At 40.5% G+C, this 144,179-nt stretch overlaps 1 protein-coding gene and 1 pseudogene across 1 annotated transcript; one reads left to right on the top strand and one right to left on the bottom strand.

The window, feature by feature from the left end:
• Nucleotides 1-39,451: 39,451 nt before the first annotated feature.
• On the bottom strand, nt 39,452-41,269 carry LOC121521758 (annotated as a pseudogene).
• A 2,504-nt stretch (nt 41,270-43,773) lies between these two features.
• lrfn2b (leucine rich repeat and fibronectin type III domain containing 2b) lies at nt 43,774-121,660 on the top strand. The gene is made up of 3 exons (XM_041805951.1): nt 43,774-43,853; nt 107,954-109,353; nt 120,685-121,660. The coding sequence occupies exons 2-3, from the start codon at nt 107,978-107,980 to the stop codon at nt 121,658-121,660; spliced, it is 2,352 nt and encodes a 783-aa protein (XP_041661885.1). The 5' UTR covers nt 43,774-43,853; nt 107,954-107,977.
• Nucleotides 121,661-144,179: the final 22,519 nt, after the last annotated feature.

Below are 144,179 nucleotides of genomic sequence, written 5' to 3'. Positions count from 1 at the left end.
TTTTTCGCTATATTTAGCGAGTTTTCAGACCCCTCTGGCAACTCTTTTTCAAAAAAGCGACTAGCAACAAATCTAGAGACTTTTTCTGGTGTTACTGGAGAGTTTTGGAGACTTTGACGTAAAAGCATGCATCGTTGTTGCTTTTCTCACTGAGCAGCACTGCTGCCGTGGGCCCCTCTCCGTCCCTAAGCACTCACAGGCAGCCTCATCCTTGCCCTCGACTGCAGCAGAGTAGAGGACTAACACCTGTTTCAGACTGGGATCCTGTTTTGCTGCCTGTGTGTGCTGCGCGTGTCAGCTCCGGTTCCTGCCGGTGCGGCTTTCACACAGGGCACGAGTTTTCTGCCTGTCAGCTACATCTCCCTGCTCTCAAAGCCCTGTCCTCAAAGCGAGAAGTGTGTCGGGAACTATTCAAAATAAAAGCATTCTGTACAAGTGAACAGAGTTTCTCTGTAGAAATGCTAAACCTGGCTTTTACTTTGAAAAGCACAAACCAGAAAAGCATTCCTACGGTGTTTATCTTTCCTGTGACATATTCTACCAGTGTGGAGACAGAAAGTTTCACTTATAGTAGATCTTTAGAGAACAACTTTATAAAACAGGTGCATTTAAGCTTGTGGCCTTCCTCAGGGTTATCAAGAAACACATTGTAAACATATTCTATGTGCATATTTGCCACAACGATGTAAATATAGCTCTCCATTTATCATTTATCATTTTCCTGTCTAATATGGCCCACAGCCACAGTATAAGACTATTATACAGTGTTTTAATGTTATCTAAGTTGCTTCTTTGTGAAATAAACAAAGATAAATGCAACTGGTTATTCACATGTCCACATTTGTGTTCATGTACAGTATATATCCTTTGTATATCAACGTTCTTATTTCATATATCGGCCAAAATATCGGTTATTGGCCAGTATATCGGATCTCAGCCAATATATCGGATGTCAGCTTTTTCAGCCCCCAATATCGGCATCGGCCCCAAAAATCCCGTATCGGACTCTAGAAGAAAGTTCCGCCCTCGTCTGATGATCTTCCTCTCAGTCCCAGTCCCAATCATGTCCTTATCGTTGGATCAAAGCGTCTGTAACATCAGGAGTGCCGCATCCATTTCTGGAGAGGGGTGTGGTCAGGGGTGGAGTCACACAGACACAGAAACGGCTCGTTCTGAGAAGGGTTTTGGGGACCTATGAGAGCAAAATAAATTGTCTTTAAAGGGTTATATATGTCCCCTTTAAGGCCTACAGAGTGAATGTAGCCAAAGAGAGCAGGGGGAATGCATTCAACACCGGGACGAGGCTCTGTCCATGGTGCTGACATAGTCTGGATTTAGACTTTAGCTGGCAGTGCTAAACCTTATTCCCATAATTTTCTTCACTAAGTCTGCCGCCTCTGTTCTTCCTCTCCGTTCATAATCTTCTAGTTTTGGAACAGCCTGTTCATCATGCTAGTTCTAAGTCGCTTTGGTGATCACATTTTTATTCTTTTTTGTTGTTTTTTTTCTGTTTTGTCCTTAAAAACAACAAAAATCTAATGAATATTACCTTGCTTCATTAAGGCACTTGCTGATGTCAGTGTCATGTGGATATCATGATACCAGACATGTAGATGCCTTACTGTCATCTGATTGGTTTGACACCAAAGGGCAACAAGCTTCAGCCACTGTGCTGACATCACCTAATTTAGCCACAAATTTTTGATGTGTGGAAGGGCTACAATCACCCACCACCCAACTACGGCCCCATAGGTAGACGGATGGATTTCTGGCATGTTTTATATTTTTGGTCGCCCCCGCAGTGAGAGCAGAACCATGAGCAGAACGTCAATGTTGGAGTATTTCCTTTCTTAACAGTCAGACAGCATCTTTAATCATCAAGACAGCAGCAGGAATGACTTTTCATACATTATGAATAAAGGACATAAGAGAGCAGGATGTGAATGGTGATGTTGTGTGTGTATTTGTGTGTGTGCATGCGTGTGTGGGTGTGTGTGTTTGTGAGATAGAGAGAGAGAGGATATGACAGGAGACTACTTCAACTCCACGATGTGCTTGACCATCAGACTGTAGAGTGTGAGCCCATAAATCATGTGGAGCTGAGACTCCACCATGACTGACACAGAGTCGGTCTGAAATCTCATACTGGATACCAGCTTTACTTTGGCAGAGTCCTGACTAATCACAGTTTTGCAGTGTCATGACCATAGCCTTTTCTGATTGGTTAATTCTCATTCTTTTCAGCAGTGGGTGCCCATTCAGCTGGCTCTCTCAGATACACGAGAAGCACATCAGTTTACACCACTGCTGTTTCACATGTAGGCCGTGACTGAGTGACTGAACATCAACAGAAATAGATGAGTTGTCCTGATGTCCTCATGAAGCTGGCATGTTTCGACAGAGTCTAAGGCCTGTGGAATAAAAGTATGCAGAGGAGATACTGCTGGGATATGTTAGCAGGTTGGTAAGGCTGAATGGAAACCCTGCATGGTGAGCAGTCTGTCAGATTATTTTGACAGTCCCCTTTCCATTCATCAGACTTTACTGATGTTTACTCCATGTGCTGCCTTGGATGTCCATTCCTCTTTCATAGCCCACAGTTTTGTCTATTTCAACCTCTCTTTTATTTCCCCTGCTCTTATGGTCTCCTCCTTCTTCTCTGGACTTGTCCCTGCAGAGTGGTATGCCACAGGTCGTCATCCACATCAGCACTTTTATTCAGAGAAGCAGCAGAACTTCAAATGTTGCAACTGACCCATAAGAACTGAGAAATTAGTACAAATGAGAGTCTGGGCAAAGCAAACATCTCTACAAAGTGTATTTTTGTGCACCATGCATCTGAGTACAGTTTCCTAGAGCTGATCTGGCAGCTGAACAGTATATTAGTGTTTTGGCCAGCAGGATGAAGCCGGTGCTGCAGGAGCGTATGCTGAGGGACCGTCTGTGGACAGCAGCAGGCAGAGCAGTTTTTGGCATACATGGTCAGGGTCTGCGTTGACTGCTTCACTGAGCTCAGGGCTGTTTACCTCCTTCTCCCAAGCCTTACAGTGCCTACAAAAACGATTCATCCCCCTGGATGTTTTACTCATTTCATGATTTTTTAAATCAGCCACGGTCAATATAATTTGGCTTTTTTGACAAAAGAAATACAAAAACACTTTTTTAGTGTCAAAGTGAAAACAGATTTCTACAAAGAAATATCAATTAAATGAAGATATTTAATGAAAAATAAGTTACTACATAAATATTCACCCCGTTATAAATAATCAGAGCTCTGAGTCTGTGTGTATAGGTCTCAGTTAGGCTCATCCAGACTCTGAAATCTACTCCATTCTTCTTTGCAAAACTGCTTAAGCTCTGTCAGGTTGCTCTGGGGTCAGGCGTGAACAGCCCTTTTTTCCTCTATTTTGCTGCATTCATTTTACTCTCTACCTTTACCAGACTTCCAGAGCCGGCTGTGAGAAGCACGCCCACAGCATGATGCTGCCACCACCGTGCTCCACAATGGGGATGGTGAGGAAAAACGGTGGGAAAGGTGGTGAAATTCTATTTTAGAAGTAGCATAAATGGGTTAGAAATGCCAAAAAAATGGCATAGTAAGTGGTAAGAGGCATAGTAAGTGGCTAAGATGGTGTTCAAGTGGCAAAAATAGGTGGAAATTTGATGAAATGGGATGAATATTGATATAAGCTGGCAAAAAAAGGGTTAGCTGAGGCAGACTGGCAAAATGGGTATAACAAAGTGTTAAATTTGGCTTAAAAAGTGGTAAAAGGGGTTAATAGCTGCAATAATGTGTCAACAAAGCCAAGAAGTGGCAAAAACAGGCAGAAAAAAGTGGCAACAGGGTTTAAATTTGACCAAAAAATGGGTTTTAAGTTGCAAAAATGTGTTAAATTTAGCAAAATTGGTGGAAAAGTGGTTAAAAATGAGTTTGAATTAGGCAAAATTGGTGTGCAGTGGCAATAGTGTTATTTAAAAATGTTCTTAGTTTTTTTTTTTAAGGCATCTGAAGACCCCCTTTCAGTGTCTCGCCACCCCCAATGGGGTCCTGACCCCAACTTTTAGAACCCCTGATTTAGCTGAGCGGCTGAAGACAAAAGCTGAAGACGAAAACTGTCCTGAAGCAGCTGAAGAGAGTGGTAGGAGTGGATGGTGTGTTTGGTGTGTCTGATGTCAGTGTTTGGCGTTTTATCTGATGGTCAAAAACCTCCATTTTGGTCTCACCAGACTAAGGAACTTTCTTCCTCTTGACCATGGAGTCTCCCACATGCCTTTTGGTGAACTCTAGTCCAGATTGAATCTGAAATTTCTCCTACAGTGTCTTTCTCTTTGCCACTCTCCCATAAAGCTCTGACTGGTGAAGAACCAACAGTTGTTGTCTGCAGAGTCTCTCCCATCTCAGCTGCTGATTCTGGAACTCCTTCAGAGTAGTCTTAGGCGTCTTGGTGGCCTCTCTCACTAGTCTCCTTCTTGCACGCTCGCTCAGTTTGTGAGGATGGCCTGATCTAGGCATGTGACATATTCCTTAAAGGAATAATTTACCAACTTTCAAACAGTGGGGCATGGATAGTAAATGTATATGACATGCACAATGACCAGTGTGTCACTGCCTTTACTTTAAACAGCAAGAAGAAATCCCCTCTCATGTTCCCTCCAAAACTCAGCCGGGCAGAGTGGCTCAGACGTCTAGCCGACCTGCTGCCAGCCCACAGACTGCCCAAGGAGGGTTGAGTCTAGGGTGGTGCTTCATCAGTCCATGTTGAGATCCCCTGCTGTGACCACCAGGAAACAAACATGGAAGAAAGCAACATGGATATGGATCAAAAAGAATTTAATAGCGACAGTAACGTTTGACACAGACACAGAGCTGCTGATAAGTTCCCTGATAACGAGTGACAGACAACAGCGTTGGAACGAAGAGTGCAGTGTGTCTGTACGCCCTGAACCACTGTGGTAAAGTGTACAGTGGAAGTTGAACTGTTACACTGTAGTCAATATCATCGTTTAATATTTACATGGAGACCACCAGCATAACGATGCATCCGACCACTGCAGCAGTCTGTCTGTCCGTCATGTTTCATGTAATTATTTTAGGGCCACTCAGAAGCCCAATAATGCACCTCTGATAAAGTTCACATGAAATAATGATGATAATTCACTGTCTAATGTTTATGTCAGCTTTTTTGTCATAGCACACATCGTCTTTTTATCGCTGTTTCACCCCTCCTGTTTAAATGGACAATGAGCTAAAATCCACTTTAGCAGAAAAAATAATGTTTAACCTTCCAGGATGTTATATTTGTGTCTATATTATTGACCTATTTAAAAACAGTGTCTGAAAGAGATGAAACGTTTTTATTCATGCTCCTCTTCTCCCTCTGTCTTTTTAGACATCAGGAATTAGTCTGAACTTTACACTTATGTTTATAGTCTGGTGTTTGTATGAGACATAACAGAAATGATCAGAAACTAGTATTAAATTTTTGTGGACCTCAATGATCTGCATCCACGTGAGTCTGCACTGTTCCTGACAACAGCTGATAGAGTAAATCACGTCTCACCGTGGACAGGTTTAATATGTCTACATTATAGTTTAAAATTGGTGAGGACTTTTCTACATTTGTATGTTGACCACTGGTTATAGCCTTTAGTTTGTATGGCTAATCTGGTCTACATTAGTCCCAGGTCTCTGGTTACAACAAACAGACTGTATAGGCACCTTTCCCCTCTTTGACAGGTCTGCACATGGACACCTGTTTATGTTTACATTCAACCAACTATCTGCAGCGCTGGCCACACCTATCCAATCGGAAACTGCCTGGGTGCGGCCTTGGAAGGCAATGAGCCCAGTGCATTCTGGGTGTTAGAGTATATGAATCCTTTGGCTAAATTTTCCTTTGTCATGGAATATCTCAGGCTATGAAGCATCGATTTCAGAAATTTCTTCATCTTTACACTTTGTTGACATGGTAGAATTATCACAAGCCAATATCTCTACCGGTAAATTATTCCTTTAATTTCTTCATGATGGATTTAACTGAACTCTGGGGGATGTTCAGAGACCTGGAAATGTTTTTGTCTCCATCCCCTGACTTAGACTTTTCAAGAACCTTTTCTCTGAGTGTTCTTTTGTCTTCATGGTGTAATGGTAGCCAGGAATACTGATGAACTAGTGGCTACATGTTCCAGAGACAGGTCTTTATATTACAATCACTGACATATATTCCATAACTGTGGGACTACTAGCACCTGTTGGATTAGGTCAGTCACTTTAAATGGGAACATTTTTATTCAGTCACTTATTTTACTTTACATATTTTTTGGTTTAATTGATATTTCTTTTTATAAATCTGTTTTCACTTTGATATTAAAGTGAGTTTTTCGTCAGATTTAGTCAAAAACAAAGCCAAATTACATCAGCAATGATTGGTTTATAAAATCAGTAAAAAGGAGAAATCATCTGAGGGGTGAATACTTTTTTTATTGACACTAGGCATGTTTACACGGACCACTTGTAATCGGAATAAATGCCTGATCGGAATGAAAATGCTTCATATACACACTCCATTCGGAATGAAATTTCCGATCCAGCGCTTTCGGAATGGAATTTCATTCCGAACGAGAGGGGTGGTTTATGTCGATCCTCATTCGGATCAGCGTCCATGAAAACACTTGATCTGATCACCTCTCCCTGTTTGGGGTGTTTTTGTCTTACTGCGCATGTCTGCCCCACGTGACATGCTTTGTTATTCTCCTCCTTTGAATGGACTACAGCAGAAGCCTATGTACCACTGAGCTGCTTTAACAGGGGAAGCACCAGAAACATCAGAACTGTCTGCATCACACGTAAAAGGTCTATTTCTAAGTACAATAAAGTACAAATAAAGATAATATAAAGTACGAACACGAGTGAGTATACAAACCAATATTTTCACGCAGGGGTGAGTTGAAAAACACGAGCGAGCGGCCTGATGGTGTAAAGCAAGGTTTCTAACTTTTATCCCAAAATATTTCAAGATCAGAAAGCCAAGGACCAGACATTGGAATTTTTCCACCCATTACACCATTTAAATTTCTTGGATATTCGAAGATATAATCTAAACAGGACAGGCATAAATGTGATATGTATCAAATAGCATTTTTTTTTTTTTTTTTTACATTTTTAAACACTTTTAGACTCTCAGAGCTAAAAACCCTCACCTACTGAGTGAAACTTTAGGGCACGTATGAGCCCTACAGTCGTTCTACTGCATATCCGTTCTATCAGAATCCCACTCACACCCCTGCATGTGTCATGAACTGACCCATTTGCATAATTTTGGATGCCTTTTAGCGCTGCACCAACTCATAGGACAGCCTGTGTGCAGATTAGGATTACATTTTTAGTTATAAAGAATTTGTTTTTACAGTTATCTGAGGATTTTTACTATTTAATGAGACCTGGAGTTAAAAACACCACGGGATGTCCCGTTTAACGTAAGTAATCAAGACCATAATTGCACTTCTTGATGACATAAAATTATATCGTATGTAAATAAATTTAGTTGATATTAGTTTGGCATTAAAGATTTTTATAATAAGGGGTTAAATCAGGCTGACACTGAACTGAAACACTCACCAAAGTGAGATACGATGTCTGCATTTGTGGCTGATGGGCTATTACGCAGGGAAAGTATTTGCTATACTGAGAGCAGCTGTTTTAATCCCCCACAGGGATAGAAGTTTGGTTTTAAAAGGAAAAAAAAACCTTTGGCTCTGATATTTATTAAGGCCTAGAGATGCAGAAAACTAGTCAGAGGTGCAGACAGGACTGGACTCTAATGAGAGAGCGAATTGCAGCTGTGCATGGTGGTTAAATTCTTCATCTTAAAAAAAAATAAAAAAAAAATTAAAAAAAACATAAAAAGTAGACAAAATAAATTAATCTCCTTCAGTCTTAAAAATCATGCAGTCTGTATCAGCCTATTTTTGGACAGCATGTTTGCAGAGCTGAGAGGATGCGCTGGTGTGCGCTCTGCTGTGCGTCTTTTTATGATGTTCCTCCCTGCTCTAGAGAGTTCAATGTACCATAGGCTATTTAAATCATTTATTGCATCATATTATGACCTTTCCTTACTATAATTATAGATAGATCATGATAAGTGAGTAGAAATTTGTATTTGAAATAGGTAAATATTGAAAATTGATATTAAAAAATATCAATATTTTTCCCCAAATGTCTCGCGGGCCTGTCTACTGGCACCGGACCTGGCCCGCTGGCCGTCATTTGTGGATGGCTAGTGTATGTAAGTCAGGTGGTTTGTTTACAGGTGCCAGAAGAAGAATTTCTTCTTCTATGGCAAACTGTCGGTAGATTTAACCGGTGTGACGATATGGCGCATGTCAGAACATTTGTATTCAGATCAGAGTAAGATGTCTGAGCACACGTATCTCAATTGGATTGTATCTTCCGGCATCCATGTGTACAGAGACATTTTCATCTCTGATCCGAATGAATTTAATCGGATCGTGAAAAAAAGGCTCATGTAACTGCAGCTACTGTCTTAAGGCCTTTGCACAATGAATTAGTATTTTTAGGTCTGAATCTTTTGAACGTTAACAAGGGAATCGTTCTCATGTTGTTCTAACCATATTTGCACACTGACGCAGACATTTTCGTCCTTCATTGTATTTTTTTGGAACATGTCTAATGTGAAATTTCTCATCAGTCCAGGTCACTTCTGTGGTGATTGATGATTCAGATCAGCGCCTGCTTCATTCTGTCTTTCTCACTCACCCCTGCCCAACCAATCCCCCCTATCTCCCTCCCTCCCTCTGTAACCTCCCTTTTAACACTGTAGTTTGCCCGTGTGTTATCTGGAGATCAAACATGAAAACATTACAGATAAAGGCCTACTCACAGGCTAGAACAGAGACTGAATTTCAAAGTTGCTCTCCATCTCCAGCTTGGCTCAGTGCTGTGACCCATGAGTGTGTGTGAAGCTCTCTGTCAGGATGGATCCAGAGGGCTCTCAGTACCAAACAGCCTGCCACATTCTACAAATTTTCCCAGTGAAGGCAAATAAAAACGCATCGGACTCACTGTGCAAGGTTTGAATGTGTGACGTTTGTTCGGATTATGGATCCGAGAAAACAGACCTGAAAATAACGTACCCAGTGTGCAAAGACCTTTCCTATTAGAAGGACTTAATGGATGTTTCTGATTGTTTGAAGTTGGGTTCTATGAGGTCCTTGGTAATATTAATGAGAGAGTTTTCAGTTTTCTCTGCCTAATTTAGAGAGTGTAAGGTAAAAATGGACAAAAAAACACACATAAAAGTCAGAATGAAATATGCAGCAATGATGAGCTGTTGCTAGTGTTTTTGTGGCATGCCTAAGTCAAAATCGTTGAACTCCTTCGTCACGCATTGAGTGAGGTTCACCAACAGGTGAATGTCCTCAGCTAGCCCCAGATAAATGCTAGTTAGCTGGCGAGGATTTGTATGCTCATAAACCCAGCTTTAGTGTTTGCTTCATGAAGGATGTCTACAATAACATTAACATGTCACATGTGAATGGACTGTACTATTCTGCCCTGGGACTGACGGACTGAGGTGAGGGACATCTGTTGTGTTCTTGCTTTTAAAGTAAACAACTTTTACAAACTCTTAATATGTGTTTTATTTATAGAGAGAGATATATAGAGGATTGTTATTTTGCTTGAGCAGCTGTTTAAATCTTAATATTTAATATGAGAGAATATTATACTTGTCATGCATGCATGCATCATTAGCGTGTTTGTGGATTATCTACTGGATTAGGAATCTCTCCATCATAGTTTGGCCCTTGCAAAGCTAGAAACGGCCCTGACGCTGGCTCAACTGGCATATCTGGCATTTTTGTAACGTTTCATTTTTCACCCAGGACACGGCTGTATTTGGAACTATTTAATGCGTGCTTCAGCTATGTGTTCTTCCTCCTCAGCCTAAGTGGTCAGCTGTTTGGGTCTGCAGGCTTCAGCAGAAAAAAACACCTCCAAACCAGCTCCTCACAGAAATTTCTTATTAAGAGGGAAACACACTAAAATCTCTGGAGGCTAATGGCACTGCTATCACCTAGTACCTCATACAACCCAACTCCAAAAAAACCCCTGAAATATCCCTGTAAGCTTGTTTAGTGCTTTCTGATTTTTCTGCTTTATGTTTTGGTTTTTGCTTTTATTTTGTGGATATTAAAGTAATGACTTGCAGTAAAGGAGCCACACGCCAAACTTATGGGGAGTTACTAAACCACGAGGCCTTCTGCACCCCTGTAGTCCTTTAATAGTCATGTGACTGCTCAGAGGGCCTTCACCACCACAGGATATTCACCCATTCACAGCATATTCACGCTGATGGCTGCTTTTTAAGTAGTGTGGCACAGTTTGTGAATGATTAGTGATTCTTTTTGTATTACAATATAAACCATAAATGATTGCTTGCTTGGTTAAAATGTTAAAATGACAGTGTAACAGTATGAATACGTCCGCACTGTAACACAGGTTAGTGTATATAGGAGCTGTGGAGATGGGATGTCAGGATGGGCCACCTGTCATGGATACCCATGAGGTGGGATCGGACTGATACTTAGTGCCAGGATCAGGTGAGTGTCAGGTTTATCCCTAACAACAAACTACTATGTAGTTCAAAGGTATGCACTAAAATCAGCTGTGGAGAGTGTGAAAAACATTCACTGACAATACAAGTGTCTTAGAGGTTTCATTAAGCTGAGTAGTTCTGTGGTGCTCTGAGAGAAAAGTGTGGAAAGCTCTGAAATGCCATGGCGGCTCCAGTGTGGTCCTCTTGACAAGTGTGCCGACAGTGATTGATTGCTCTGGTCTGTGTTCCGCAGGAGGCGGTGAGGCCAAGGATGTGTTCAGAGCCCCGGACTCTGCAGAGGTGTGACAATGGAGCCGTGACCTCAGGTGGCGACTCCACCTCATGATCCTCAGCTCATAGTGAGTATTTCATCATCCTCACCACAAAGACACCTTAGTAGATATAAACCACATCAAGTCATGAAGGAATTCATTACATGTCAGCGCTGAAGATGAAGAAAGGGCAGGCCCACATTATTTTACAACAAGGAGAGGCAGACATGGACTCAGTCTGTGGAAGTAAAAGCTTATTTTACTAAAAGTCTGACTGGAAGAAATGTCTTTGAACAACTCTCAGGTATTCATGTAAAATAAGATATTCCTTTATTAGTCCCACACGGGGACATTCCAAAACAAAATGTGTCCAAACAGGGATGTAGAAATACAGACTGTATCTTTAATCACCATTGGAGCCGATGGCTGTTCATTCCCCCTGTGAGAACCAGGAATGTCCTCAAGTGAGTCGCTGTAGCTAGCTGGCTGAGACCACTCCTGTTGGTTTCTACAGTAATTAAGTTTCTAAATAACACAGTAAACATAAGTCTAGACTAATGACCTGATGTAATCATAAAGATGGCGTTCAAACAGTTCAGTCTTATTCCACGGTCGACCAACTAGCCGAGACCGCATACTAACTCGGTCAGACCTTGAAAAAGTCATCCATGCCTTCATCGTCTCCAGACTTGATTACTGTAACTCTCTTATCTGGTGTATCACTCAAAAATCCCTCTCTCGCCTACAGTTAGTCCAGAACGCAGCAGCTAGACTTCCTACTGGTTTTAGTAGACAACATCACATCACCCCCATTTTAGCCTCCTTGCACTGGCTCCCTGTAAGTTTTAGAATTGATTTTAAAATTTTACTCATTACTTTTAAAGCACTAAAGAGCCTGGCTCCAAGTTATCTAACAGAACTTTTAACCCCCGACGAGCCAGGCCGTAGCCTTAGATCCTTCTCTGTCAGGGCGCCTTGACTTTGGAACGACCTGCCCGAGGAGATAAGGCATGCAGAATCAGTGACATCTTTTAAATCTCTTCTTAAAACTTTTTTTATAGACTTGCTTTCATGTGATGTTGTCTTCTATCTTTTACTGTCTCCCTTCTTTTAATCATTTTTCTCTCTTAGATCTACTTCTCTGTCAAATTTGACCTTAAAAGGAACCCTGCATGATCAACCAAGTTCATCTTGTTGGATTGATATTTGTATGTATTATATACTTATTGAACTAAAAAACTCACTAGGTATCTGCATTTTGAGTCATTTGAGTTTATAAATTAACCAGGAGACCATGATCCATGCTGGCGCCATGACGTCACAGTTCCGTGGTGTGATCCTCACTGCTCCTATGCAGTAACCTGTCTCAGACTGGTAGCCAGTGTTAGGGCTGATCTCAGAAACGCAGCGTGTCTCACACATGGAGGATTCTAAAATTTGAGGTCTCCTCTATTTTATATTTGCACCACGAGTGGTTATCTGTCCATCTAGACAGGAAATGATAAATACAGAGAGATATTTACCTGGTTGTAGCAAATATTTAGGTCCACATGGGTAGAAAATGTTTGAAATCTGTTTCTTGATGAACCAGATGAAGGCTCGAGCTAAAATGCGTCTGTTTAATAAAGTTGTTCCCTGAGCTTCTCTTCTTGATGAGGCTTTCTGTTTCCACATGGTTCAGGTAAAGATAAACACAGAATGAAGGGACCTCCGGATTCCTCCTTTCAAAGTAAAAGTCTACTTTAGCATTTCTTTAGAGAAACCCCATTGATATGTACATGATACTTTTATTTTGAAAAGCTCGCGGCACGCTTCCACTATATACTGAAATCAGTCACTTGTAGTGAGCTTTACTGATGTGAAACTTAGAAGAATGACAGAGCTTTGACAGAAGGGAGACAAAACCAACACGCAGCAAACTCATGGCAGCAACAGCTGCAAGCAACAAAACCGTCTGAAAAACGGTTACTGCTTAGCAACGGAGAGGAGCACTGTGGAACCGTGACATCACACTAACGTGACGCGGATCAAAACAGGGTGGTCTCCTGGTGAGTTCATGAGCTGAAATGATATGCAGATATATGGGATATTTAGTGAGTTTGTTAGTTTAATATATATTTGAGACATACAAATATCTATCCAACAAGATAAACTTGTCTGATCATGCAGGGTTCCTTTTAAAACCTCTTTGTCTGCGCTTCTCGGCTTTGTATTTTATGCTTATTTATGCCCCCCCCCCCCCCCTTTTATTGTGTCCTTTTCTTTTTGCTGTTATATTGGTTTTACCTGACTATTATAATTATTTTAACTATGATTATCATTATAATTAATATCCTTCACTGTCTAGAATTTTATTTTTTGTATTTTGATTTAATAATCTACAAATATTAATTTTTTTTATTCTCTGTCTTACCGTTTTTATTCATATTCCTTTCTGTCTCTTCCTAATGTTTTAGCTGCTCCTACATTTCTGGTCCTTAGGTCTGTTTTTTGTAGTTGGTTCCGGTGTTGCCTTGATTGGTCTAGGTTATTCTGGGATTTCAGTCTTGGTTTTCACTTTTATTCTGGAATGTTACAGTTATGACGTCTTTCTAACTTGACACAGTTTTGTGTTTTTGATGTTGGACTTACAGCGCTGGCTGAGTTTTCATGGGTTCTTCTTTTGTTGGGGATTTGTCTTTCTCTTTGTGTTCTGCTGTCTGTGTTTGACGTCATAATTGTGATTCTGCTTATTGTCAAAGTACACCTGTTTTTAAAGTTTAGTATTATTATTTATTATAGGAGCTCTGAGGTTTTTAGGGATTTTATTTTGACTGTCTATGACTCTTAATCCCTGACATGTCTGTGTGTGGATCTGGCCACTGTGAGTTCAGTGAATTCAAAGCTGTAAATCTCAGACTGCGATGTGAATACGTTTTAAAGAGTTGAATCCACCCTGTTATGTCCTAAAGACCACCTCATACAAAACAACATCACTGCTTCATGTCTTCCAATAAAAGCAAAGAAATCAAAGCAGAAGAAAGAAAACTCCCCTTCTGAGGTTTCAGTACAATCCTGGACATTTTCAGCAGCGATTTCTCCACTGGTGGCTTTTCTTTGCAGACTGGGCCTTTGTGAGAGGACGTTAGTGTTGGGTTTTATTCTGCCTGTCCCACCCTGTCAACCTAAGCACACAATGTAGAGCTGACATTTTGGGGTCACTGTGCAAATTTCCAGAGAAAAGAGACTCAAAAGTCAATTTCCACAGAACACATGCTAGCTCCGGTCTGCCTGCTGCTAAAATATTAATGTGACATAAGGGCAGATCCCCTGATGAAGCCACGTTACAAACACTGGAAGAAGGAGGCGCTCTATTCAAACCAGTTTTAGGTTTGAGTCCCTGATCTGAGGTTAAGATGCTATTTATAACAACCCTCAGCTCTGTCCTGTCCAAGTTCTCCGTGGATGAGCTTCATTAAAACAGCACTGCCAGCTATTCTCACACTTCAGCCCAGTATCCAGACTTTAGACCACGGAACACCAATGAGCCATTTTCATTTAAAAGAGCAGAATTTTGCTTATTTCCCCATCTGCAATTGTGCAGATTCATAAAATTAATTAGGCTCCGCCACGAGCCACTATTGTTCTTCCGTTCGTTTCTTCTTTTTAGGGGCTCGGAGCAACGACACGAGCCACTCTCCTCCTCATAGCAAAGCTATGGGAGGCTCGTTGTTCTTCTGTGCATTTCTTTTTCTTCTTTATTCATCTTCCGGACAAAATTTCGCTGCGCTACTCCTCCTAGGGCTTTGAGAAAACCCCTGCAAATTATACATCAAAACATGTGCTATGACTTTTCTAAGAGATTTGCCAATTTTTGCTGTGAATGCTGAAGGCATTCACAGGTATTGTTATTCTGCGCGAAAATTCTTTATATTTATTGCTGTGAATGCTGAAGGCATTCAGCGATCCTTCAAATTCACTTCACCAATTTTCTCCTCTCACTTCTCACCCCATTCATTTCAATGGGAAGGACCTTCTGGAAGTTAATTAAGCTAGAGTGGCACACTCTAACTTTCTAAAGAATTTTCAGTCCCGAACAAATTCTCACTGACGCCACAAATCTAACACCACACACATAAAAAATATATCAAAACAGAGGAAATTTTGTCCTGCTACTGGCAACCCAAGAACCAAAACCATATCATGCACACTTTTGGCGTGAGAGGACCAACTGTCCCAAGAAAACGGACATCTGCTCCATCTGCTGCAATGTTACAGAAATGGGCGGTTTTGCCAAAGATGCCAAAAGGATGCCCGTTTTTAGATCGCCCCCCTGGCCTCATTTCTCGCACAATCAACACCAAAATAACATCACTTCTAGTTCCAAGCCTGCAGATGCTTATGCCAAAATCTGTTTGATGATAGCATATACGGTTTTCGCACACAGAGAGGAGAAAGAGACTGTGTTTACAAGCAAAATCACCCAAAAAAGCTCTGTTCTAACAGGTCTAACTGATATTAGTGCGCATGTGTGCTTCATGTGACCAGTGAGGCGTGACCATGCAGGCATTAATTACCATGGCAACCAGACAGACACAGAGGGCTGGGTGGAGCCTAGTCACTAAAAGTGAGGAGGATGGACCTGTCATACTGTTTCCACTGTAGATCCAATTCTAACTCCTCATTTCTCACAGATGGAACTGCTCTCTGTGATCACTGATGATGATGTCATCGCTGATTAACACACATAAAGCCCTCAATGAGTTCTGATCACACACACACATGGAGCTGTTCCAATCAAGCAGCCCATTTAAACAATGCTTTAACAGGATGGTGGGTGGCTTCTCATCCACATACAGTCCCCCAAAAAGGATTTGGTGATGTCAGTCGCCAAAGACAGCCACACATATATCCCATATGAAGTGAATGGGAGAGATGGTGCATTTGTGTGTGTGTTAGCGTGCGAAGCGCGCATTGGTGTGTGTTTCTGTGTTCTCTTGACTTTAGTGACGTCAATCAAAATAACAATACTCAATCCTTTCTCAATAAAAGTTTTTAATGTGTTCAAATGGAGCTGGAAATAGTAAAATTCATCTCTTCTGCACCTGCTCTCATCAAGACCTTGACAGGAATTGCATGTCTGTATAAAATTCAAATAAAGGACTCTATTTCATAGGGAGGGTCAACACCACCAGGTATGTCAAGAAAACAGCTGAGGCTCAGTTGCCAGGTGATCAGCATCAGCTACTCAGGCCACATGACTAAAACACATGAATAAAGTCTCCTGTCATGTACAGTGTTTCTCAACCATTTCATTGTGTCATTGTCCAGCTACATGCTGCTTCAGCTTGGACTTGGACATGACCTTGTAATGACAAGTCGGGCTACTGTCATAGTTTGCTAATTGATTTTCCACTTTTAAATCTATATGTAAAGATTTTTTAATTGCACCAATTAATCAAGAAAAACAATGAAATTTTCTGGTTATCATTTACTGAATATGAATAGAGCCTAAATTGTTATTATGACAGATGCTTCCTGGAGGTCAATGACTTTGAGTTGCAGCAGCATGAAAGACTTCAAACAGTGATAGGAACTTGGCGCCCTCCAAAGATGTGGGATGTCCCATGTCCTGTTCCCTCAGCCCACATCTGTTGACAAACATGGCAGCGATGCTGTAAGAAGTCAGAGAACCATGTCCATGGACAAAGTACTGCAATATTACAAATATGACTGCTGGCATCTCTCTCCCTATTATTTGAACATCAAGCAGCCTCATAGCCAGCCTGACCTTTGACTTACAGCCCACTGCTCCATGAAGCTCTCACCAACATGTCAAAGCCTGTCCAGTATTTTTGTAGTCCAACTTTTAGCTTGATCGCTGTCTTTTTCTCTTCTTAGCTTCATCCATCAGCGTTCTCTTCTGTCTCTCAGCTCCACTATACCAAACAGTTCTGAGACGGGCTAGCTGGCTTCTTTTAGCTGTAAACTGCTATCATAAAGCCATTCGCCCTCCAGACAGCTGCAGCCCATGGCCCATCTGTGGAACTGTTGGGGCTTTTCCATCACACTGAGCGGCCTGGCTGGTTCGACTCCGCTTTGTAGCCCTGTGCTGCGTGGGCTTTTTGCTTTTTCACTTCACCCAAGCTACCCTTGTGAGGCCATGTCCAGGGCAGGTGATGTGCCGCTTTGAGCCCTCCTTGATCTCATCCACAGTCACTAATACTCCAAGCATGGAGAAGAGAATTAGGGGCCAAGAACTGTGTGAGGACTTGAGAAGCAAAATTGTGGAAAATCATGAACAATCTCAAGGTTACAAGACCATCTCCAGAGATCTAGAAATTCCTTTGTCCATTGTGTGTAATATAATCAAGAAGTTTATAACCCATGGAACTGTGGGTAATCTCCCTGGACGTGGACGAAAGAGAAAAATTGACAAAAGAATGCAACGCAGGATAGATGGAATGGTGGATAAACATCCTCAGTCAACTTCCACACAAATTCAGGCTGTCCTGCAGATTCAGGGTGCAAAAGTGTCAGCTGGGACCATACGTCGTAATCTGAATGAGATGAGGCACTATGGCAGGAGAACGAGGAGAACCCCACTGCTGACAAAGGGACATAAAAAAGCCAGACTGGAGTTTGAGTAAGCCTCATTCCTTCTGGGAGAACATTTTGAGGACAGATAAGACTAAGGTACAAAGAAAAGAACACAGTACCTACAGTCAAACATGGTGGAGGTTCAAGGATGTTTTGGGGTTGTTTTGCTGCCTCTGGCACTGGGTGCCTTGACAGTCTGCAAGGAATCATGAAATCTGGAGACTATCAAAAGATTTTGGGCCGCAATGTAGGGCCTAGTGTCAGAAAGTTGGGTCTGCGTCAGAGGTCATGGGTGTTCCAGCAGGACAATGACCCCAAATATACCTCAAAAAGCACCAAGAAATGGTTGGAGACAAAGCACTGGAGAGTTCTGAAGTGGCTAGCAATGAGTCCAGATCTAAATCCCATTGAAAGCCTATGGAGAAAACTGTTGTTGCAAGAAGGAACCCTTCAAATCTGAGACACCTGGAGCAGTTTGCAAAAGAGTGGTCCAAAATTCCAGTTGAGAGGTGTAAGAAGCTTGTTGATGGTTATAGGAAACGATTGGTTTCAGTTATTATTTCCCAAGGGTGTGCAACCAAATATTAAGTTGAGGGTGCCAACAATTTTGTCCTGCCCATTTTTTGAGTTTTGTGTAAAATTATGTCAATGTTGTCTTTTTCCTTCGGATTTTTTGTGTTTTTCCAATACACATAAAGGCAATAAACACATGTATACCAAAACATTTGTTGATTGCAACGATTTCTGGGAGAAATGATGTATTTTCTGGAAAAATTCCAGGGGTGCCAACATTTTCGTCCATGACTGTATATTTCAGGCTGAAGTAGTTTTACAAGACTGACTTGTTTGAAGTGGAAAAAAATATATTGATTTATCATATTTTTACAGCAGTTTTGGGGAGGTGGCTGATTTCTGCCCGAAGGAACAACTTAAGTTTGATTTTAAAGGATCTCTTTAAAATATGACTCATTAGTTCAGAAAGACTGTCCCTATCATAGGCTAGCAAAACATCTAACATCAAACATCACCAGCATTTTATTTATAAAAAAGGTCCAGAATTTATTTGTCTGTAAGAAAGGGAAAGGGCTAAACTTCTGATTTTCTTAGGCTGCAGACAAAGTTGGAGTCCTGGCAGTGGGCATGGTCCACCCTGATTTCACTCAGGTCATGGGCATCTGTCAGACCGCAGTATGAGCTCATAGATGTGGTGTTTTAGTTGTGTGCCATAAGCCATTCAGCCGTTCAGTGAATGCTGACATTAGACCTTAGGTAGTGATCATAGCATATTCCCCCTGGAATGAAAATTCATCATCAGAGGGGGGTATCAGAAGCCAAAGGGGGGTAAACCATACCCTGCAAACCACTTTGACCTCAGCACGGCATGCATGGTCCCTGCTCCAGAGTAGGACCATCCTGGGCGTGGCTTCTGTCGCAGACAAACATTTTATGTGATATCAACCTCATCTTTAGATTAACACATTATATTTGCAAATTAGAATAAGAGAATGTCAGAACCCATAATCCTAGAGTGTCTCATTGGCATGAGCACACTGTAGCACACTACAAACACTGTAAAAAACACAGCATGATTACACAAGCCACAATATTTGACAACATAACTATCAATACAAAGACTGTGATGAAAATGCATTGAGAAAGAGGTTTTTTACAGTTTGAAACCATGCTGGGATGCTTCACCTCCTGGCGTTGCTACTTTATGTCTCCTCACCGGGGGTGCTCAACACTTGGGTTAAGCACAGAAATAAATCAGCTGAAGAAGAAGGATGTTTACAGAGAGGCAATGGCAGACATCAAGAAAAGTTCACTGAGATTTCCCCAGCTGTGTCTAAATAGTACAAATAGTAACAAGACTCTGTAATTTATAAGAACTGTCTGACAAAAGTGAATTATACAGGAAATACCCCGAACATGCTTAGCCACTTGCAGCGCCACCGCCGATCTCTTTGCTGAGAGAGCGGCTGATGTTAATAAACATGAAGCCTTAAATGCACCGTTCATACCTCCAGCGTGGTCAGAAATAAACGTTACAAATGCTTGAGCCAAAGTATGAAATACTGAGCTAAAAATATCTCATTGACTGAGCTGTACCAGCATTTGACAGTGAGATGAGAGGAACAGTGGAGGATGCACCCCAGTCTGCAGGGAGAACTGCACTCACAAACGGTAATTGGACTTTAGAAGCCACAGGGCCAACAGGGTTTACAGAAACACAGAAAAGTTCATGGTGCTTCAGAAGTTTAGGCACTAAAATGTGTCAGTGTGAGACTACAGTCCTCATTAAAATGTCTCTGAGTGTTGATAAGATAGCAATAGCTCAGAGTCGCAGTCGGGATGATATCGCTATCATGGGCCGTGAATCGTACTGTGAGGTAACCCCTCATTTGAAAAGCTATCAGCAGTGAGTTAATGGAATCCCAGTGGATTGTGGGATGTGTAGTTCTGTACACTGTCTTGTATCGTCTTATTTTTGTTTGTTTTGTTTTTTGCTAAATCAGAAGTATTCAAGTAGCTGGTTGGTTTGGTTCCAGAAGCACACAAAGATTTTCTGAATGTCTTTGGAGGATCTGTGAAGTTGACTTCTAGAACCAAAGCTGGTGGAAAGTAGTGGGCCATCGTTGAGCTCTATGACAGAGCAGACATCATCATTAGCACAGCTTGAGCTTGTTTCTGGAAGGATCTCAAACAAAAGAAACTCAACTTCTGGGCTTTTGTGGACATAATCGTCCTTAATAAAGTCACTGGTGCTTTTGCTGGCCTCTGCAGACAGACAGAGACGCAGCGCTCAATAGTGACCGCTCAGCATTTAACAGGAAGCACATCTCCCTTTAAGAAGGATGCTTCCATTAGTTTCCCCATTAGTTGAAATATTATGCAAAGGAAACGAGTGCATATATCCAGACAGAGGATAAATGTGTATTAGATAATTCAAGTGCAGAGAAAAACAAGAGGCTCTTTGCTACAGCTGAATTTTTCATTGTTATGTGGTGCATTCAAGGACCAAATGTGGGGAGAGAGAATGAGAGAACGGATGCTTCATCATCCCCCTTAGAGAGGATAAGGGAAGACATGAGGAGGTGTTATTTATGTTGGAGCTGATAAAAGAAACCAGAGGATAAACAAGCTCTTCATTCTTAATATGAAAGAGAAATAAAGATGGATATTTAACTTTGTGTTTCCATTAATAAATGTCGCTGTCATAAAAGGGATATTGGGGTAAAATCCTTGAGTTAAGGTCTTTACACACTGGGTCCGTTATTTTCAGATGCATTTTCTTCAGATCCGTAATCCATAAAAAAGTCACGCACTCAGCACTCGTGCACACATTGCACACTGTGTCCGATGCGTTTTTATTTGCCTTCACTGTGAAAATGTGTAGAATGTGCCAAATAGTTTCGTACTGCGAGCCTGTGGCTCTGTCACTCCTTTAAAATCCTGCTGGATCCATCCTGACAGAGAGCTTCATACAGCACCCATTCCTAGTGCTGAGACAAGTTGGAGAGATGGAGAGGAACTTTTTAATTCTGTCTCTGTTATGACCTGTGAGTAGGCTACAAAAGTATGCCTTTATCTGTCATATTTCCATGGCTGATATCCACATTACACACCTGCAAACGACGGTGTTTGAAGTGAGGTTTTGGTCAGGCAAGCGAGGAAGAAGCAGTGGGCACCTGTTTTGAATCATCAGTCACCCATTTAAATGACTTGGACTGATGCAAAATTTCACATAAAATTGAGCCTGTTCCCAAAAAAAATGATGGACAAAAATTTCTGCGTCAGTGTGCAAACATGATTATAACAACATGAGCTCGATTTTATTTTTTTAACATGTGAAAAATTCATATGAAAGAAATGGACTCAGTGTGCAAAGGCCTTAAATGTCTAACTTCAGTGTCCCATCATGACACCTGGTGGACAGAAAGAACCATTAGAACCATTAGTTCAAATGTTGGGGAGATCTGGGATCTGGATTTATCTCTGATGCTGACATGAGCCTGGATGCCTGATGATGAGTGATAAACCCTCAGCTGCTCTCTAAAATCTTCCTGCTGCAAGCTGAAGTCCAGATTTTTATAAAAATAACTGACAGGATTCTCTCCAAACAAAGTGTTTACAGTTGATTTCTACATCTTAGCACAGCACCACCAATGAGACATGGCCCGATCTCACATCCAGGGCAAAGTACAGTGGAGTAATATGTTGGATTTTAATCGTGATCACAATTTTGATCAACCATGATCAGAAAAACACACATAAATAGCTCTAAAACCTCTGCAAGGTCATTTATTTCAAATTCAAATACATTATCCTGCTGAAATCTGGTCTGGTTATAGAGCAGTTTTCATGTCGATTCTCTTATTTTAACATTTGTTTGCATACAACTTTAATCTGCTGACTCTGCTCAGCTCTTCTTATCTCTTCTCTGTGAGCACACACAAACACACACACATAAACACACACACAGCCCTACCTCAGTGGCTAGAGTGTATTCCAGCTGTGCCAACCTGTCCTGCCCTCATTCAAAGTCCGTCAGTGAAGGAAGAAGCTAGCTAGCAACAACTCCAGTCTGGTTGTTGGCAGAGTTAAAAAAGCACAAAGGAACGAAGAATGAATCAGGGCTATGAGTTAGAAAGCTTTGAGTTAAAACCATGGATTAATGTATATGAAGTAAATTCAAATAAAAAAGATTTAAAAGGACTCAGGAACAGGTTAGATGGGCATAAGTCATTCATACTGTACATTCACTGGTTAAGATATTTAAAGGATCACTGTCGGTAAACATGGGATCTTGACTTCAAATCTTTGAAATTGAAACATGACAGCAATGACAGCAACACTGCTGCAACCTGTTACACCAGACGGACAGTTTGGATATTGGATATGGATATTTTTCACATTCATCTGGGAAACCTCCCATCAGAGCATTTGAGAAGGGCAGGACAGTGCTCTTTGTTCCATAAAGAAATGTGGTCTGTATAATATACTGTATAATAGTTTAGAATTAGATTGTAATGAGAGCTGACACTTATGTCCCATGCATGCCTGTGTATGAGGGATGTAATACAAACTGTAATACAAACAAGTTAAAGTGGAAAAAACACAAAAAAACAGAGCCTTTTAAAAGTGTGAGAGTGTGTTCCTCTATTCACCAAGACGTTGAAGAGAAAACCTATTAAAGGCTTCCATCAGACTCATTATCTTTCATCCCTTTTAATTGACTTATAAAAAGCCAGAGGATCTTTCATGGCGATAACCTGGAGCTAATGAGCTGCGCAGGTGCAGCGCTGTAATCACGCAGAAGTAGGTTATTAAATATTTTGGTGCTGCACTGATTTTCTGTCAGCACAAATTAGCTTCATTCCTCTGAGAAGCTCCCTCACACAACGGCCTCCCACCGCGCACAGTGCATCCACGCTCACACACACATTTTAACACAGACTGCTGCTTCCTCAAAGTTCCTGCACCATGTGAAACTCCATCCTTGTGCTGTGAGGTTTCAGCTGAATTTGTGGGATTACACTGTGAAATGGACTCTGTGAACTTTTGATGGAAAAGGAGACGGTATGTGGCAGCGTGCTGACAGTTTCACTGTGCATCTGTCTAAAAAAACTTTAAAAGAGAATCCTGTGGAGCAATAGGCCATACATCACAAGGATAATCCCCTATAATGACAAGCGTCTCTAACTCAAATTAACAATGTCATTATAATAACTTCATCCCAGCAAACATGTACTGAGAAATCTAAATTATGATTCATTGATTGATTTACATACCCTACCAGTATAACAACTATGGATATAAAAGCATGTGTGAATAATGTATATATGCAGAACGTGCTTAATAAAAATAATCCTAAAGAAAAGTGTGAAAGGCACTGTTTTAATCTCAAACCAGGAACATCATTTTTTACATTTTGTTTATTTCCATACCCTGTTTCACTATAAGATCATTTGAGATCTATCAGCAACACCCTGAACAAATGTCCTCAGTCATCATTTGAATTATTTCTCCAGGTGGCTGAACCAGTATCAGAAGATAATGTCCAAGCAGAAATGAGCACCAGTCATTGGATTTGAGTCCTCTACAAGTCCAAAGTCTTTAAATGTCCAAGTCAAGTCTCTCTTGGTTCAAATAGATGTCAACAAAAATGACTAATAAATACCTGTTAAATAGTATTTCCTCTTGAATGTTTTACCATTTTATCTGTTTTATAAATCAGTCATAGTGAATGCAGCTGGTCTTTAAAAAAACTCTTTGAAGTGAAAAGAGATTTCTAAATAATAATGTCAATCCAGTAAAATCAGAAATGTAAAATAAGTGACGGCATAAATATTCACACCCTCAAAGTCAGTATTCCGTAGAGTCTCCTTTGTCTGCAGTCACAGCTCTGAGTCTGTGTGGATAGGTCTCCGTCAGGCTCAAACATCTGGACTCTGGAATTTTACTCCATTCTTCTTTGATAAGCTGCTCAAGCTCTGTCAGGTTGATCAGGGGTCTGTACCCGGCTGGACTGGTACTCTGGCAGACAGGCTGGTTCCTTGGTACAGTTGTATGTGGCCCGCAAGATCATACAATCTTTCTATTATAACTGGCCCACCAGTATGAGGTCTGCAGGTTTCCGTGTTAACGTGTTAACTTTACCTTGATGATTTGAAATATCCTTGTTAAATTATGAAAATCTGAAAAAGTAAAGAGTTAAAGACGTTAGATAAAAAGTCAGGAAGGTGGGAAAAGAAACTGATGTTGTGATTTAATATTTTCAATTTGCATCTCACAATTATGACTTACACTTACTATTGGAGAGGACCAGGTAAGGACTGTAGTGCTGATTTTAAGGTGATGGGTGTTGATAAGGGTGTGTCAGTAAGAACACTCTTGAGCAGCTTCCTTCTTGAGTTCACTCCTTTTATTCCACTTCACAGTTGAGGATGAACGTTACATTTGAGGCTTGATTCATAACTGAGTGCTAGAGTGAGTATCTGGGGTTGTGTGTGTGTGGTCTGTAAAACAATAAACAATAACATAAATCAGACACTGTCTGTTTCCATAGCTGTCTCTTACAACACTCTATATGCTAACATAATAGCAAGGAGAACCTAAAATAACACTCCTAATAGCAAAACATACACTGGAAATGTAAACATTACTACAACAAATAAGGGTGTGCATGTTAGCAAAGTAAAGGAAACGTATGAGTGCTATAAACACATTCATCTGCTCTTTGTCTAGCTAGAATGCTAATCGCTAACGCTAAACGCGGATGCTAACCCATAGCACGCTAATTGCGGATGCTAACTGCTAGTTGTTTACTTCTTAACATGAAGCATAATCAACACAGGAACTACTTAAAGCACTTAGTACTCACATATTCTCAGGGACGCACACTTTGACACTCTGCACATTAACAAGGAAACAACATCTAACTCTGCTCCTCTCACCGTTGCCTCTGCTCTGAGTATAGCAGGGATGAACAAAGGAAGGGAGGGGCTGTGACATCACACACACAGGGAGCCTTTCGTACACTTACGATTTAGACTTTTTCATGTTTTGACGTTCAAGATTTACAATTCAAAACTCTAAGTCATATTTTTACCTTTTTCTCATTTATTTGCCTTTTAAAACATTATTTTGCCTTTAAATGTCATGTTTTGAGCTTTTGAACTAATAAGTTTGACTTTATCTCAGACTTTGAGCCTTAAAACTTATCTTTTTTTTTACTTTGTTTAATCTCAGAATGATTTATTATCAGTGTTATTTACATTTTTTTCATATTTTACTAATGGTGGAAATGTGGTTGACAGTTTAAGTTTAAATGTTGACCTTGTTAGACTCTTAGGTAAGACCTAAATTCAAAGTCCACGATTGACTTTCACAATCGTGACCTAAATAGTCTGGCTCTCAGGACTTCTCATCAGAGCAAATCTGGCCCCAGACTTAATATGAGTTTGACACCCCTGCCAAAAATCCTGAATTAAAGACTCAGAGTCCGTTTGCAGCCATTCACATTATTGGAGGAATAGATAGAGCTCTAAATAAAACATGAAACATTCACACCATGTTTTCAACAATATAAGCATCCAAATTAAGATAGATGTGGAATGAAAGTCCACATACTGTCAACCTGTTAAAAAAATACAATGTAAAATGAAGTAAAGGAATTGCAATGGATTGTGGGATGTGTAGTTCCTTCTCTTCTGGAAACATTCTGTACAGTCTCACCCCGAATATCCATATACAGCGTGCGCCACGCACCGAAGCGCCGCAGGTTTTCTCCGACCGAAAGGCCAGCGACCTTGCCCACTGGAAGCGAGTCTAGAGCGCAGCGCCCCGGCGCACAAGCCCTGATCAACAGGAAGAGATCACGGGAGAACTGCAAGTTCACGCAGGAATAGTATGTCAACAGTGGACTACTCTACCTTTTGGGGTTGATTTATCATCCTTTCCAGTTTAAGTCCGTGATATTATTGCTTCTGCCATTGAGTGAGTACATTAGGAAGTTAAAAGGTTAATGTTTGCTTAAAGGATCTTTGGTTTTATGCAAAATTCTTTGGCTTCTTTGGCTAAATATCCCCAAAAATTGACTTTTCCTCGTCAATGGCGCCACTGTAGCTCTGTAACCCACTGACCTCTCGGTGACCCTTTGCTCTCGCTGCAGGATGAGACGTAATGTTGATAAAGTGATGATTGGGAGTCTGTTCATTGTGTTTTATTTTGAAAGATGTTCTATGCTTGTGACTTCCATGGTTGGTGCTTTCTAAATGACAGTGAATTTACGAGGTTTGGCAGCGGCTGGCGCTGAAATAGACCTGCAGCGTATCTGAAACGAAGCAGAGCGAAGTCTACTGAGGAAAAACGTGAAACATGGCGACTATGGACATGTAAGTACTTGACTTTTGTCGTTTTTGAAAAGAAAACAACTCACTGCTGTTCTTTGTCCTTCTTTTAACGAAGAAATGTCGTCAAGTTGAGTCAATGTTGGCGGAGGATTCGATGGGGGATTCTGGAACCAGAGCTGCCAAAAATGTGGGCTTTTTTTTTTTTTTTTTTACTTAAAGTCTTTTCAAAGTGAAATCTTATATGTGTGTCTTACACACTAGATCTGTTGGAATACTGTAGCTGAAAACACTGGGACCTATGTGGGACTGAGGTTTAGATTTAGGCTAAATCCCAGTTCTCCCCTTATCCCTAAATCTTAACCCTCAGTCTCAAAATGCGCTCCCATGGACTGTCCCAATTCTCCCGAGAGTTGAGTTGAGGTGCAAGTTTGAGGGCTTTATCTCCTTCAACTTTGAGATGTTCCTGGAGCTCCCTTGGTAGAAAAGTAAATTTCTTTGTCAGCAGAGATCTAAAAATTATGAAAACCACTCCAATATCTTAGTTTAATGCTATTTTATGGATTATTTGCCTTTTTGTAGCGTAATATTTACTTTTATTTCTACAATCATAAGCCGGTAACCGTGCCGTTGCGGACAAGCCTACAAGTTACAACTGGTGTTTGGCGTTAGCTAATGGCTGAGTTATACGTTGACTTTCAGCTGAATATTTCCGTGGTTGTGGTGTTTATACATGTTATTTGGTTGAATATTAACACGTTCTCATTCTTCTTCTTCTTCTTCCTCTGAATTGACAGACTACGCAGTTTTGCCCTCTACAGTCTGAAATCATAACTGCTACTAAGGGGTGTCCCATTTCTAAGTCACAGGATGGTCCTCCCACTCAGTTTTGAGTGGCAAGTTTAGACTGAGGGTTGAGCTCGAGGAAAAGACTGAGGGTTAAGGCGAGAATTAGGATTCAGCCTCAGACTGTTACAGTGTTACTCTGGCAGATGATTTTAGATTTAGTCAATAGTTTTAGTCACATGTTGGTCCTGTTCACCCATCATAGTTTAAGTCCAGTTTTAGTTGCTAAACGTCCATATATTTTAGTCTTTACTTTTAGTCACATCATACTTTCTCTCCTAAAAAAAATAACCAAATTGTAAAAAAAAAAAAAAAAAAAAAAAAAACTTAAACGCTCATTTTATAAAGTCAATAGACTCCATGTAATAATCTACACTGGGTAACAGATATCTATTTTATATTACTAATAAAATTAAAATTTCTTCTTTAAAGGACCATATTTATTCAGAATTATGCTAATAATTAAAATTCCAATTTTTCCATGTGACTTTGAACATGTCATAATAAGTTAACTTAACCGTCTTTAAAAAACAAATCATAATGTAAAGGCAGGTCGCCGCCTTTGACTTGCTAATTAGCATTTGTCTCACAGATATCAATGTGGATTTCAACTTTGGATTAATATTTTTTAACAAATGGGGCCTAGAGCAATGCTTTGGACCTTTTTTTATCATTGCTACTCTGACCAAGACTGAGGAGGGTAACTGTACAGTTTAGCAAAATTTTCTAACACCCCTAGCAGTCCATCTCAGTACAGTCTGTTAGCCGATGTTACTGTCTTCAATGAAGGTTAACAGCAGCTACATGCTGTTTTTGTTCATTGGGAGGAAAAGATGAATCTGGCCTTCAATCAGGATTCAAGTTCTCCCTTAGACCACATCCAATCCAGTCCAAATATATTCATAAAGCACATTTAAAAACAACAGAATGCTGACCAAAGTGCTGTACAGTAAAAATTAAAGACAATAAAGCAAACAATAAAACACAAACACAGGACTGAAGTAAAGCCTGGCGGACATAAATGGATCAATAAAATCAGAAAGGATAAAGAAGCCAAATTCTCTTCCTTGTTTGTGTTTTACCGGGGATTCAAGGTACTGCTAACCTTGCAAAGCAGATGGATATGCCCATTTCCTTGTTTTTCCACTGAGGAGTCCATCTTGCAAAGCTCCCACGTGAACCATTTGGGCCCAGTTAGAAAGTGAAAGGACCAATCAGCGACAAGGGGCAGTAATTTCGGGTGCGGCGGAGTCGTGACATAAGCAAGCAGCAACTAGAGGCCGGTGCAATTATGGTGGACGAGCTTAGCGTGGATGCTGCTAAAGGGTCAGTTTTATCGGAACTTGACAACATTTCTTCATGAATAGAAGAACAAAGAACAGCAGTGAGTTGTTTTCTTTTCAAAAACAACAAAAAACGTGTACTGACATGTCTACAGTCACCATGGTTCATGCTATGCAGTTCTATATAGAGTTTATTCCTCGGTAGCTGCACACGTGCACCTCAATAGCAGCCGTGATGTCATGTGTTTTGTTGCTCTGATTGGCCCGTAAAGATGTGACATCTAATCAGCCTCAGAGTTTTTTTTTCCACAAAGGCTCTGCCCTTACCCAAAGGTTGAAGGTTGGCATGTCAGGTTAGCTGCATATCGTCGGCGTAGAAATGAAATGTCTTATTTTGTAAAATGGATCCCAGAGGGAGCAAATACAATGAAAAAGAACTGGGCCAAGTATGGTGCCTTGGGGAACTCTACATGGAAGAGGAGCTGAGGAGGAAGTGAAATCACCAAGGCTGTCAGCCCGGTGGGAGCTAAACCAATCTAGAGCATTACCTTTGACCTCCACCCACGGCTCAAGATGAGAAATCAAAATCTTGTCATGTCACAGGAGGGGGAAGAGGCATCAAGATGAAGGGGTTGTCCATCCATCCATTTTCTATACTGCTTGTCCTGTTGGGGGTCACAGGGGGCTGGAGTCTATCCCAGCTGTCACTGGGCGAGAGTCGAGGTACACCCTGGACTGGTCGCCAGTCAATCTGACATATAGAGACAGACAACAGGGCATGCTCACACTCACACCTACAGGCAATTTAGAGTCACCAACGAGCATGTTTTTGGTGGTGGGAGGAAGCCGGAGAACCCAGAGAGAACCCACATGCAAACTACGCACTGAAAGGCCCTGACTGGGAAGCAAACCAGGAACCTTTTTGTTGTGAGGCAACAGCCCTAACCCCTTTGCCGCCGTGCAGCCCAGAACTGTTGCAACTATTTGAAATGACACCAGAGACGCTCTGTGTTTGCTGTTGTCTAACAATTCAAAAGATACTTGGAGTTTGCCTTTTTTCCACTTTGTCTCAGCTTTCCTGCACTCTAGTCTGGCAGCACAAGTCCTGTCATTAACCCTGGGTTCACTTTTAGGTTTACACCTCCTCATTCTAATCGGCAGAGGGGTCAAAAGTATTCACTTTCATTACTTAAGAAGAAGTATAGTTACTAGGGTTTAAAAAGACTTCTGTAGAAGTTGAAGTATCAACTCAATCTGCGAGGAGGGTAGGGGCTGTGTGATGATGAACATGGATACAGGAACGCTGCAGTGTACTACTGAGCATTAACATGTGTTTCATGGAGCGGAAGATATGATGACTAGTTGCCATAAGTATTGTGAACTGGAATGAAAACAAGCTGAAATGAAATAGGAGTAACAAGGCTGTTTTAAAAATGTAAGGAGTAGAAAGTATAGATAATTGCGTGAAAATGTAAGGAGTAGAAGTAAAAAGTAGGCTGAAAAATAATTACTCCAGTAAAGTATAGATACCCAAAATTTCTACTTAAGTAAGGTAATGAAGTATTTGTACTTAGTTACTTGACACCTCTGCTAATTGGACCAACAGAATTTAAAATGCACAGCTACCTTCAGGCCTTGTGCTAACATTCAGATGTGTAGAGCTGTGTTTTTGCAGAACTTTCCATTCATAAACCATCCTGACATATTTATAGTCGAAAAGACGGAGAGTCTTCATGTTCTATGCAATACACAAAGAAAACCTTCATTTCAGCAGTGACGTTGGTTCAATGCAGCTCTAAGTGTTTGGTTATGAAGCTTGCATGTATTCAGTGTCTGACCATGAGGAGCTGCTCTCATTTAGCCCTAGCTTTGCCTCATGCATGTTTAACACTGGCGTGGTTGGATAAGAGCAGGCTGTACACAGTGGAGACAGGTTCTTCTGCTTACACTGAGTTAAAGATTTATCATATTTCACCTGCAGGCTGTTTTCTACACTACCTGTGGGCTGGCCTGGCAAATTCCGATCGTTGTGGTTTAACTCTGACATAACCTCATCGTGCACAGAATGAGGAATAAGGTTGGCGTGATCAGTCAGCCGTTACAGGTCCAATGAATATGTAGTTGCAGTTTTTGTGGGGCTGCATCTTATTTACATTCTGTGAATGATCGTGGGATCAGGGGGCCGTGTCAGAGCATCTCATTGGCTTATATTCCCAGACAGGATTTGCAGGTATTGTCTGTTCTGCTCTGTGTGACTCCAGAGACACAAAGTTTAAAAGAAAAACAAAGGAAAAGCTAAATAAAATCCAGCCCATGCCAGCTCTTTTCTGTCTCCCAGGCTGGAGTGCTGCCAGAGGAAAAAGGATGAGAGGCCCATCCTTTCCCAGGGCATTCACCGGTCAGACTCTCATGACATGAAGTCAGTCTGTACATGAAAACAGATCAGAGAGAATCCTCTCTGATACAAGTGGAGTTAAATTTCACTGTGAGTGTTAAATAGCTGTGGTCTAAAAGGTGTAAATTAGCTGTAAATGTCAGCAGAGAAAGATGCAGAGGTCATTAACATCCGTCTCTGTCCCATCAGAGCATCCGCAGAGGCCAGTTAGTGTGACGCTGCTGATCTCAGGAGGCTTTCTGCTCTGAGCAGAGCCTTGCTCCATTAATCATTATCAGACAGAGGCTATTCCAGCTCTGTTCAATTCCACACATGCCCCACAGTAAAGCAGTACCATAACCTGGCATGCCAGGTGGATGTGTTTCGCACATCCATCTGGGAAAGCTTCAATAGGAAACCTTTGAGAAAAGGCAGAGGCTTTGAAAAAAAAACTCAGAGTATGATTGGGTGAACGTTCTGTCTGTCACATCTCTACGGGCCAATCAGAGCAACAAAACACGTGATGTAACCGCTATCAAGCTGTGCATGCACAGCTACTGAGGAAAAACGTGAAACATGGCGACTATGGACATGTAAGTACTCGTCTTTTGTCGTTTTTGAAAAGAAAACAACTCACGGCTGTTCTTTGTTCTTCTTTTAACGAAGAAATGTCATCAAGTTCTGATAAAACTGGCACTTTAGCAGCATCTACGCTAATCTCTTCCTCCATAACTGCACCAGTTCTTGCTGCTGCTTGTTTACGTCTCGACTCTGCTGCACCTGAAAGTACTGCCCTTCATCACTGATTGGTCCTGTTGCTTTCTAACCAGGCCCAAACGGTTCAGATGGGAGCTTTGCAAGATGGATTCCTTAGTAAAAAACAAGGACACGGGCGTATCCATCTGCTTTGCAAGGTTAGCAGTACCTTGAATCCACGGTAAAACACAAATCAACAAGGAAGAACAGACAGATCTCTGTCTGTCTGTTCTTCCTGTGTGTGTGTGTGTGTGTGTGGGTGTGTGTGTGTGTGTGTGTGTGTTTTACCATGTGTTTATTGGAATTCTTGATTTCTTGATTCTTGTGGGTTTATGGGAATTCTTGACCATTCTTCCAGAAGCACATTTGTGAGGTCACACTCTGATGTTGGACAAGAAGGCCTGGCTCTCAGTTTCAGCTCTAATTCATTCAAAGGTGTTCTATCGGGTTGAGGTCAGGACTCTGTGCAGGCCAGTCAAGTTCATCCACACCAAACTCTCTCATCCATGTCTTTATGGAGCTTGCTTTGTGCACTGGTGCACAGTCATGTTAGAAACAGGACGGGGCCAGCCCCAAACTGTTCCCAAGTCCAGCTCCTGAAAAACAGCCTCACATCCTAATCCCCCCTCCACCAAACTTTACACTTGGCACAATGCAGTCAGACAAGTACCGTTCTCCTGGCAACCACCAAACCCAGACTCGTCCATCAGATTGCCAGATGGAGAAGTGTGATAGGTCACTCCAGAGAACATGTCTCCACTGCTCTAGAGTCCAGTGGTGGCGTGCTTTACACCACTACATCCCACGCTTTGCATTGCACTTGGTGATGTATGGCTTGGATGCAGCTGCTTGGCCATGGAAACCCATTCCATGAAGCTCTCTACGCACTGTTCTTGAGCTAATCTGAATGCCACATGAAGTTGGCAGCATCCGCTGACCCCACTCCGTCATTTTACGTGGCCTACCACTTGGTGGCTGAGTTGCTGTCATACCACTTTGTTTTAATACCACTGACAGTTGACTGTGGAATATTTAGGAGCCAGGAAACTTCCCCGCTGGACTTGTTGCACAGGTAGCATCCTATCACAGTACCACGCTGGAATTCACTGAGCTCCTGAGAGCGAGCCATTCTTTCACAAATGTTTGTAGAAACAGTCTGCATGCCTAGGTGCTTGATTTTATACACCTGATTTCAATGATTTGGATGGGTGTGTGAATACTTTTGGCAATATAGTGTAATTATCACCAAAGTGCTTTTTCATGATTTTATCCTTGTATTATACCTTATCAGCTTATCTTGTGCCCTGTCCTGTCATATTCATCATCTGGTCTTGTCTCAGGTCTGTTTCATCTCTTCTTGTCATGTCTTGTATGAACTTGGGGTGTTAATTAATCACAAATTAGAATATCTCGCAATATAGCCTGCTGCAGTTTACAGATCGCAGAAATTGCAATATTTCTTTACCTTGAAATGTGTCAAGTACCAGTTTAATAAATCATTTTTGGCAGAGATTTTATGCACATTATGCAAACTCTTAAGTGATATTTTGTTAATGGTTTACAAAAATCCTCCTTTTTGTGTTTTATGTGTTTTTCTGAATCAAAATAAGTGATATAAAAATGATAATGCCCTTTTAAAAAGAAAATGACATGGCATCTGCAATACGAGCAAAAACAGTTAGCTCATTCTATCTAAAGCTAATGAAGCCTATCTTTAATTCACTAAAGTCATACCCCAGCTGCGATCAGCTGGTAGCCAGCCTCACCAGCCCCACCCCAGCCGCGTCTATTATAGCTTAAATAATGTTGCAACGACAGATTCAAATTCCTGCTACAATTATTTGCTTCTGAAATAATTTCATTGTTTTCAAAGCACATGGTCTTATTGATGGAATTATTTATGTTGTTGTTTATGTATTTATTTATGCTGACCTGTTGGCCAGGTCACCCTTGTGAGAGAGATCTTGATCTCAATGGGTTTTAATCTGGTTAAATGAAGGTTAAATACATTTATTGAATTTCTTGAGATATACAAAAGATTGACCAACAATAATCACATATTAAATCACAGTCACAACACTGGGGAAAAAAAATGCAATTAGATTATTTTTAAACCACAGTAAACCACAGGAAGCCACAGAAAAACACAGAAAAACACAGTGAACCACAGTTAACAACAGTAAGCCAGAAGAAAACCACAGAAAAACACAGTAAACCACAGTGAACCATAGTTAACCACGGCAACCCACAGTTAACCACAGTGAAACGCAGTAAACCAAAGTAAACAACAGTAAACTACAGTAAACTACATTTATCCCCAGTTAACCGCAGTGAACCGCATTAAACCACAGTGTACCACATTAAACCACATTAAACCACATTTAACCACAATAAACCACAGTGAAACGCATTAAACCACAGTTAACCGCAGTGAACCACATTTATCCACAGTTAACAACAGTGAACCGCAGTAAACCAGAGTGAACAACAGTTAACCTTAGTAAACCGCATTAAACCACAGTGAACCACATTTAACTAAAGTTAACCCCGGTAAACCCCAGTGGACTGCAGTAAACCGCATTAAACAACATTTAACGACAGTAAACCACATTAAACCACAGTGACCACAGTAAACCACAGGGAACCACAGGGAACCGCAGTGACAGTGACCACAGTGACCACACATTTAACCACACTAAACCACAGTGAACCACATTTAACCACATTAAACCACAGTTAACCCCTGTAAACCACAGTGAACTGCAGTAAACCGCATTAAACAACATTAAACCACAGTAATCGACATTAAACCACAGTTGACCACAGTAAACCACAGTGAACCGCAATGAACCTCAGTGAACCCCAGTGAACTGCTTTAAACCACATTAATCCACAGTGAACCACAGTGAACCACAGTGAACACCAGTAAAACCACAGTAAACTGCAGTGAACCAAAGTAAACCACAGTGAACTGCATTAAACCACATTAAACCACAGTTGACCACACAAATCAACAGTAAACCACAGTGAACCACAGTAAACCACATTAAACAAGTGTTAACCCTAGTAAACCACAGTGAACCGCAGTAAAGCACATTTAACAACATTAAACCACATAAAACCACATTAAACCACAGTTAACCATAGTGAACTACAGTGAACCGCAGTAAACTGCATTAAACCACATTAATCCACATTAAACCACGGTTAACCATATTTAACCGCAGTTAACCACAGTAAACCGCATTAAACCACAGTAAACCACAGTGAACCGCATTAAACCGCATTAAACCACAGTGAACCACAGTAAACCACATTAAACAAATGTTAACCCTAGTAAACCACAGTGAACCGCAGTAAAGCACATTAAACAACATTAAACCACATAAAACCACATTAAACCACAGTTAACCATAGTGAACTACAGTGAACCGGATTAAACCACAGTAAACCACAGTAAACCACATTTAACCACAGTAAACCACAGTAAAACACAGTGAACCGCAGTAAACCACAGTAAACTGCAGTGACCTGCAGTGACCCGTAGTGTACCACAGTAAACTGCAATTAACCACATTAAACCATAGTTAACCACAGTAAACCACATTAAACTACAGTTTACCACAGGAAACCACAGTAAACCACAATAAACCACAGTGAACCGCAGTGGTCCACAGTAAACCGCAGTAAACCACATTAAACTGTAGTGAACCACAGTAAACCACAGAAAACCTCAGTGAACCGCAGTGAACCACAGTGTACCGCATTAAACCACAGTTATCCACGTTAACCACAGTGAACTGCATTAAACCACATTAAACCACAGTTGACCACACAAATCAACAGTAAACCACAGTGAACCACAGTAAACCACATTAAACAAGTGTTAACCCTAGTAAACCACAGTGAACCGCAGTAAAGCACATTTAACAACATTAAACCACATAAAACCACATTAAACCACAGTTAACCATAGTGAACTACAGTGAACCGCAGTAAACTGCATTAAACCACATTAATCCACATTAAACCACGGTTAACCATATTTAACCGCAGTTAACCACAGTAAACCGCATTAAACCACAGTAAACCACAGTGAACCGCATTAAACCGCATTAAACCACAGTGAACCACAGTAAACCACATTAAACAAATGTTAACCCTAGTAAACCACAGTGAACCGCAGTAAAGCACATTAAACAACATTAAACCACATAAAACCACATTAAACCACAGTTAACCATAGTGAACTACAGTGAACCGGATTAAACCACAGTAAACCACAGTAAACCACATTTAACCACAGTAAACCACAGTAAAACACAGTGAACCGCAGTAAACCACAGTAAACTGCAGTGACCTGCAGTGACCCGTAGTGTACCACAGTAAACTGCAATTAACCACATTAAACCATAGTTAACCACAGTAAACCACATTAAACTACAGTTTACCACAGGAAACCACAGTAAACCACAATAAACCACAGTGAACCGCAGTGGTCCACAGTAAACCGCAGTAAACCACATTAAACTGTAGTGAACCACAGTAAACCACAGAAAACCTCAGTGAACCGCAGTGAACCACAGTGTACCGCATTAAACCACAGTTATCCACGTTAACCACAGTGAACTGCAGTAAACCAAATTAAACCACAGGAAACCACAGTAAACCGCAGTTAACCACTCTTAACCACAGTGAACTGCAGTAAACCACAGTAAACCGCTGTAAACCACAGTGACCCACAGTGAACCACAGTGAACTGCATTTAAGCACAGTAAACAGCAATGCACCACATTGAACCACATTAAACCGCAGTGAACCACATTAAACCACAGTGACCCACAGTGAACCACAGTTTAGCACAGTAAACTGCAGTGAAACACATTAAACCACAGTGACCCACAGTAAACCACAGTAAACTGCAGTGAACCACATTAAACCACAATGAACCACATTAAACCACAGTGAACCACAGTAAACCGCAGTGTACCGCATTAACCACAGTTAACCGTATTAAACCACAGTATACCGCAGTACACCACAGTCAACCACAGTAAACCACAGTAAATCGCAGTAAACCACAGTGAATTGCAGTTAACTGCAGAAAACCACAGTGAACCACATTAAACCACAGTTCACCACAGTTAACTACGGTAAACCACAGTAAACCTCATTAAAACACAGTGAACCGCATTAAACCACAGTGAACCGCATTAAACCACATTAAACCACAGTTAACCACAGTAAACCGCAGTTAACCACAGGAACCACATTAAACCACATTAAACCTTAGTTAACAGCAATTTACTGCAGAAAACCTCATTAAACAACAGTAAACCACAGTCAACCAAAGTAAACCACATTTACCCACATTTCACCACAGTGAACCGCATTAAACCACAGTTAACCACAGTAAACCGCAGTTAACCACAGGAACCGCATTAAACCACATTAAACCTTAGTTAACAGCAGTTAACTGCAGAAAACCTCATTAAACCACAGTGAACCACAGTCAACCAAAGTAAACCACATTTACCCACATTTCACCACAGTGAACTGCATTAAACCACATTAAACCATAGTTAACCACAGTAAACAACAGTCAACCACAGTAAACCACATTTGCCCACAGTTCACCACAGTAAACAGCAGAAAACCACAGTAAACATCAGTAAACCACTGTTAACCACAGTGAACCGCATTAAACCACATTAAACCACAGTTAACCACAGTAAACCGCAGTTAACCACAGGAACCGCATTAAACCACATTAAACCTTAGTTAACAGCAGTTAACTGCAGAAAACCTCATTAAACCACAGTGAACCACAGTCAACCAAAGTAAACCACATTTACCCACATTTCACCACAGTGAACTGCATTAAACCACATTAAACCATAGTTAACCACAGTAAACAACAGTCAACCACAGTAAACCACATTTGCCCACAGTTCACCACAGTAAACAGCAGAAAACCACAGTAAACAACAGTAAACCACTGTTAAACACAGTGAACTGCAGTGAACCGCATTCAACCGCATTAAACCACATTCAACCACAGTAAACCACAGTTAACCACATTAAACCACATTAAACCACAGTTAACCACAGTGAACCACATTAAACCACAGCTAACCACAGTAAACCACAGTGAACAGCAGTGAACCACAGCTAACCACAGTAAACCACACTAAACCACAGTGAACCGCAGTAATACACAGTGAACTGCATTAAACCACATTAAACCACAGTAAACCAAAGTAAACCACAGTTTGCCACAGTAAACTGCACTAAACCACATTAAACCACATTTAACCACAGTTAACGGATGGTTACATTGTAACCTAGGTTCTCTGAGTGGAGAGACTATCTCTCCACCCTACATATTCCATATGTACGGGGACTGACCCCACGTGGGTAGTTGACGTTTATGCTCTTTACGACACACCACCTGTGGTGGCCATGCACTGATTACCTAACCATGGCTATATAAGCTGCACGCATGCGTGGCCTCTTTGATTAACTTTGAATGGAACACGTTTCTGAGCGGCCTCTTAGCTGGAGAGATAGTCTGTCCACTCAGAGAACCTAGGTTACAATGTAACCATCCGTTCTCTTTCGTGTCAAGACTATTTCTCCACCCTACATATTCCATATGTACGGGGACTCTGTAAGACACACCGCAAGGAAACCCAGCAGACGCAGCTGCTCCTGTGGTAGTGTGAAAAGGCAGTTGAATTCGAATGAGACGTCACCGCGACCGAAATAATCACCCATGTGATCAGATAACGTAACTATATACAAATATACACTATTTACACACCCATTGCCTAGGTGCAAGATGCCACCAAGGCTCATCTGGCCCCGCCAGACGCTAAGGCCAGCCATAAATGGGTGGACGGCCACCTAGCCTGACCATTACAAGGCTAGCTCTTAAAAAGGGACGTCACTCCAAACCACTGACGCTCCTGCGAGACCTGTGATGAGGCTTGGTAATTTCATGTCCTGTCCTGCTGCACTGAGCCAAGCACCCTCTCAATGAATTGTGTGCCGGCTGCAGTAGAACCTGATAAAAGTGGACGGGGTCGACCAAGAGGCTGCCATACAAATCTCTGATAGAGAGGCACCTCGCCATAGGGCCCATGAGGTAGCCATGCCTCGCATAGAGTGGGCATGCACCCCTTCTGGGGTCGACCTGCCTGCCTTCTCATATGCTTGTTGGATTGTGTCCACCACCCAGTGGGAGAGCCTCGTCTTGGAGACTGGTTGCCCACGACAGTCTGGTCTGTAGCAGACAAAGAGCTGGTCTGTCTTCCTATAGACACCTGTCCGCTGTAAATACACCGTTAGTGCCCTGACAGGGCACAACAGTGACCCTGCCTCACCGTCCTGAGCGGGGCGGAAAGCGTGCAGTTCAGGTGACTGACTGTCTTAGGTTTTTGACCACACCTCAGGGAAAGCCATTTAAGCCCAACTGTCTCTAGTGGCTCAAATGGATCATTCTGTAAGGCCATTAACACCACCCCCAAATCTCATGGGGGGACAGCTGGCCCTCTGCAATGTGGTGTAACCCTACGAGCCCCCTTAAGAAACTGAGCAATGAGGTCACAGCAACCTTCTGCCAGTTTCCGAGAGTCCACTCGAGCTGCCTTTATGGCTGCCACCATTCCCTTCAAAGTTGATAAGGACTTGCCCGCCTCCAGCATGTCCTGAAGGAATTGTAGGATTATAGGGGCCATGCAGGAGAGAGGGTCCACCTGCCTTGACCTGCACCATGACCGGAACACACCCCAGGGATAGGAGTACAGAGCTCTAGTTGATGGGGCCCGAGCTCCTTGCAAGGTGCTAACCACAGACTGTGGCAACCCCATAGCTAAAAACTCGGCCCTTTCAGGGGCCAGGCCCAAAGCTTGAGCCCCTGGGGAAAAGGATGAAGCAGGGTCCCGCGTGCCTGGGACAGGAGGTCCCGCCGGTTAGGGAGCTCCCATGGATGCCCCTGAAGCAGGGGAGCAATTGCGGAAAACCAAATCATCTGGGGCCAGTTGGGGGCCACCAGGATGAGCTCTACCTCTTCCACTTGTACTCTCTGTAGTAGAGGGTGCAGGAGGCTGAATGGAGGGAAGGCATATAGTAATCCCTCTGGCCACTAGTGCGCCATTGCATCCGTGCCCAGGGGAGGATCGTCTCTCCCCATGGAAAAGAAGAGGGGGCAATGAGTCGTCTCCCTGGAGGCGAAGAGATCGGCTACAGCTAAACCGAAGCGGTTCCAGATCTCTCCCACCACTTCTGGATTCAGCCTCCATTCCCCGGGGAGAGGTCCCCCCCGGGAGAGCTGATCTGCAGCAAGGTTCACCTGACCCGGGACGTGCATCGCTCTGAGGGATTTTAATCTCGGATATGCCCATTCCAATATTACCTGAGCCAGCCTGCAAAGGCACGGGGAGCCCAGGCCCCCCTGCCTGTTGATATAGGCTGCCGCTACTGTGCTGTCTGTTCGGACGAGTGTGTGGCGACCTTCCAGCTCTGGTAGGAAATATAGAAGGGCCAGCTGAATGGCATGTAGTTCCAAAAGGTTGATGTGTTGAGTGAACCAGGGTCCCTGCCAGTGGCCTCCGATGCCTTGCCCCTCGTGCACGGCTCCCCAGCCTATGAGGGAAGCGTCAGATGACACCGTCTGGCGACGCAATACTGGCCCCAGCGGGCTGCCCTCTGCTAAGTTGGCTGGCTTCTCCCACCAGCGGAGAGCCAAGTGCAACTGGCGTGTCACCAACACCCTGACATGCAGGTCTCTATGGGGACAAAGTCCCAGGCTCAGAAGGCACCGCTGCACTGGACGCATATTCAGAAGGGCCAGGGGCACAATGTGCACTGTGGCTGCCATCAACCCCCCCATGAGTCGGAGGCACAACCTCCAGGTCACCCTTGCCCTTAGGCAAAACTGGGAGAGGCATTCCCCGAGGGCGGTCTGTCTTTTCAGTGTCAAGAAAAGAGTGCCCGCCCTGGCATCCAGGCACATGCCCAGGAACTCTATTGACTGTGAGGGCTGCAGCCTGCTTTTCTTCCTGTTGAGGCGCAGGCCCAGGTGCTCCAAGTGTCACAGGGTCCGTGCCACATAGTTGTGGCACTTCTCCTCCGAGCGAGCACATATCAGCCAGTCGTCTAGGTAATTGAGGATGCAAAGACCTTCCTGCCTCAAGGGGCTCAGGACTGCATCCATGCACCTTGTAAATGTCCAAGGGGCCAGCGATATTCCAAATGGAAGGACACAGAACTCGAAGGTTTTCCCGCCGAAAGAAAACCTGAGGAAACGCCAGTGTCCTTCCCAAATTGGGATCTGGAAATATGCATCCTCTAGGTCAATTGTTGCAAACCAATCACCACAGAGGATGGCCTGCCTGACCCTCAGCACAGTTAGCATCTTGCATGGTAGGAGCCTCAAAAACTTGTTGAGTCCCCTTAAATCCAGAATTGGTCTGAGTTTTCCATCCTTTTTTGGAATAAGGAAGTAGCATGAGTAGAACCCAGCCTGCTGATCGCCCTGTTTCACCTCCCTGAAGGCTTTCTTTGCAAGGAGAGTCTGAATCTCCCCTGCCAGAATCTGCCTGCGTTGTGGGTCTGCTACCAATGAAAATGTGGCATACCTCATCAGAGGGGGTGTTTGCAGAAATTGCAGACGATAACCCTGAGTCATGGTGGAAATCACCCAGGGACCCCCCCCCCCCACAGTAAACCACAGTAAACCGCAGTGAACCACAGTTCACCACAGTAAACAACAGTAAACAGCAGTGAACCGCAGTGACCCGCAGTGAAACACAGTGAACCGCAGTGAACCACATTTAACCACATTAAATCAAATTTAACCACAGTTAACCACAGTGAACCACAGTAAACCGCAGTTAACCACAGTGAACCGCATTAAACCACATTAAACCACAGTAAACCGCAGTGAACCACATTTAAGCACTGTAAACTGCACTGAACCACAGTGAACCACATTAAACAACAGTGAACTGCAGTGACCTGCAGTGAACCACAGTGAAAAGCATTAAACCACATTAAACCACAGTTAAACACATTAAACCACATTACACCTTAGTTAATCGCATTTAACCACAGTAAACCGCAGTGAACAGCAGTTAACCATAGTGAACTGCAGTGGACCGCAGTAAAAAGCATTTAACCGCAGTTAACCACAGTAAACTGCAGTGGACCGCAGTAAACCTCAGTTAACTACAATGAACCGCCGTGAACCACAATAAACTGCAGTAAACTTTTAATTGAATATCAAAATTAATTATTATGAATCAATCTCATGTCTCAAGTAATGAGTCCTCGTGACAGTGACCCCACTTCCCAACGTAATTATGATTTCTGGACAACAACTGACGTTCTGAAGATTTTTTATTCATTCACAGAAGCACAAGCATAAGCCACGTGGCTAATATGAATATAATGTGAGTAAATAAACAGGAAATGACTTAGTGTGATAATAAAGAAATGATGCTAACCTAGTTTGATGGAGAGTGGATAATTTGAGAATAAAGAAAAGACAACAGCATAGAATTTGGGATGTAAATAGATCTGAATTAATCACTTGTTTTAATGGAATTGTTGGAGACACCGCCACCCTGAAGGGTTGAATCAAGATCCTACTTGTTTGCAGGAGAGGAAGGACAAGGAGATGAGCTGTCTGTGGAGGTTTTGGAGTCCTGGGCTACTGTTAGTGTCAGCTCAGTCAGATTTTTGATTGTTGAGCTGGTTTGTTCAGCACGGCGCCGAGGTGGATCCCTCAGAACACAGTCTGATGAACATAGCAAGATGGGTTCTTTCCACGGATTCTTGTGGACTTGTCTCGTTCCAAAAAAACAGTTCTCAATTTGTCCAAATAATATCAAATTAATGTCTTAGGACGATCGACATCACTTTGATTATGGGATCACAGTGAAGTCTGGACATGCGAGGAAAAGAAAAGCTCTGTCTGCTACAAAAACTACCGCAAAGGCTAAAAAAAATTAAAGATTTTGTGCTGGATCAAAATAAAGTTTGAGGTTCAATTGAATTATTGAACCTGGCTCAGACTTGTAAGAAACCAAGAAGGAAACGTGTTTCACGAAGAAGAAGTCTTAAAGAAAAGTTACTTAGATAACTTTAAAAGACAGACGAACAACAGACTTGGAGAAAAAGACAAACTCTATTCTACAAGAAAACTAGAAAGAACTCCAGGGAAGGCTGGAAAAGACTCAAGACTGAAGACCAATGTTTAGTTAAAGAGGAAGAAGGGAGGGGTTTCCATATGAGCTTCCCTCCCCTAAGGAGATTGAATCTTGCTACATGAACCACTCTTCATCAAATTAGTAATTCAATAAGAGCATGTAGGAATGACATAAACTGTTATAAAACTTCAGAATAATATAACATCACTAAAACTGCCACACAGCGAACATGAAACAACATAACTAGTTGGTTATAAACACCTCAGTATAAAACAATGGAAATTTTTCTGTGTAAGCATGTGTGTGACCGATACTGGACAGCAGATGGCACTTAATGTCTGGGAAACTTTTTAGGCAGGAAAGGTTCATAAACAAGGATAAATGGCTGATAGGCATGGGGGAAAAGTCCTCCCCCCTTCTAGAATTTCTGCAGCGATTCTCCCAGCTGCAGGCTTTAAGATAGTTTTGTAGGGCAGCTGCAGATTCAGGCCTGGATTCCGCTGCACTAAGAGTGACCTGCAGTAAACTGTAGTAAACCACAGTGAACTGCAGTAAACCGCAGTAAAATACAGTCTGAATCACCTACAATGAGTTATAATATTAATCATAATAAAGGAATAAAAGTTTTGCAGGAGTTTTTAAAATAAAGAAAAAGATTTCAGTGGAAGGCCTTAAGGAGCAGAGAAACTTCTCCCTCTCTGTCTTTTAATCTTTGTTTTATGAAGACATCACAGCTGCACTGATAATGTTAGCTGTTTCTATGACAACCAAGGTTACTTGCTTGGCCGATGAAGAGTCTGCAGCCTCCATAATCATAATGTTAATGCACAAATTTCTAACTTTAAGTTAACCTGTCTGGCTCTGAAAGGCTGCCATAGACGGTGAGGTGATATAGCCTTCTCCTGTCCCTGAGCTCAGGGGCGCTCTGTTATCCCACTGACCGCTTCTCCTTACATCCAACTCTGTGTGTCCTTCAGGTGCTCTGGGTGTGGCGGTGAGGGACGCTGGGATTAGCAGGGCCAAGCCTGACTAAACCTATGGCAAAGAGACAGAGCAGCACAAGTAAGAGCTAACACACACACACACACACCCACACACACACACACACACACACAGTTGTACAGAGCCAAGTAAAGCTGGCTATGCACTGGATGGATTTTAAATTTTAACCAGATTTCTAAATGTGGGAGACCATGGATATAAGGACGGTTTCACCTGATTTGAACATCAGAATCCTCCAAACTTAGAACACAGACCTGCTGTTTGTCATAACCTTTTCACAGGTGAGATTCCACTGACACAAGATCTCACAGAAACACGTGATCAAACGTGACTTCAGAAGAAAAACAAACATGAAGGATGGTTGTCTCTTTAGCTGGCTGAACAGTCGTACTGTTGTCATAATTCTCTTATTTTCAAAAAGCTGATTGGATCGAGGCATGATTGTGTTTACTTGTAAAAGTACACAACATCCAGTTAGCACCACCTCCTGGTTAGCTAGCCCTCATCGCAGATACTGTGTTGGGAGCAGCCCAGCTTGGAGCGATAGATGTCAAACGTTTGATACTGACAGCTCAAAAATGACTGAATCATCACAACCCTTGAACTTTTAAAAATGAAAGAGAAACAACAAACACAACACAAGCTTGGAGTCATGCAGGGCTGCTTTTTACATCGGTCATAAATCACCAGTGACTTCTTATTTAAACTTCATATAAAAACGTAACATGGATTTTTATTTTTTTTTTTGTTTATTTACAGAATGACATTAAATGCTGAGGTGATAAGTAGGGCTGGAGATCATAACCTGGCTCTGAAAATCAATAACTAATCGATCCTGCTATCAAGTCTCCCTAACATAATGCTAATGATAATCTTGAGTACAAGCATCCCTCTGTTTCTAAAGTAAATGTAGTCATCATTTTGTCTTTCTGCCAACAATGGAAAAGTAGCGATAGAGGTATTGATTAGGGCTGTGATCAATAAGTGTCAATAAGGGTATCAGTGTAACTTTGAGGCAGATGGCTTTACAATGCCATATTTACAGCGATGTGCTCCTACTATTACGTAGATCATTGGTTCTCAACCTTGGGGTCGGGACCCCCATGGGGGTTGCAAGACACTGAGAGGGGGTCTCCAGATGCCCTAAAAAAACAAAGAATATTTTGAAAATCAAACTTTTGCCACTTCACACCAATTTTTCCATTTGTTACCCCTTTTCATCATTTTTTTCCCACCAGTTTTTACACATTTTTACCATTTAACACCTATTTTTGTCCGTTTTAAACTCTTTCTACCACTTTTCTCTGCCTGTTTTTGCCACTTCTAAACCAATTTTTGCCACTTAAGCTTAATGTTGCTTCTGTTGACCTATTATTGCAACTATTAACCCCTTTTTACCACTTTTTACACCCAATTTTTCCCATTTTAACCACATTTCACCATTTGATATGCCTATTGTTACTAGTTTAACCAATTTCTGCCAATATCTGCCTATGTTTCCCTCTCAGTTAACCCTTTTTTTCCAGTTTATATCAATTTTTAATCCCATTTCACTAAATTTCCACCCATTTTTGCCAATTTAAAGCCATCACAGCCACATTTGAACAACCTTTAACCACTATAAAGGCCAGTTTTGCCACTTTCACCCATTTTAGCCCTTATTCTTGCCATTTTTATCTAATATTTTCCACTTCTAACCCATTTCAGCTACTTTTAAAATTCAACCTCACCCCCTTTTCCACCATTTTTTGCCATTATTAACCCATTTTAGCAATTTTTAAAGCATTTTAATTATTTTTTTGTATATCAGAATCAGAATAAGAATCATTTTATTCTCATTGTAGAACTTACAACGAAATTGTTTGCAGTTTCATTCAGTGCTCGAGCAGTTTCTCATTTAATATTGAAACTGCTCCGGATAAGTGCTGTTTTTCAGTCTGTTAGTTTTGGTTCTTATTGTCCTGATTCGTCTTCCTGAGGGTAGCAGTTGGAACAGGTGATGTGCTGGGTGGGGTGAGTCCTTCAGGATGCCCAGGGCCTTCCTGTGACAGTGGTACCTGAACAGATCCTCTAAGGAGAGGAAAGCACAGCCTGTGATTTTCTGTGTTGTGTTGATGACCTTCTGGAGAGCTGTCTTCTCCTGAGCAGTGGGACCACACTGGGATGCAGTATGCCAGTACACTTTCAATGGAGCATCTGTAAAGGACACCAGCAGCTCCTTGGCCAGGGCGTTGCTCTTCAGGACCTTCAGGAAGTGGAGTCGCTGCTGTGCCTTTTTGATCAGAGCTGTGGTGTTGGTTTTCAAGGTCAGGTCATCATTCAGGTCCAGGCCCAGGAACTTGAAGTCCTAGACCACACAGTCCCCACAGTCCCTGTTAATGTGTATGGGCTGAGGGTCAGATCTGTTTCTCCTGAAGTCCACTAATATTTATTTAGTCTTAGTTGTGTTGAGGATCAGGTTGTTGATGCTGCACTATGATGACAGTTTTTTGGCCTCATCCCTGTACGCAGATTCATCTCCCCCCGAGATGAGCCCAACCACTGTCATGTCGTCTGCGTACTTCACGATGGAGTTGCCGGGGTGGGTGGGTGTACAGTCATGTGTTTAGAGAGTGTAAAGCAGGGGGCTCAGTACACATCCTTGTGGGGAGCCGGTGTTGAGGCTGAGTGCTGTGAAGAGGTGGGGCCCTACTCTGACTCTCTGTGGTCAGTCGCAGAGGAAGTCCAGAGAATCCAGAATCCAGAGGCAGGTGGAATGTGGGAGGCCGAGGTCATTTAGTTTCGATATCAGTCTGCTAGGGATGATTGTGTTAAATGCACAGCTAAAGTCAATGAAAAGAAGCCTGGCATAACTGTTTTTTTTTTTCTCTGTGGGTCAGGGTGGTGTGGAGGGCTATGGCGTCCTCTGTTGATCTGTTTTCCCTATATGCAAACTGGTGAGGGTCAAATGTGAGTGGAAGTCCTTGGATGATGTGGCTTCTGGTCAGTTTCTCAAAGCACTTCATTATGACTGGAGCGAGAGCAATTGGACGGAAGTCGTTTAGGCTGTTGATGGGGCTCTTTTTGGGACAGGGATGATAGTTGAGGACTTAAAGCAGGGTGGGACGGTAGCCTGAGCTAAGGACAGGTTGAATGTCTTTGTAAAGACCCCACTGAGCTGGTCTGTGCAGTCCTTTAGTACCCTGCCAGGGATGCTGTCAGGTCCTGCTGCTTTCCTGGGATTTACTTTCTTTAGTACACGCCTCACATTATGTTCTTCCACCCTGAAGGAGTGGCTGGTGTTGGCTGTTGGATGAGATGGAGCTGCTTCTGATGTTGACTGTTCAAAGTGGGCGAAGAAAAAGTTCAGCTCCTCTGCCAGTGCAGCATCGCCATCCACAACATTGGGTCTGGGTTTGTAGTTGGTGATATTCTGGACCCCCTGCCACACCTGCCTCGAGTTGTTGCTCTGGAGGCAGTTCTCAAATTGGAATAAATGGTCCTTTACATTTTTAAGAAGACTTTTACGACACAAATGATTAAAAAAAGATATTGGTTTCTTTGATAAAAGGGGTTATTTTACAGGTAAAATATGAAATATCGATATCACAGCTTAACTTTCCAATGGACCATGGTTTTGCCGACCTTCATGTGCCCCCACTTTGGCTGGGGCACCAGAAAGCTCCCCCTTCATCCCCCCTTATGGACGGCTTTGTCTCCACGTGACTGTTCTTGAATGTGCATGGCTGTGGTCAACCACCTTCGGGTACAGTGGGGGTCCCCGGTCTCTGGCACCTTTATTTTGGGGGTCACAGGCTGAAAATGTTGAGAACCACTGATGTAGATGACAGGACAGTGTTAACTGTGTTAGCATGTATGCTAATGCAGCTACATTACTGAGAAGCTGCTGATGACCAGCACACTGTAGATGTTAACTCTACTGAATGCTGAAAGTTAGATCACAGGATAAATGTCTGAAACAAACACCCTTACAGTTTGTCTAGCTTCTCTTCTGGATGCATTTTTTAAGTTTTCATCGGTCTAAGGGCCTGATTTTGGTGAAAAGAATGGCCGGATGGTTGTTTTTGTGTGTGACTGGAGCATCAGCTCTCATGCCTACTAAGATCTGAGCATGCAGACCTGTTGGCTTGTTGATGTTTACTTATTTCATGTTGACAATGGCAGATTCAGAATTTAAAAGCATGAGATGAAGGTCCAAAAGCGTTCGTATCTATTGGCTGTATTGTTGGTGGCACTCATACATGAGAGGCATTTATGTGAACAGATTTATTATTAAGGCACAGAGAGTGAATTTGAGAGATTCAACTCAGAAAATGTGTTTATTCAACCTGCTTTATCATAAATATATCTATGTGGGGTTTTTAATGATGCACTCTTTGGAAAGTCAGAGGGAGCCTTCACTGCAAAATTAAACTGCACATCTTTGTAGTAATAACGGTAAAATGTATGACGAGTGTGTGTCTGACTGACAGCTGCAGATCTCTGATGATAGCTTTAAAAAAAAAAGTCTACATACCTGCATGGAGGCCAGAAGACCATGAAGACCATTCATCTTCTCTGTCCCTGAGAACAGTAGGACATTTTAAAGGTGAAAAAAAATGCTTTCATTGTGCTGGAACATCCGTTCCATATCAAGTACATATTTGACATTGTAGAGCAAAAGCTCCGAGGATCAGTTTAAACCAATGAGACTGCTGAGATCTTCTCCTGAACGTTCCCTGATTTAACTCCTCCAGGTTTCTGATCTCTGTGGTTCTCTAAAGGATCACTTCATTTCTCTGTGACAGGCCAATCCTGATTAACTGTGTGTTCTCTGGATTAATGGAGCTGATTGGCAGAAGGATGTCAAAACTTTTCATCATTTCCCTTGCTCTTTTAAAAGAGATAAAATTATTAGCAACACTGGTTTCAAAATAAAAACATCTAACTGACACCTGATAAAAGCTTTCACACTTTTAAAATAACAATGAGTGTGAGGAAAGAGGGAGAATACACAGTGCTTAACAAATGTATTAGACAACCCTAACCCTAACCAAAGTAAGGTTTATGCCACAGCTGCCCTAAATTAACAGCATTGGTAATTACCAAAATCATTTTTTATATTTCTGCAATGGTTAATACACCAATATGTAGAAGCTCTTTAACCCAAATGATATTTTTTATGCTTAAATATAATATTATTGTTATCCATGAATTTTCAAATTTACTGATTTACAAAAAAAACCTGAAAAAATAGTAAAGCACATTATTATTTCTTGATTAATATGTCAAATTATAGTTATTTTTTTTAAGGTTTATTTTGGGCATTTTTGTGCCTTTATTTGACAGAGGAGGATAGAGGATAAAGTTGGAAACAGGGATGAGAGCGAGGGAGAGACATGCGGTGAAGGGCCCCGGGCCGGATTCGAGCCTGGGCCGTCCGCGTACATGGGGCGTGCGCCTTAACCACTTAGCCACCTGCGCCCCAAATTATAGTTATTTACTTTCATTCCTGAACAGAGAAATTAGTTTTAGTGGTTGAATGTTATGCTTGATTCATTTCTGACTTCTCAGAGAAACCCAGTGAGCCGGCTCAAATTTGGTTGAATTCAGTTTGAAATCCTGCATTCCTGTTCAAAATGGTGAAATGTGGGGAGCTCACTGAAAATGAAAGAGTCCGCATCAAAGCACTTCATGATGCTCGATGGTCTCTGAGACAAATATGACAGGTGGTCTAATACATTTGTTAAGCACTGTATGTTTCAGTAATGTTGAACAGCAGCAAGAAAACTGTAGCTTTGGCAGAAGACGAGTAAGAAAGTAGAGTGAAGGAAGAGAGTAAAAGGAGAGCGAGCGAAAGTGGTGTTTTGTTTTCAAAAAATAGCGTGAGATAGTGGCATTTGTGCATGTCTGTCATGTGCAATAACAATGTGTTACTTGAGAATGTTGAGAATGCATTTTTCCACCTTTATTTGCTCTAACTGTCACCTATGGATATAGTTATCTTTTGCACTGTGTTTTGCTCACCCAGAGTCCTAAACTCAGAAAATGACTGGTGATTGTTCTAAATATGTATAGGTTCACATTTCAAATGTCAAATCAAAACTTCATGAGCAATAAAAACATTTCTTCTCATAAAAGCCATCGAAAACAAATTTGTTTTTGTGTTTTTCTTTTTTAAACTGCTGACAATTCCATATAATGTGCAATAATCCTTAACCAGATGTTGAAAAGTCAAGTTCAAGTACTCCTGGGAAAAGGGACCAAAGCTCTCAGAGTTAAGGCATTTCCTGACTATTTTACAGCCATAATAACAAAATATGTCCAAATCGCCATTTTTAGACTCAGTAGGTAAAGGGTTAAGAACATTTAGGGTTGAACAGTCAAATACTGGTGTATGAAGACACTGCTGAGATTCTTCATTATGAGTGCAGATGAAAATGTGTCTGTGCTGGAGAGCTTTTGGACCTGTTTTGTTGTGTCTGAGTATGCATGTGTGATGCGTTCGTCATCCTCCGAGCTGATCCACAGATGTCCTTAGTGGTGACAGATGTGTTACTTTAGAGGCTGTGACAGCAGACGCCACTTTCATCCACAGAGAGCAGCCATGCATCACCTGCAGCCTCCAACAGCATTTCAATCTGCAGAGAGGGGGGAGAGCAGACTGAGGAAAATGGGCAGAAAACAGAGAAAATCAGTCAGAAAACCAGGCAGTATACAGAGAGGGGTAAGAGTTGTTTAGTTAAGAGTAGGCATGACTATTGAAATCTGGTGGTACAGAGCCAAACACACTCCAATTCCTACCAAATCCAATCAAAACGAAGAAATCAGTGCCACATTTTGTTAACTCGACCCACATTCAGTCTGAATGACAGACATGAAATTCCTAGGAATTAAGAAAACACGTCCTACACTCCTTTTATTTTAGGAGAGCCCTGAATGTCGAGCGAAGATTTGCTTGCATGTCTCTTTTTCTTTAGTTTATCAGTGTGTGGGTGTTTTACACAAATGTTGGGTCTTTTATGCCTTAATTGATAGAGGAAGACAGTGGAGAGAATCAGATACAGGGCCAGAGTGTGGGACAGAGAAGGTGTCACCACAGACTTGAACCCGGGTGGTCTGTATACGTAGGGTGCAACTTAAGGCCTTCTGCGCCCCAGTGTGCAGGTTTTGGTCCAAACTATGTCTCTGATCTCATGCCCCGCTGACATCTTCTTAAAATGGTTCTCTGAGATTTTTTAGCGTACTTAGACAGTTTTCCATCTTTGTTTTAATAGACTAACTGGAGTGTGCTACAGCGTACCGCTATCGTAGTGCAGAAATAGTGTTGGCGATGCCGATTGATCCGATTCTGTTTCAGAGGAGTCCCTCTCTTGGATGATAATGAGGGAGGGTGAAATTTTCAATTAGTGATGGCCTTTGATGAGGGAGAACATCTTAGCAGAATAGATACACTATATTACCAAAAGTATTCACTCACCCATCCAAATAATGTAAATCAGGTGTTCCAATCAATTATGGCCACAGGTGTATAAAATCAAACACCTAGGCATGCAGACTGTTTCTATAAACATTTGTGAAAGAATGGCTCACTCTTAGGAGCTCAGTGAATTCCAGCGTAGTACTGAGATAGGATGCCATTTGTGCATGAAGTCCAGTGGTGAAATTTCCTGGCTCCTAAATGTTCCACAGTCAACTGTCAGTGGTAGCATAACAAAGTTGAAGTGACTGGGAACGACAGCAACTCAGCCACCAAGTGGTAGACCACGTAAAATGACAGAGCGGGGTCAGCAGATGCTGAGGCGCATAGTGTGCAGAGGTGGCCAACTTTCTGCAGATTCAATCGCTGCTGTGGATGAAAGTTTTTCTCTGTTGCTGCTGGTGAACAAAAGAATTATTAGACAGTCTGCCGGGCAACAAAAAAGATTTATTATTATAAGGTAAATAACATGTACGGTGGTCATTAAGCATTAAGAAGACAGACAGACAGACAGAGAGAGAGAGAGAGAGAGAGAGAGAGAGAGAGAGAGAAGAAGAGAGAGAAAGAAAGAGAGAGTACAGGAAAGGGGGAGAGAGAAGGGGGGGGGGGGGTCCAAACAGTAGACTGTCCAAGAGAGAATGAGCCCAGAGCACTGGGAGATGAGCATCTTTATCCAAGAGCAATGTCCCTCCCCAAGATGTTTGACACCCCTAAAACATTCTTCCTGCTCCCTCTGTCTGCTGAGACCCCCACCAGGACTGGGCCTCATCTGGACCTTTTGGTTCACACCTGGAAGAGGGTTTCACACCTACACAGGAAACCTGGCCCCACCAGCCTTTGTTAAGAGGATATGTGTCAGAGAAAGAGAACGCTTGGGGTGTTTAGACAAAGGAGGCTAAACTGCCACTACACTCTTGCTACTACACTACAGACATCCAAACTACATGTGGCCTTCAGATTAGCTCAAGAACATTGCATAGAGACCTTCATTGAATGGGTTTCCATGGCCGACAAGGTGCATCCAAGCCGTACATCACCAAGTGCAATGCAAAGTGTGGGATGCAGTTGTGTAAAGCACACCGCCACTGGACTCTAGAGCAGTGGAGACGCGTTCTCTGGAGTGACCAATCGCGCTTCTCCATCCAGCAATCTGATGGACGAGTCTGGGTTTGGTGGTTGCCAGGAGAATGGTACTTGTCTGACTTCATTGTGCCAAGTGTAAAGTTTGGTGGAGGGGGGATTATGGTGTGGGCTTGTTTTTCAGGAGCTGAGCTTGGCCCCTTACTTCCAGTGAAAGGAACTCTGAATGCTTCAGCATACCAAAACGTTTGTGGGAACAGTTTGGGGATGGCTGCTTCCTGTTTCAACATGACTGTGCACCAGTGCACAAAGCAGGGTCCATAAAGACATGGATGAGAGAGTTTGGTGTGGATGAACTTGACTGGCCTGCACAGAGTCCTGACCTCAACCCCATAGAACACCTTTGGGATGAATTAGAGTGGAGACTGAGAGCCAGGCCTTCTTGTCCAACATCAGTGTGTGACCTCACAAATGTGCTTCTGGAAGAACGGTCAAAAATTCCCATAAACACACTCCTGAACCTTGCGGAAAGCCTTCCCAGAAGAGTTGAAGCTCTTATAGCTGCAGAGGGTGGACCGCCATCATATAAACCCTATAGATTAAGAATGGGATGTCACTTAAGTTTATATGCCTGTCAAGGCAGGTGAGCAAATACTTTTGGCAATATAATGTTTTTCTTTTACTGGTATCAGAATCAGAACAACTCTGCTGTCAGAGTTTCGTTGTTATCTTTATGAGTCGATGATGTGAAGCTGTTGCAGTTTGGTTTTGAGAAAACATGAACACATGATTTTTGTGGAGAGAATCAGTGTTTAGAGCACCCACTAAATGTGTCTTTCACACCTTTAGTGGGTGCTCTGTACGCTCTATGTGACCTCAGTGTCATGTTAAAGCAGGATGGGATCTTTATGTTTACGTTTAAACTCTGGGGCTGAGGCCCAGTTTGACTTTATGGACATTAGATGTACATTTAAATGCATTTGTTGTTTTTGCAATAATTGCTTTCCATATCTACTTTGACAGAACTGGATTGTTGGAAAATGGATCAGTCCAGGGAACCATGTTTGGACCAGGGAACGCGTGCTGTCAGCAGAGTTTGAAGGTCTCAGTTCTATGAATCTGACGGCAGTTTCACAGCTCTTCAGTCTTTCCGCTAAAATCTCCTGCACACATTTGTTCATTTATTTTCTCTCCATCTTTCCTCTCATCCCTAAAGAGTGTGAGAAGCATTTGAGCGGATCAATCTGGGAATTGTCTGTGAAATTCAGTGCATCCTGAGGCTGAAATCCCTCTGATTATGTTTCATGGATAACATGAAGACTGAAACGCAGCGTGCAGAGTGTACACAGTCCCTAACACCTTCAAGTATTAGCTAAGTCCCTGAGGAAGGACTCCAGCGCCTCCGGGGTTTTACAGTCTTTACGAAACAAACCTCAGCTTATCTGAGACTCCCACTCAGGTCTGATGCAAACAAGAAGCTCAAACCATTAATGCATGAGAGTTTCCTCAAACCAACATCTCTGCAGAATTACACCAAATCAGTCTGCGGGTTAGTCAGGCCAGTCAAACACATTATAATCCTTCATGTCCACTAATAGTTATTTACAATCTATGTTTTAATCTGACAGAGATGAAGTTAAAAAAATCTTCTTTTTCATATTAAATCTAGCATAGCCTCGCACAAACTGCAGACAGAAACGGTTCATATGTGGGATGTTATTATGCCATTTTTTTGGTTAAATTAATTTTTTAATGGAAAGGTAGAAAAATATCCATGCAGCAAATCATGGGTATACACACTTTAGAAGCGATGATTTCACAGCAGGGCTGCACAACATTGGCAAGAATGATAATCAATTATTTTGATTAATATTGAGATCAAGGTGATTAATCATGATCAATTTCTGATTTAAAGGACATTTTTCAGGTCATATTTTTGTTTTGAAAATGCTCCAGCTACAAGTCTCTTTCTAGGCCAAGACTGAGACAAAAATTCTGCTCTGGCATTTTGGCCCCAACATGTGGTCAGATATGGCACAGCAGTATCCCTAAAGAAGCGGCTGCTCACAGCATTTACATGTCAAAGAATAAGACCCGGTGTTTTGTTTTACAGTTGTATCGGTATCTGGAATTCCGCCGTATCACGATGGCAGAAATGTCGCATTGTCCTTGTGGACATGTGGCAGTTTCAGACAGTAGGTCACTTCATAAAGTGTACATAGTTTTAGAGCAAAGGGAAGTGGGAACTACAGTTACAATCATCCCATGTGTACCCATCATCCTTTATGCTCCGCTCGCTGGCTTAATGTAACAGCCCCAAAATGGTTGATGCTACAAGTGGTGAGGTAGAAATGATTGACTTTTAAATCCGACGTGTGAAAGCATTTTGGTTTCCAGGTGTCAAGAAATGAGAAAGGAGAAAAGGCGATGGACAAACAAAAACAACAAACTTGTCAGACTGTGAATACCAGGAACATGAGATAGTCATCCAAGACATCCCTCTCCCCACTTTCCAACTCCTCCTGGGAGATCTGGAGGCATTCCCATATCAGGCAGCGTATCCTTGGTTTTCCCTGAGGTTTCCTCAGCCAAACGTGGCCAAAATACCTCCACAGGACAGCGCCAAGAAGGCATCCTGATCAGATGCCCAAACCACCTCAACTGGCTCCTTTTGACGCGAAGGAGCAGTGGCCCTACTCCTGATTCCCTCCGTATGTCCGAGCTCCTCACCCTGTCTCCAACACTGAGCCTGGCTACTCATTTCAGCCGCTTGTATCAGCAACCTCATTCTTTCAGTGTTCCCGACCATAGGGAGGGTTTGGAGGTAGATCGACTGATAAATCGAGAGCTTTCCCTTTTGGCTCAGGGCCCTCTTCATCACAACGGTCTGGCATAACGCCTGCAGTACAGCTGAGCATCGTTCTGCCTGTAAATCTTGCGCTCCCTTTATACCCTCACTCGTAAACTAGACCCCAAGTTACTTAAACTCCTTCACCTGAGATAGAAACTCACTCACCACCCACCTGAGCAATCCACCATTACCCAGCAGAGAAGCATGGCCTTGGACTTGGAGGAGCTGACTCTCATCTGGACTGCTTCGCACTCAGCCGCTAACCGTACCAGTGCCTGCAGCTGAAAGAGTCAGCAGAACCACCCTCCTCCCCCCAGCTGCACCTTCAGATCCTGTCCATGAAATTCACAAACAGAACCGGGGACGGGGGCCAGCACGCACCGTGAACATGTCCAGCTTTGTGCTGAGAATGAGGACACAACTCCCACTCTGGTTATACAGTGTCCTAATGGCTCGTCGCAGCAGTCCTGGGGCCCCAATTTCCTGCAGTACCCCCCACATGACCCCCTGAGGGCCATGATCGTTAGTCTTCTCCAAGTCCACAGAGCACAGATAGACTGGATGAGCAAACTCCTATGCTCCCTCCAGAAGTCCTGCCGGGGTAAAGAGCTGGTCCACTGTCCTACGGCATCAAACTAAGTATGCAACATCCAGATGGTGTCGCTTTGTGGGCTGTTCACTCTCATTGGCAGAGCAACCACCCACCTACCCCCCCCCCGATCTTGAATCATAAATGCCAAAAGTTGAATATTTACCCTTCAAAATCAGGAAGTCTCGAGTTCAGTATGAGCGATAAAATGATGGCATTAACCACTTACTTGAGGATTATTTGGACAAAAACGGTTGTGAGGAAAGCTTGCATGGGCCGTGCCATCAGCCTTCAGGCCCTAAATGGGCCCTGAAGACATTGGTAGTATGACTTCAAGTATTGAAATAATAAGAAATTATTTCAATTATCCAAGTCATAGCCAATGTCTTAATGGTTCCTTGTCCCACTGATCATTCCTGATTTTATTCACATCACCTTGGCAGGATCAAGAGAAGCCTCTCTGAGACTTTGGGGTTTTAATTTACCGTCTTTGGTACAAGTTTTCATTTCCTCAGACCTGAGTCTGTCATTTCATAAAGATTGAATCTCTACAGCTGTCCCAGCTTGCTGGATTGGAAGGCCACTGCTTTTTATGTCAGACAATAATCAGAAAATATCTTTAAATGCTGCTGTAGTGGATTTTCTCTTGTCCTTATGTGAACTCAGGAGGTCGTGTTAAACTGCGTCAGCTTTAGAAGACTTCTATTGACTTTTCTATGAGAGCTGAAAGCCTGTGTGCTGTTCTTGATGTCTGGGTGTTATTAAACTGTCTCGTCACCCTTCACACTGACTAAAGAGGCCGAGGAATGACAGGTTAAATCTCAGCATCATGGGCTCTGATTGGCTCTGCAGCGTCTGATAATCTGGTACAGTTTGTCAGCTGGGATCACAGCTGTCGGCCTTAATGCTGCCCACATCATCCTGACAGTTTCAGCGGTCTCTCCATCAGAGTTGACCTCTGCTCACCTTACACAGCCCATTTAGCCCAAACGTCAGGATAAAAAGTCTGATCTATGACGTCATTTTCACCCTCATCCCACTCTGGGTTGTTAACACAATATGGAGCTGCAGGTTTTCGCTGGTATAATCAGTGCACACAGTCAAAAAGTTTTAATTTTTCATACAAAAACACAAACAGCTTCTCCCAATTGAGACACTTTTTTGTGATTTTTTTTACTGTTTTTAATTTATTTTCAGTTCAGAAAGAAGCTGAAGGATGGAAACCCGAGTAAATAGATAGAACATCATTAGACTACAGCAATTTCAGGCCTTAAACACTGCAGCGAATGAACCAGTTTCTTTCATTTTTGTACTTAACTGTTAGAAGTTTGTAAAGGGAATCTGTCCCAGCAGCAGAAGGCACTAGAAGGAATAAGGCACCTCTCACAGTGCAGACGGCTCAGTGAAAATGTCAGCTGTGTAGGTCTCCTCCTGTGCTGCACTAACTGGATTAAAACTCATCTGTGTTGCTTTCTCCTTTGATGTCTGACGTTCTGCAGCATTATCCCTAATGTCTATAGATGAATAAAACCAAGAACAGTCAGCCAGGAGGTTCTCACCTCAGCCTTCCTCTTTTCAGCTTCACAAATTCATTATGATGGGATCTCACAGCAGTAATTCTACAGTCAGTTCTCATCCCTCTGCTGAGTAAACATCACCCCCCCCCCCTCCGAAAGTATGAATTTATTATAACTTTAGTCAGTGTTGTGTCTGAACGAGTTCAATGAATAATCGTTCATGAACTAGTCCATATTTTGGGCGAATGTGAACTGAAGGTACTGTATTTCTGCCTGATGGACGTTATCATGAGCACGCTCATTCTGGCATTTGTGAACGGCCCTCTCCCACAGTTTAACTTTGTTCAAGAGAGTGCCAGATGCCATAGAGCCTTTCAGGCGAAAATCCGGCTAAAACACACAGTAAATGTAGGGGGAAAACACCCAACCTGGCAACATCAGCCACCACAGAGTCGCACCGCCGCTTGTGTCATCTTCTTTCTCTCTCTGCATGTCAGTCCGGTGTTTGTGTGATAAATATGATCTAGGTCGTGTATATACAATGTTGACCAAACAGAAACTTTACCTGCTTGTTACATTAGTAAATCAACCCTCACAATATCTATTTTTGGAGATCAGTGCCATCCGTGATCAATGAGATGCGTGCCGTGTGCGCTCGCTCTCCTGACGTGTGCAGCACAGAAACTCTAATCATGTCTGTCCTGTATATATCCACCTGTTATTCTGCAACCTCTCTTATCAAAAGTCAGCTCCTACTATCCTTTAGTTTGTGAATTTATGGTAAAACTCCGTAATGCTAGTTCTAATTGACGTCGTGGAACTTCCTCTCACTGATCAGCTGTTTTAAAATCAGATCGAGGGTGAAAACAAATAAAGAAAACGTATATTTTAAGGTGATACAATAAAATAAAGCCTACTGATAATGACACAGAAACAGAAACAATAGTGAGGGAAATACAGAAGCAAAACAGTGGGCTACTGTGTGAGGGAAGGGGAGGGGAGGGGTGTATTTGAGGGGGGTGATGGGGGCAAGATCACTGGTTTATGCTAGTTTAATTCTGAGGGAAAAACCCCAATAAAACAGAGCTAAAAAATGTGGGATTAATGTTATGATGAAAATAACTCTAAGAAAAGTCAGATAAATTAAAAATATTATCTTTATTATTGCAACAAGGAATATGATCATTGAAAGCAATGATCATAGCAATGATCTTTTTCTCAGATAAAAGTTAGTTTTGCTTAAAGACACAGGCCTGTGGTAGTTCTTGGTATGTTATCCTTGGTGATGACTCAATTACAACTAAGAATGGCCTCTTTTATATTCAACTAACTCAGGCTAAATTGAAATTTGCACAAACTCTGTATGTGTTATTGTAATACTGAGATGGTGGGGTGTGTGTGTGTGTGTGTGGGTGTGTGGGGGTGTGTGTGTGTGGGTGTGGTGGTGGGGGGGGGGGGGTGCTGCTGCTTTGGCCAGGGGCGGCAAGTGACTGAATGGGTGCAAGTGTGGACTGATTGGGTGGCTACAATGGGGAAATGCCAGTATTCTAATGGTAATAGCTCACAGCAACATATTGAAAAAAAAAAAAAGAACTATGAACTAGTTCCTTTTTGGAACTGTGAACTTAGTTCAAAATTTTGAAAATTGAACTAGGAACTGAACTACTTCATTTTAAAATCTGTGAAGTGAACTTTGAACTAGTTCATGTAGAAAATGAACTTTCCCAACACTGACTTTAGTTTCCTTATACAAACACCACCAACGTTCAGGAATCAGCTGATGAGTTGTTCTGAAAGACTTGTGTTGTTAGAGCTGTGAGGGCTGGCAGATCGCTCAATCATTTTTGTTGACAGCTAAATTAGTGATAAAGTTCCAAAGATGTGGGCCACTGGAAGTCTGGAGGTTACATCTGTGCACCCTGGAGGCTGTTGTCCTTCAACTGGATGCCCCAGTCTCAAATGGACCTGTGGTTCATTTCCAGCATTCCATTCCCCTGTCCCTTTACCACCGTTTATTAACTCTATCCCAGTACAAAGGACAGAATTACCAAAGATGTTTGGTACTAAAACCGTTAAGAAGATCATGAACAGGGGACATTAATGCCCCCAAAACACACTATATTTCCAAAAGTATTTGCTCACCTGCCTTGACTGGCATGTAAACTTAAGTGACATCCCATTCTTAATCCATAGGGTTTAATATGATGGCGGTCCACCCTCTGCAGCTATAACAGCTTCAACTCTTCTGGGAAGGCTTTCCGCAAGGTTCAGGAGTGTGTTTATGGGAATTTTTGACCGTTCTTCCAGAAGCACATTTGTGAGGTCACACAATGATGTTGGACAAGAAGGCCTGGCTCTCAGTCTCCACTCTAATTCATCCCAAAGGTGTTCTATGGGGTTGAGGTCAGGACTCTGTGCAGGCCAGTCAAGTTCATCCACACCACACGTCATGTTGGAACAGGAAGGGGCCGTCCCCAAACTGTTCCCACAAACGTTTTGGTATGCTGAAGCATTCAGAGTTCCTTTCACTGGAAGTAAGGGGCCAAGCCCAGCTCCTGAAAAAGAAGCCCCCACCATAATCCCCCCTCCACCAAACTTTACACTTGGCACAATGCAGTCAGACAAGTACCATTCTCCTGGCAACCACCAAACCCAGACTCGTCCATCGGTTTGCCAGATGGAGAAGCACAATTGGCCACTCCAGAGTAAGTATCTCCACTGCTCTAGAGTCCAGTGGCGGTGTGCTTTACACAACTGCATCCCACACTTTGCATTGCACTTGGTGATGTATGGCTTGGATGCACCTTGTCAGCCATGGAAACCCATTCAATGAAGGTCTCTACGCACTGTTCTTGAGCTAATCTGAAGGCCACATGAAGTTTGGCCGCGACTGAATCTGCAGAAAGTTGGCCACCTCTGCGCACTATGCGCCGCAGCATCCGCTGACCCCGCTCCGTCATTTTACGTGGCCTACCACTTGGTGGCTGAGTTGCTGTCATTCCCAATCACCTCATCTTTGTTATGATACCACTGACAGTTGACTGTGGAATATTTAGGAGCCAGGAAATTTCACCACTTGACTTCATGCACAGGTGGCATCCTATCTCAGTACTACCCTGGAATTCACTGAGCTCCTGAGAGCAACCCATTCTTTCACAAATGTTTGTAGAAACAGTCTGCATGCCTAGGTGCTTGATTTTATACACCTGTGGACATGGAAGTGACTGGAACACCTGATTTACATTATTTGGATGGGTGAGTGAATACTCTTGGCAATATAGTGTATCAGACTTATTCTCACAAGCACTTGCTCAGTCAGACTGTCACAGACATTTTTGCTTGGTGGTTGCTGTTAATTCTGTTTAATGATTTGATAAGTTTGATATTTGCTTTTAGTCAGAGGAGAACGAGGAAAACATGAGCTCCTAATCTGGAACATGTCTTGAAGACAATAATGATGGTGGATTACAGGATTGTGTGTGTGTCCCCTGCTCCTCTACCACCACTGTGAACAACAGATGGTCAACAGAAAGGCAGCCAGGGGGGAGTTTTGGGTGCGACAAAGATTTTGGTCCATTTCTTGATCCAGGGTTATAGTGCCACCCATTTGCCTGGCATATGTACTACGACGTTTTCAGTCATTTCATGCTTACATTTCTTTGTCATTGCAATTTTTACAGAAAACATTTTCAAACCAAACAGAAATATAGTTCCTGTCTCCATGGACAAGGCTTAAATGGCCATGTTGTAGTTTTTATTGGAGAGCTCTGTGAGTGCTCAGACTAAAGAGGAGTCAAAATGCAGTCAAAGGACCCAACCACTGTAGATCTGAGCTGCATGCTGTCAGTGTGGATGTGTGTATGTGTGTGTGTGACTGTGTAACACCAGCCTGAGCACACACACACTGCTCCCTTTTAGCTTTGAAAAGTTAATAAGTCTGATCATTTTACAATGCTGCATTTAGACGCACTCACATGTAAAATTCATCACACTTAGCAACTACACTCAGAGTGGTGTCACACACCAGCATGGACTTTACTTCATGTGTCAGCTGACCCAGAGTTCACCTTCGATCCAACTGTCTCCCCCCTCTGCAGACAGACGGAGAGGCTTCTGTCTAAGCACTCTGCTATAAAGCCCACATCAATGGAGGGCTGCAGTCATGGCTGTCCTTCTGGAACTTTGTCCTATCTCCACCAGGATCTCTGGACATCAGGTTCTTGGTCTCCTCTCTCACTAAGGCCATCTGGGTGACCAGCTCTAGAAGAGTCCTGTTTGCCCAAACTTCTTCCTTAGAGAATTCTGGAGGCCAATGAGCTGTAGCCTTTCCCAGATCTGTGCCTGTCAACAATCCTGTCTCTGCAGCTCCTTTGACCCTTGGTTTCTGCTCTGATATTGTCAGCTGTGAGGCCTTCTATAGAGATGTGAGCCTTTGGAATCATGTCCTATCAGTTTACCTTAGCACAGGGGTAGAAAAATCTCAGCAAAGATCAGAGACATGGAGGAACCTCAGCTTAATGTTCAGAATTTTTTTCTTTGCAGAGGGTCTGAATACTTTTGTCCAGTTTTTATTATTTAGATTTGCAAATGTTTCCAGAAGTGTTTTCTTTGTCGTGATGGAGTACTGAGTGTAGAGTAATGAGAACAATAAAGAATTTAAAGAGTAGCATCCTGCTGCAACATAACATGACTGAAAAATAGTGAATAGTTTGTGAGTGAGCTGTAAAGTTGTGTTTGAAGATGTTCTTGTAAATGATCATAGGACGAGGCTCTTTGCTTGGCTAGGAGCTTTGTTTTTATTGAACATACACACTCAGTGACTCCAGCCTAACGTGTACACTTCTCTGTGTTGCAGTGCCCTCTACGGGTCTCTGAGTCACACACAGTGTTACCGTAATACCTGTTGTAATTGCACATGCACATTACACTGCTTACATGACATCTCCCCCTTTTTTGTATGTTATTGTAAATATAACATCAGCAAACAGCTGTAACTGAAAACTAGCGTTCTTGTAAGCACTTCTCATAAAAAGTAAACTTAAAGCGATACTTTAAACAACATGCTGGCTTTTGTTATCTCAGTAAAGACGTCTATTTCAGATTATGAAAGTCAGAACTGGTTATTGTGAACAATCAACATTATCAATAACATTGCATTTTCTCTTCACAACTTTCCTCCCCCTCTTTTTCTTATACCCCCCCCAAAAGGCTATGAGTCCAGCTACAGGTCAAGCCTATTTACTGGTTTGCAGACACGTCCAGATCTAGGAGTGCAGTACCACACTGACTGACTGGATCAGTCTCTGATGAGGCAGCTTTTTCTGGACAAACATCTGTCTCTAAAGTCTCACATGGTGCTGCTGAAATGACCTTGGGATCTGGTCCTGGCTCAAGGTGACAGCGGTTCAGCCGCAGTTCCACACCTTGTGATGAAGGATCTTGGAGTGGTGCTCTCACTTGATATCACTGCCAGCGAAGACCACGACTTCTCGTTGTCCAGCTTGGAGAGTACGATGTCTCCTGGTTGTAGGGCAGGCAAGGGTCTGGCTCCATGGCGACGGTTGAAATAATAGGCCTGTTTAGCCTTCTCTCTCCTATCCCTCTCTTTCACAGCTGCTGCTCTGGGCCACTTTGGGGTGAGGTTTCTCTCCAGAGTAGGGAGTGTGGTCTGGATTTTTCTCCCCAACAACAACTCGGCTGGGCTGTGGCCAGTGGTGGAACATGGGGTGGATCTGTAGCTCATTAGCGCCATCATGGGATCATCCTGTTTGAGGATTTTCTTTGCTACTTGAACAGCCCTCTCAGCATGTCCATTTCCCTGAGGGTGGTGAGGGCTTGATGTGCAGTGCTTAAAGTTGAGCTGCTTTGGTGAACTCCTTGAATAAGCGCTGGAAAACTGGGGACCATTATCACTCACCACTTTATCTGGAATGCTGAATCTTGCAAAGACTGCTTTTAGCCGTTGGATGACTGTTCCTGTTGTTGTTGTTGGCAGATGCAATATATCTATGAATCTGGAGTAGTAATCTGAGATTACCGGGTAATTTTGATGATTGAGCTCACGTAGATCCATGGCAACTCTCTTCCAAGGTCGCTCCGGGAGTTGTATGGACACCAGAGGTTCTTTTTGTTGTGTTCTTTTAAGTTCACAGCAAACTCTGCATGATGTCACTAGCTTGCTTAGCTCAACACAGAGTCCTGGCCACCAAACTGATGAGCTTGCTCTCTCTTGACATTTAGTCAAGCTCTGATGTCCTTCATGGATCTTGAGAAAGATCTCGCCTCCCAGTGACCTTGGCACTACAATCCTGCTCCCTCTTAGGACAAGACCATTACATTCAGACAGCTCAGCTTTTGCTTGGACATATGCTCTAGCATCTGTACGCACATTACTCACGTGTTCAGGCCATCTTCTCTTTTTGAGTTTCATGACAGACTGCAACGCTGAGTCAGTTGATGTTGCTATCTTTATCTCCTCCATCTTGCTCAGGGAAGCAGGAATCCCTTCCATCACGCTAGCCACGTAGCACACCACGTCACTGTAAGTGTCAGTCTCTGTACAGGTGCTGGCTAGTGGGCTGCGTGACAAGGTGTCTGCTACAATGAGAGTCTTGCCAGGAGCGTACTCTGCCACTGGGTTAAATCTCATGAGCCTCATGAGAAGACGCTGGCATCACAGAGGTACCTTATCCAGGCTGCGGTTGTTGATGAGGGGTACAAGTGGCTTGTGGTCAGTCACCAGTTTAAACCACTCCAGACCATTAAGATACTGGTCAAACCCCTCGCATGCCCATACACCTGCCAGAGCTTCTTTTTCAATCTGGGCGTAGCGAGTTTCTGCTTCAGTAAGATGCCTTGAGCAGTATGCTACAGGTTTCCACTGCTCCCCATGGAGCTGCAGTAGCATGCCTCCCAGTCCATAACTGCTTGCGTCTGCTGACACAGCTGTGGGCTTGCTAGATCATAATAGGCCAGTGCTGGTGCAGTTGTTAGCAGGTCTTTAATGTGTTTAAAGGCTGACTCCTGTGCATGGCTCCAGGTCATTTTTTGTTTTTCAGGAGCTCATACAGTGGTTGTCCCACAGTTGAGAGGTTAGGGATATATCTTCCCAGGTATTCACCATGCCCAGTATCTTCTTCAGCTCCTGCACATCTGCTGGTGGTGACAGCTGCTGAATAGCCTCCACTTTATCTAGGTCAGGTCTGATTAGGTCGATGAGGTGTCCCAGAAACCGGAGCTGTCTCTGCTTAATAGAGCATTTTTGTCTGTTGAGCCTTAGACCTGCAGACTCGATGCGCTGCATTACCTTCTCTAGGCGGCTGTCGTGCTCTACCTCAGTTGCCCCATACGCCAGGATATTGTCCATGAAGACTGCTACACCGTCCAGCCCCTGGAGTGTCTCCATCATCTTCCTCTGAAAAATTTCTGGTGCGCTTGTTATACCAAATGGCAGTCGCTTGAAGTGGAAACGGCCAAAAGGTGTGATGAATGTAGTAAGAGCACAACTGTCAGGGTGGAGTGGTATTTGGAAGAAACCGTTTGCAGCATCGAGTGAAGAAAACACAGTTGCTCCACTCAGCTTCACTGTGATCTCCTCAGTAGTCGGCAGGATTTACTGTTCTCTTTTAACTGCTTCATTTAGTCTTTTTAGATCAACACAGATGCGAGCTTTACCTGTGTTCCTCTTAAGGACTGGCACCATGGATGCACACCAGTCAGTTGGTCGAGTCACTCTCTCTATGATGCCATTTCTCTCCATCCTCTGTAGCTCCTCCTTTACCTTTTGTAGCATGGGGATGGGTACACGACGTGCTGTGTGTACAGCGTGAGGCTGAGCATTTTCTTTAAGCTGTATTTTTACTGGTTCAGTCTTTAGTGTCCCGTGCTCACCATATGCTTGAATGTGTCCTCTACTGCTTACAGTTTCATCCACTCTCCTAACAAGTTTCATCTCTACAGAGAGCGGCCTGCTGAGAAGGTTGTTGACTGAGTGTCCACAGATAACATAAGCTTGAAATGGGTAAGTCTTTCCCTTGAAAGTCACAGTGCTCTGGATCTGTCCTATGCACCTCAGCTGTCCACCTGGACCGTCTAGTAGCATATCTGCTGGCTCCAGTGGGTAGGTAGGGGTTAGTGAGTTGTAGGTCTGCTCACATATGACGCTAACATCAGCCCCTGTTTCAATCTTGAATTTGACTGGTGTTGAGCCCACTATTAACTCTACTGTCCACTGTTTAGCAGAGCCATCTGATTTCCTCACTGATCCCAGGAAATATGACTGAAGGTTATCTGCATGCTCAGTTACCTTACTTTTACAGCTTTCTTATTTCTGCACACTCTGCTCCAGTGTCCAGTTTTGTTACATGAATTACATGTGGTCTTTCTGGCTGGGCAGCTTTCATTTTTATTGTGCTTTATTTTTCCACATTTTCCACACTGTCCCTTGTTTTCCCCTTTAGGCTTACTGTGGCATTTGGTGTGTTTCTTGTGCTTATCAGTGACTTCATTTATCACTCTGGATGCCTCTCCTTGCATGCTGACTTGTGAAGCCACCTCCTCAGACTACCTGACTGTCTCTATGGTCACTGCCAGCGTCAGGTCCTTCATCAGCTGCAGCTTACATGAGAGATCTTTATCCTGTATTTGACAATCCGGTCGTGGATGTTCTCATCCCGGCTCATGCCGAAGTCACAATGTTCTGATAGCTCGTACAGAGCCCTTATAAAAGTCTCTGCTTTCTCCCCGCTGGTGAAAACATGCTCGTTCATTTATCACATTTCTTCGTGGCATGAAATACTCATCAAACTTTCCTACCACTCGGTTAAAGTCATTTCTGTGGCCTTCTTCAGCAAAAGCAAACAATCTGTAGATATTTTCCACCTTGTTTCCCATGGCGTATATCAGGCTGCTCAGCTGAACGGTGCCATCTTCCTTATCGAGTTTAGTGGCGGTTGTAAATCTCACAAAGCGCTGCTTCTAGTCCAGCCACTCAACTGGTTTGTCAAAAGAAAAGTTTGTCTGGGGATTAAACTTTGCCATAGCTCCTCCAATCCCGCTTCTGTCACCATGTAAATGATCGTAGGACGAGGCTTTTTGCTTGGCTAGGAGCTATGTTTTTATTGAACATACACACTCAGTGAATCCAGCCTAACATGTACACTTCTCTGTGTTGCAGTGCCCTCTACAGGTCTCTGAGTCACACACACAGTGTTACTGTAATACCTGTTGTAATTGCACATGCACATTACACTGCTTACATGACAGTTCTAACTGTAGTTTGATGATTTGCCTTTTCGTTTATTTCATGAATAACTCTGTTGTAAAATGAAAATGAGCATCTAAATTCAAGGCCCTCACACTTCTGGGTTTATCTCCGTTTTATAGAGATACACCTCCTCTTATCATCACAGTGACTCAGCGACCGTCATGGCTCCAGCTGTTTTCTTCACTGGTGATCCTCTCATATCAGCTATCCATAAATCACTGTGTTACCAGTTACAGCATTACTGCAGGTACCCTTCAGATATTCTCATCTTTTACCAACAACAACACAGATGATTATCAGGATTAACTTTCCCCACCGTCTCCAGGCTCATGCAGAAATCTTTGTGATGTTTGTTTGGGCGGCTGGGATTTCAATTTTCAAGGCGTTGCTTTCAGCGCTGCGTTCAGGAATAAAATCTCATTAATTTCACAAATTACAAATGTACTTGTTTGGGTTTGTGAAATAGTGAAGGGCTCTGTATGCTGAATTAACAGGATGAACAGAATATTCAGTTTATCTAAGCTGACCCTTTTAATTTTCAAACACACACTGAGTGAGGGGCACAGGTGTACCAAGGTTCATGTCCACAAGTAAAAGAAAACACAGGTCAGTCTTTCAATTACATGCTTCATCTAGAATTAGGTGGTAATTATTTTTAATTCACAGATTTGACTGGGGTGTACAGTATTACTGTCAGGTGTTTAAAAACCACATTATACAAGCATCTCATCCTTTATTCTTCAGATCTAAAAACATTCATGGGGCGACATTTACCGGACTACTGGAAGTGGCATGTTTTTTACACTTGATTAAACTGAGTTACATCAGGACAGAGGAGCTCCTTTCCTCTCTTCCCTCCCTTTCTCTCATAAATAATATGAGAAATAATAGTCATCTCTTTAATTTATGCTTTTAATCAGGCAAGGATTGCCTTCAAAAAGCATTTATTTCCAGCCGTGAGTTCACGTAGCACAGAGGTGTCAGACTCAATCACAGAATTAAGGTCTAACCTGAGGGCCTAACAGGGTCCACATTTAACCAAACTGTTAACCTTATTTTCACCAGTAATAAAATTATGGGGAAAAAATTAGCACTGATGATAAATGATTTTGAGACTTAAAAAGTAAAAATGATAAGTTAAAAAGCTCAAAATCTGAGATAGAAAGCCAAACTTATTAGTTCAAAAGGTCAAAACACAAAATTAGATGCTTTTAAAAGGGAAATATATAAAAAAGAAAGTCAAAATCATGTTTTTAAGGGAAAAAGATGACTTCAAATTTAAAATAGTGTACCTAAAAGGTCAAACTATGAGAAAAGTTATAATTCGAAATATTAAATTGAAAAGGTCAAACGATTAGATAAAACATCAAAATTTTAAATTGAAAAGGTCAAAATATGAGATAAAAAGTCAAAATAATAAATTGATGAGATGAAAAGTTAATATAATAAATGTATAAGGTTAATATTTGCCACACTGTGCCGGTGCTGTGCCAGGCCATGGTGTGCTGGTATCGACTGTTTACTGGTATGTATGTGCAGGTTTGTCATTTGCCAAAGTAGTCTGGCATCATTAACAGTTCTGTCTTTACTTTAGAGCATCTTCACACACAGGCAGTGGTGCTGCTGCTGAAAATGGACACACACTCTCGATGCATTTATTATAGATGTTTGCTCATTACACAGCTCCGTGTTCATACTGTGGCTGTTGTTTGATATCTGGGATACAGAATGGTTGTATTACTGCCTATTCCTAGCCGGAACCTCAGGACCTGGGGGGACTGGTTATCAGTCTCCTCAAGGTTGTGATCTGCAGTGTGCCCGCGTGTCTTTGGGCAATACATTTAAGCCTGGCTTATGCTTTGTTGGTGGTATGTAAATGGGTATGGATGTGTTTGAATCGGATTAGCTAATACTGATGGCCTGGGGTGTGAATGGGCGTGGTCTGGGGCGTAAATGGGTGTGGCCTGGGTGTGAATGGGTGGGACCTGGGTTGTGAATGGGTGTGGTCTGGATGTATATGGGTGTGGCCTGGGGTGTAAATGGGTGTAGCATAGATTGTGAATTGGTGTGGTCTTAATGTGAATGGGTGTGGTATTGATGTGAATGGTGTGGCCTGGGGTGTGAATGGGTGTGGTCTGGATATGAATGGGTGCGGCCTGGGGTTGTGAGTGGGCGTGGCCTGGAGTGTGAATGGGTGTTGTCTGAGTGTGGATGGGTGCGGCCTGGTGTGTAAATGGGTGTGGTGGGGTGTGAAAGGCTGTGAATAGGTGTTGACTGGGGTTTAAATGGGTGTGGTCTATGGTATGCTTTGAGCACTCAGAAGGAGTCGACTGACTTGAGCTTGTATTTTTGTTTAAATACATAAATTGTTTAATATTTTCTACAGTCCACAGATGAAATAAGTGAAATGATGTGAAGTGTGTTCTCGGTGGGGTTTTATGCTGACTCTGCAGTTCTTCATCACATTTGACCGGCCTCATTACATCTGTGAGGTCGGGGACTGTGTGTCATGTAGCAGTGTCCTTATCAGTCTGGGCTTTGTCACCATGTTCTAACATGATGACAGCACCAATTAGCCAGGATGCTCCGTCACACACGCCCGAGTTTCATCTGCGAGAGACCTGACAGGTTCCAGTGGCAGCTTTTCACACCAGAATGTGCACCAGCTCAACATGTTTATAACTGCACAAGGACATGGTATTTTTCAGCATCATACCTTTTAACAGAATACACAATAATAATAATATTAATAATAATAATAATAATAGTAATTATAATGATAATGATAATATTTATATCCTCCTGAGACCTGAGCTTTTATTTGGAATGCATTTTTAGTTTCACCCATTTGTGATTTATCACTTGGATGGTCTGACTAGTATTAAGTCTTGTCTTTGAATAGGAAGGTTTTTACCAAAACATTATGTCTGCAAATGAGGGCAACAGGCTTACCTTACAGTGTAACACTCAAAGAAAATAGATTTTTAAAATTGTGTGTACATAATGACTGTGTTTTGGCCAGTTGGTAGGAGATTGTTCAGTCAGTAAGAAATGGTATCAGTCATTCAGCGACATACAGTAAAGTCCTTATTCTGATAATGGACCTGATACCTGGCTATAACTAAATTTTGACTTTAAGTTCTGGAAATCCCAGAAAAAAATCCCTTTAAAATAATGAGAGATTCCCCCAAAAATTAAAAATTATCCCCTAAATTACCACAAATTTCTGTAAAATTTAAAAATTGTTTCAAAATTCCCCAAATCTCCTCCAATATTCCCCAAATGTTTCAGTTAACTTTTCTGAAAAGGCCTAAAGATTTAAATAAAGTTACGTAAAGAAAATTCCTGAAAAAAAAACGAGAAAATCGCCCAGAAATTTCTAATCAAATTAACAGAAATTCACAAATAAATTCCACCCACTTTTCCAAGAAAAAAATCCAAACATGTTCCCTCCATAATCCAAGCAAATTACCTAAAAGTTCAATAAAAATTCAGGAAAATTTCAAAGAATATCCCCTCCAAACATTTCCAATCAAATCCTCCAAATTTTACAAATAAATTCCTTAAATTCCTATAAAAGTATCCAAAATTAATTCTCCAGATATTCCAAGTAAACAACTTTAAACTTTTATGAAAATTCTTGACAAAAATCTCTAAAGTTGGAATAGCAGAAATTGTTACCATAATGTAGGAAAGTCAAAATGCAATGATGTCTTCTATTGTGCACGCAGGGTCTCAGGAGGATATAATAGTAATTACTACTACAATTATAAGAATTATTATTATTGTTGTTGTTCCTACTATTATTATTATTATTATTATTATTATTATTATTATTATTATTATCATTTTTGTCCGTAGTAAGGCTGGTAGTTTTCAATCACAAGGTTGTGGGTTCGATTCCTGGCTCTTGCTGTCACGTATCGATGTCTCCTTGGGTGAGACTCTTCACCCAGATTCTCTCCCACTGCTGTGTCGGTGTGTAAATGTGAATGGATGCATTGAATGGGATTAGCTAATGCTGATGGCCAATTCTCCATAGCAGCATAAAATGTAGTCAAATCAGAGCCGACATTAGTCCAGAAAGGTTTATGGAGAAGCTACACAGTTCTGAGAACTTTACCCACAATGATTTTGAATTCCATGTTTTTCTTTCTTCACTTAGACTTAATAAAACAAACTAAAAAAGGATCCGGTGTCCTGCGTGTCATACGAGTATCACCTCACAGGAACATCTGAAGGCTTTAGGGCTTGTAGAATGTAAACTCGCATTCATCACAAAATGATTCACACGCTGTATTGTAAAAGGCCGCCATGACTCTTTGCATTGGCTCGAATAATTTTAGAAAAATAGGATGAATTTTTAAAGCCTTTTGATATGTGAGCTTTACAATGCTAGACACATGATTAGACACCACTCACTGAGGCCACCATGATGTCTGCTGTGTTCTACCCTGGTTCTTCCTAAGAGTGTGGCTACATTTCTTCCCTCAGGTCAATATCATCTTCATCCTGACCTATTCGTGGTGTCTTTGACCCCTCATAGGCTTATAATTAAAACCTTTGGACCGTCATATACATCTGAATAAATGCATTCTTCAAATGGCAGACAGCGTGAGACCATGGAACAGTGCCTGTGTTTATACATTTGTTACTGTGAGTCATTTTCCAGCTCTTTATCTGAAATAAGCTATGCATTGTCAATAATTATTTTTAAATGTATTGTCTCTGAAATGTATTATTTATGTAATATTTATGTAATCAACAACAGTAAACACAGACAGAGTGTGTTTCCCTGCTCCACAGACCTAAACACATCATCATCGTTAAGAGCCAAACTTTGAAATGAAGAATATAAGTGTATTTTATCTGATGCTTCCATGGCAAACCTCCCCGCTGGTCACACACGCAGCTTTCATTACCCCAATGACTTCTCTGACAGAGGAGAGCAGCTCAGAAATCATGTGTGTATTTATGGACAGAGTTTGCTGCCTGTTTGAATCTCCCTCTCTCAGCTCTAGAGCGTCTAGAGCGGCTGCGTTAGCACTGAGAGGAGAGAGAGAGCACATTATCAAAGAAAAATCCCCCCTCATTAATGATTCATCACACTTTAATTGCTCTCTTTACATCAACATTAGCCCATGTTCTAACAGTACATTTTAATGAGGGAATTAACCCTTTATTCCTACAGTAGGCAGTGAACTCCAGAGCGTGAAAACTCCCCATGAAAGAAGCATCTTTACAAAGCAAACAGAGTAAATGGGTGAGCTGTGCACGGAAACAGGATGTCTACAGAGGATGCATTCAGCTCTGAATTATCTAGAGAATTCTCCCTGTAGGTTCGGTGACAGCGCAGCAGGACAGCCAAAGAACATCGCTTTGTGTTGTGTGTCATTGTGGGGTAGTGCCCACAAATGTTTCTGAAGCTCCGGCTCAAATGTGATGCTGAAAAGCATCTCAAAAAAGGGAAGTTTTCCTTGTCCTGTTAGTTCTAGCACAAACAGAGAAGACGCTGAACTTGAAGAGCTTAATGACTGCATCATCTCACGTCACTGTGGTGAAAATAAATCTCATGAGAGTTTGAAAGCCACACATCAACACGTCCATGTTTACTCTCCTCTGTCGGGGTGAGTCAATAATCCAGCCTAGCTTGAGCCGCCCTCTCATGTCTGTTTTCACTTCTGAGTCTGTTTTTCTGATGGTGTAAGGAGGGTAATGATTCAAAAGTGTATGTTTCTTTAGAAACAAGCACATCCTGTCCAGCAGAATAGTTTGAGACCTTTTTCTTTGAGCAGCATAAGGCTGAGAAGGACCTCCTTTGCATGATTTTGCTGCACATTCACGTATAGATAGATAGATAGATAGATAGATAGATAGATAGATAGATAGATAGATAGATGGGCGGACGGACAGACAGACAGACAGACAGACAGGTAGATGGATGGATGGATGGATGGATGGATGGATGGATGGATGGACGGACAGACGGACGGACAGACAGACAGACAGATAGATAGATGGATTGATTGTCATTTATTGTCATTGCATTGTAAAAACACAATGAAATTACATTTGGCAGTCTCCTCTGTAGCAGCAAACACAGTCATCCAAGCAGTGGTTAGAAATTGGCAGCCTCATGTCATCCATCCTGCTGGTGAAGGAACGGGCACCCTGGAGAAAGAAGCTTGGTAGGGCAGGTTTGTGTGGGGCCGCTCTTAGCCTAGCCTGCAGCCTGGCTTGTTTGCCCCACTTCCACCTTCTCGCACAATGCCGTCTCTGCCTCCTCCCCACTGGCTGTAGGTGCTGGCTCCGCATCCTCCTTCTGTCAGTCTCCGAGCGCCCCGTCCTCTGGACTGTTGGCAGTTGTTGTTAGCTTGTGAGCTAGCCAGGAGTTGAAGTTGAGACTGAGGTCTTCTTTTTCAACGTTTTTGGGTTTTTCTTGATGGAATTTTCCCATTCTTTCTGTCAGAGGTGTCCTGGACCATCCATCTTCTTTGTTTTCATAGGTTTCAACATATGTTGTCATCCTAATTTTGAAAAAACTCTACATTTCCAAGCTATAACTCAAGAGTGCATCTTTCTTGCTGCCAGCTGCTCTGGTTGCCTGGCAACAAATCCATGATGCAGCATTGCAGCTGACTGCGTGGGGTTTAAAATAAGGTAACCACAATTTCACTGAAAGACAGCAGTGTTGCATAATCCTGCTTAAACTAATTTAAGATTTAAATATCATAGCTGGCAGCCATTCAATGATCATGAAAACAACATGCCAAAATTCTGTATTCCTGATGCAGATGAACCTGAACACCACTGTGCTTCTACAATAGAGATTTTCTTTCAAAGTTGAATAACAGAAACTTTAAGGGATGCAATGATTGCCCTCTTCCACAGTCCTCTGAGGTTTCAATGAAATGTCTGCCATACTTTGGTTAAACATGATGTGGATCAAGAACCAGTGCAGGTTTTTGATATTGCAGGGCCAGGGGTTGGGCCTCCCAAACTTAGTTTGACATCTCCCTTCACTGTTGATAATCTGAGTTCAGAGTCAAGAGAATCTGGGAACAAATATGGCAACCCATACACACTATACCAAAATAATTTCAGAGGAAAACAGTAATGTTTGTGATCGTTTCTGATCAGAATGCAGAGGGAAATATCCTCATCTGAATGAAAAAAGGCTCAAAGCTCCAGCTGTGGTGGACGAGGATGTCTGAGGTGCTTGTTGGTGAAATAGCCATGACAAGTCATCTTCATTCAAATAAGGTTTTAGTGGCTTAAGAAGCTTTAATAATAGGAACAATGTTGTATTAACACAGCGTTAAAAAGGAACAGCTCTACATTCAAAACTGTATTGATATTATAAAGTCAAAGTTATATCGGTCTCAGAGGTCCCCAAAACATGCCTGTGAAGGTTGTTGGTGAAAAAACATTCCAGTATTGGATTTTGCATGTCTGAAAACCCCTCTGTTTCGGCCTTGCTCAGAACGAGCTGTTTCTGTGCCTGTAAATGGTAATTAGCTGTCTGACTCCGCCCCTAAAGGATTTTTCTGGTACTTGAGGGGATTGTGGACAGGCCAGGGGCACATATTTTTGTTAGAAAAGCCTGAAAAGGTGATTTTTGCATAAGTCCCCTTAAAAACGTGCCTCTAAATAAGCCTTTTCTCAATGATCACACAGGAGAGCTCCATGAACCAGGTCTCTGATGTCAGTGGCCCCGTGGTCCTGAACACAGACTAATGTAATCATGGCGGTCAGTCTGAATGGGTGGACAAGACTCAAGTGTTTTCTTATGATTGTTGAGTTTTTGTGTAGGTTAGCTTCATTTTATGATTACCAATAGTAAACATTTCATAACGTTCCATAACAGACTGTGAGAGTGTTTCATGATGTTTTAGCTTGAAGGCCCATCATGACATTTCTCTTATTTGTAAAAGTTTACTAGGGAAGTCTTTCAAAATAAAAGTGTGCCAAATTTAAAATCCAAACTTGAAACTGTCTTGGTACAGATAAGAGGAAGTCTGACTTCCTCTTATCTGTACCAGAACCCCCTCCATAGAAACTGAAAATCCCTTTATTTTGTTTCACTTATGTTTTAAAGCAAATAATAAGCAGTTTGTTTACTCTGGTTTATGTGTCCTCATGCTGCATCTCCCCTGAAGTCCTCTGGTGCCCCCCCCCCCCGGGGCGGCCCGCCTCACACTTGCTGCTCTTAGGTTCCAACTAGGAATACAACAGTGGGCCTTTTAAGTCTAACCTGTTAGTGGAGACATCAGCTGAGCAGTGGCATTGCTATAATGATGTATATTAGGATGTCTGAAGGAGAGCAGAGCATCAGATGTTTTTGTTTCCAGACATCAGTGGTGTATGAATGTGTGAAATACTAAAAAAGCGGGTTTTCTTTTTATGTCCTCCTGGTTATCTGTTTAATTTCTCTAAATCTAGCATTCATTTGGTGTTTGTGTTAATGCTTACATGGCTACATGCAGCCCTATGAATATCTTTATATTGCTGTCTTTAGAGTCATTTTCTCTTTTCTTTTGATTGTTGTGAACTATATTTTCTATGGATAGTTTGATATGAGAAGATAGATGGGACTGAAGTCTGTCTGGCAACACTCAGTGCTCCAGCCTCAGACAGGGCTAAGAATGCTCTCAGTGAGGTTGGCAATTAGCTATGAAGAACCTATTTTTGAACAATGCTCCTTATCTGTACATGAAACCCTATTATAAACTTGTCTCTGCTAAAAACGGTAACATCAAGAGGTTCTGTCTTTCGCAACAAGTGTTACCCTACCCTTCTTTGCATCATCGTGCTGCATTTTTACCCATGCAGCATTGCCATTTATTACATGCAGTGCTTCAGAAGGTTGTTACGTGTAGGCGGCATAGTTGAAACCACAATTTGGCGGCCAGAAAAATGTTGCATAATCCTGTACAATTAATTCTAAATTTAAAATCACATAGTAGCTAGCAGGCTTTCAACGGTGATGCAAGAAATTCCTCGTCAAGCCAAATAACCTCTCCATTTCAATTACAAATTACATGATCAAAACACCTTTGCACTCAGCTCGTCATAACAAGATTACTCTTGTAAATGTATGTGAACATTTGAAGTTATATTGTCTTTATGTTTCTTTATTCTAAGGATGTGGAAAATGGCAAACAGATGTAGCATTGCATTTCAGCAATTTAAATTGTAGAAACGGGCCATTCTCTTGATAAAACTAGTGAAACAGATTACTGTGAAATTAACTGAAGGTCATCATCACTGTCGTTGTCATCAGCATCATCATCACTGTCGTTTTCGTGATTATCCCCATCACCATCGTTGTCGTAATCATCATCCTCACTGTTGCCATCTTCAACCTATGTCGTTGTTGTCATCATCATGGTCATCCAAAGTGTTGTTGTCGTCATCCTCACTGTCGTTGTCATCATTATCATCCTCACTGTCATTGTCATCATTGTTATCATTGTTATCATCCTCGCTGTCGTCATCATCATTATCCTCACTGTCTTTGTCATCATCATCATCCTCTTTGTCAATGTCGTCATTGTCATCCTCTTTGTCAATGTCGTCATTGTCATCCTCTTTGTCAATGTCGTCATTGTCATCCTCTTTGTCAATGTCGTCATTGTCATCCTCTTTGTCAATGTCGTCATTGTCATCCTCTTTGTCAATGTCGTCATTGTCATCCTCTCCGTCGCTGTGGTCAACATCATTCTCACTGTCGTTGTCGTCACTGTCATCCTCACTGCCTGCCAACAAAATCTGTGATTTTGCTCCATCTGCAGCTCAGTCGGAGTGAATCAGGGAGGTTACATTTGCAGCCTGTTAAAACCTGAGAGGGTCCTTGAGTATAGGGTGAGAGGATCTGTGCTGGCAGGGCGTGTGTGTGAGAGGGTGTGAGTGTGTGTAGGAGGATGTAGGCCGCAGCTGGAACCCACTGATAAGAGTGACGTCTAAAAACTCTGAGATTTAGAAACAAGCGGGCAGAGAGCAGTGAGAACAATGACCTGGCCCTGTGTAGGGTGAAGGTGGTTGTAGTTTGACATGAGCTGTGTCTGTTTGCAGACAGGAAGTGTAGTAGTGCAGGCATTAAACATCCTCTTCTGATTCCTTCCCTAGCTTACAGGTAAAAGATGAGGAGTGGTTCATCCACCAACTCTCAGCCGGTTGTAGAAAATTACAGCGCTAGTTTTAAAGTAAGGATGGACATTTTCAGCAGTTCCAAAGTTTCCTTATAGCTCAATGATAGTATAAGCACATCAGTACTGCTGATGGGCACAGGGGTTGGTGTGGAGTATTGTTGAGTGTTTCCATATTAATCCAAATTAACAATCCTTATCCTCAGCTTTATGTAACAATCCTTGTGTGCACTAGTTAATATACATATACATATACAGTCGCTAGAAAGAGTATGTGAACCCTTTGAGATTTCTTAGATTTCTGCATAAATTGGTCATCAAATGTGTTCTGATCTTTATCACAACAATAGACAAACACAGTCTGCTTAAACGAATACCATGCAAAAAAATGATATGTTTTCATGTTTTTATTGATCAAACCATTTAAACATTCACAGTGCAGAGTGGAAAAAGTATGTGAACCCCTAGGCTAATGACTTCTCTAAGAGCCAATTGGAGCCAGGAGTCAGCCAACCTGGAGTCCAATCAATGTGATGAGATTGGATGTGTTGGTTAAAGCTGCCCTGCCCTATAAAAAACACACACCAGTGTTGAATTTGCTGATCTCAAGAAGCATTGTCTGATGTGAACCATGCCTGGCACAAAAGAGCTCTCAGAAGACCTACGATCAAGAATTGTTGACTTGCATGAAGTTGGAAAGGGTTACAAAAGTATCTCTAAAAGTCTTGATGTCCATGCATCCACGGTAAGACAGACTGTCTACAAATAGAGAAGGTTCAGCACTGTTGCTACTCTCCCTAGGCGTGGTCATCCTGTAAAGAGGACTTCAAGAACACAGCGCAGAATGCTCAATGAGGAGAAGAAGAATCCTAGAGTGTCAGCTAAAGACTTACAGAAATCTCTGGCACATGCTAACATTTGTGTTGACAAATCTACAATAAGTAAAACATTAAACAAGAATGGAGTTCATGGGAGGACACCATGGAGGAAGCCACTGCTGTCCCAAATACACATTGCTGCACGTTTGAAGTTTACAAAAGAGCACCTGGATGTTCCACAGCACTACTGGCAAAATATTCTGTCCATAGATGAAACCAAAATTGAGTTGTTTGGAAGGAACACACAACGCTATGTGTGGAGAAAAAAAGGCACAGCACACCAACATCAAAACCTCATCCCAACTGTGAAATATGGTGGAGGGGCCATCATGGTTTGGGGCTGCTTTGCTGCCTCAGGGCCTGGACAGATTGCTGTCATTGACGGAAAAATGAATTCCCAATTTATCAAGACATTTTGCAGGAAAACTTAAGACCATCTGTCCACCAACTGAAGCTCAACAGAGGATGGGTGATGCAACAGGACAACGACCCAAAGCATAGAAATAAATCAACAACAGAATGGCTTCAACAGAAGAAAATACGCCTTCTGGAGTGGCCCAGTCAGAGTCCTGACCTCAACTCGATTGAGATGCTGTGGCATGACCTCAAGAGAGCAATGCACACCAGACATCTGAGTAATATTGCTGAACTGAAACAGTTTTGTAAAGAGGAATGGTCCAAAATTCCTCCTGACCATTGTGCAGGTCTGATCTGCAACTACAGGAAACGTTTGGTTGAGGTTATTGCTGCCAAAGGAGGGTCAACCAGTCATTAGCCTAGGGGTTCACATACTTTTTCCACTCTGCACTGTGAATGTTTACATGTTTTGTTCAATAAAAACATGAAAACATGTCATTTTTTGTGCAGTATTAGTTTAAGCAGACTATGTTTGTCTATTGTTGTGAATTAGATGAAGATCGGAACACATTTGGGTTCACATACTTTTTCTAGCGACTGTACATATATAATGTAGAGGTGGTTATGAGTCAGGGTGCCATGGTTTGACATATGTATGTCCTAATTACACTTTTTCTATTTCCAGTGATTGGTTGATTTCATTGTGTGAATACACTAGTGTCTGGTGTGTTGTTGGGTATAATTTCTCACTAATGGATTGGGTTTTGGGTCTGTTTAACAGTACAAAGCTGAGGGCTTGTGTGTAAACCGGTGCAGTAGAGCCAAAGCTGGGGCGCTCTGTGGACTTCAAGCTTCTCTTTCAACATGAATAAGTAACAGATGGTTGCTTTAATGTTAAAAACTTTACTAAGCATCCTGTGCTCCTTCATTTCAGGAAGTGCTTATGTATGTGTGTGCTTGAAGGCTGCTGTCCTGTTGTTTGTTCTTTACCGTCAGGTTTTTTTACTCCATCATTTCTTCTTTAATGCTGCCGTCACACTGAAGACGACTCTGAGAGACCATTCAAAGCTCAGGGCGCTGAGGTTAATTATTCAAACTATAAAAAGCAATTTCATAATGTCACTTCTGATTCCAACTGAAGTTATTAATCTCCTGAGCAGAGCCTACAGGCAGAGAGCAGAGACGCTGAGGCAGCTGACTGTGATTTTGGGGGGGTCCTGTTTGCTAGCTGAATAAGCTGATCTTCAACAAGTGGTCCTCATGATCCCCTCGCTGTCAACTGTGATAAATGAGGTGACTGTAACAGGAGAAACACAGCTATAGCAGCATATTTTTCAAGTGTTTACAGGTTCATCAACGTCAGCATTTAGAAAACAGAAGCTGTTAAAAACAAACCTGTAAATAGAGTCAAATCTGTCATTTAAAAGCATCGTCTTTGGTGAAAAGCTCTTTCAGTCTGAAAACATTCCCTGACATCCTTCCACCTGTGCAGCAGAAGAACTAATTCCAGAGAAACACTGCTATGCATGCAATGTCAAAATCCCCACTTCATTTGACTCCTGATCCATTCACAACCATTCTTCCATGATTACAAATGTCAAAGCAACCAATCATGAGTCTGCTTCCAAAGAACTGCCAGTTAGAGTCTGTCTGAGCTGGAATGTAAATAAATGTAATGAGAAGCATTCCAGCAGCAAATAACCAGCCTTCGGCCTCTTCACAGACAATCAGACAAGTCTGTGACTCTGTGTTGCTCAGTTTAGATGTTTTGTTGTTTTTTTGTTTGTTTGTTTTGTTTTGTTTTGTTTTGTTTTTTGTTTTGTTTTGTTTTTCAAAACTGTTTTTATTCTCTTTCAAACATAGAAAACAATACACAATTATACAAATGCGACCTATGGTACAGTTATACCCGGCCCACCACATCATATCATAGTTTTATTATAACGTGCCCACTGGTTTGAGGTCTGCAGGTTTCCTCTTGTTTAAAAATGTAAACGTAACCATGATCATTTAAAATATCCGTGTTAGGTTACAAAAATGAGAAAAAGTAAAATGTTAATATACTTAGAAAAAGTCAGAAATGTGGGAAAATATATTTCTGTTTTCATTTCATATTCTTAATTTTGCATCTCACAGTTATAACTCAAAGTTATGAATTTCTATCCTATATGTTGTCATTTTTGATTCACAGTTTTGACTTTTATGTTTTTTTTAACCTTCTAGGTCCTCAATTTTAAATTCGGAAGTAATATATTGACCTTCTGAACTTATGATTTTTAATTTTTTCTCACGTTTTGACCATTTAAGCTCCCTACTTTGACTTTTATCTTGTAATTTGACCTTTTAGATTCTCAGTTTTAAATTTGAAGAAATACTGTGACCTTTAAAACTCAAAATATATTTATTTTCACTCATGCTTTGAGAGTTTAAAACCAAAGATTTTGAATCTAGTCTCATAATTTGACCTTTAAAACTCGTGATTTCAAATATTATCTCATATATTTTCCTTTTAAAAACATTTTTTGGATTTAAATGTCATGTTTTGAGCTAATAGTTTGATTTTTTTTTTTTTTTATTTATTTATTTTTTTTTAGATTTTGAGCCTTTAAACTTATCATTTTGACTTTTTTTCAGTCTCAAAATCATTTATCATCAGTGCTTAGGTGTTTTCCCCCCATAATTCATTGCTGGTGGAAATGAGGTTAACAGGTTATGGTTAAATCCAGAATGTGGCTCCTGACGTGATTTCTTTTGACATTTCTGATATACAGCAGTGGTTGAATAAACTTGGCCAAACACTTAAACACACAGTCTCCTGATTTTACAAAAAAATAAAAAGTAAATAGATAGCACATCTTTAATAAAAGAAACCTGAGGATGAAAAATGTAAACATATACAATTTACAAAATATTTACATCAAAAAATAAATAAATAAATAAATAAATAATAATAATAATAATAATAATAATAATAATAATAATTAGGGGTGTGACAAGATCAAAATGCCACGAGATTTCTTGTCGCGGAAAAAAAATCTCACGAGATCAGTATTGCGCAGACACTTGGAGCAGCAGCTCTCCTTACAGAAAACAATACCAAACTGGAAGTTATATAAGATCACAAACATGCCCTGGACACCATAAAACTGTTGGTGAGAGAGCAAATGAGGAAATGGAGCTGATCCGGTATCTATTAAGATGACCACTCCAACCACCCCCTCGCGTACGCTACTTAGGCCGTGCATGATCCGCCTATGCAATTCCTAAGACTGCTGTTAAAGGATCTGAGTCAATAGGTCTATTTTATTATTTTGGATAGCGTCCACAAAATGTTGTTCCAAAATGTATTATCCTTGACCAATTGAAGCCCCCCCCAGTGATCACATGATAGATCTATTTTTATGAAGCTTTTCTTTAGACCAGTGAAACTGGTGTATAATAATAATAAATTTAATAATAAATTTATTTATAAAGTGTTTTCAAAGTGCTGTACATGGAGATAAAATCAACTTGACAATAAAAACATCAGAGAATCCACATATACAAACATACTGAAACAATAAAAACGGACATCAGTAAAACAAACCATTTAAGACTCATATGTTACAGTAAACAAGTGGGTCTTCAGCTTTGCTTTAAATACATCGATGGAAGATGCCCGCCTGATTTCAACAGGTAGTCTGTTCCATAATGTCGGTGCATGGAAAGAAAAAGCCCGTTCCCCATCGTCTTTTTACAGACCTTTGGGACGCTAAGAAGCCCAGTACCCTGAGAACGCAAGGCACGAGCAGGGACATATGGGTTTACCAAATTTGATAGGTACGAAGGGGCAATGCCATTTACAATTTTATACATTAGCAGCAGCACCTTAAAGTCTGCTCTAACATGAACAGGTAGCCAGTGAAGAGAGGCCAGCACTGGAGTGATATGCTCATATCTACTCGCTCTGGTCAGAACACGAGCTGCTGCATTCTGTACCGTCTGCAGACCATGAAGGCTCTTCTTTGGCAAACCTGACAAAAGGACATTACAATAATCTAAATGTGACGAAACAAAAGCATGAATAAGGACCTCAGCATCCTGGATCGATAAAACCGATCTAATCTTGGCAATATTTCTTAGGTGGAAAAAGGCCACTCTGGTCACCTCTTTAACATGGAACTCGAACGAAAGAGTTTGATCAAAGAGCACACCTAGATTTTTAACTCTGTCTTTACAATGAATAACAAAGTCACCCAAAGACAAAGCGAAATTATCAAACAGAGGATTAAGTTTTGCTGGCCCAATAACTATCATTTCTGTCTTTGCAGAGTTCAGAAGCAGGAAATTTGTCGATAGCCAGCTCCTAACAGCTGAAAGACAGGCCTGAAGTTTATTAGTGTCAGATCCAATATGAAGGACCAGTGGCATGTATAACTGTAAATCATCTGCATAACAATGAAAAGAGATCCCAAAAGAATGCAAAATTTGACCCAAGGGTGTCAGATAAAGAGAAAACAACTGTGGACCCAGTACAGACCCCTGTGGTACTCCATGCCTAACAGCACAGGACTCAGAGAACACGTTGTTAAAGAAAACACTTCGAGATCTCTCTTACAGGTAAGACCTTAGCCACTGGAGCACCTGACCTGAGATGCCAAAATAATTTTCAAGTATTATTTTAAATTGCCAGAGACCCAGTCTTGCACACACTGAAACACTATCGGTATGTTCTAAGGCTGTCAACCAGTGCTCCTTGGTGAGCTCTCTGTCTGGATGTTTGCTTTACTCATGAGCCCTACATCGGTGTGATAACCAAACACTGATACAGAGTCAGAGACAGCTAGTTTCACTTTTGGGTGTAGTGTGGACTTTGCACCAGAACTGAGGTCAGAACTCAAGTGTAGTCAACCAGCAGGCCATGGTACTATTTTGTCTTTTTTGTTGTTTTTGCATCTTTCTTTGTAGAAAGCAGAAAAAAAGCACAAACCAAGCAGAGCTGTCTGTGTTTCTCATCTTAAATGCCGACCTATAGCCGTCTGAAGCCCCGCCCCTCTCTGCAGCTCCTACCTTCACACTTCAACACTTTAACTGTCTATTAAACTCTGCATTCATCAGCTAAAGTGCGAACTCCGTGTAACATCCTGCACACTTTGCAGCCCTCTGAAGTCGATAGGCAGATTTCAGCCCCAAAGCCCCTTAGAGCCGCTCACCAAAAGACCTGGCAGCGGCAGAATGCTAATAGGAACTAGTCCGCCACGTCTCGGAGATTAGATGAAATATCAGAGGCCTGATCCCGCTTCTGGAGCTTCTCTCCTGCAGACAAACGCTTCAACACACAGACTTACACCCAAATCTCATGTCTGTTCATAAGATAAGTCTGATCGTCACAAATCCTCCACAGCATAAATCCTCCAAGCAGCAGAATTTGCAGAAAATACACACGAGTGTATAACCTCCTCAAACAGTTCTTTAACTGCTGAGTATGAGCAGATAGCCAGCGTTTAGTGCTACATTTAAGAATCCAAGACTGCAATAATGCCATAAAGGTGCAGCCTTTTAATCTTCATTAGTGGGAAAAGCTCCTGAAACAGAATTAAGCATGTGGCAGAGCGCCTGTCCCGCTCAGACAGGGGGATTCATATGATTAGAGTGAGCTCGAACATTAACTAATAAATGACACACAGCATGACAACCCCGAGGGACTCTGAAAGTCCAAGTCCAAGTCCAAGGTATAGTCTGTAAAAATGAGTGGTATTAAGCAGAACAAACTGTGAAAATAAAACCAGTCTAAATGTTGTTTTAGAATAGGCCTTTCATCCAGACATTAGGAGGGTCACGCAGGCTCCACAGATGGGCCAAATATAAATATATGGATATTTGTTTGATTCCACTGGTTGCCATGGTTACCCCCAGAACAGATCAATCTAGAATCTAGAGTTCATTAATGCCCTCACCTCTACACACTGTTCCTTTGACTAGAGAAGGGGTGTCAAACTCAAGGCCCGTGGAACAATCTAATCCAGCCCACCAGATCATATGATATTTCTGTTCTAACTGTCCCATCAGTCTGAGGTCTGCAGATTTCCTCAAGGATAAATATGTGAACTTATCCCGATGATTTAAGATATCCTTGTTAAGTCATCAAATCTGAAAAAGTAAGGAGTAAAAATATTTAGACAAGAAGTCAGGAATGTGGGAAAGAAATTAATTTGTGTTTTGATTTCACATTTTCAATTTTGCATCTCACAATTAGGACTCAAACTTAGGATTTTGACGTCTCATTTCATACTTTGAGCATTTCAACTCATAATTTTGACTCCTAATGTAATATTTTCAAAAATTGCTTTAAAATTACATTTCCACACAGTGATCAACAAGGCCATAAGCTCTTAAGAAAACATTTGGGGCTGAAGCCCCATGAGCCACCCCCTGACTCTGCCCATGCGTGTCTCTCTAACTGCTCCGGCTGTTTTTAGTGTCTCTGTCCAGTGCTTTGACCATACCAAGAATCAGCAACCTGCAGCTCCAGAGACGTGTGCGGCTCTTTGCCCCTCCCAAGTGTCTCTCTGAAACATGCATTAGCCCCTACAGCTGTTATGCATGTCCATATCCCAGCATGCACCAGGCAGACACATCACATCATAGGACAACCTGTGTCACGATTGGGACTACAGACAAAATGATCAGCTCCCTATGAAAATAGAGTTTCTTAAAGAATTTTGCAAGTACTGTTAAACAGAGTGAGGAATTTCTAACACAGCTTTCCAAACACCCTAGCTTTATTTTAGATGCTAACATTATTTTACTTTGCACACAGAACAAAATCAGTTCATAAAAAACTAAATTTGCCAGGGTCAAAAAAATGATGATCCCCTTCAGAGCTGACGTTTTTGTAGAGCCATAGAACAAACTGCTGTTGTTCAGTGATGCTCAAAGCTAAAGCTGAGGCTCATCTTCACATTTGCCTGCACTGCTTGTTGGTTGTAGATGAAACTTAAGTTGATAAAGTTGGTATTCCATGATTTAATCTTCACTTTGAATAGTTAGTGGCCTCAGTAGAGCTGAAACAGCTTTTATGAATTTTCTTTGTGGTATTATCTTTCTGTTTGTCAACCAAGGTCAAACAGCGAGCTACATACCAAGAGACTAAAAAAGTGAATTTGTATTCTGAATAATTGTGTTTACACCTTTGAGAGTGCCCATCAAAATGCACTGCAGCTTCGCTGCAAACACCGAAATGTCTGATCATGATGATGTCTCCTCTACAGTCTGCAGGTCGACGCAGAGTGCGGCCTGCCTTCGGGGTTTAATCACTTCTCTGAGTTTTAGAGTTAATTTAGAGGGTTTTTTTAATAAGCACAGGGAGCTGAGTCACAGAGTCTGGGAGAACTCCCACCATCATGTGAGGAGGACAGAGAGGCACATTACTCACCAAAGTCTGATTCATCATTTCTCATAAGCTTATGGCGCTCACTGTGGAGCAGGTAGAAGCTCTACCTGAGCACATGATAGCTCCGTCACATGGATGAAGAGGAGGGGTGATGTGGCGGAGCCTGGAGGCCTGCAGTGGTTTAAACTTTATATAATACTAGTAAGCACAAAACACAAGGATTGCAGTGGTGTCACTGAATTTACAGGTGTATCTCAATGAATTAGAATATGTTGGAAATTTATTTCAGTAATTCAGTCCAAAGAGGGAAACTCATAAAGAATCATTGCACAGAGGGAAATATTTAAAGTCTTTTAATTGTTATAATTTTGGCTTACTGCTAATAAAAAGCCAAATTCAGGATCTCAGAAAATTATATATATGTATATTGTTGTTCAATATTGGAGACTCATGGAGTTTCTCACTCTAGTCAGCTGATTACCTCCAAACACCCAAAGGTTTCCTGGTCTCTCAGTCTGGATCAGGAGCTACACAATCATGGGGAAGACTGCAGATTTGACAGATGTCCAGAAGGCGATCACTGACACCCTAAAGAAGGAGGGTAAGACACAGAAGGTCATCGCTGAAGAAGCTGGTTGTTCATGGAGGGCTGCATCCAAGCACATTCATGGAAATTTAGGCTTGAGGCTGGAGTCCGTTCATCAAGATCCACAGTACACAGATGTGTCCAGGAATTAAGATACAAATGTGGCGTTCCTCGGCTCAGGCCAGAAGCATCTCACTTGGGTAAAGGAGAAGAAGAACTGGACTGTTCTTCTGTTTTCAGATGAAATTACAGTCCACATTTCATTTGGAAATCCAGGTTCCAGAGTCTGGGGGAGGATCTGAGAGGAACAGAATCCAAGATGCTTAAAATCTAGTGTCAGTTATCAGGTCAAAGATCATCACAGCCATCTACCAGGAAGTTCTAGAGTACTTCATGCTTCCGTCTGCTGACCAGCTGTATGGAGATGCTGGTTTCATTTTCCAGCAGGACTTGGCACCTGCCAACACTGCCAAAAGAACCAGAAACTAGTTTGACCTAAATCCCATAGAGCAGGGGTCACTAACTGGCGGACCACGGTCCAGGCCTGGACCCAGGCACAATCCAAGACAGACCTGGACTTGGACCTACAATCATTAGATTAAAAGGGAACTAAATTTTACAGGGAGCTTCTTTTTAACCAGCGCAGCTTTTCTAGGATTTACAGTACTGGTTTTTCAGATCAGGATATGCAGAGACCAATCGCATGCGAGTTAAGCCATCTCACATGACGCTACTCGGCCAGTGAACTGTCTGCATTCCAGGAGGTAAACATTGAATAAGAGGGACAGACGAGAGGAAGACAGGAAGGGAAAAGAAAGAAAGAAAGAAAGAAAGAAAGAAAGAAAGAAAGAAAGACAAAGAGAGTAGACGAAAAGACAAGTGGGCTGAGACAAAGAGAGATTCACAGACAGAGAAATGGGTGAGCTGTAGACAGAGAAAATGGTGAAGATTTGTTGAATTTAACATGTTCTTAAGTTTTTTATTTTATATATTTTTTTAAGAATTTATGGAGTAATATATTTTGTAAATCAGCTTTAAAATGACAATGAAACTTTCCACTTTTACTTCTGTCATGTGTTGCTTTAATTAAGTAAAAACTGGTGTTTCAAATAAAATTTACAGCATTAAAAGAAAACTAATTTTCATATATTGTCAGCACAACAAGTCTCTAAATTCGCACCCAGATCCACATATCACACTAACTCAAGTTAGACATTATGACGTTCCGGACCTTTGGTTTCATAAATTTTCTCTGACTGGACCTCTCTGAGTTTTAGTTGATTACCCCTGCCATAGAGGATCTCTGGGTTACTGTGAAGAGGAAGATGAGAGACACCAGACCCAACAACAGAGGAGTTGAAGGCCGCTATCAGAGCACCCTGGGCTTCATAACACCCAGCAGTGTCACAGATTGATCGCCTCCATGTCACACTACATTGATGTAGTAATTCCTGCAGAAGGAGCCCCGACCAAGTACTGGAGCTGTTCATACTTATGAGAACTCTGTGTGAAAACCCTTTTTTATTGGTTAGGTAGTATGCTAATTTTCTGAGGTACTCCAACAGTGACAGGTTGAGTTAACCTGGATTCGTGTACAGATAAAAATGTCACGGTACACAGCGAGAAGAGTGCTGTGCCACAGAATGCATATATTTAGATGCTGTCATGAATCCTCCATTAAAGCTGCCAGCTGTGGACAGGACAGTAGAGCGGACCGGCAAACTGATGAGAAATGTTGGTACTGCAAACCACTGCATACCGGCCCACTTAAAGCACTGATTTAGTCTAATCAGTTGGTTGTTATCAACGTTTGTCTCACTGAAGTCTGCTGACAGCTTCCTCCATCCTGTACCCCCCATTCATGGCTTTAGGAGTCCACATTTCCATCAAAGCTGTACCTCTCTCTCCAACTTCCTCTTCATTATGACAGTTAGCCTAGCTGATGTTAGACAGCAGGACTTGTCAGAATGATCAGCTAGGCTAGCTGAGCAACTGCCACATGGCGAGACTGACTGACACATGTCCAGACGAATTAGTACTGACCTTCAACTCATGGTGCATCAGTGATATTTCTATTGGCTGAACCAGTAACAGACACACACACACAGACACACACATCAGTGTCATGTTGTTTTGGTATTTAAGCTGCAGTTAGGTTAGTGTTTTATATTTGTCTTGACTCAGGACAACAAGCATGAAAATGGAACAGCCCTGGTCAAAGAAGGATGTAGGTCACTGGTATGATCCACAAATCTCTTCAGACTCAATTTTAATTTTGGCATCAGGTGGGAAAACCTGTGCTATCAACTGAGCCCCGGTCAGACTCCATGCATGGTCAGCATGGAGTGTGACAGGCGGATCTTCCTACAGCAGTAGGGCAATGGGATATAACTTTTACAGATATTTTTCTTTGTTTTTCACCCATTTGACTTTTTCTTTTTTTTAATCTGACTGCAGCAGCGAGCCGTCTGGAGACACACTGCTGTTCTGCCTCTTTACTATTCACAGCTGGCTGCTGCATGTCCAGACTCTGCAGCCCCTGGAGCTCACGCTGAAATGAATTTTCAGCTGCACAACACTCTGGAGAAAGCTGTGAATGTTAAGGAAATTCAATATTAACTTCAATCTTTCACAATGTTGTGGAAGAAGCAGGGAGTCTGTGGTTTATCATGGGGCTCTGAGACTGCAGCAGCAGTGTGGGTCTGTGTGTGGAGAGAACTGTGGGGCCAGTCAGGGCATGAAGGCTGGAGCCTGTCGGGCCCTGGGGCCAGCGGAGCCCAGTCTGTCAGGAGCTGTGATGAGTGTTCATATCAAGGTCCTTGCTGATTACTGCTGTTCCCACAGATGACGGAGCCACCTGCACTCCGCTGCGCTCCGCCTGTCAGCTCACATCTCGTTTATAGCCAATCCCTGACCTCCACAGCATCCATCCTGTGCACCCTCTGTGCTCTTGACTCTGACCAGATGATTTACTAAATGCTCCTCCTCAGCGTGATGAAACACTTCAGTGTGTGTCCCTTGGCCCTGTGAGCGTGATGTTATGCCCCGTCTAGGGGTGGCCAGGACACAACATGAGGATGACCCAATCACTCATCTCTCAAATTGCCACAACAACTAAAGTTCAAGGTTTTAAACAAAATTATAATTTATTTTCAAAAATTTAAAAAGGTTCACAATAACAAAGGACTCTGAACCTCAGGTTGAAATTAAGAGAACTAAGGAAGGGAGGGACGTTTAAATTAAACCACCAACATAAATCAATCTCCCTGGTTAACTACTACACAAAGATAAACTGATACATTTCACCCCTACCTTACTATATTACTTAAAGACTATTTAAGTTAACAATTTATGGAGCTTGGCTACAATGATGCTGTGGCATGGCTGGTTGAAAGATGAATGAGATAGGGGTTCCCCCTGCGCCACGGTGACGTCATTTCTCCTCCTTAAATCGAAGACGAGCTCCTCAGCGGCCTACCAGCTGTCCACACAGGACCTAGATCAGCCAATCATCTAATTGACTAATTGACCAGATAGTTGTCTCACACACTCAGCATACACGCTCCAGGCACAACCACATTAAAGAAAATAGATGCAATATACAAAAACAAAACAGATTACGACCGCGGTCATAACACCCCCTTTCCCAAGAATTAAACATCCCCCTATGATGTTTAATTCAAGACAAAGACCTGGACAAGCTGTCTGCAATGACATTTTCTGATCCCTTCTTGTGAAGGATCTCAAGGTTGAAATCCTGCAGGAGAAGGGACCAGCGCATGAGGCGCTGATTCGAGTTGCGCATCTGTTGCAAGAAAATCAGCAGGTTGTGGTCAGTAAGTACTTTTATTGGTTGAGGGGTGGACCCAAGGTAAACCTCAAAAGTTTGCAAGGAGAGCAACAGGGATAATGCTTCTTTCTCAATAGTGCTATAATATAGCACTATGCTTGTTAAATTTTTGGGAAAAATAGCAGAAAGGATGATCAATGCCCTGTGCATCTTCCTGTAAAAGAACGCCACCCGCACCAAGTACGCTCACGTCGACCTCTAATTTAAAAGGACAGGAGAAATTTGGCACAGCAAGGACGGGCATACTACACAACAGTGCTTTAGCTGCCTCAAAAGCAGCTTGGCATGCAGAGGACCACACAAAACTTTTACTCGGACTAACGAGACTCGAGCCACTATCTCAGAGAAATTGCGGAAAAATCCTCGGTAATAGCCACACATACCAAGAAAACAACGCAAACCTTTTTTTGACACAGGGAAATCTATAATCGCCTGTACTTTTGCTGCCACAGGACGCACCTGCCCCCACCCTACCTGTTTACCCAAATAGGTCACAGTGCCTTTACCAAACTCACATTTAGCGAGGTTAACAGTAAGAGAGGCTTTATTTAGACAGTTGAAAATTTGTGTCAGCGTGTCGAGATGGTCAGACCAGCTGGAGGAATAGGCCACAATGTCGTCGAGATATGCTTCACAGTTTGAAACTCCAGCCAGCACGCCCTGCATAAGGCACTGGAATGTAGCGGGAGCATTGCGCAAGCCAAAAGGCATTACGGTGTACTGGAGGAAGGTGTCAGGTGTAACAAACATGGATATCTCCGAAGCACATGGAGTCAAAGGGACTTGCCAGTAACCTTTTAAAAGCTCCAGCTTGGTCAAAAATTCAGTGGAGCCTACTTCATCAATACAATCCTCCATCCAAGGAAGAGGGAATGAATCGGGTTTTGTGACCGCGTTAACTTTTCTGTAGTCATTACAGAAACAAGAAGTGATGTCAGGCTTTGGGACGAGGACGCACGGGGAGCTCCACGTACTCATACTGGGGACAGCTAACCTGTGCTCCACCAAATAACTTACCTCTTGCTGCATCTCAAGGCTCTTTTTGTTGGGTTAACACGATAAGCGTGCTGCTTGATAGGCTTATGGCCCTCTATGTCAATGTCATGAAATAGCACAGAGGTTTGACGCGGATGGTCAGAGAACAACAACAGATTATTTTCAATCAGTACAATCAATTCAGCACGCGCAGAATCGGAAAGATGAGCCAAGAAAGACTCCAAGTCATTTAGAATTTCTGAGTTTTTTAAATGAGTGGGTGGAACCAAACCACTTTTTTCAGTTAGCCCGTCTTCAGAGAGACACGGAAGACACAGAGACTACCGGTGCAGCAAGAGAGAGCTGAGGAACACTGTCACACGAAAAACAACACTTCAGCATGTTAATGTGACACACACGAGACTTTTTCCTATGATCAGGAGTCAGAATTACATAATCAGTGTCTCTGATTTTTCTCTCCACAACATAAGGTCCGGAGAATCGGGACTGGAGACTGGATCCAGGTAGCGGAAGCAATACAAGGACCTTGTCTCCAGGCTGAAAATATCGAGATTTTGCCTTTTTATCAAATCAGCGCTTCATTTTGTTTTGGGCCTGAGCCAGATTTTCATGCGCAAGCCCGATAGAGACGCTCACGGAATGAAGAGACATAATCAAGCACATTGTGTTCAGGCTTTGGTGACTCGGACAGCCACTTTTCTTTGAGGAACCGCAGGGGACCACGAATTGACTAAAACCTAGGGACTCCTGCGGGGTTTTTCTCATAGCGAAGAGGAGAAGGGGAAGACCTTCATCCCACGCAACATGGATTTGAGTGTCTGGTGAAAGCCTTCCGAGGTACCCTGTGATTCAGGGTGGAAAGAGCTGGACTTTTTATGTTTAATGTTTAGTTCTGACATGACCTGTGCAAATATTTTGGATGTAAAATTACTGCCTTGGTCAGTTTGCACTGTTTTAGGTAGCCCAAAGGTGGAAAAGAATTTGTTCAAAGCTTTAACCACAGGTTTTACCTTTGTGGTGCGCAACGGCACTGCCTCAAGGTAACAAGTTGCAGTACACATGATTGTTAGGACATACTGGTGACCTGATTTAGATTTTGACAGCGGACCTACACAATCCAAAATTACATTTTCAAAGGGCTATCCGAGCACAGGAATTGGATGCAGCGGCACTGGTGGAATGGGTTGGTTTGGTTTACCCACCAGCTGACAGGTATGGCAGGAGCTGCAACAGTTAGAGACATCTGATTTTAAACCAGGCCAAAAGAAGTTACGCAGTACACGCTGATAGGTTTTCTTAATGCCCAAATGACTGGCAAAAGCCGAGTCATGTGCAAGACCAAGAATCTGAGGCCGGTATACTTTAGGGACCACAACCTGACTTACAGAATGCAGCTCACTCGAATCAGGATTCCATCTCCTCATGAGCACACCATCTTCTACAAAAAACAGAACAAAAGACTGGTTATCATTTGTAGTTACAACCGAGGAGAGACACAGAGCAAGACTCGGATCATTTTTCTGAGCATTGATTAACATTTCTTTCATTACATTTAGGCTTAGCTCAGAATCAGAAGGAAACAAATCACCACATTTTTCTGGTTTCTGTTTTTCAGACTTAACACAGGTTTCCTCTTGGTCTAAGTTTGTCATGAAAGACTCAGACCATGCACAGATTTTGGGGATCTGTTTTTGCGTTCAGGTGTAGATTTTTGACCGCGAGAATTTGCAACAGAAAAGACACTTTTGTGGGTCAAAATAAATTCATCAGCGAGAATGGCAGCACTAGACAACGAAGACACTTTTTGTTCATTTAAATAAACAACAATACATTCGGGCAGACATTTCTTGAACTCTTCGAGCAATATTAACTCCCTCAGATCCTCTAGGGATTTTACATTACATGCCTGGCACCACTTGTCAAAAAAAACGCTTTTCTCTCATGCATACTCAACATACGTTTGGTTGGCAGTTTTATCACTGTTTCAAAATTTTTGCCTGTAGGCTTCAGGTACAAGCTTGTAAGCTTGAAGCACAATTCTTTTCAGAGTTTCATAATCAAGACTTTGTTCAACAGTTAGGCTAGCACACACCTCTTGCGCTTTTCCCACAAGTTTACATTGTAATAGCAGTGACCAGAGCTCCTTGGGCCAAGTTAAAGCAGCTGCTGAAATAAGAGTCCACTTCCGACTCACAAAATGGAGGTACTAAAGCAATGTGTTTACTTATGTCATAGTTAGAATGTGAAGCTACAGTGCCCTGATTAAAAACAGACAAAGGCGTGGAGGAAGCAGGTGTGAGTCCCTCAAGCTCGAGCACTCTGATGCTGAGGTGCATGGTTTCCACTTAAAGCCTCTTATTCTCCGTTTCAATCTTTTTATTTTCATTCTCTGCAATAGAGAATGAAAATAAATTCGGCTGCAATAGACGCAATATACAAAAACAAAACAGATTACGACCGCAGTTGTAACAGTGATGTTAAGGTCATTTACAGCAGGCCGGAGAAGGAAGCCCGGTAACCAGGAGAACATGAAGTTTATTAATAACAGTTCCACCACCGCAGAATTCGTCTGTTCGTTCTGTTATTCAGAGACAACACCAGCTGACGAGACGGTGTCTTGTTTTACAGAGAGAATCTGCTGCTTCCGTTTAAGGAGCTAAAATGGTGCAAATAATGCATTTAATTTAGTTTTAATAGTTCAGCAGCATGAGGGTCAGTGTGTCAGGGCAGATACATTTCCTGGTGGAAACCAGACACAAAAAAAATCAGGTGAAACTCACTTTTTTCTTTTTCTTTCTTTTTTTTTTAAGAAAAAAACAAAAAAAAACTATTTTTTAAAAGGGTTTAAATTTTTGGTTTTCAATTCCATTGCTTTATTTTATTGTTTCAATGAAATAATTGAGGAAAGGGAAATCATTTTGGAAAGGTGAACATTTCAAAATAAAAGCCCTTGCATCAAAATGTATAGCCATCCACTGTGTTGGATAGTATAATAATAGGTCTATTTGCTCAATACAATGTATTAAAAATCATGTCAAAGGTAAAAGTACTGCTGAAATAAAGCATTATAGATTAATATCCATTTGCACAGCAGGAGTCCAATTTTTAATTTATGATTGTATTGTTTGGTGGAAAGGTTTATTTAATAATTTGTGTAAATAAGTCAGTGAACAAAAAAAATGAATAATCAGAGAAAACAAAAAACAACTGTTTAATATATAAATGTTTGCTTGGATGGCCTAAAATTTGACATGAGGGCTTTGATTTTGAAATGTTCACTGTTCTCTATGGGTCACATGAATTTCTTATTCTCAGATATGTTTAAAATAACAATTGGGGGAAAAAAAGCTGTTGGACAGTTTTTAAAAATGTTGGGTTTTTTTCTGTTTTTGTCACCAAAATTTAAAAAAAAGGAAATGGCTCTTTTTTCTCCATAGTCTGTCAAAAATGGAATAAAGAGAGTTTTAATCTGGTTTTAACCAGTAAATGAAAAATGCTCTGACCCATGAGGGCCAACACAGCTTTCAGTCATGTGACCAGCTCAGAGGTCTTGAGGGCAAAGAGAGGTTAGACACAGGGCAGCCTCCACTAAACATTTGATAACTGGCGTTTTTCATTTTCGTCTCCTGACTTCTCAGATAACAAAGATATGAAAAATAATCTCCAAGTTTTGGGCATTTACAGTAATTTCAGACTGGGCGTGTGAGGCCAGGTGAAGGCTACATCCTGAAACGTGTCAGTCTAACAAAGTCGTTCTCTAAGTGTTGCTGGAGATTTCTGTTCTCTTCAAGACTCTCGCTATCCTCCATGCACCTTGGAAGTTGGTGAAGTTGTGCAAGAGTTACCCACTTCAGCTCTCCTGTATGAAGCCAGGTGACAGCGGTGTTACAGCTTGACTTTCATTTCAGGACAATATTCATGGGGATGCAAGTTTCTCTAAAGAAAGACAGGAAAAATAAACAAAAGCTGTATTTACCTTGTGTGAGCAGATCTGTCTGTCCACATTGGCAGAAAACGTCCTAGGCATGATAAAAACAGTTACACTTCCAGTCCATGCTTTTAGAGATAAAAGCCAGCTTTTCTATGGAGAACTCTATTTTTAAATAAAATAATGTAAATATTGTTTTAAATATTTATCGGATTGGCCAACAAATTGGCCCAGAAGAAAAAGAGAAAATTTGTTGCCATCTTTATTGTCTCTCTGCAGCCACAGCAATGTAGCATAAATCCACCACTGCTCCTTGATGTCTCACTTTAGAAAAAGTCACATAAAACTTAGTGAATGGGTCAGAAAGTCATCTGAACCTTGTGCCAGATAACATTGACTTTTTTAACCATTCACATATTTCCTTCTCAGTCTAGAGCATGTTCCTTTCTGTGGTGAAGTCATGTGAAAGTCTTCAGTCTGCCTAGCGGGCCTGGAGGTCTCTTACCCCTTGTTTAAAACAGTAGAACAATCCCAAATAACACATACCAGCTTTTAATGCAAAATAGGGGATCTTTCAAATGCTATAAATAGGGTGTGATTAATTGTGATTAACTACAAAAATACTTAAACCAATTGCAATTCAAACCTTTAATCTTTTGGCAGCTTTATTAAGGCTTAATTAAGGCCTTGTGAATGCCTAATTAATACTTCAGTAATGCTACACTAATACTTTACTGATGCTTCATTAATGCTTTATAAATGCTTTACTAATGATTTCCTAATGCTTTATTAATGCTTTACTAATGCTTTGGTAATGCTTGATTAATGCTTTATTAATGCTTTACTAATGCTTTGGTAAAGCTTGATTAATGCTTTATTAATGCTTTACTAATGCTTAGGTAATGCTTTAATAATACTTTATAGAGCTTTACCAATGCTTTAGTAATGCTTCACTACTGCGTAGTAATGCTTTACTACTGCTTTACTAATGCTTTATTAATGCTTTACTACTGCTTTACTAATGCTTTATTAATGCTTTACTAATGCTTTCCTAATGCTTTATTAATGCTTTACTAAGACTTTCCTAATCCTTTATTAATGCTTTACTAATGCTTCAGTAATGCTCTACTAATGCTTGAGTAATGCTTTAGTAATGCTTTAGTAATGCTTTACTAATGCTTGTGTAATGCTTTAGTAATGCTTCACTAATACTTTAGTTATGCTTTATTAATGCTTTAGTAATGCTTCACTAATGCTTTATTAATGCTTTGCTAAAATTTAGTAATGCTTTACCAATGATTTACTAATGCTTTACTAATATTTAATAATGCTTTACTAATAGTTTACTAATGCTTAAGTAATGCTTCAGTAATGCTTTATTAATCCTTCTATAAAGCTTTAATAATGCTTTAGTGATGCTTTAGAAATGCTTTACTAATTCCTTTACTAATGCTTTTTTAATGTTTTACTAATATTTAGTAATGCTTTACTAATGATTGACTAATGTTTTACGAATGCTTCACTAATGCTTAATTAATGCTTTATTAATGCTTTAGTAATGCTTTACCAATGCTTTAGAAATGCTTTAGAAATGCTTTACTAATGCCTTACTAATGCTTTACTAATACTTTATCAATGCATTAGTAATACTTTAGCAATGCTTTAGCAATGCTTTAGTAATGCTTTAGTAATGCTTTACTAATGCTTTAGTAATGCTTTAGAAATGCTTTACTAATGCCTCACTAATGCTTTTCTAATACTTTATCAATGCTTTAGTAATGCTTTAGTAATGCTTTACCAATGCTTTAGTAATGCTTTAGTAATTCTTTACTGATGCTCTAGTAATGCTTTAGTAATACTTAACCAATGCTTTAGTAATGCTTTAGTAATGCTTTAGTAATGCTTTGACAATACTTTAGTAATGCTTTGGTAATGCTTTATGAATGCTTTAGTAATGCTTTAGTAATGCTTTACCAATGCTTTAGTAATGCTTTAGTAATGCTTTACTAATACTTTACCAATGTTTTAGTAATGCTTTAGTATTACTTTAGTAATGCTTTTCCTATAATTTACTAATGCTTCACTAATGTTTCAGTAATGCTTTATTAATTCTTCTATAAAGCTTTAATAATGCGTTAGTGATGCTTTTTTAATGCTTTACTAATGCCTCACTGATGCTTTTTTAATGCTTTACTAATATTTAGTAATGCTTTACTAATGATTTAGTAATGTTAAGTAATGCTTGAGTAACGCTTTAGTAATGCTTTATTAATGCTTTACAAATGCTTTATTAATGCTTTAGTAATGCTTTAGAAATGCTTTACTAATGCCTCACTAATGCTTTACTAGTACTTTACCAATGCTTTAGTAATGCTTTAGTAATACTTTACCAATGCTTTAGTAATGCTTTAGTAATATTTTACTAATGCTTTAGTAATACTTTAGTTATGCTTTAGTAATGCTTTACCAATGCTTTAGAAATGCTTTAGAAATGCTTTACTAATGCCTCACTAATGCTTTACTAATACTTTATCAATGCATTAGTAATACTTTAGCAATGCTTTAGCAATGCTTTAGTAATGCTTTAGTAATGCTTTACTAATGCTTTAGTAATGCTTTAGAAATGCTTTACTAATGCCTCACTAATGTTTTTCTAATACTTTATCAATGCTTTAGTAATGCTTTAGTAATGCTTTACCAATGCTTTAGAAATGCTTTAGTAATTCTTTACTAATGCTCTAGTAATGCTTTAGTAATACTTAACCAATGCTTTAGTAATGCTTTAGTAATGCTTTAGTAATGCTTTGACAATACTTTAGTAATGCTTTGGTAATGCTTTATGAATGCTTTAGTAATGCTTTAGTAATGCTTTACTAATACTTTACCAATGTTTTAGTAATACTTTAGTAATACTTTAGTAATGCTTTAGTAATGCTTTACTAATACTTTACCAATGTTTTAGTAATGCTTTAGTAATACTTTAGTAATGCTTTTCCTATAATTTACTAATGCTTCACTAATGTTTCAGTAATGCTTTATTAATTCTTCTATAAAGCTTTAATAATGCGTTAGTGATGCTTTAGAAATGCTTTACTAATTCCTCACTAATGCTTTTTTAATGCTTTACTAATGCCTCACTGATGCTTTTTTAATGCTTTACTAATATTTAGTAATGCTTTACTAATGATTTAGTAATGTTAAGTAATGCTTGAGTAACGCTTTAGTAATGCTTTATTAATGCTTTACAAATGCTTTATTAATGCTTTAGTAATGCTTTAGAAATGCTTTACTAATGCCTCACTAATGCTTTACTAGTACTTTATCAATGCTTTAGTAATGCTTTAGTAATACTTTACCAATGCTTTAGTAATGCTTTAGTAATATTTTACTAATGCTTTAGTAATACTTTAGTTATGCTTTAGTAATGCTTTAGTAATGCTTTACCAATGCTTTAGTAATGCTTTAGTAATGCTTGAGTAATGCTTTACCAATGCTTTACCAATGCTTTAGTAATGCTTTAGTAATGCTTTAGTAATGCTTTAGTAATACTTTCCTAATGCTTTATTAATGCTTTAGTAATGCTTTAGAAATGCTTTACTATTTCCTCACTAATGCTTTACTAATACTTTACCAATGCTTTAGCAATGCTTTAGTAATACTTCATCAAAGCTTTAGTAATGCTTTAGTAATGTTTAAGTAATACTTCATCAAAGCTTTAGTAATGCTTTAGTAATGTTTTAGTAATGCTTTACCAATGCTTTATTAATGCTTTAGTAATACTTCATCAATGCTTTAGTAATGCTTTAGTAATGTTTTAGTCATGCTTTACCAAATGCTTTACTAATACTTTAGCAATGCTTTAGTAATGCTTAAGTAATACTTTACCGATGCTTTATTAATGCTTTAGTAATGCTTTAGTAATGCTTTACCAATGCTTTAGTAATGCTTTAGTAATGCTTGAGTAATGCTTTACCAATGCTTTAGTATTGCTTTAGTAATGCTTTAGTAATGCTTTAGTAATATTTTACCAATGCTTTAGTAATGCTTTAGTAATGCTTTAGTAATGCTTTAGTAATGCTTTAGTAATGATTTAGTAAGGCTTTAGTAAGGCTTCAATAATGCTTTAGTCATGCTTTAGTAATGCTTTAGTAATATTTTACCAATGCTTTAGTAATGCTTTAGTAATGCTTTACCAATGCTTGAGTAATGCTTTAGTAATGCTTTACCAATGCTTTAGTAATGCTTTAGTAATGCTTTACTAATACTTTATCAATGCTTTAGTAATGCTTTAGTAATGCTTTAGTAATGCTTTCCTAATACCTTTTCAATGCTTTAGTTATGCTTTAGTAATGCTTTAGTAATGCTTTAGTAAGGCTTTACCAATGCTTTAGTAATGCTTTAGTAATGCTCTACCAATGCTTTAGTAATGCTTTAGTAATGCTTTAGTAATACTTTACCAATGCTTTAGTAATGCTTTAGTAATGCTTTAGTAATGCTTTACCAATGCTTTAGTAATGCTTTAGTAATGCTTTACCAATGCTTTAGTAATGCTTTAGTAATGCTTTAGTAATGCTTTAGTAATATTTTACCAATGCTTTAGTAATGCTTTAGTAATGCTTTAGTAATGCTTTACCAATGCTTTAGTAATGCTTTAGTAATGCTTTACCAATGCTTAACTAATGCTTTACCAATGCTTTAGTAATACTTTACCAATGCTTTACCAATGCTTTAATAATGCTTTAGTAATGCTTTAGTATTGCTTTAGTAATACTTCATCAATGCTTTAGTAATGCTTTAGTTATGCTTTAGTAATGTTTTAGTAATGCTTTACCAATGCTTTACTAATACTTTAGTAATGCTTTAGTAATGCTTTAGTAATACTTTACCGATGCTTTAGTAATGCTTTAGTAATATTTTATCAATGCTTTAGTAATGCTTTAGTAATGCTTTACCAATGCTTTAGTAATGCTTTAGTGATGCTTTAGTAATGCTTTACCAATGCTTTAGTATTGCTTTAGTAATGCTTTAGTAATATTTTACCAATGCTTTAGTATTGCTTTAGTAATGCTTTAGTAATATTTTACCAATGCTTTAGGAATGCTTTAGTAATGCTTTAGTAATGCTTTACCAATGCTTTAGTAATGCTTAAGTGATGTTTTAGTAATGTTTTAACAATGCTTTAGTATTGCTTTAGTAATGCTTTAGTAATGCTTTTCCAATGCTTTACCAATGCTTTAGTAATGCTTTAGTAATACTTTACCTATGCTTTATTAATGCTTTAGTAATACTTTACTAATGCTTTATTTATGCTTTAGTAATGCTTTAGAAATACTTTACTAATGCCTCACTAATGCTTTAGTAATACTTTACCAATGCTTTAGTAATGCTTTACCAATGCTTTATCAAAGCTTTAGTAATGCTTTAGTAATGTTTTATTAATGCTTTAGTAATGTTTTATTAATGCTTTAGTAATACTTCATCAATGCTTTAGTAATGCTTTAGTTATGCTTTAGTAATGTTTTAGTCATGCTTTACCAATGCTTTACTAATACTTTAGTAATGCTTTAGTAATGCTTTAGTAATACTTTACCGATGCTTTAGTAATGCTTTAGTAATGCTTTAGTAATATTTTATCAATGCTTTAGTAATGCTTTAGTAATACTTTATCAATGCTTTAGTAATGCTTTAGTAATGCTTTAGTAATATTTTATCAATGCTTTAGTAATGCTTTAGTAATACTTTATCAATGCTTTAGTATTGCTTTAGTAATGCTTTAGTAATATTTTACCAATGCTTTAGTAATGCTTTATTAATGCTTTCCTAATGCTTTAACAGTAATGTTTTAACAATGCTTTAGTATTGCTTTAGTAATGCTTTAGTAATGCTTTAGTAATATTTTACCAATGCTTTAGTAATGCTTTAGTAATGCTTTAGTAATGCTTTGGTTATGCTTTACCAATGCTTTAGTAACGCTTTATTAATGCTTTCCTAATGCTTTAACAGTAATGTTTTAACAATACTTTAGTATTGCTTTAGTAATGCTTTAGTAATGCTTTAGTAATATTTTACCAATGCTTTAGTAATGCTTTAGTAATGCTTTAGTAATGCTTTAGTAATGCTTTACCAATGCTTTAGTAATGCTTTAGTAATGCTTTAGTAATGCTTTACCAATGCTTTAGTATTGCTTTAGTAATGCTTTAGTAATGCTTTACCAATGCTTTAGTATTGCTTTAGTAATGCTTTAGTAATATTTTACCAATGCTTTAGTAATGCTTTAGTAATGCTTTGGTTATGCTTTACCAATGCTTTAGTAATGCTTTATTAATGCTTTCCTAATGCTTTAACAGTAATGTTTTAACAATGCTTTAGTATTGCTTTAGTAATGCTTTAGTAATATTTTACCAATGCTTTAGTAATGCTTTAGTAATGCGTTAGTAATGCTTTAGTAATACTTTATCAAAGCTTTAGCAATGCTTTAGTAATGCTTTAGTAATGCTTTACCAATGCTTTAGTAATGCTTTAGTAATGCTTTAGTAATGCTTTACCAATGCTTTAGTAATGCTTTAGTAATGCTTTAGTAATGCTTTGCCAATGCTTTACCAATGCTTTAGTAATGCTTTAGTAATGCTTTAGTAATGCTTTACCAATGCTTTAGTAATGATTTAGTGATGCTTTAGTAATGCTTTACCAATGCTTTAGTATTGCTTTAGTAATGCTTTAGTAATATTTTACCAATGCTTTAGTATTGCTTTAGTAATGCTTTAGTAATATTTTACCAATGCTTTAGGAATGCTTTAGTAATGCTTTAGTAATGCTTTACCAATGCTTTAGTAATGCTTAAGTGATGTTTTAGTAATGTTTTAACAATGCTTTAGTATTGCTTTAGTAATGCTTTAGTAATGCTTTTCCAATGCTTTACCAATGCTTTAGTAATGCTTTAGTAATACTTTACCTATGCTTTATTAATGCTTTAGTAATACTTTAGAAATGCTTTATTAATGCTTTAGTAATGCTTTAGTAATGCTTTACTAATGCCTCACTAATGCTTTAGTAATACTTTTACCAATGCTTTAGTAATGCTTTAGTAATGCTTTATCAAAGCTTTAGTAATGCTTTAGTAATGTTTTATTAATGCTTTAGTAATGTTTTATTAATGCTTTAGTAATACTTCATCAATGCTTTAGTAATGCTTTAGTTATGCTTTAGTAATGTTTTAGTCATGCTTTACCAATGCTTTACTAATACTTTAGTAATGCTTTAGTAATGCTTTAGTAATCCTTTACCAATGCTTTAGTAATGCTTTAGTAATGCTTTAGTAATATTTTATCAATGCTTTAGTAATGCTTTAGTAATGCTTTATCAATGCTTTAGTAATGCTTTAGTAATGCTTTAGTAATATTTTATCAATGCTTTAGTAATGCTTTAGTAATACTTTATCAATGCTTTAGTATTGCTTTAGTAATGCTTTAGTAATATTTTACCAATGCTTTAGTAATGCTTTATTAATGCTTTCCTAATGCTTTAACAGTAATGTTTTAACAATGCTTTAGTATTGCTTTAGTAATGCTTTAGTAATGCTTTAGTAATATTTTACCAATGCTTTAGTAATGCTTTAGTAATGCTTTAGTAATGCTTTGGTTATGCTTTACCAATGCTTTAGTAACGCTTTATTAATGCTTTCCTAATGCTTTAACAGTAATGTTTTAACAATACTTTAGTATTGCTTTAGTAATGCTTTAGTAATGCTTTAGTAATATTTTACCAATGCTTTAGTAATGCTTTAGTAATGCTTTAGTAATGCTTTAGTAATGCTTTACCAATGCTTTAGTAACGCTTTAGTAATGCTTTAGTAATGCTTAACTAATGCTTTAGTATTGCTTTAGTAATGCTTTAGTAATGCTTTACCAATGCTTTAGTATTGCTTTAGTAATGCTTTAGTAATATTTTACCAATGCTTTAGTAATGCTTTAGTAATGCTTTGGTTATGCTTTACCAATGCTTTAGTAATGCTTTATTAATGCTTTCCTAATGCTTTAACAGTAATGTTTTAACAATGCTTTAGTATTGCTTTAGTAATGCTTTAGTAATATTTTACCAATGCTTTAGTAATGCTTTAGTAATGCGTTAGTAATGCTTTAGTAATACTTTATCAAAGCTTTAGCAATGCTTTAGTAATGCTTTAGTAATGCTTTACCAATGCTTTAGTAATGCTTTAGTAATGCTTTAGTAATGCTTTACCAATGCTTTAGTAATGCTTTAGTAATGCTTTAGTAATGCTTTGCCAATGCTTTACCAATGCTTTAGTAATGCTTTAGTAATGCTTTAGTAATGCTTTACCAATGCTTTAGTAATGATTTAGTAATGCTTTAGTAATGCTTTAGTAATGCTTTAGTTATGCTTTAGTAATGCTTAACTAATGCTTTAGTAATGCTTTAGTAATGCTTTACCAATGCTTTAGTAACGCTTTAGTAATGCTTTAGTAATGCTTAACTAATGCTTTAGTAATGCTTTACCAATGCTTTAGTATTGCTTTAGTAATGCTTTAGTAATATTTTACCAATGCTTTAGTAATGCTTTAGTAATGCTTTAGTAATGCTTTAGTAATGCTTTGGTTATGCTTTACCAATGCTTTAGTAACGCTTTATTAATGCTTTCCTAATGCTTTAACAGTAATGTTTTAACAATACTTTAGTATTGCTTTAGTAATGCTTTAGTAATGCTTTAGTAATATTTTACCAATGCTTTAGTAATGCTTTAGTAATGCTTTAGTAATGCTTTAGTAATGCTTTACCAATGCTTTAGTAATGCTTTAGTAATGCTTTAGTAATGCTTTACCAATGCTTTAGTATTGCTTTAGTAATGCTTTAGTAATGCTTTACCAATGCTTTAGTATTGCTTTAGTAATGCTTTAGTAATATTTTACCAATGCTTTAGTAATGCTTTAGTAATGCTTTGGTTATGCTTTACCAATGCTTTAGTAATGCTTTATTAATGCTTTCCTAATGCTTTAACAGTAATGTTTTAACAATGCTTTAGTATTGCTTTAGTAATGCTTTAGTAATATTTTACCAATGCTTTAGTAATGCTTTAGTAATGCGTTAGTAATGCTTTAGTAATACTTTATCAAAGCTTTAGCAATGCTTTAGTAATGCTTTAGTAATGCTTTACCAATGCTTTAGTAATGCTTTAGTAATGCTTTAGTAATGCTTTACCAATGCTTTAGTAATGCTTTAGTAATGCTTTAGTAATGCTTTGCCAATGCTTTACCAATGCTTTAGTAATGCTTTAGTAATGCTTTAGTAATGCTTTACCAATGCTTTAGTAATGATTTAGTAATGCTTTAGTAATGCTTTAGTAATGCTTTAGTTATGCTTTAGTAATGCTTAACTAATGCTTTAGTAATGCTTTAGTAATGCTTTACCAATGCTTTAGTAACGCTTTAGTAATGCTTTAGTAATGCTTAACTAATGCTTTAGTAATGCTTTACCAATGCTTTAGTATTGCTTTAGTAATGCTTTAGTAATATTTTACCAATGCTTTAGTAATGCTTTAGTAATGCTTTAGTAATGCTTTAGTAATGCTTTGGTTATGCTTTACCAATGCTTTAGTAACGCTTTATTAATGCTTTCCTAATGCTTTAACAGTAATGTTTTAACAATACTTTAGTATTGCTTTAGTAATGCTTTAGTAATGCTTTAGTAATATTTTACCAATGCTTTAGTAATGCTTAACTAATGCTTTAGTAATGCTTTAGTAATGCTTTACCAATGCTTTAGTAACGCTTTAGTAATGCTTTAGTAATGCTTAACTAATGCTTTAGTAATGCTTTGCCAATGCTTTAGTATTGCTTTAGTAATGCTTTAGTAATATTTTACCAATGCTTTAGTAATGCTTTAGTAATGCTTTGGTTATGCTTTACCAATGCTTTAGTAATGCTTTATTAATGCTTTCCTAATGCTTTAACAGTAATGTTTTAACAATGCTTTAGTATTGCTTTAGTAATGCTTTAGTAATATTTTACCAATGCTTTAGTAATGCTTTAGTAATGCTTTAGTAATGCTTTAGTAATACTTTATCAAAGCTTTAGCAATGCTTTAGTAATGCTTTAGTAATGCTTTACCAATGCTTTAGTAATGCTTTAGTAATGCTTTAGTAATGCTTTACCAATGCTTTAGTAATGCTTTAGTAATGCTTTAGTAATGCTTTGCCAATGCTTTACCAATGCTTTAGTAATGCTTTAGTAATGCTTTACCAATGCTTTAGTAATGATTTAGTAATGCTTTAGTAATGCTTTAGTAATGCTTTAGTTATGCTTTAGTAATGCTTAACTAATGCTTTAGTAATGCTTTAGTAATGCTTTACCAATGCTTTAGTAACGCTTTAGTAATGCTTTAGTAATGCTTAACTAATGCTTTAGTAATGCTTTAGTAATGCTTTAGTAATGCTTTACCAATGCTTTAGTAATGCTTTAGTAATGCTTTAGTAATGCTTTACCAGTGCTTTAGTAATGCTTTAGTTATGCTTTAGTAATGCTTTAGTAATGCTTTAGTTATGCTTTAGTAATGCTTAACTAATGCTTTAGTAATGCTTTAGTAATGCTTTACCAATGCTTTAGTAATGCTTTAGTAATGCTTTACCAATGCTTTAGTAACGCTTTAGTAATGCTTACCAATGCTTTAGTAATGCTTTAGTTATGCTTTAGTAATGCTTTAGTAATGCTTTAGTTATGCTTTAGTAATGCTTAACTAATGCTTTAGTAATGCTTTAGTAATGCTTTAACAGTTATGTTTAAAGTTTACCCACTGAGGTCTAGAAATAAAAATCTTAACCCAAGGTTCTTTAGCTTTTTAAGGGTTTTAATGAACTCTCTTCGGCATTTACTGACATTGACACACCTCTGATCATGCTGAATGAGATGTTCCATTCTAAACCATATTTTTAATGCTCACACACCAGTGGAATCTACTTTGCACTGTCAGAAAGGTTGTTCCAGAAATCCTCTCGAGCTGCAATATTTAAAGTCACCTTAGCCCACACAGTTTTCTTATCCATCTGTTAGCTGTAACATTGATTTATTGATCATCATTATACCCGTCCACGCTTTTCTGAGATCAGACAGGCGCTGCCCTGCACTGTTAGAGAATCTCTTGCTATGATAATTGGATGAAAACAGAGATGCTTTTGTGCTTGTTTTGGTGTCTGAACATGACATTGTGGGTTCGTATTTGTGTGTTTTGTGTGTTTCGTAGATGAGTGCGTGCATGTGTGGGTGTGAGCAGGCATGGGAAAGGGGCAAATATCTGTTTATGTTGGACAGACTGCAGTATTCTATTCTGACTAATAACAGTAAATAAAATTGCCATGTGTGAGGTAAACTACATCAATTTGTTAGGCTGTCTTTATCTTTATGCCATATTATCCACATGTGCAGGTGTGAGTCCTCTCTGTGCTGTAACTCCTTCAGGTGCAGACTGGAGTGATGGGCTGCATCAGTTTTAGAGATGCTCATTGATGAGTGCCCTATAAACAGCCGCTGCCTCCTCCCAGCAGCAGTGGCAGTCTGCTGTTACAGCTCTAACGTGTCTCTGAGCTCCTGCTGGCTAACACTCTCCTCTTGAGTTATTATACAAGTGCTATCACACCCTGATAGCAGAACTACATTGCAGCATTATATACAGCTAAATGCTCCATCCACCTGCAGAAATGGGCCTGGTCATCTCACATTCCTGATACAGGCTGCTGCGGTGGGAGGACAATATTTGACCGTCACCATTATAGAACATACAAATGTCTTTATATGGCAGGGAAATTATTGTAACCTTTGTTCTTCCTGTAAATCTCTTTGATTTAAATGGCATTTTGTCCTTGGAAATTTTAACTATATGAATGAACTGATAAGGGTACGGCTGTGGGGTAAATTTCGTTCACTTGAGAAAGAATCTGTTCTGTTTTCTGATTTAAAGATAATGAAAGATGAATTATCTGTCTCATTTGTGGCTTTAGCCATTCTGGGTGGCAGTCACAGCAGCAGTGATAAACAGTGGTGTCTACTGCCACCTGCTGCCTGTGATAGAGGTGTTTGGATTCAAAGTGCGATTGAACCTTTAAGGTTAGGTTTAGATTAGAAAGATTAGACACACACTTTATTTGAATCGTAATCAAAAAGGAGCCACAATCAGATCATTTCAACTTCAGTTCTATTCTACAGATAAGACATCACCTAGATCAGTGATGCTCAACGTGTGGCTCTTTTATGTCTTAATTTGAAATTTTATTCCCCCAAAAAACCTTAACAAACAGAAACTTTGACCTCAGAAATGATCCATTGCAAGTCACATTAACCAGTCTGTTTCCCACACTTATACAGTTGGCTTTGTCAACTTTTAAATTTGTCTGTCTATTTCTATTGCCTTATTTACAATGTTTTTGCCACTTTTAATCCATTTTTACAGCTTTAACCCCCTTTGTCACTTCTTTTTGCCACTTTTCCCCAGTTTTTGACTCTTTTATCCTGCCTTTTGCTATTTTTGTCACTTTTCATTTTTCAAGCATGTGTTTTAAAAAAAAAAAAAAAAGATAGGTAATTAGTATAACACTATAGTAAATCTTGCGCCAGCTAATTTGATAAATAGATTTAACCATTTAAAACATCCTTATGGTGTGTGCACCAGTATATCCTCATTTCAGAAAAATAAGGAAGAAGTTGACTGGGACTGAGTAGCATTGGAACTCAAGAGTCCACCATTTTTGTTGTAGTCCACCACAGAGGAATTGCACTGCCATTCCATTCTCCTGCCGTCTTCTGTTAAATTTCCTATACCCTCCACACGTTGCACATTCCTCTAGTACAATTGTATATCAACTTAATACTTCTATCCTTCTGTATTACCATTATTTTTATTTTTTTATTTTTTTTTTAGCTTGCAGTATTCCCTTACCCATGTGCACATTTTGCATACCATACTGTTTTATTTCTTTGAATTTCCTGCCCTTGATGTGTGTGTAATGGAAAAGCTGAAACTTGAATTTCCTCAAAGGTCAATATGCAGCTACCCAGTTATCTATCTGAAATACCATTGTAGACAACAACAGAGAAGCAGCAGGTTTAAGAAGTAGCCCATTTTCAGAACTTAACGTTTTCAAGCATCCAAAATGAAGTAAACTGGGTCTGAGTTCAAGGGGACATAGTGCTATCGATAAAAAATAAGTCTAAAATGAAGAAAGCAGGACAGCATTAGTTTTAACTCACGTCTTTCTTCTTCTATCTTTCTATCTTTCTCATAGGTTCTCTTGCATGACTCTACTACCATGGACCACATCATCTGCTGCCTGCTGGTGCTGGGAGCCACAGTGATGATCACTCACGCCTGTCCTAAGTACTGCTCATGCCAGAATCTTTCTGAGTCTCTTGGGACATTATGTCCCTCCAAAGGCCTTCTCTTTGTGCCTCCGGACATTGACCGCAGCACAGTTGAGCTCCGACTAGGAGGCAACTACATCCTTCGTATCACGCAGCAGGACTTCGCCAACATGACAGACCTGGTGGACCTGACCCTCTCCAGGAACACAATCAGCTACATCCAGCCCTTCTCCTTTGGTGACCTGGAGACACTGCGCTCGCTTCATATGGACAACAACCGGTTAACGGAGCTGGGTCCTGATGACCTGCGAGGTTTGGTCAACTTGCAGCACCTCATTGTCAACAACAACCAACTTCGACGTATTCATGACAAGGCCTTCGAGGACCTGGCACCAGCTTTGGAGGATCTGGATCTTTCCTACAATAATCTGATTTCTTTACCCTGGGACTCAGTGCGACAGATGATCAACCTACACCAGCTCAGTCTGGACCACAATCTGTTGGACTTTATTCCAGAAGGCACCTTCACTGATCTGGAAAGACTCGCTCGATTGGACCTTACCTCGAATCGTCTGCAGAAGTTACCCCCCGACCCCATCTTTGCCCGGGCACAGGACTCAATGATCCTGACCACTCCTTATGCTCCTCAGCTGTCTCTCAGCCTGGGTGGGAACCCTCTGCACTGTAACTGTGAGATGCTGTGGCTACGGAGGCTTGAGAGAGATGATGACCTGGAAACTTGTGCCTCCCCTCCTACCCTGAAGGGTCGTTACTTTTGGAATTTAAAAGAGGAGGAGTTTGTCTGTCAGCCTCCACTCATTACCCAGCATACCCACAGAATGCTGGTTCTGGAGGGTCAGACGGCCAACTTAAGATGCGAGGCAACTGGAGACCCTTCTCCTACCATTCACTGGATCTCCCCCGATGATCGGCTACTTCGAAACTCCTCCAGGACGTCGGTGTTCAGTAACGGTACCCTGAGCATCACCATAACCACCTCCAAGGATTATGGCACCTTTACCTGCATCGCCGCTAATGTGGCTGGCGAGTCCACTGCTCCTGTGGAGGTGTCCATTGTCCAACTTCCCCACCTCAGCAATGGAACCGGCCAACCATCAGCTCCAAAGTCCCGTCTCTCTGATATCACAGGGACTACAAGGATCAGCAAGGGGGCTCCCAAGAGCCAACCCGAGAGGATGGTGTCAGTGTCCGAGGTGACAGCTGTTTCAGCACTGGTCACGTGGACGGTGAGCAAGTCGGCTCCCAAAGTGAAGATGTACCAGCTGCAGTACAACTGTTCTGATGACGAAGTCCTCATCTACAGGTAAACAAAAAGTAGGTCACTGGTTGGTAGAATAACTGTTTTTTTTTTTTTCAGATCATTAGCATAGTAGATTTACTAATTAACCCAAGTATGTGATCGAAATGATGTAAATGCCCAGATATTAAAGGACTACTTCAACTGGAAGACTTAGAAATTGTGTACATTCAAAAAGCTGAAGACCCCATGAATTGCCACTCATCCTAGTAGCAGCTAGAGCTTATTTCATGCCCTTTGGATTTGTTTGAAATAAGAAATCAATTTAGCAAATAAAATAACCGGGCGGCCCCGGTTCAAATCCAGCCTGTGGCCCTTTGCCCCATGTCTCTCCCCACTCTCTTCCCTGTCTCCAAGTCTACCCACTGTCCTTCCTCTATCAAATAAAGGCATGAAAAGGCCCAAAAATAAATCTTTAAAAAAAATAAATAAATAAATATCTGGAAAGAGTAGGAGACCTTTCATGTTCATTTTGTTTGAACTTAATGAGAGTTCAGAAATCCATACTTGCAGGGATGATTTTGAAATGGTGTCTAAAAATATGAATAGAACTCTAAATTATTCTGTGAATCTGTGACTCAGTAAATGGAAGCTGTCTAATCTAGTGTCATGTTTAATATTTACATTTTGAGATTGTAAATGCCTTGATGTGATTTAGAGCCATAAAATGCTGGTCTTGACAGCACACACTTGATGATAACTGGACCAAATCTAGAATTTAGCCCCCACCCGGGCAAATCTGGCCCTCAAACTGGCCAGAGATCATCAAAGTGTCGGTGGCCTGAGAAGGCTCTCAGGAGAAAACAAATGCATCAACTGATTTTATGATGCTTAAAGGTTGCAGAATGTTCAAACTCAGTCTGATGTCTCAGTGGAGATTGTTTTCTGTTATAATAATGACAATTTAAAGAAATCCCTTTTCATCTTCTTTCATGTTTATTTTTTCCTTGAGTTCATAAAAGCAATAAAATGAACAGAGCTGTATTTATGTGGCACAGTTATTCTCAGACATCAAGAACCAGGGGGATTTCTCTACTCAGGAGGGGGCTGGAGCTGTCAATCCAACACCTTTTTATATACAATTTTATTAGATAAGGCTTGATTTCAAAAGTCAAAAAGTCCAGAGACTAAAGTGAGACCAGACTGAACTCCAGCTACCTCAGATCATTCAGAAAAGCATTTCTTTTTTCAAAATAAGCTTTTTTGTTGTTGTTTTTTTTAAATAAGCTATTATTTTTTCAGAATAAGCTATTCTTTTTTTTAAAAAAAATAAGTTATTCTTTTTTAAATAAGTTATTCTTTTTTAAATAAGTTATTCTTTTTTTAAGTAAGTTTTTTTTAGTAAGTTATTTTTTTAAATAAGTTATTCTTTTTTTAATTAAGTTGTTCTTTTTTTAAATAAGTTATTCTTTTCAAAACTGCAGGAAAAAAAGCAGCAGCCTGTTACATGCCTGTTATATACCTGTTACATGCCTGTTATATACCTGTTACATATCTTTTGCACATCTGTGACATACCTGTTACATACCTGTTACATATCTGTTACATTCTGTTACACATCTGTTACATACCTGTTACATATCTTTTGCATACCTGTTACACGTATATGTTACATACCTGTTACACATATGTTATATATCTGTTACACATCTATTACACATATGTTATATATCTGTTACATATCTTTACATACCTGTTACATACCTGTAACACATCTTACAGGTATATGTTACATACCTGTTACACATGTTACATTTATGTTACACATCTTTTACACATCTGTTACACATATGTTCATATCTGTTACATACCTTTTACACATCTGTTACACATATATGTTACATACCTGTTACACATCTGTTACACATCTGTTACACACCTGTTACACAGGCTCGCAGGTGAAAATGATTATTGAAGGTTTTTTATGTATGCTGTTTAGACAAACAGTGTTTGTGACATTCATACAGTTACTACACACTTTCAGATCAGCTCTACCTTACACACATCAGCTATCATACAACTACCAAATATCCTTCTCCACAAAAACCCCAAAAGACATAACAATCATCAGTTAGCAGCACTGTGTTCTCATCAGACACCATGTTAAATCTCACTACCGTCCAGGTCATCATTAGCTGATGAACTCAGCTGCAGACGCTGAAACCCAACCATGGTGGTTTATCTGGAGCAGTGGAAGAGAGAGGTAAACGTCCACTGTGAGTAGCTCTGTGCTGTCCTCTTGTTGACAGGTCTGTTGTCCTCCAGGTTTCAGCTCCTGCATAGTTTTCAGTCGTTTTAAACTTCACCAATGACAGATTTTTCTTGACGCCCTCAGTCGACTTTATTGCTGTCTGAATTGATCCTATTATGTGTATAAACCACAGGTGAATACCAGCTAACATATCTGCCCTGTCAACAGATCTCATGAGTGTAGCTTAACAGCAGGCTGAGGATGTTTCTGCCTCTCTGACATTTTAGAACACTTTTGTTGCATTGGCAGTAAACTAACAACTCTGTGACAGCACACTTCATACATCATGAGCGTGATACATTACTCCTAGAGACGTGTTGTCTCTTTTTTAACATCCCATTTATTTAAAATGAGAAGGTTTGGCTTATTTATCAGTCTTTTTCATTTTTTGTGTTTGTGGACCTAACACTGGTTTTAGCAAATGTTCTGAAGGATGTTTGCTGTAATGCCAAAGAGAATGTGAAGTGAAGTCACACTGTGGTGCATGTTGGGTTGTGGGCACCATCTTTAAAGGTGTGTTATTTAAACGATGATCATTTTCAGCTGTCACATTTAACAAGTCAGTTGTCTGTTGTGATTTGTTGGATCTTACCATGAGATGAGCTCTACACCCACAAATGAGGGCCTATGTGTTTATGAGGTTTCGTGATCTTTGTTGACAGGGATGCAAACATACAAGAAAACAAGCCTGATCAGAAAAACACAAAAGCTTCAAGCAATATCAGTCCTGATCTACTTCTGACTGAAATTTCATCTCAAGCCTGGTTGTCTATCATTACTCCAGTCAGATTCCTCGTACACACTTTGTTCTGAACCTGTCTTCCTGGTCAAGGTTAAACTGCTCTTACTGAGCATGTCTGAAGATCCACCTGTGGACGTCTCTGTCCTCATGTTGGTCAACTGCACGACAAGTTTGTTCTGCTGAGCTCTCATTCATTTGGTAAAACTTAACCTTGGCTATTACAGTCAAGAATAGCTGCTGTGCAGAACATGTTTATTAATCATTATTTATCACGATACGCATCATACCATAAGGCTGTGAGAAATATTTACCTGAGCTGTAGGGTTTCATCAAGCAGAAGCCAGTCCAGCACAAGTTCCTCCTCCTTATGATCCATCGATCACAGTGAGACTAAGAGGATGTTTTATATCAAAAGTGTTCACAAGTCCTGCTCCTTTACAGCACAGCTGCAGACTGGGAGCACGTCACATAGGCATGATCAAATCTCAAGAGTGTTACAGCCATGTTCACACCGAGTCAGCAGGGCAAGGGAACATTCAGCATGACCTTGTATGAATCTGTCCAGAGGACTGATTGAAAATCAGTAATAACTGCAGAGTGAAAGAGGAGAAGGCAGGTCTGTTTGTGTGTTTCTACTGGGAGGAAAGAAGTTTTAAACATTACTGAATCTCTCTCTTAATGATATTCAGAGTGAGGAGGGGTCAGTCTCCTCTGTCCTCTCCTGATTATTGTTGCAGCATTGTGAGCTGAGCAGGTCACTCTGCAAATTGCCTTTGGCAGCCTGAAGGAGAGCAAAGTTTTAACTCCTCAACACAGCTTTCCCTGGACCCTGGCTTTATTCTTATGAATTAAATGAAATCAGCTAGAGTAGGACTGAAGCAGGCAGGCTGGAGGATTTCCCTCCCAGTCCCAGGAACTAATTACAAAGGAGCGATGAACTGTAGCAACTCCAAGAAGTTTTTATTCAAAAGAAGCTGCTTCTGGTCTGAGCAGTGGAGATAATTGGAAAAGGCGAAGGCTGGAGTTTGGATGTTTTTGTTCATCTAAAATCTCTGTTGCATTCCATTTAATTAGATTTTTGTAGTGTGAGAGAAACTGAAGAGCCACCAATAAAAAAAGCACCCAAGTTTATCAGAGAAATGACTTTTAAAGCAAAACATGTTTACACCTTAAAAGAGAAAGCCTAGTGTCCATCAAATAGTTCTAGTTTTTCTGAAGAGTTTTTAAGTGAATGAAACACATAAAAGTATTACTGGATCAGCTACATCCAAGCTTCTTCAGACTACGTATTGGTCCAGGTCTGAGCAGGTCCTAACTATAAGCTCCATCAATGAGGAACGTTTAAGGCTACAGTAGACTAACTAAGGACTGGTCCAGGTCTGAGCAGGTCCTAACTATAAGCTCCATCGATGAGGAACATTTCAAGACTACAGTAGACTAACTAAGGACTGGTAAAGGTCTGAGCAGGACCTAAGTATAAGCTCTATCAATGAGGAACATTTCAAGACTACAGTAAAATAAGTATTGGTCCAGGTCTGAGCAGGTCCAAACTACAAGCTCCATCAAAGAGGAAAGATTTAAGACTACAGGAGACTAACTAAGTATTGGTCCAGGTCTGAGCAGGTCCTAAGTATAAGTCCATTAATGAGAAAAATTTTAAGACTACAGTAGACTAACTAAGGACTGGTCCAGGTCTGAGCAGGTCCTAACTACAAGCTCCATTAATGAGAAAAATTTTAAGACTACAGTAGACTAACTAAGGACTGGTCCAGGTCTGAGTAGGTCCTAACTACAAGCTCCATTAATGAGAAAAATTTTAAGACTACAGTAGACTAACTAAGGGCTAGTCCAGGTCTATCCAGGTCCTAACTATGAGCTTCATCAAAGAGGAACGATTTAAGACTCCACTAGACTAACTAAGAACTGGTCCAGGTCTGAGCAGGTCCTAACTATAAGCTCCATTAATGAGGAACGTTTTAAAACTACAGTAGACTAACTAAGAACTGGTCCAGGTCTGAGCAGGTCCTAACTATAAGCTCCATTAATGAGGAACGTTTTAAGACTACAGTAGACTAACTAAGAACTGGTCCAGGTCTGAGCAGGTCCTAACTATAAGCTCCATTAATGAGGAACGTTTTAAAACTACAGTAGACTAACTAAGAACTGGTCCAGGTCTGAGCAGGTCCTAACTATAAGCTCCATTAATGAGGAACGTTTTAAGACTACAGTAGACTGTAGTGATAATAAGTGATAATAAATAAATATTTTCAAATATTATCAGGTTATATGAATATGATTTGATTAAATAAACAGAACATAACTAAATGTGATAATTAAGAAATGATGCTAACCTAGTTTGATCGAGAGTGGATGAATTGATTACAAAGAAAAAAGATAATTTACGGCATAGAATTTTGAATGTAAATTTGGAAGAAAATCGATCTGAATTAATCACTAGTTTTAATGGAACTTTGGAGACACCTTCACCTGAAAAGTCGAAGCAGGATGCCGTGGTAGGAGGACGGCAGGTTCTGGAGTCTGTGGGTTACCATTATTTTCATCTCAGTCAGATTCTTTGTGATGGTTGAGCTCGTTTAGCCACGGCACCAGAATGCATCCCCAGAACAGAGAGTTTGATGAACACAGCAAGATGGATTTTCTCCATGGACTCGGGGAAATCGTCTCGTTAAAAAAAAAAAAAAAAAAAAAAACAGTTCTTAATTTGTCCAATTATTATCAAAATAATGTCTCAGGACGATGACACCGCTTTGATTATGGGATCACTGTGATGAAGTCTGGACATGCAAAGAAAAGAAGAAAAACTGTCTGTTGCAAAAATTAGTGCAAAGGCTATAAAAGATTATAAAATTTGTGCTGGATCAAAATAAAATTCGAGGTTCAATTCATCTATTGAACCTGGCTCAGACTTGAACAAAGAAACGTGTTTCACAGAGAAGAATTTGTTTCAAAGTCTCAAGAAGACTTGGCTCAAACTTGAAGAAAATTAGAAAAACTCTGGAAACTACAGGAAAATTCTAGGACGAAGCTGGAAGAAGACGGAAGTGAACACAGAAGAGGCGAAGACAGAACTCAGAATGTGAAGCAAAACGTGAGTTCTAAATGTCCTCTCTTTAAGGGAGAAGGGAGGAGTCACCATGCGGGTTTCCCCCCCTCTAGGGAGATCAGATATTCCTACACCCATGCTTCATCAATTTAGTAATTTGATAAGATAATGTAGGAACAACATAACTGGTTATAAAATTTTAGAATAATATAACATCAATAAAACTACCACACAACAAACATGAGACAACATAGCAAAGGTGATATAATCACCTTAAGTGTCTAAAAAACAAAGACCATCCTTCCCATGTAACTGTGTGTGTGTGAGAGAGACCGATGCTGGACCACAAGGGGGCAGTGTGGATCATTGGGAGACTTTTAAATTAATGTCCCACATTAATTTTTTGGATAAAATATGGTCCTAGAAAGATAAGAAAAACACCATTGTGTTACAAGTGAGCAAACTCAAAAGAATATAAAAATTTCCTGTTGAAAAACATGCTCTTTAAAGGAGTTATAAGGCTTCCTAGCTCACACAGTCTTGAGTCTGACAGGAAAACTATTTACAGTCCCCATCTGGTTTGTTGTTTAGAGGTGGGAAGGCTGTTAAGATGATAGGTGTCCCTGATTTATGATACACAGTTTGAGGAGCTGTAAAGTTTTACTGCTTTGGTAAGGAAGAGACTTAGGCTAAAAAGGTGATTAGCCAATTGGATATTCTGATTTTAAGGCGGTGAATCTGGTGGTGGGCCTGTCATGTCCAGAAGTGTTAGGTCCAGTGTCATACTGTCTGTGAAACTCTCTTTAGACAGGAAGGGTTCCTAATCAAACGACGGAAGATTGACAGGCATGGGGAAAAAGTCCTCTCCCCCTTGTAGAAGTTCTGAAGTGATCCTCCAGATGTAGATCTTAAGATAGTTTTGTGGGGCAGCAGCAGATTTAAGGCCTCTGATTCCACTATATGTGACCAAAGCTGGTAAAAACTCCTGCAAGTTGTCCAAGGTCATTTTTGAGTTTTTTACACATTATGAAAGCGTAGATTCCAAGCTTTCAAATGGTGTATCATACAACTTAATCTGATCATATTTTACAAAGATATGCTCATTTGAATGTTAACTTCTAGTTCCTGTTTGCTCTGAGAAAACCAGGTTCAAAGTTTCAGGACTTTTCCTACCTTCAGGCAGGCCAGGTAATGGGCGTGAACAATAGAGCCACATTTACATAAAGTCCACCCAAACCAAGCTTCTGAATGGGACTGGTGACGCTCATCAAAATATTCCCATAGGAAATCTGCCTTCATCAAACTTTCACTGTCGAGTGATCCTGAAGTCATCCCAAGTCTGTTGATAATTCTTGCAGCTTCTTCATCATCTCTTACGTGCCGACGGGGGTTGGAGTTTGAGCCATGCGGTGTTTGTTATTGTCCATCTCAATGGGCGAAACTGGGGACAATGGCAGGCTGAGTGGCCAATTATCACCCAGCAGTTTTGCTTTCCCCTCCCCTCAACCTCCCCACAGAAACTACGGAAAGAGGGCATTCTTAAACACAAAATTAAAGCTTTTAAATATCACATTTGTGTTACTTTTTTCATCAAATGAGTAGTTTAAATGTCGGACTTGCATAAAATGAAAAAAACGAAAAATGATATTTTGAAGAAAACGACATTGTATCCATTTTTCTCAACCACCGGAATGCCGACTTGCAGGAACTTTATCTTGCTTCGGTCACATATAACTAACGACTGGTCCAGGGCTAAGCTGGTCCTAACTATAAGCCCCATCAAAGAGGAACATTTAAGACTACAGAAGACTAACTAAAGACTGGTCCCGGTCTGAGCTGGTCCTAATTATAGCAGACTAAAGCCTCATTTCCACCAGGCAGTGCGGGTTGATTGAGTACGGTTCGGTACACTGAACACTGGGAGAGGCTAAAGGCACCACGAGCAGGCCAGCATTTCTGGAGCGCAAGGATCTCAAGGGATATTATGGCACTATGAGCTCTTTGAAATAGCTTGGTGCCTGACCCTCAGGAGCCAATGAAGAGCAGCTACGACAGCAGTGATATGACCTCTTCGCCTGGTTCTGGTCAGTACTCCTGCTGCAGCGCTGTGGACCAGCTGAAGGGTCTTTATTACTGGGACAGCCTGATCAAAGAGAATTACAACAGTCCAACAGAAGCATGGGCATGTTTTTCTGCAGTCATGTAAATAATCTGTATTAAATCCAAACCTCCAGTGGATGAAAAATCATCTTCAGCAGTTCGTTATTGAAGGTCTCCTGGTTCAAAGAAAAAAGGTTTTGAGAGTCCTCATGGCCGTGTTTTGAAGAAGTTGACCCTGACAGAAGCAGACAGAATACTTGGTTGACAAACTTGCTGCTTTGTTGACCCGACCCTCATCGCCCCTGTGGGCATTTGTGTCTCTGAAGCAACATCATTCTGCTCCATCCTCTCCTCCTGACAGACATGAGTCATAATGGATGTGGTCTCTGGAGGCTCTTGTCAGTTAAATGTGAACAGAAATCATGTTCAGGCTGACCTCATCTTCAGTGCATGCACCCCTTTTTGTGTAGGTAAAAGTGTCAGGCGTGCTTGACCTCAGATATCGAAAATATTCAGAGTTTTAACAATGTTGTAAATAGAATGACCACTGAAACGTCACCAGTTAACACGGTCACTTGTTAAAACATAACACCTGCTCTCCTATAGCATTGTCAACAGTGAAGGCTTTAGTTTTAGGATTGTTTTGTTCGACTAAATCTCACACATTTTGTTCACATGAAAAGATTTTTCAATATAAGGACAAATTACTGTTTTCTTTATGATTCTAATTAGGTGGTTAATAACAGTACAAATGTGCTTTAGAAAGTTTTATTTTGAGCGCATTTTATTCAGCTTTTTAATGTCAAATGACACATTTACAGCAGACTGGAGGATTCCCTCTTTAAACAGGGAATGTGCGGTTATTCACCAGACTGTTTGAATTGAAAGTCGATTCTGAATTGAATCTTGACTCAAATCTTGATATACTTCAAAATTCACATCTCTAGACTCCATCACAATGCCTTCATGTACTTGGAGACCCCTCCAGTAGTGGGGCTGCTGCAGGACAGCCCTGATGGAATCTGGACACTGATCCATATTCTTAAGCGCAGTTAGTGTTAGTTAATAAGATCAGCTTTTCACCAGCTAATTAGTTTAGCTTTTTTTCTGGATACAAAGAAACATTATGCACCATGAGCAGTTTGTAATTGTAGGTTTTTCAAAGCTAGATTTATTTCTCTGCTCTGTTTCTCTCAGCTATTGCACCCATGGTCTGCCTGCAGGACTGACCATCATGTCCATGTCAGGAGAATCCTTAGTGTCCATCAGACAGAAGGCATATGTGAGCGTTACAGCATCAGTTCAGCCTGCAGCTGGACTCTTCGCTGCTCGCCTCAGGCATACAGTGGATGTCTTTCCCTAAGAAAACTCCACATCCTGCCGGTTTCTGTTAAAGCAGGAACCCACACACACCTCAGCACAGCTTAATATGAGCTGACATGCTCCCTGGGTTTGTTCTTCCTTTTGACGGCCCCACAGCTCCACATCGATCCTGGACTGGCTAGTGCAGAATATGTTTCACTTTCCGGTTGTTCTGGGGGTATTCTGTTTATTTATGGCTGCTCCACAGCTCAGACATCAGGCGGACCCTTGGCTCACTGCAGTGAGACAGATGGCTCTGAGAGATAAAGCCAATTACTGCTGGCTGTCTGCTCCACAGACCTCCAGAGAGACTTAGCTGTGCACACAAACTCCAGCAAAAGCAAAAAGAAACTGTGTCTGTGGAAACATTACTTAGTAAATAACAGGTACACAAACCGGCCTCACCCTACTGGGTACTGATGGTTTCATTACATTTACTATAGCTGCTTCTGCATCTCTGCCTCTTTATGCACCATCAGCTGTTTTCATGGACGTTTTACAATCTCATTGATTTCATAAATCGTGGTCAATAATTTGGCCTTTTTTACAAAAATATTAATAATTCTTAAATGTCAAAGGGAAAACAGATTTCTACAAAGTAATGTCAATGAAATAAAAATCTGTAAAGTGACTGCATAAATATTCACCCTTTAAAGTGGCTGAGCTAATCCAACAGCGGTCCAGACAGTTGGTGCTACTAGTCTCACAGTTAGTGAAATGGAGATCACTAACTGTGAGAATAATCATCGAAATAAAAAAGAGAAAAAGTCCCTGGTGGTTTTACTTCTGCTACCTTTCCCAGAAAGCCTGCTGAAGAGGCCTCTCTGTGGTTTTCTCACAAAGGTTATTATCCCTAACTAAAACTAAAACCTTCAAATCATTTCAGTTAACTGAAACTCAATAAAAACTCATCTTTAGAAAAATCAAACACCCTCTACACTCTGTAGGCTCTCCAGTGTTAAACAGACTGAGGTTGAAAACATGTTTTGTTCATGTTTTTACAATCAGAGTATTTGTGTTCTAACAACTCTAAATAGTTGTTTTGGTTTTTGGACCAACATAGGTTGGTTTTAGGCATTTAGCCATTTTGCAAATGAAAGCCACCACTCATGGGGCCTCATGCTCCAAGGAGCCTCCACTTATAGTTATTACAAATACTGAGGTTTTTGTCTCAAATGAGCAAGCATGTGGAAAATAATAATAATCATAATAATAACAACTAAGATTCTGATCATCCAACAAAAGTCGCTGAGGAGGATCTGGCCCCATTAGGAAGACCCAAGCCCCTCAAAAAGACCCTTTTTGTCAAGGAAATATAAGTGTGAGACAATGAATCTGTGAACTGCCGGATTAGTGTGGTAATATGGATGCAGTAAAGAAAGATGTTTCAGCTGAAGACCAGATGTGGTATCAATAGTGAGGATATAATGTTTTAGTTTTATTCTTTATACTGATCACAGAGATATGTTTAAGTGCATTGGTTATGTTCCTCTATGAGAAAGTACTGCTGGTAGATTTGGAAATGTCCTGTAAGTGTCTGGCTTTGTTGCCTGATGCTTCAAATATGTTGTTCACTAGCTATGAGTGTGTTCAGATAAATGGGCCTCATGTTGGACTTAGACTGGGACCTCATGTCTAAAAGTGCTGCTGCTGACAGACATGACCCTCTGGCTGAGTTTGTAAAGGGTGAAGGTTTATAAAAGACACTAAACTTTACCTTAAAAATTCCCCTGTCAGAGAACAGAGCAAGCTAAATTTCGGTCTTCACACCTCCTCAGTCTTTAACCTGTGACTCTCTGCTCTCTGGTCTCTCTGTAGGATGATTCCGTCCTCCAGTAAAGCCTTCCTGGTCACTAACCTGGTGTCTGGGACTCGCTATGACCTGTGTGTGCTGGCCGCTTGGGATGACTCAGCCACCACGCTCACCGCAACAAACGTCGTGGGCTGCACCCATTTCTTCACCCAGGATGACTACCCACAATGCCAGTCTCTGCCAAGCCAGCTCCTGGGGGGCACCATGATCCTGGTGGTGGGGGGTATCATCGTGGCCACGCTGCTGGTCTTCATCGTCATCCTCATGGTGCGTTACAAAGCTGCAGACACAGACCCCCCCATAGGGAAGTTGACGAGCGTCAGTGAGATGCACTCCCAGACCAATGGGGGGCGTCTGGGGCAGAATGGACTTCTAATGCCACAGACCCAGCCGCAGCCTCAGCCTGAGGCCAAAGTTAAGGCTAAGGTGACGCTGCAGGATGAGGTGGTGGAGTTTAAGTGCGGGTCACTGCAGAGCAGCCTCACCTCCTCCTCCTCCTCCTCGGGTTCATTGGCAGGGGGGTCATACAGCCCCAACAGTGCCCTTGCAAACATTTGGAGATCAGCTCAGGCAAAGCCCCGTGCCAACCTGGACCACCTCCTTGGGGCATTCACCTCTTTGGACCTACGGGGGGCTCAGGGCAGTGAGCTGGGGGCCTCCAATAGCACCTCGAACACAGGGACAAGGAAACCGCAAACAGACAGGGAGCCTCTGCTGGGCCGGACTCTGGACTCCAGTCTGAGCCGGCTGCTCATGCTCCCCCTGGACTCCAAACCAAGGAGGAGTCAGTCCTTCGACATGGGGGATGTGACGAGTGCTGCCACTCAGTTGAGCAGCAAACCTCGCAGGATCAGCAGCATCTGGACTAAGAGGAGCCTGTCAGTGAACGGCATGCTGCTGCAATGTGAGGAGGAGGGGGACACGGGGGGGAGTAAGGGGACACTGGACAGTGCCGACTGGGTTATGGAGAGCACAGTGTAGAGGATGACGCCATAACACACTGCCTGGACCCACACCAATACACCGCTGCTGCTCTCAGAGACTTGGTCCTGCATGAGGCACACCTGTTCCATCCTCCTGGTTCAGACCTGGAGACTCAGACACGGCCAAATACAGACCTCAGAAATAGGACCTCTGCCCCCACGCTGTAGAGACGGATGAAAATGGCGGATCTGAGGGAGAGCAGTGCTGCCGTATCAGGCAGCAGAAATCTGAGCTCATACCCATTGACTGTTATTATCCTTGTAAATTTAAAGTATGTAATGAAATGAAAGTTTTATATTTTTTATTTTGCTGGTCAAACACAACACTGGTTACTGCCTTGGCAAACACCGAGGCAGTTCTGGGATCACACAAAAAATGATCCGCTCTAAAATCATCCTGGTCACATTCCCATTAACATCCATGCTGGGTGATAAGATTCCAAGTTGACTGCACTTTTATAGCACCAGTTTTCACACTTAGCATTGCCAAAGGTCTCCACTGAGGACCTGAGAGAAGACCTCACATTCCTGCCTCTTATGCAAACAGCAGCTCAAACATCGCTGGTTCCCTTTTGGACTTGAAAGATCTGCAAATGTGTGACAAGGTCCACATAAAGTGGTATTTTGTCAGGATTTAGGACTTTGGCCTCAGGCTCTCAGAGGCTGATGGTCATTGTTTTGTCTTGAACCCAGTTGTCATTTTAATCCAGTCAACACTCTTATTTGCTAAATAGAACTTTACTGTTTCTTTTGGATTTATATTCATGGCAAAACAATAAAGAAAAGCTGTTACTGTCACTGCTAGCCTCTCAGGTCAAAGGTATCCCAGCTGGGTATGTGGAGAGAAGCCATCTGTAATGCAAACAAATAAACATCTGGAACAGCTACAGAATATCAATGATACTCAACCTATCCATACTCAGGAGCCACCATGGCAATAGATATTTTTACAGGAGTCACAACCCAAAAATGGCTCTTCTGTTCCCCAGAAACAATAAAGGATGAATATCAACATGTACAGTGTAGTGAGGAGGGCGATCATTCCTTTTTCTAATACCTAATTGAAAGTTCTTCACAATCTGAGCGCTCATGAATTAACACTTTGTAGAAAGGCATGATGATATAATATCGGACTGGGCAGTAACAAAGTAAACTGTAACCTGGGAATAACACAATAGTCGTGGTAACATGTTGCTTTAATTACAGTCCTGTATTTATAATAAAGGCCTTGAGAGTCCACTTCCGCACACAGTGCCTCTGTCTGTGTTCAAATGCTTTAAAAGTGGTTAAAGAAGTCCTGAAAAGGATGACCGGCTAATATGGCAGATGTGAAGTGTGTGCGTAGGTATAGCGCATTAATTGCCACAGCACAGGGCAGCACTGCGGTATGGTCCTCTCTAGTCAGACCCTTAAACGTGCTCCAGTATGGTCAGAAAGATTCAAACATAAATGTTTCAGTATCAAAAATATAACCTGACACACCAGATGGATGTGTTTCACACATCCATCTGGGAAACCTTTGATACAAAACATTTGGGCAAGGCCTTTAAAAAAAAAAACTCGGAGGGTGATTGGATGAATGTTCTGTCTGTCACATCTTTGCGGGCCAATCAGAGCAACAAAACACATGACGTAGCCGCTAACAAGCTGCGCCTCTACTGACTAGGCTAAACTCCATAGAGAGCTGCATAACCCAAACTATGGCGACTGGAGACATGTCGGTACACGACTTTTGTCGTTTTTGAAAAGAAAACAACTCACTGTTGTTCTTTGTTCTTCTTTTTATGAAGAAATGTCATCAAGTTCTGATAAAACTGGTGCTTTAGCAGCATCCACGCTAATGTCTTTCGCCATAATTGCACCGGCGTCTTGTTGCTGCTTGTTTACGTCACGACTGTGCTGCGCCTGAAAGTACTGCCCCTCGTCGCTGTGCGGGTCCTGTCACTTTCTAACCGGGCCCAAACGGTTCAGATGGGAGCTTCGCAAGATGGATTCACCAGTGAGAAACACAGAAGCAGCGTATCCATCTGCTTTGCAAGGTTAGTGACAGACAGAATGTTGATCCAATCACCCTCTTAGTTTTTCAAAGGCTCTGCCCTTTCCCAAAAGCTTTCTATGAGAGGTTTTCCAGATAGATGTGTGAAACAAATCCATCTGGCGTGTCAGGTTAGGTGCTTTCATCATGTTTGATAAACTGGGGGCTGATTTTCTCTTTCAAAATAAGAGCAAGTTTTTTTCATTTTGACAGGAACAAGACAGAACAAAATGAATGTCAAAATAAAGGTACAGAAGAAGGATTCATATGTTTTCAAAATCAAAATTGTTTTTTTTTAAACTACAAATAAATAATGGCATTAATGATCAGTATCTGAACATAATCCTAATGTGAGAATCATTTTGGCCACACTCGTGCCTCTTGGTTTCTTCCACCCAGCATGGATGTTAGTGTAACCAGGGTCTCAGAGACTTCCCAATGCTGACTGAACCGTGGAGTTTGAATATGAATATAAATATAAGTATAAATATTAATGTAAATGTGATGCTTACAGTTTAAGGTGAAAGATTTATGGGCAAAGCTGTATAAGAACATTTTTACATATTTGAGGGGTTCTGCGCTCTAATCTCTTCATGTTTATGTGACAGATTTTATAAACACTATCTTCTGCTCTGTGAAAAATCATTTCATCACTTCAAAATGCCAAATTAGTCAAATGGGTGCAGCGAGACAGAAAATACCAGACTCCAGGCCTGTTTGCTCATGTAGGGTAGATCTGTTTGCTTCAGAAACAAAATAAATGTTTTTATGGCTGTTAAGATTCAGAATTTACAAAAAACAGCAAAACGAAAGAGGAACTCTTGTTTTTTTACATCAGTCCATAATGCCGAGGTCAGACTACATCATCTCTGTGCCGATCAGTCACCATGAGGTTAAAAACCAGCATCTGCTTCTGTGCGTCACCATGATTAAACATGTCAGACAAACACATCTGTGGAGACAACAACATGGAAATAAATGAAGATGTGTCTCGTTTACCTGGCACAATAGAACACTGCCTAACAACGTGCCAACAGCGTTCTCTTAAGGTGACACTACTTTAGAGGTAACATGACATCAGTGTTAATTTTGGCAGCTATTTTTAGTTTTAGTCTTTAAATGAAATGTGTTTTGGTTTTAGTCACATTTTATTCATTTCTACCCTTTTTCGTTTTAGTCTAGTTTTAGTCCATAAAAGTCCTCACATTTTAGTCTTTACTTTTAGTCCAACCATTTATTTTTTTGTCTAAATCTGGTACCAAATCATGCTAGTGTGTTCTCTGCACCCTGCCAAACCTGGGGTCCCTGCTTTCTATAGCTGAGAGGCAGAATAGATACAAATGCATTGTTATAGACAGATTTACCTCCAGTGGAGAAATATCACAGATTTTGAATGTCTGACGAAAACTACATTACATTTTAGTCTAGTTTTAGTCATCCTGTTGAAAACTAAACTAAGTTTTTGTCAGTTTTGTCATCAAATGTGAGGAATTTTATGGACTAAAACTAGACTAAAACTAAAAAGGGTAGAAATTATTAAAATGTGACTAAAGTAAAATGCATTTCATTTAAAGACTAAAATTAAAAATAGCTGCCAAAATTAACACTGCTGTCAACGAACATTTTTAGTCATAGTTTTTGTTGACAAAATTAACACTGCATGACACTGAAGGCAACAGCTCACACTGTCAGCTCAGATATTTAACCCTAACCTATGATCTGCAGGCTGTTGATCTCATTAAATACGAGATGTGAGAGAAGCAGGTGAAAAAGCTGTGAAATTCAGTTCATGACATTATCAAAAGAATTTTTGAACATTAGTAAACTAAAAATCAAGAAAAGGGGGGCTGACTACATTTTTGATCATTCTTTCAAATTTGGAGTCTGTTTTAAAATGCCTTTTTAAAGATGTCTGTTATGTCATTTCTGAAACACAACATTAATTTTCATATTTTCCTTTAATGTTCTCAGATAACCTTAAAATTCATGCTAAATACTGTATTTCTGGTGATGGGAACTTTTTAATTGGATTTGCCAGCCCCAGGTGTGGTGACAGTCTGCAGGTGTTCATATAGCCGCTAGGCTTCACATAAAGACCCACTACCTTCTGCAGTAAAGTTAAAGACCCTGTGAAGTGATAATAAATCTGTATTTAGGTCAGGTCACTGTGTTATGAACTCCTAAATCAAGTTTCACTTAGACAAAACATCTCTAAGTTTATAAAATTTAGCTTCAAAATTATGAAAAATAAGGCAGTAAATCTGCTCCAGGATGGGGTGGGCGTGTCTGTTGAATGAGCTGAAGCCACGCCCACTCAGGAGAAATAAGATCCTCTCAGATTTAGAAAAAAAAAAAATGTTACAATCTTAATGGAGGGAAGCTCTCATGCTATTAGCCTGTCCCTTGACCTTACCTGTATCTCAACACAGGTGCCTGGCTCTGTGCCAGAGCACCTGAAGAGTTTTAAGCGTTCAAGTCAGGGGAAGGGGTGTCCTAATTCCCCTTTGAATCGAGGGCTAGGGCCAAGGGCCACATAGACCTTGAAATGAGGATTTTTCAGGACCACACTTGAAACCAAGGGGTATGATGAATTTCCCACCATGCACTGCATTCACTTGCAAAATGGCACAATGGACTATGAAGGAGGTGCATAAATGTAAATAATTTTGTCATTTAAAAATTATTTTAGAAAATAAAACAGTTGTGTTTTCCCTTTGGTATTTTCAGTATGTACACGTGTTGGTCAGGATGAGGGACAGAATTGTGGGTCTGTGTGAGCTAGCAGCTAGCCTAGCCTGGACACCACCTTGTCCCACTTCCTCTCACACCACTTGCGGCACCTCCTCTCAGGTATGGATGCCACAGGTGAGGCCAGTGGTGTTGTGGTCAGTCGGAGAAGTCCCAGGTTCCGAAGTCCCTCTGTAACGTCCTGCTCCAGGTTCAGGTGTTTTGCCTTATTCCACAGCTTCATAAGGCACTGACGGCTGTATCTTGTTGCTGACTGTGAACTGCAATATGCACATACTTACATGCGTTTGATGCACGCAAACACGTAAAAAAAACTTTACACATGAGGCGCGGAGAGGAGCTGCTGCTTCCACAAGTGCCACCATCTTGGGGTTAATCTTGGGGTTATTCGATGATTTACAGCATCATTTATTTATTTATTTTTACTCACACAGTAAATCCTACAGCCTGTGTTCACTGATGAATCATGACTCAGTTTCTTTGGCATAATAATTGTAATGGTCAACACTATGATGAATGGCGGAGCCTATGCTTACGTTGGTTACTGAAGTATGTCTGCTATCTCTCGCCAACCGTCACCTTTTGTTAGTGTGTCAGTCATGTGACATCATATAAAGCAGGAATGTTATAGAGCTCAACGAACCCATCACCTCTTCATGGTTCTGTCTTGCAGCTTCAACATTATGTTGGCCTGTGCTCTCATTGTTCCCTGATGTGACAGAACAAACTGTAGAAGGCAGACAAAACTAAAAGAGACTTCAGTGTCCCAGACATGGCCTTGACTGTCATCCACTGTGACATGTTACACACTAGTAAATAAAAAGTTTGATTTTGGAGCCAACAGGTCAGAAAAGCCTACATCTGCTGGACTGGGCTATAAATGAACCTACAACGTGTAGTCTTTCCTCGGCATTAGATTTTTAGTGCCCTCCTTATTCTTTAGTGTTCATGATTCCTACAGGTTTGAAAATGAAAACTAATCATGATTAAAATTAAAGCCTTTTTAATGTAAAGGACGTTTTCTTGACCAACCTGAAGTCGTTTGCTTTGTCGTCATGTGTTGCATGTTTCTGCTGCAGATGACCCCTCAGACAGTTTGTATTCACTCATTGCTCATTGGCTGTCTAAATGATGTTTCTCTGATATGACTGCGTGTGTACAGTGTTTCTGATTAACGGGTATTTTTTGTACTGTTCTCTCTATGGTGTGAATCTGTGCGAACAGAAGAGGAGGAGCTGGTGAGTAGCAGCTGTTCACATTTCTCACCTGGAGCTTATAAATTAAATTGTTTCTGTGGTTTATTTGTGGTTGTTTGTTTCTGAGTTTTTTTTATTTGTTTTTTTGGTACAAAGATGAAACTAAAAATCTCCTGAGACAAATGTGATGTCAAGGTATTTTCTATCAGACAATTGGTGCTAGCAGACTCACAGTTAGTAAAATGAGGATCAGCTGAGAGCAGTGAATGTGTCTCAGTGATTGTAGTATGAAGACATCTGTGTCTGGAAGGTCCAGTCTCTGGTCACAGGATTCCTGGCTACCATTACACCATGAAAACAAAAGAACACCCCAAGCAACTCAGAGAAAAGGTTCTTGAAAAGACTAAGTCAGGGGATGGAGGCAAAAACATTTGGCACTGGAATAACCCAGAGTTCAGTTAAATCCATCATGAAGAAATGAAGGAATGTGTCACATGTGTAAATCTGCCTAGATCAGACCGTCCTCACAAACTGAGTGAGCGTGCAAGAAGGAGACTAGTGAGAGAGTCCACCAAGACACCTGTGACAACTCTGAAGGAGTTCCAAGCTTCAGCAGCTGAGATGGGAGAGAGTCTGCAGACAACAACTGTTGGCCGGGTTCTTCATCGGTCAAAACTTTATGGGAGAATGGCAAAGAGAAAGACACTGTTGAGGAAAACTCAGATTCAATCTGGACTAGAGTTCACCAGAAGGCATGTGGGAGATTTATTAACAAAGTTGTTTTTCTAGTCATGCAGAGCTAGTATTAATTTCCTGAAATTTCTCTTGAAAGTTTGGGTGTCAAAAAATAGCTGCGCACTTCCATCAGCTCCCACAGACACTAGGTCTTTTTATTTAACTATTTCACTGGCTGTTAACGTCCTTGTTAGACACTTTATATGATAAAGCCAGTAGCTGTATAATGGCTCAGCTTCTCCACGCCCATCCCAGTGCGCCTGTATGGTAATAGGCCTGTAACACATAAAGGGGAGCATGAAAGCTTTTGTGCATGTTTAATTAGAAAATGCCTTTCTGACTTTCACGGTTATAATGCACACAGTCCTTTTGTCAAGCTGTTGCAAAGCTTCACACTGGCTTCAGCAGAGACAACCCATATTCAATGATTCAGCACTAGTAACTGTAACAGACAAGACAACAACATTTAAACCATGATTTCTCAGTGAGTGTCTCTAACTAGGGATGGGGATCGAAATTCGGGTGTGTAAGGAGGATTGATGCCTTTGAATCCCTTGCAGCAGCATTTTCAGCGAGCCTGGAACTCATGTGACTTTTGGGGATTTTAATGATTAAATCCACACCAGTAAACCTGACACTGAATGTCTTTTTATCCACTTTAATCGAATTACAATCATTTATTACCGCTAGCCTGAATGCTGACTTGAATGTTAACAACCATATTTGTTTAGGTCTGTCAGCCAGTTGCAGGCTGTTCAGTAATCATGTCATGGTGCCTGAGTAGAGCATAAAGAAGAGAAAGAGCCTGTGATGCAGCCCCTGTATTATTCTTTTAATATTTAGGAGTAAAACTCAATAATCAGCAGAAAAACAACTTTAGGGTCACGATGCTGTACATTACATGCTGTACATTTTCGTGGTTGCCATGCTGGTGCAAAGGTGAAGGCTAGGAAATGGAGATACAGTATAAGCCCTTTCTTCCATCAGTCATCATGGGAAACGTCAACTCTCTACCCAACAAAAGCAACGAGCTGGAGACATTGATGAAGACTGACAAAACATATCGCAAATGCAGTCTCCTGTGCTTTACTGAAACCTGGTTAAATCAAAACAACTTGGACACAACTGTGGATCTACCTGGCTTCACTCTTATAAGGTCAGACAGAGATGCTAAAGCTAGCAAGAAGAAAGGAGGGGTCTGGTTTTATTTGTTAACCAGAGATAGTGTAACACCTCACACATGACTGTCAAGGAGAAGTTGTGTTGTCTAGATATTGAACTGTTGGCAGTTTGCCCTTCGGCCATATTATGTTCCAAGGGAGTCCAGTCATATCATAACAATACTTGTATACATTACACCCAAGGCAACTGATTTGGTTCTGTGTGATGTTTTGCATGATACTGTTGCTAGGATACAGACTCAACATCCTGAGGCACTTGTAATAATATCAGGAGACTTCAACCATGTCACCCTGGCTGGATTTACACAGTTTGTCTTACCAGAGAAAACAAAACCCTAGACCTGCTGTATGCCAATGTCAGAGAAGCTTACAGAGCTACTGCCTTACCACCACTGGGCAGGTCAGATCATAACTTGGTTTATCTGCAGACCTGTTACAAACCTTGTGTGCCAAGGCAGCCTGCAACTAAAGTCAAAATCAGAAGATGGACTCCTCAAGCTACACTCAAAATAATAATTCATTGGAATAACATGATTTTATCGTGGCACCTATATTCCATCTAAACCAACCAAGTTAATTCAACATATTTTGATAGTGGTATTTGAACAACATACACATTAGTTGATGAAACATAATTTTAATACTTGCATTAAACTAATTGGAATTTCATTGAATTAAAATTCTCATACTTAGGCTAATCTACATTTGTAAACATGTTAATGCAACAAAATTCTACCTTGTTGTATGAACTACAGTAGGATTTGTCCATCATACTAATATTAATCTTGTTGAATGAACTAATATCGGTTTAGTCTATAATACTAATTTCAGTCTTGTTGGTCCAATTTGTGTTGTGTTCATTGCTGAACAAGAATTCATTACTTAAATTACAATGAAAACAGGACAAGCAAATTAATTTTACATTTTATTAAACATTTTGCTTACACAAAGCCTCCAATATCCCTGCTCTTCTTAGCTATCATACTTGACCTTCAACCATCTCAAGCACTGTTTCAATTTGCCTTCATACTGTACCACAATGTAAACCATCCATCATCCATGACTTCTGTCATTCCAGTGATCACATTTTTGTCATGGTTACTTGGAAAGTTCATTTTATTTTTATGGACTTCCGGTTTCCGGTTTCCGGGAACCGGCCTTGTTGCTGGTAACTTGTCACTGCTTTCCCTGAGGTTCACCATCCTCCCACGGCGCTGCGGAGAGTACTCACACCTGCAGTTAATCACTCATCACTACTCACCTTCAAGAGACGCCTGGAAACTCTCTGCAGTGCCAGAGTTTCGCTCTTTACTCCCCGTGGTAAAGCTCCAGCGCTCGGCTCAGTATTCTCGTGATTCTTTGATTAACTCCAGTACTTACCTGTGGCTTTTTTACTAATGTGTCTCTCCTCTTTTCCAGTGCCTCACTCACCGCTCACCAGCAGCTCGGCTCCAGCACTCTCACCCACGAAGATTTCCCCTCACTCTCCGGACACTTGGATTCTCCCCCTTTTCCTGTGCATAATAAATCTCTTAAAACTGCTCCCGACTCCGCATCTGGGTTCATCCACCACGCACGCTCAAAACAATTTTTAGATCAAGTGAGCTTCCTCAACAAGGTGGGAAAAATGACATCAAAACCGCACCATCGTAAACAAAACCTTGAACATTTGTACAGATAAAGTCACAAATAAACCAATTACCTAATTTGTGCAATATATAAAACTGAATCGGCATGTCAGCACTTTTTCAATTGTCCCACATGTGCAGTGCAAAAAAAAGAATTGCAACACAAACATTTTTGCAATGTTAATCATACGTAAAACAAAAAATGTCACTGAAAACTCAACTTAAAAGTATAACCATTAATGGTGGTTTATCTGTTAACATGTTTAAGTGCTTCACTTCAGGGATTCCTGAAAACAGGCATCTAATTGCACTGATCCCGTCCAATCATTCATAGAGTGCAGATGTATTTTTGCTACAATGCTCTGTATCTGTGCTAGCAACACAGGAACATGGGAGACTTGTCAAACTCAGCATGAACAGTCTTACTCCATTGAGGAACTTAAGTCCTGAATAACTTATTTCAACAATGAACTTTCAAAGAAAAAGAAAAATAGTCTTTGCACGCAGAGATACTGTATCAACTGATACAATTCCTGTTTTTTCTCTGAGCTTATAAGCTTGTTCTGGAGGAACTGTGCCTTGGAGGACAACTCAGCATGGACAGTCTTTCTCCATTGAGGAACTTAAGTCCTGAATAACTTTTACTTCAACAATGAACTTTCAAAGAAAAAGAAGAATAGTCTTTGCACGCAGAGATACTGTATCAACCGATACAAATCCTGGTTTTCCTCTGAGCTTACCTACTTCATAAGCTTGTTCTTGAGGAACTGTGCCTTGGAGGACAACCTCTGCCCATCCAGATTCAGAAGAATCTTCTGCAGGACTTCAAAGGTTCGTCTAAGCTCAGGTGGGTAGTTCAGGTTCCAACAATAAGTCAGTCCAAATAACAAAGCGCAAGCCATTGCAATGCTCCCCAAATTACTTATTACTTCCACACCTTCAATCAGGACACCGATGTCCTCTGGCTCTTCACCAGGCTCAGCTCCCTCCTTCTGTATGACATATACTCCCATCACAGTTTTTCTCCATTGAAGACTTGGCATCGATGTCCGTGTTCTGCAAGATATAAAATAAAGGAAACATTAATTTTAATATTCTAATTGCTGATCTTAAAGCATCCAACTGTACAACCAATATTTAACATTTAACACTTATCCTTGCATGGGTTTCAAATGTCCTTATAGACTTATTTCACGTAGCAAAAGTTTGCACTGTTAAGTACAGGACAGACTGGTTGAAATAGGAAAAAAAGCCTGCATCAATAAAACAGGCTGTTTCTACAATTATTGTAACCTTTCTCCAACTTTCTGAATGGCTTTTAGGTGTTTGGGTAGAGGCTTATTTTAATAACAGGCAAACTTTACATTTAATTATTTATATATTACAATGAAAAAGGTGTTATCAACACTACTCCAAATACTAATGGATTTTGATGCAAGTAATTGAAGCAGTCAGTGAAGATGTAAAGACAGCATAAGGCTGACTGGATCAGATATTTCACTGTTGCTGATACTTTTGAGGATCTTGTTGCACTGACATTTATACTGAGTATACTAAAAGCTAAAGTTATTGTAAGACAACTAAAGTTTCTATTTATTTTGGCAACCCCTGTAAAAATGATCTTGTCCTGTACATGTGATTTGGTCTTCTAAAAACACCCCGCTGTCCTAAAACCACCAGCTTTGCAAAACGTTACAATGGTTAGAATGCAATGATTTAGATTCTATATTAAATGTAAACTTTGAAATTACTAAAAGGCCACCATTAACAATCTCCATGCACATATTTTAAAAGGAACTCATTTATAAATAAAATACACAAAAGCTTACTGCTGAACTCCACCTCATTAAGTTTTAGCTTATTTTTCCTTGACACCTAAAAACAACAAGAGAAGCTCCCACACACTGTTTTGCTTGATACCGATTTAAGTTTATTCAATCACATGTTTGGGTCATAGGGAAACTTTTAGGTAATGGCTATGACCAAGACATTGTGTTACAGAGAAAACTTGTTAGGATAATCAAAACTGTGTGTGGGAGCTTGTCTTCCTGTATTTAAGTTGGACAATCTACATTAAAGTGTACAGACACCTCTTCATCTTGACACCTAAAAGAAAAATCCATTATCTAACACAGACTATTTTTTCAAACATGCTGGTGCTGGACAGCAACTGATATTATTACTCATTTGCCATTTTCCTGTACATTGTTGATTGGTTGTTTTGTATCTTTGTTGTCAATTTTGTGTGGGACAACAGATGTAAATTAGCAACGCACTAAATCTAGTACTGCCACCTCATCATTTGTTTGAATGATCAATGACCCTAAAATAACAAAAAATACAAAAATATGATTAAGAACATTCAAATTACTTTAAACTTAAAAAGTTATCAAACTGCTTACATTTAATTGCAATTAACAGTGTGTGGTCAGACAGAATATTAATCAAGCAATTCATCCATGGAGAGGTGCATTCAAGACACATCAAGAAACTAGAAAATTTTGTCACCCATTATGTATGCAACTCACCAGATATTCCTTGACAAGTTTCTCATGGTCTTCATTTAGGTAAATGCACAAAGACTTGAGGACGCATGCTCGTCTGATGTGTACCCCGTCTTCCCTCTGGAAAAAAAGGACCCCATTTTAATTATTTTCTGATTTTTTGTTTTGTTTTGTTTGCAATTTGGGGGAAAAAAAAGGACTCATCTGTCTCAGCGTTAAACAGGCCATTTTGTAAATCTGACCCACAGTTACTCTTTGGTTTATAATACTCTGACCTCTGGAGCCTAAAAGGCAAGTGCTCATCTATACAATATTTTAAGAAAGTCAAAAACAAAATAGAGCATTTCTTTTTGGTTAGGAATGGTTGTTAATTCTTACCAGAAATGACCATGTCATGTTACCCATTACTTTGTCGTCACTGGCCAAGGCTGACAAGTATGATTACATAATTTCAGTCTTTTGATGAGGTGAACAGAAAATAACTGTAACTCTGTAAAATCTAAATTTAAAATAAACATTTAACTTGATTGTCATGAAAAAGGCATTAAAAGCCTTTCATAAACAGGTCAACCCATTGCAATACAAACCTTTGACATGTCCACCATGACATGCCTGATCTTCTTCCCAGCAGCACCACCTGTGCATCGAAAGATCTCCATCAGGCGTCGGGAGTGCTGGTCAAGCACAGCAAAGAATGTAGAAAGCAGAGGCACAGTTGTTATCTGCAGAAACTCCTTATCAATCTGAAAAACATCAACAATGGAAGAGTTACTCATCCTAACAAAACATTATGGTAATGCACAACAAAGGATGGAAGAATCACTAGTGATTACTTTCTGTTAAACAATTTTTCGATAGACAAAACAACTTGTTAATTATATGCAATTTGTCATTATCTTCCTGATATGTTTGTACACTAAAACCTAAGCACACAAAGGGCATTTATCTCTTTCTGCGTGAACAGAGCTGGCCATCTGCTTTTGAAGTCTGCAACCAAGGACTGTCCTTGCAAAACTTCTTGTCTCCTGGATGAAAAAGTCTTCTCCATTTTCACTGACACTACATGATCATTGTTCCTCTTCTTACTCTCTGACAGTAGCGCAACTCTCTCCTCTTCCAGGCTCTCTGTGGTTTCTCCTATTGGGTGCTCTGGACAGTAGTTGACTTCAGCCCTTCTTGGCTTTTTCACATTCATTGCTGTCAGAGATCTGTCCTGGCCCCTTTTCTTGACTGAATTTATCATCACCTCCGTGCATCTAAGCCCTCTTAGTTTGGTCCAGAGGTTGGCCACTTTATACTTCAGACTGATCTTCCACCCGTAACAGCCATTGAAGGATCCCTGCTCCTTCAGACAAGGATGTCTTTTCACAAGAGCTTGAGCAACATCATTCAGATCACAGTCAGTAGGGTAGGCTTTGAACTTCACAATGTCTTCAGCCAGTCGTTCCAGAATGTGGGATTTCAGTTTTGGTGATGGACTCAAACAAGTTCCATTAGCACTGTAGTCAGCATTGGCCTTTTGAAGTTCCAGTTCAGCTTCAAAACTGAAAGAGGAGACTGTGAAGATACTTGGCCAAACCCAAATGCCTTGTAGATGGCGACGAACCTGAAGATGAAGCGGGCTCTGTGTCATCTGCATCAGAAGAGAATGATGAGGACTCTATAGGGCTTTGGACTGTGAGATGACATGCAGCTGCATCCTCGTCTGTCGAACTTTGCAGGAAGACCACCTTTATAGTTGCCTTGTCATTTATTTCAGTGATCACAGAGAGGTTCACAAACTCATTTCCGAAGTCCGCATCTTGATATTGAAGCCGGAAATCTTGGTGCAATTCTAATCTTGTCTTTATAGTCTTACATAATTCCTCTATGGAGTCAGGTATCCCTGCTGCTAGAATCAGCTTCCTTGCATCATTTTCACCAAGGATAATCCGCAGTCTTACTGGTTGACTCATTGTAGGGACCTTGAGGAATGGAAACAAATTTAGAATTTAAAAAAAAAAAAAATCTACAACCATATGACTAGTTTTTCCACGTACATCTAATACTTTGCTTTTATTGTATATAATTGACAGTAATTTAAATATACTGCAACCATCTTTTGTTTTGCATCAAATCTGTTTGTAGGGACATGTACTCCCTTATTTTAAGGGTAGTTTCCTGCTACTAACAGGTAATAAATTTGAAAAACAAAACAAAACAAAAAAACTTAAAGGAACAGGTGAGTCAAAATGATTGAGACAACAGTTAATCCAAAAATGAATTTCAATTTATCTATTGACATTGAAAAGCTGTTGCAGTCAACAATTTGATATGTTGACCAGGCTATAGAATAAGATAAAGGAAGGGATAAAACCTAAATTCTATAAAGTAATTCAAGTCTTCTGAAGCTCTGAGGTACCAAATTATTTCTTAAAAAAATTTCACCAATCTCATCTTTTTAGCCAATTCACTGTAGCCTGTAGCTCCTAATATGGGAGTCATGTTGGCTGCATTTTATTTTATAATTTTTTTTTTTGGGGGGGGGGGTGTTAGTAAACAGTAAATAACAAGTCGCTGTATGCAAGCAGATGTCTCTCTCACTCTCTGTAAGGGAAGGTTCCAGGTAGCACTTTAACACTAGTTATGCAGATACTGCAAGCTCTTGTTAGCCTGTCCTAGGGCTGCTGTGCAAGTGTGCGTGTAAGAATGCAGCTCCCATGCGAGGCGCTATAGGTAGCATTTAACAGACTTACAATTTTTGTCAGTAAAGTAAAAAAGAAAAAAATTACACATCAAGGCTTCAGGACACTAATAATGCTTTGAATGAGCAGCCTGAAAGCTTTCTTTCAAGGTCCTGTACAACATTGCCTAAAATATTATCACCATCTTTCCTGTACATAATCAGCAATACGTTGCACTGTATAAAGTTAAAAACCTTCCATCTGCATCAGTGTAAGTAGCTAATTAAAGGATTTCATAATTGTAGTGATGTTGTGTTAAAGGACATACTTATCCATAGTATGTGTATTATCCTACAGTAAGTTAGGAAAGGAGCTATTTCAGCGGAAGCAGAGTGTGGCACCAGCATGGAAGCTGAGCATTGTACAGAGCATTGCATTTTGAGAAGGTCAATATAAAGAAAATTCTCTCTTTAATCATTGTTCTTCTTTATATGGTATCGAAAGACGCTAAACGTTTAAGTGGTCACTTTATTTTGAATGATGGAAGTTCTTTAGTTTTAAGGCAGGTCCAATGTAAGGTGATTAGACCACCATTTAATGCAGGTAGTACACTGATTAGTGACAAAATGCCATGATAATGGGCCAAGCAGATTTTTTTAAAAGTAATTTATTTAATTTATCAAGAAAAAAAATCCTCACATTCTCTGGTTTCAGTATAAGGTATATAGAGTGCTTAAAAATGTTTAGGGGCACCTGCAATAAAAAGGAGAAAATCCTCTAATGTAGACTCTATTCAGTAAGAAAATTCAGTGAATTTTCAGTGAGCTCTATGAGTTTTTTGAAAACAGTAAATTAGAAAATTTCTGGATAACAATAATTATAATTTAGCATTAAAAATATAATTTCAGTGAGGGTCTTCTACAGTCTGGTGTTGTAAGAGTAACGAAAATTTTAAAAAATGATTTTGTAATCCACAATTCTGTTAATTTAGAGCAGCTGTAGCATAAATCTTACATTGGTGGTGGTCTAATAAATGTGTTAATCACCACACACACACACAAACACACATTCCAATATATAAATTCATCATAGAAATAAATGCAGCTTGAAAAAAATAAGGCATGATTTTAGGACACATTGTGGCATATAATGTGGGGGAAAATACTTACATTACTCTTGTTTTGCATGTAAGTTTGTGTGTCTTTTCAGAGTAACCAAATGCAGGCCTCCCACCAAATAGGCAGCTAGGTAGTCATCAAGTAGCTCCCCATGCTCCATTAGAGCCACCTCTCTCACATGTGAAATGTCCAGTTCAAAAGCTCTGAAGTGTTCTCTATACCAACTAGAGATTTTCTTCACAATGAAATAAACCTCGCAAAATACAAATTTGCAGAATTTCAGCAAATTCTGGAAGGCCAAATGATTGCGAATGGATAACGATCATTACTTTACTGTAGTTTATACCACTGCATGACACACAGTTTGTAATGTGAACATCAGTCTCATCTGGTAATCTTTGCTTAATAGCAACTGCAAGTTTACTTTGCAAAACATCAACTGGTACTGAAGAGACACTAGTTACCACCAAAGCTGTCTGATGGTCAGAGGACTGCAAGTCAGAGGCAATAACAAGCTGATGTTTTCGAGCAAGAGTTAAAGGTATGTTCTTAAAACAGTTTGTATGGCGAGCAATCTGTTTAAAGAAACTATGCTTTGCCTCGAATCTCATTGTCCACAAATGGACAAGGGGGCCAAAGGAGCGAATCAAAGCAGCATAATGTTCCAAATAATGATGTTTACGGAGAATAGTGTTGCTTGGAAAAAGCTCTTGGTATCTCTGACGATGTTCACTAATTTTGCACACAAGAAAAGAAATCGACTCATCAGAGTGGACAGGGGCAATGAGAAGCTCCACCATGTCCTTGAGATCCAAAATAAGATGCCAGGTAGGTTCATCCTCTTGAACAAGAGGACCAATAATCAGACGCAGCAGTCGAAGCAGTGACCAATTCTCATGTGCGTTTCCACCAATGTTCTTTTTAACTTAGAACGTCTGGGGTATTGCGTGAGGCTTGTTGGTTTTATCTCCCCATTTGTACTCAAAATCTAGGATCAATTTGTTCAGTTGCTCTAAGGTGAAATACTTTTTAGAGATCAAAAGAGAAAAAAAATGAGCCAGCTCCACAGGTATGATCCCCTCAAACAGATCATGGGCTATATCTGGTGGATAGCCAGCAGTGACATGAAAATGTGAGAGATTTTTACTCAGTACACAATGCTGTTTAACACCTAAGCACATGCTTGCCGTTTCCAGCGCACACTTTAAATGTGCTTCATGAAGTTCACGGATACAACGCTCAAAATGATCAGCGGTCAATGACTGAATTTCTGATTTCTTAGCTGTACAGAATCTACAGATGTAATTACCAGAAAAGGTTTCTAGAAAACCTGCCAGCCCATGGGCTCCTAGGTTATCAGCTATTACACAACTCACAGTGCCTTTGATGCACTCATTCAACTGACTGATGAACACACCATGTTGTTCCAAAATTACCAGATCTTTCAGAAGTGGACCCAACGCTTCTTCAAATCCAAAAGTCCTCAAATCCTCGCTTTTACAAAGAACAGCCAAATAAATTGAGGAGAGCGCAGAGTGAGACCCGGGAGGCAAGTTGCCCAACACCCAATATACTCCACAAAGCTTGTGCTTTTTCCGCGAGGTACCAGAGGGTTACAAACCTCGAATTCATCAATATAAAGTTTAATGACAATTCTTAACTCCTCAACAGCTAGAAAGCTATTAGTTTTAAAGTGCTCACCATCTCTGAATGACCTGTAAACCCGCTGATCACCATGCAAATCCCCTCTTTTTTTTTTAGCTGAATGTTCTTCAATTACTTTATCCAGTAACTTTTTGTGACTCAATATCTCCTGCAATAACTGCAACAATGGAATATACTGAAAAGACCTCCTTTGGTCTACATCTACAAAACACTCAGTGGGCTCTACAACCCTAAAATTTAGCTTGTAGTATTGTTTTCTTCTGTAAGATGTGGCAAGAGGACCACACTTACTCAATATTTTAGCCACAGGGTTGGAAACACAAACGGAATTGGCAAGTTCTTCAACAACAGCCTGATCAATATGGAGGTTATGGCTTTTGAAAATTTCTGTAACAGTACGTTTTGTGACAGGTATACAAACTGAACTCAACAAAAAATGCAATTCCTCCAGTAACTCATCCACTCCTTTTGCTGGAACATGAAATATATGTTCTAATTTCAGCAATAATACAGCTATTTTCTGCTCAATTACTTCTGGCAGATTTTGTTCAGTACCATCTTCACACACTGTCACTAATTCACTCCCAACATCATCATCTGACAAATCAACAGAACTGCAAGCTCTTGCGTCATCAGAGGTATCGGACACTCATCTTGGACTTACATATCTAACTACACTTTCTTTTAAATCTTTAAGTGTGTGTGGATGATGTTTCCTCTTTTTGTGTGTGTAAAATGTACTGTAAACATTTGTTTTGAAAGGGCAACCATGAAATACACAGTCTACGGTTTCATTACTTCGCAAATGTGATTGAATATGAATAAAAAAGTCTCTCTCTGTAGAGATATCACTTTGTTCACATAACTCACATTTGAAAACTACTGAGTCAGAAGCTGTTGACCTGAGCTGAGAGGGGTGAGATCTATAGACATGGGTTTTGAGCCCCAGCCATGTCTTGAATGTACATGGACAATTTACATATATGCATACATAATGCTGGCCTCTTCCAAAGTTATGATTAAGCTTGTAATGGTGGAGTAATTTGTACCTACTACACTCTCTGGTGACACAAAGTCTGCACTGCCACATACACATCACTGAAAAACAAAAACAAACAAGTAGTAATGACTTAGTGAACTAAAAAAGAAAAAATATTGACTCACTATCTTAAAACAACAACTTGCCATGGTATATATATATAGCTCTAATTTTTTTAATCTTATTTTTCTATTGGCAGAAATAGGCTCCTAAAAATTATAGCAAACTCACCAATCCTAACTTAACTTAAAACATTTATACAAAGAATGTATGACACAAAAAGTAACTTACCAAGTATTGAAGAGAAGGTGGATACAAATGTCAGTGAATGATGACACAGCTTAATTTGTAATTGATTTCTGGAGGAAAAAGAGAAAAGAAAAATTGTTCTAAAATGTCTAAGATTGTGAAATTTGTTTTAAAAAAATGGATTTGAAGAAGTGACCAAACTTCCCATATACATTCTTTATTTGTCTCCAAATGGGTTATTCTTATTCTAGCGACTAAATATACTTTGCAAGATAACAAAAACAGAAAAAAATAATAAGAAATGTACAAACATCATTACTTTATATTATTTTAGATCATATATTTAGTTTCTATGATAAAAAAAGCTCCATCTGGGGACAAAATGATAGTTGTGTTTGTTTATCTTATACTAATACATGAAAGGTAAGTGTCCAGTGTCATATTCAAAAGTTCGAGTAGATAGTAAGGCTGTCAGAACGGCTTTCAAACATGCACGCAAATAACCGAAGATATTCGGTTATTTCCCTAGTAAGCTAGTAAGGGTCAGAGACTACCTTATCCACGCCTTCGGTTAAGACCCTGTCGAAAAAAAAAGCAGTTACAAGAGTTGAGCTCTTGAAGCACCGCTGCACTCGACTGCATAACTTGGATGAAAAGCCGACGCATGGAGGACGACTATGTAATCTGCTTTGTACATAACCGACATACAGTCCAGTCTTTGTTTTAAGTTTGCCATCAACGGTGTAGAACCCAAAATACTACCACACAGCGCTCCTCAGATGATTCTGTGCTGTCCGCTCGGTGTGGGAATTATAGTCTATAGAATGGTTGGTATCATTAGACTACAGTAACGCTTACTCTTTACAGGACTACAAAAATGGCCACTCGATGGCGGGAATTACGAATTCACTAAGCCTCATTTCCGCCTTGTCTTACCTTTTTAACATCCCGTGTTTTGGCTTAAAAGGGTTTCAAATAATTTCTAAACATCAACGGTTGCAATAAAAGGCACTTGAACTCTTGTTTCGTGAACACTAGGGTTTCTATATGTTTATATCTCGAATGTTTTGAGTCCGCCATTTTGTCATCCCGCCAGCAGGATGGTCTGGCTAAAAAAGTTAACCAAAAATCTCCCACAACGTGAAATTATCATTTTTATAACTCACCCTATTGTATGAGATACATGCCTGCATGAATATAAGAATACCTGAGGATGACCATGGATTGATGAGCACGGTAAACTGGTTGCGGGAGCCCTGCCATGTTTTCCTGCTTATGTCACATCCGCATCCGGTCCTTGATATGGAGCATGCGCAGTAGCTGAGCACTGAAGTCATTGCTTTGATTAACCTCATTCGCATTGAACCAACATGAATGGATTTTATTCACTTGAATTTTTGTAAAGGCATGTTCAAAAAACAAGAACAAATCAATTAATAAACATAAACACAATGTACACATTTAAATCGGACATGTTTTGAGTTTATTGTTCAAACATATGCCTTAGTTGATTTTTTTGAGTGTAGTGAAGCTCTAAGGGACTGCTTTGAATCAACAGACTGGAATGTGCTGCTGGAAACAGATGAGGACAGTACGAACATTGATGGACAGGTTGATTGTTTTACTGAGTACATCAACTTCTGTAGAGACACAGTCATACCTACAAAGACTGTTCGCTGTTTCCCCAATAACAAAACCTGGATCACAAGTGACATAAAGGCAATCCTCAACCAGAAAAAGAAAGCTTTTAGAGACGGTGACAAAGAATGGTTCAAAGAAGTGCAACATGAGTTGAAAAGAAGACTGAAGATGGCAAAGCTGGAATACAAAAAGAAGATAGGAATTTTCAACACAGCAACATCTGGGAGGTGTGGAGAGAAATCAGTATCATCTCTGGACACAACAATAAAAAGAAAAGACAGCCAATAGTGGGTGATGTGGAAAGAGCTGATGAACTCAACCTGTTCTTCAACAGATTTGACACTGTGGACACACCTACTTCCACTGCTGCTCCTCCTTCTTCTCCTCAACATGTGGAAATCTCCATTGCAGCTCCTCCTTCTCCGTCTCCTACACATGTCTCCACAGCTGCAGCCACTTCCCTTCCATCACCTGTACCCTTCTCTGTCACAGAGACAGGGGTGAGGTTGGAGCTTGGGAGACTTTGCTCTGGGAAGGCAGCTGGCCCAGATGGTGTGTGTTCAAGGCTGCTTAAAGACTGTGCTGCGCAACTGTGTCAACCTCTCCACAGGATCTTCAACCTGAGTCCACAGCTGGGGCGGGTGCCTGTTCTGTGGAAAACATCCTGTATTGTGCCAGTACCAAAAATAAAATGTCCGGCTGAACTAAATGACTACAGACCAAGTGCCCTTACCTCACACATCATGAAAACTGGAGCGGCTGATTCTACGTCTACAGAGGCTTGAGGTCAAAGACAAACTCAATTCCCTGCAGTTTGCATACAAAGAACACATTGGAGTGGATGATGCCATCCTCTTCATGCTTCACCGTGCCCTGTCTCGTCTGGAGGAACCTGGCGTTTATGTGAGAATCATGTTCTTTGATTTTTCAAACGCATTCAACTCCATCCAACCCACCATACTCAAAGACAAGCTCACAGAGATGCGAGTGGATCCTTCCTGTGTTTCTTGGATCACAGATTACCTGACAGGAAGGCCACAGTTTGTCAGCCTGGGGAACTGTGTTTCTGGGACATTAATGAGCAGTACAGGGGCTCCACAAGGAACAGTCCTGGCTCCATTCCTGTTCACACTGTATACATCAGACTTCAAATACAGCACTGAGTCCTTCCACATCCAGAAATACTTGGGTGACACTGCTATTGTGGCATGTATCAAAAAAGGACAAGAAGCAGAATACAGGGATCTGATAAGTGCTCTCAATGACTGGAGTCACAAAAACTGCCTCCTACTCAACACCTCAAAGACAAAGGAAACGATCATAGATTTCCGCAGATCCAAACCCCCTCTTCAGACATTGAACACTTGTGGCGTGGACATCGAGGTGGTGACATTGTATAAATACTTAGGTGTACACCTGGATAATAAGTTGGACTGGTCTAAAAACGTAGACTTCATCTACAAAAAGGGGCAGAGCCACCTCTTTTGCCTGAGAAGACTCCGATCAATAGACATCAGTAAGATGCTGCAGATGTTTTATCGGTCGGTGGTGGCAAGTGTTCTGTTTTATGTTGCAGTCTGCTGGAGAGGCAGTGTAAAACACAAGGATGCAGGGCATCTGAACAAACTGATGAAAAAAGCTGGCTCTGTGGTCAGAATCAAGCTGAACTCATTGGAGGATGAGGTGGAGAGACGCACAATGAAGAAGGTGGAGGCCATTCTGAGGAACCTGGATCATCCACTTCATATCTCCCTAAATGACCAAAGAAACAATGATGGTGGACGGCTCCTATCCCTGCGCTGCAAGACAGGAAGATTTAGAAAATCTTTCATTCCATCAGCAATTAGACTTTATAATTCTACTGTAAACAGATGACAGAGACTCCAGACAATTGAATTTCCCTGCAGGGATAAATAAAGTTATTGTATTGTATTATATTGTATTATTATTATGGTTCTATTTGTTGAGCCATGTTCTGAGTCAAATATAGGTCTAAAATAATTTGCCAGTCTGCACAGTCAGTCCAGAAAGTTTATGCTGGTATCAGATCAGTACTTGGTATCGGCCGATACCCAACACCTTGGGATCAGTATAGGAAGGAAAAAATGGTATCGA

The sequence above is a fragment of the Cheilinus undulatus genome, linkage group 14, assembly GCF_018320785.1.
Source record: "Cheilinus undulatus linkage group 14, ASM1832078v1, whole genome shotgun sequence".
In the NCBI taxonomy this organism is placed as follows: domain Eukaryota; kingdom Metazoa; phylum Chordata; class Actinopteri; order Labriformes; family Labridae; genus Cheilinus; species Cheilinus undulatus.
Note: the sequence above shows the minus strand (reverse complement) of the source record. Positions and strands in the feature narration are given on the sequence as shown.

Excerpts from the sequence above, each read along its gene's own strand:
- lrfn2b (XM_041805951.1), top strand. The coding sequence starts at position 107,978 with ATGGACCACATCATCTGCTGCCTGCTGGTGCTGGGAGCCACAGTGATG. Across the intron at positions 109,354-120,684 it reads GACGAAGTCCTCATCTACAG|GATGATTCCGTCCTCCAGTA; the intron begins GTAAACAAAAAG and ends GTCTCTCTGTAG.